This window comes from Gracilinanus agilis, chromosome 4 (genome assembly GCF_016433145.1).
Source record: "Gracilinanus agilis isolate LMUSP501 chromosome 4, AgileGrace, whole genome shotgun sequence".
Lineage (NCBI taxonomy): Eukaryota > Metazoa > Chordata > Mammalia > Didelphimorphia > Didelphidae > Gracilinanus > Gracilinanus agilis.
Genome location: NC_058133.1, coordinates 510,988,224 through 511,129,191, shown reverse-complemented (window position 1 = coordinate 511,129,191; position 140,968 = coordinate 510,988,224). Strand labels below are relative to the sequence as shown.

At 46.3% G+C, this 140,968-nt stretch overlaps 4 protein-coding genes across 4 annotated transcripts in view; 3 read left to right on the top strand and 1 right to left on the bottom strand.

Annotated features, from left to right (window-relative positions):
* The window catches only part of LOC123246881 (uncharacterized protein C2orf72-like), a 4,844-nt gene extending 4,735 nt beyond the window's left edge, over window positions 1-109 (top strand). The window contains exon 2 of the mRNA XM_044675662.1: window positions 26-109. Coding sequence (XP_044531597.1) covers window positions 26-109 — 84 coding nt within the window. The remainder of the gene's footprint in view (window positions 1-25) is intronic.
* Window positions 110-240: 131 nt separating this feature from the next.
* On the top strand, window positions 241-12,632 carry LOC123247599 (uncharacterized protein C2orf72-like). The gene is made up of 3 exons (XM_044676542.1): window positions 241-1,162; window positions 6,791-6,904; window positions 12,541-12,632. The coding sequence occupies exons 1-3, from the start codon at window positions 241-243 to the stop codon at window positions 12,630-12,632; spliced, it is 1,128 nt and encodes a 375-aa protein (XP_044532477.1).
* Window positions 12,633-20,699: 8,067 nt separating this feature from the next.
* Window positions 20,700-122,653, top strand: PSMD1 (proteasome 26S subunit, non-ATPase 1). The gene is made up of 25 exons (XM_044673280.1): window positions 20,700-20,813; window positions 27,827-27,870; window positions 29,072-29,145; window positions 29,261-29,430; window positions 33,408-33,613; window positions 37,477-37,620; window positions 39,285-39,511; window positions 40,747-40,807; window positions 43,622-43,750; window positions 45,708-45,796; window positions 46,457-46,535; window positions 48,165-48,338; window positions 49,117-49,228; window positions 50,336-50,532; window positions 52,414-52,509; window positions 52,790-52,854; window positions 90,613-90,727; window positions 97,907-98,023; window positions 99,114-99,216; window positions 104,032-104,201; window positions 104,999-105,091; window positions 106,894-106,980; window positions 116,839-116,985; window positions 120,597-120,752; window positions 122,415-122,653. The coding sequence occupies exons 1-24, from the start codon at window positions 20,798-20,800 to the stop codon at window positions 120,741-120,743; spliced, it is 2,862 nt and encodes a 953-aa protein (XP_044529215.1). The 5' UTR covers window positions 20,700-20,797; the 3' UTR covers window positions 120,744-120,752; window positions 122,415-122,653.
* Window positions 64,204-76,214, bottom strand: HTR2B (5-hydroxytryptamine receptor 2B). The gene is made up of 3 exons (XM_044673282.1): window positions 75,510-76,214; window positions 66,871-67,071; window positions 64,204-65,334 (listed from the first exon to the last, which is right to left on the bottom strand). The coding sequence occupies exons 1-3, from the start codon at window positions 75,835-75,837 to the stop codon at window positions 64,442-64,444; spliced, it is 1,422 nt and encodes a 473-aa protein (XP_044529217.1). The 5' UTR covers window positions 75,838-76,214; the 3' UTR covers window positions 64,204-64,441.
* Window positions 122,654-140,968: the final 18,315 nt, after the last annotated feature.

The following is a 140,968-nucleotide window of genomic DNA, read 5'->3' as shown; positions in this document are numbered from 1 at the left end:
CCGTCCGGCCGCTCTCTAAGGGCAGGGGACCGGAGGCAAAGGATGGCAGTGTCCGCTGTGGGCACGCTTTCCGGGGTCCGGGAATGGCAGCGGGTGGGGTGGCACGTGAGCCCCGTGTGCGGGGGCGTGTCCCGGGGCGGCCGTCCCCGAGGCCTGGCTGAGGAGGGGCCAGCCCAGTGGCCGCCGAGGGGCTGGCGGCTGCCAGAGACAGGCGGCGGCGGGCGCGGGCAGAGCTGGGCCATGGAGCTCGGGGCGGCGGAGGCGGTTGAGCCCGGGGAGTTGCTGCAGGCCCTGCTCGAGGGCGCCGGGGGCCGCGGCCGGGTGCTGTTGGTGGCCGAGCTGTGGGAAAGGGAGCAGAGCCGCAACCTGATGAGAGGCTTCGCCCGCCACGTCTTCCCAGAGCCCGAGGAGGAGGAGGACGACGACGACGAGGAAGCAGAGAAGGAGGAGGAAGAAGCGGAGGAGGAGGAGGAGGAGGTTGGCAGCAAGCCCGGAGGTCCGCAGGAGTTGGCGGCTCAAGAGGCCAGCGGTAATCCCGGAGGCCCACAGGAGGTGGTGGCTGAAGAGTCTAACGGCAATCCCGGAGGCCCGCAGGAGTTGGCGGTTGAAGAGGCCAGTGGTAATCCCAGAGGCTCGCAGGAGTTGGAGGCTGAAGAGGTCAGCGGCAAGCCTGGAGGTCCGCAGAAGGTGGTGGAGACGCGGTCTTCCGGCCGCGGGCCCCCGGAGCGGGCGATCCGCTCCCCACTCGTGTTCGTGCTGTGCCGAGAAGCTTCCCTGCGGGCCTCGGAGCCGCGACTGCGCCTGCGGGAGATCCTGCGGGATGTGCGCGCTCGTAGGCGGCAGAGGCCTAGGTGGCGGCCCAGGTGGCGGCCCCAGCCTTGGGGGCCCGCTGGGGACTGCGGCGGAGGCAGTGGCGCAGCGCTGGTCGGAGTGTTGGTGGAAGAGCCTGGCGGGGGCCGCGGCGAGATCCAAAGCACGGAGGAGGGAAGTGAGGCGGAGGCCATGCACCTGCTGGAGGCGTTGCTGCGTTCGGTGTTCGGCCGTGATGCGGGCGGCCCAGTGCAGGCGGCCTCCTACTGCCCCGCGCGTCCGGCCAGCGCCGCGGACGTGCAGAGCGCAGCCTGCAGGGCTCTGCGGGCCGCCGCGGGTCAGCGGTCGCCAGGTCAGCCGGGCCGAGGGCCCAGGGAGCAGGATGGGGGGCAAGGAGGTGGGGGAGGCCGGGGAGAGAACCCAGCTAGTCCCGCAGCCCCGCTCTGGCGGGGGAGGAAACCGAGGCCGGCCAGAGAGAGGGAGAGGACTTGTCCAAGGTCACACGGCTAGAAAGTGGAAGGACCTCGATTTTAATACGGCCCCTCGGACCGAGAGTGCGAAGGGGCCTCATGGAGCTCCCGCCCCGCTCCTTTTACGGAAAGGGCCCAGAGAGGGGCCGCGATTTGCTGAAATTCAAACCCCGCGGAGCTAACGGGGCTTTGTTCCGAGCGCCAGCATCCCCGCGGGTCATCCTTCCTCTCCCCGGGGGCCGCCGCTCACGCCTTCGGCAGTGGGCAGCGCAGGGCTCCCGGCCCCCGTGCCAGCGTCCTGTAGCCATGGCGCCCCTCTCCGGGCCGTCCCTCCCTCCCCCCGCCACCCCCAGCACACACTCTCCCTGCGCTGGAGCCCTGGGGCGCCGGACTGCTCCTTCCTTCCCTGGTGACTGCGGGGGGGGGGGGGGGGGGAGGCGGGGAGGCAGGTACAAGGCTCTTCTCCTCAGCCCTGGGGCCAGACAGCTTGAGGGTGAGGGTGAGCCGCGCGTGTGCGCGTGTCTGTCTGCCCGTGTGTGTGTGCGCGCGCCCGCGTGCCAGGGAAAGAAACCTGGGGAGACTGGAGAAGAGACCTTGCCTCCCGGAGCTGCCACTTACAGGGAGACCTTGGCCCAGTCCTTTCTCCCTCGGAAAAGCGAGGAAGGTCCCTCCCTGCTCTAGATCCGGCGAGGACCTGCCGGGTCCCCGAGGATCGCTCAGCGTTTTCTTATCTGTAGAGAGGCTGCAGCAGGCGGCCTCTCTCCAAGGTCCTGTCCGGCTCCCTCCTTCAGACTAGACCCCAGAAGGCTGGAGTCTAGAGGACGCGGGGGCGGGGAGAGGGCTGAGGAGGAGAAAGTGGGGGCGGCGAGGGAGCCCCTCTGGGGAATACAGTTCTGGAAGGCTGGGGGCGGGGCTTCTGGGGCTTTGGGTCCTCCCCGGCCCCAGTACCGAGGGCGATGAATAGAGGCAGGGGGGACTGAAGGGCAGTAGAGAGGCCTTGGAGGTCAGCCACAGCCTCCGGCCCGAGGGCCAACTTACGCAGTGACCCGGATATTCTGGGGGAGAGAGTTGAAACAGGAGGAACTTAGAGATTTTTAGAAAATAAGTTCCTTTCTGTACATTCAGCACAAATGATGACCCAAGTTCCAATCCAGTCCTGCCCTTTACTTCCTGCATGACTTTGGACAAATTCCTTCCCCTCTCTCAGCCTCAGTTTCCTCCTTTGTAAGATGAGAGCATCAGGTTAGAAAGACTCTGAGCTCCCTTCTAGGTCTACCCTTATCATCCTAAGTCTTTTAACTCATCTAGTCCTCAGTTTCCCCATCTGTAAAACAGAAGGACTGGGCTCGATAGCCTCTGAGGACTCGGGACCTAGGAGCGTAGATCTCTCAAGCTCTCTAGACCTCAGCTTTCTCCTCTGGAAAAGAAAGGCGAGGGCTCTGCCGGGGTGAGATTCCTCTCTGCTCTAGCATTCTGGAACTCGGGGAGAGCTGGAGAGCTCAGGCATCCAGAGACTGAAAGACCAGGGCCTTCCTTTCATTTACTTATTTATTTATTCATTCACTCATTTATTCACTCATTTATTTTATTCATTCATTCATTTATTTGTTTGTTCATTCATTCACTTATCCATTCCTTCATTCATTCATTCATTTGTTTGTTTGTTTGTTTATTTATTTATTAGTTCCAAGGCAAAACTGCTCTGAGGGCTAAGCAACTGGGACTAAGTGACTTGCCCAGGGTCACACAGCTAGGAAGTGTCTAAAACCAGGTTTCAACCCAAGACTTCCTTTCTTCAGGCTTGGCTCTTTGTCCACTGAGCCAGCTAACTGCCCGTAGGCTGAAATAGCTTAGTAGCTGAGGGCGTTTTGAAGCATTCTGCCCCCTCACCACCCACACTCAAGCGTAGAGAGGGTCATGGATTTTTTATTTGGGATTTGGGAGTTCCAGGGATTATGTAGGATGTGGAAGCTTCTCAGATGGAAAATCCCTGCAGGCCAAGGTCAGCAGAAGAGGGTGGCCTGCAAAAGAGAGGATGGATTGGGTGCCTTGATGGGGAGAGTGTGGCCTCTGGCTGGAGTCAAGGAGGCCTGAGTTCTATGACCTTGGCCCAGCCACAGCTGAGGTCTGAGCCTCAGTTTCCTGGTCTGTCGAATGGCTGACTTTAGGTGCCAATGAGGAGAGAGCTTTGCCTGGTTACCTTTGCTCTCCAAGTGAAATGGGGGTGGTGGGGTGACCTTTGGAGCTTTGGCAGAGTGGAGTGGGCTGCCAGGGGGATGGAGCCAGTAGCCAAGCAGGGTTTCCTGGCTGCTTGTCCTAGGTTGTTTGGGGATTCTCGCTCTGGCACAGGTTGGAGTAACTGGCTGCTGGGGTCCCTCCCAGCTCAGAGACCTTCCAGAGCAGGAGAGCGATCCCCTCCATCTTTTCTCCCCCTCATTAAGTGGATCCAGGAAAGGACCAGATGTTGGCAGCTCCAACAGCTTTGCTGTTTTTTAGGGGGTGGGGAGGGGAGGAATGAATACCTCCTCAGAGACTGAGAAGGCATCTGTGGTTTGGGGCAGGCTGCACGTGCTCTCTAAAGGTAGAGGAAGAGGAGTTAGGCAGGCCTGGGAGCAGCAAGGGGCGAGGAGGGCAAGGGGTAGAAAGAACTGGCCAGGACGATGGCTGAGCCACCATCAGTGCCAGCTGAACACATGATGGAGAGGACAGGCGCCGCCGGGTTGGAGAAGCCCAGATGTTGGCCTGATTTTCCAGAAATGGAAAAGGAGAGAGGCTGGAAATTATAGACCAGTAAGTTTGACTTTCGTTTCTGCTGAAATTGTAGAGCAGATCAATAAAAGGTATCTGGTAAACATCTAGAAAAGGAAGCAGCGACGACCACGGACTGACCAGCCTAACTGGCTTGGTCAAGAAGTCATGCTGGACTAAACTGATTCCCTCCGGTGGGGGTGTTAAACCTGTTACCTTCCATCTTAGAATCATTAAGGTGTTGGTTCCAAGGCAGAAGAGCAGTAAGGGCTAAGCAACTGGGGTGAAATGACTTGCCCAGGGTCACCCAGCTAGGAAGTGTCTGGGAGGGGGCAAATTTAAACCCAGAACCTCCCATCTCTAGACTGATTCCTTCTGTTCTTGACAGGCTACTGTATATGTCGACTGAGGGATGTCGATATAGTTTACCTTGGTTTAAGCAAAGCATTTGCTAAAATGTCTTATTCTCTTCTTAAAAAGATGGAGTGATGTGGATTTGATGAGAATCCAATTAGCAGATTCAGAACTGCTGGAAAGGTGGAATCCAAAGCATGGTCGTTGTTCAGATGTGTCTGACTCTTCCTGACCCCATTTGGGGTTTTCTCAGCAGAGATACTGGAGTGGTTGGCCATTTCCTTCTCCAGCCCATTTTAGAGATGAGGAAACTGAGGCAAACAGGCTTAAATGACTTGCTCAGCATCACACAGCTAAGAAGTGTCTGAGGCCAGATTTGAACCCCAAAAGATGAATGGAGAGAAAGAGTTTGAGTCCATTAATGTGGAGGAAATAGAAATGACAAGATTTGGCAAATGATTGGATGAAGGTTGAAGGAAAGAGAAAATCTAAGGATGGTGACCAGGTTGCAAATATGGATGACCAGAAAAATGGTGGTACCTTGGACAGGAACAGGGAAATGAGGAGGAAGCCTGGCTTTGGTGGGGGGGAAGCTCCTGGGTTCTCTTTCACACGTGCTCAGTCAGTTGGAGATGCTCTTGGGACAGTCAAGTGGCAATGGCCCACAGGCAAGTGGCTGATGATGTAGGCAGGACCAATGCTCAAGAAAGAGTTCAGGGCTTCGGGGATGAGTAGGGGGAGGGAAAATAGCCCTCTTCCTCTTCCTCAACAGGGTCCTCAGCTCACTTGTGTAGTTCCTGACTTGGGAGAGGTCTTGAATGTATCAAAGCAGCCGGGTGGCTCAGGGAGTAGAGTGCTGGGTCTGGAGTCAGGAAGACTCATCTTCCTGAGTTCAAATCTGACCTCAGACCCTTACTAGTTATGTGACCCTGGGCAAGTCACTTCACCCTGTTGGCCTCAGTTTGTTCATCTGTCAAATGAGCTGGCGAAGGAAATGGCCATCCAAAGAAAACTACAAATGGGATCACAAATTTGCTCTCACGATTCCAAGACCTCTCTGGATCCCTCTAATAATTCCCCTGACACTTGCTTAGTATATATTTAATAGGTGTATAAGCTGTGGGCAGCCAGATGGCACAGCAGATAGAGAATGCTGGGTCTGGAGTCAGGGAGATCTGAGGTCAAATCTGGCCTCAGACACTGAGCAAGTCACCTAACCTTTGTCTGCCTTAGTTTCCTCACCTGTTCAGTAGAGATAATAACACCCACTCCTCAGGACTGTGTGAAAATAAAACAAACATCTTTAAGGAGCTTTGGAAATCCTAACATTCTCTATAAATGGTGTCAATATTGTCTGTTGCTAGTTACTGGCTCTCTGATCCACTTTAAAGACCTGAGGGCAGGGGCCAGTTTATTTTTGTATCATTTGTGTCTCTTTGTATTGCCAATGCCTGGGACAGTGACTGGCACATAGTTGGGGCTTAATAAATGCTTGTTGGCTGAGTTATAATTAGAAAGTGTGCTAACAGGGGGCAGCTAGGTACTACAGAGGATAGAGCCCCAGACCTAGAGAGGGAAGGTCCTGGGTTCAAATCTGGCCTCAAACACTTTCTAGCTGTGTGACCCTGGGCAAGTTACTTAACTCCCATTGCCTAGCCATTACTTCTCTTCTGCCTTAGAACCAATATTTAATATATTGGTTCTAAGACAGAAGTTAAGGGCTTATTTTTTAAAGGGCATGTGCTAATGCACATTTGAAAAGGAAATTTCCTCATGGTGAGTTCCTGGACCAATGAAATCACAGGCCTAGTTTAAAAAAAAAAAGGAAAAGGAAAAATATGGAGAATTCAAAGAAACATAAGAAGATATAGTCGAACTGATGCTGAACAAAAAAAAAAACAGAACCAAGAAAAATTTGCCTAAGAATTACAACAATGTAATATAATATAAGGAAATTTACAACAAAGCAAGACGCTGCTCTAGGAAATAAAATAGACTTTTCTCCCTGTTTGAGGACAATAAGGGGGAAAATGTCTAATTTGGAGAGTTAGCATGGCTTATTGGATGGGCACCAGCCTTGCATTTGGAAGACTTGCATAGATACTTACTAGCAGAGTGACCATGGATAAATCACTTAAGCACTCTGCGTCTCAGTTTCCCCATCATTCCTTCCTTCCTTCCTTCCTTCCTTCCTTCCTTCCTTCCTTCCTTCCTTCCTTCCTTCCTTCCTTCCTTCCTTCTTTTCTTCCTTTCTTTCTTTAACCGAAGAAAGTAAGATGTAGGAACTCTCAGCACCATGGAAGGCCCCTCTTTTGGAACTCCAATTCTTCCCAGGTGGGTCCCATGGCTGAAACCTGTGCCTCCTTGTAGGTCTGACTCCATTTCTCTTGGTGTATTCTGTCTTCCAGCAGAGAGGATGAGAGAGAGAATGGGATTCCAAAGGCTCCTAAGATGCCTTCCTTGGTCGTCTTGGAGCAGGAGGAAGGATCAGGCCGATAGTGCCACCAGCAACCCGGCTGAAGGTAAGTGTGTCCTATTCCATGATGGAGTGAATCTTGGGGCCTGGTAGGGAGAGGGCCTTCCCTTCTCTCCTTGGTCTTCTCTTTACCCATTCTCCCAGGGAAGCCACCTGTCTCGCCCCAGGTTCCCTGGCCTTGAGGCTTCTGCCTTACTCCTTTCTGTCCCTTCAGCTCCTTACCCCCTTCCACCCGTGGTCCTTCTACCCTGACCTCTACAGAGGCCTCAGTTTCCTTTTCTGGGCATTTCCTTGCCTCTTTTAGAATGTGAATGGATAAATGAATAAGAAATGTTTATTAAATTCCCCCCATTGGTCAAATACTGTGCTAAGCACATCCCTTAAGGAGTGTACTTTTTAATAGGGAGAGTGGTGGCAATGGGAGGGAGGTCTAATGTAGGGAGTCCCAGGGAGCTGAGCAGAGGCTGAAGGGAGGAAATAAGCACTCATTAGGCGCCTACTATGTGCCTGACAGTGTACTAAGCGCTCTACAAATATGCTCTCATTAGGGCAGTTGATCAATATGCTCTTTCCAGGAGCAATTGTAGGATTGTTTTGATTACTCGTCCCAAATTAAATTTGTTCATTCATTCATTTATTCTTCCAGAACTTCCCTTTTGGCAGCCTACTATGGAAATTAGATCCCAAGAACATCAGCATATGATTTATATGCTTCTCTTTACGGCTTCCCCCTTTCTTTATATCTATATGTTGTCTCTCCTCTTTTTCTTGGCTGTCTCCTTCAAAACTAGCCATGGAAAGTCAGAAGCAAGAGCATGTATAGGCAGCCAAGGAACTATGTTGGGCTTCATGCCAGGAAAAACTTTCTGCTAATTAGAGCTATCCAACCATGCTATTGGCTGGCTGGAAAGGTAGTGAGCTCCTGATCTCTCTAAGTTTTCCAGCAAAGTTTAAGTGACAATGGTTGAGGTTATAGAGATAAAGGATGATTCTTATTGAAAGAAGTTAGACTAGAAAGTCCTTTCCTACTCCATATCTCTGGGATTGGATCACTTCATCTCCTTAGACCACAGTTTCCTCATCTCTAACATAATGGATTTTCACCTCTACTGTCCTTCTGACTCTGTACTTTGATGATTCATTTACTCAATCCTTCACTCATTTATTCATTGATTCATTCATCGATTCATTCATTCACACATTCATAGGTTCAAAGTCCAATGCCAGGTGCCTTGGTAGGTTACAGAGATTAAGAGGAGGCACAAGAAAGACCACCAGCTTTGGAGTCAGAGAAATTAGCATAAATTCAGGCAACAACACTTAATGAATGATCTGGGACAAATCAGTTTGCCTCTTTAGCCCTCAGTTTCCCTTTATATAAAATGAAATAATTAGACTTGATAACCTGAGTTCAATCCTGACTCTGTCCCTTACAATCTGCGTGACCTTAGCCAACTCACTTCCCTTCCCCAGCCTCACTTTATTCACCCATAAAATGAGAGATAGGACTAGATTATCTCTAAGATCCCTTCCAGCTTAGATATTCTGGGATTCTACCTCCTTTCCCTTCTCAAATTTCTCAAGGTCTTTTAGAAGTTCAGAGAGCAAAAGGAGGCCAGACCACTCAGAGAATGAAGATATGATAGAAAAGAACTTTAGTACTTTCATCTTGGGAGGCTCTTGACTCTAGGCATCATGAGAGAAAGGCTTTCTTTTTCTTTCTTTCTCTTACCTCCCTCCCTCCCTCCCTCCATTTCTTTTTTTTTTCCTTTCCTAGATGCCATTGATAACTCTTACCTTCTATATTAGAATCAATACTAAGTATTGGTTCCAGGGCAGAAGAGTTGTAAAGGTTGGGCAACTGGGATTAAGTGACTTGCCCAGGGTCACGCAGCTAGGAAGTATTGAGGGCTACATTTGAACTCAGGATCTACTGTCTCCAGGTCTGACTCTCAATCCACTGAGCTACTTGACTGCCTCTGGCATAGAGTTTTAAGATTATGATTAAAGCAAACTTTATTTGGTATCTTAAGGTAAATGTCTGATGCTTATAACGCTTTAAAATAATAATAATCGATGATGTTCATATAGCATTTTCTCCTAAGTGATTTTTGTGTCATTTTAAGAGAATAACACCTAAAATTCTTATAGAAGCCTTTAAGATAATTATGATAATACCCAACATTTCTATACTTGCCAATTGATCATAGTACATTAAGGAAACTGTACCAGCTGATATTATGTACTGATTTTACAAATCAAGTGGCCTGTTAGGAAGATTCAAACAAATGTCAGTCAGCACGATGGTCAGAAGGGCCTCCTTATGTCCAGGGAGATGCACCCTAGACATCCCACGGCTTCATGAAATCTCCCAGGGTTATAACATGCCAACAGTTGATATGTTGCCTCCCATTTCTCTTTCCCAAATTCCATGCTTTATTTAGCATATTCTCCAACGTTGATGCCATCACTTGTTTTCTCTTAGTTGTCCAAGAACAAATTGCAGATGAGTCTTGAAGAATTATGGTATCTATGAGATCAGAGTATATGTAATGTTTACATCACATATATAATGCATTATATCACATATATCATTATATCACATCATACCTTACTTATATAATTTTATATCATATCACATATTGCATCATGTTATATGGTATCATGTAATATTACATCTCATTTTTCATTATATTAAATCACATCATTTATCACTATATAATTTTAAATATCACACCATATTGCATCATGTTATATGGTATCATGTAATATTATATCACATCATATATCACTCATATACTTTTATATCATATCACATCATATTGCATCATGTTATATGGTGTCATGTAATATTACATCTCGTATATCATTATATCACATCATTTATCACTCATATATTGTATATCATATCATATTGCATCATGTTATATGGTATCGTGTAATGTTATATCATTATATCACATCATATATTACTCATATAATTTTATATGATATCACATATTGCATCATGTTATATGGTATTGTGTAATATTGCAGCACATATATAATTATATCACATCATATATCACTCATATAATTCTATATCATATCACATCACATTGCATCATGTTATATGGTATCATGTAATGTTATATCATTATATCACATCATATATTATTCATAATTTCACATCTTATCACATATTGCATCATGTTATATGGTATTATGTAACATTATATAACATGTCTCATTATATCACATCATATGTCACTCACATAATTTTATATCATATTTACATCACCTTGCATCATGCTATATGGTATCATGTAATGTTATATCACATGTATTATTATATTACATCGCATCATATATCACTCATATATTTTATATCATATCATATGGTATCATGTAATATTGCATCACATAAGTAATCGTATCACATCACATATCATGCATATAATTTTATAGGATATCACATATTGCATCATGTTATATGGTATTGTGTAATATTTCATCACATATATAATTATATCACATCATATATCACTCATAATTTTATATCATATTACACCACATTGCATCATACTGTATTGCATCATGTAATATTACATCACATCATTTATCACTCATATAATTTTAAATATCACACCAGATTGCATCATGTTATATGGTATCATGTAATATTATATCACATATATCATTATATTATATCACATCATATATCACTCATATACTTTTATATCATATCATATCATATTGCATCATGTTATATGGTGTCATGTGATATTGCATCACATATATCATTATATCACATTATATATCACTCATATAATTTTATATCATATTATATCACATCACATCATGTTATATGGTTATCATGTAATATTATGTCTCATATCATTATATTATATCACATCATTTATCCCTCATATAATTGTATATCATATCATATTGCATCATGTTATATGGTATCATGTAATGTTATATCATTATATAACATCATATATCCCTCATATAATTTTATATCATATCACATACAGCATCATGTTATATGGTGTTATATAATATTGCATCACATATATAATTGTATCACATCATATATCCCTCATATAAATTTATATCATATCACATCACATTGCATCATGTTATATGATATCATGTAATATTATCTCATTATATTACATCATACATTACTCATAATTTTATATCATATCACATATTGCATCATGTTATATAGTATCATGTAATGTTATCTCATTATGTTGCATCATATATACTCATATAATTTTATATCATATGTACCACATATATAATTATATCACATCATATATCCCTCATATAATTTTATATCATATCACATCACATTGCATCATGTTATATGGTATCATGTAATATTATCTCATTATATTACATCATATATTACTCATATAATTTTATATCATATGTACCACATATATATCATATCACTTACCCCTCATATAATTTTATATCATATCATATCAGATTGCATCATGTTATATGGTATCATGTAATATATCGCACATGTCATTATATCACATCATACACCACCCATAATTTTATATCACATCACATGTTATATCATGTTATATGGTATGTAATATTGCACCACATACATAATTATATGACATCATATATCCCCCATAATTTTATATCATATCACATCATGCCATTCTATATGGTATCATGTAATGTTATCTCATTATATCATGTCATTTTATATGGTATCATGTAATGTTATCTCATTATATTACATCATATATTACTCATATAATTTTATATCATATCACATATTGCATCATGTATATGTTATCATGTAATATTGCATCACATATATAATTATATCACATCATATATCCCTCATATCATTTTATATCATATTGCATCATGTTATAGTATCATGTAATGTTATATCCCTATATCACATCATATCTTACTCATATAATTTTATATCATATCACACATTGCATCATATTATATGGTATTGGGTAATATTGCATCACATATAATTATATCACATCACATATCACTCATAATTTATATCATATTACATCACATTGCATCATGCTATTTGGTATCATGTAATATATCTCATATATCATTATATTACATCATATCATTTATCACTCATATAATTTTATATCTGTAATAATGATATATGTAGAGAGGTGTCTAGATGGTAATGGGGTGAAAGACATGAATGATTGTGTCTGTCAGAGCCCCTCTTTTCTATCACTATTACTGAGAGAGTGCGGGAGTTTCTCTGTGTGAAAGTGGATTGGCAGAGAATGGGCAAGTTATGGTAACCTGATAAGGGTCTCTACTTGAGGATAATGTTGATAGGTCCCCAGGCTTGGCAGCCCGAAGAACCCCTTTCAGGTAAAGAAACCCTTGCAGGGTTAAAGCTGCCTGGCAAGATCATAGTATCTGGCCCAGCCTCCCAAAGACATTGAAACCTGCCAACACTCAGGCTTGTCCATATATTGAAAGAAGATGGAAAGTTATCAAGAGCTCTGCTTTCCAGTTCATTAGTGTCCCATCACCAAAGGAAATGCAAAAGCCCAGATTATTCGCTCTTAGGTACAGTTTTCCAAGCTTGTTCATGGAGTCCCTCACCCATTGTGATCTGTTTGATTCTCTTTCTCTTTCCTTCCTCCTGGCCACCCTCTCTTCTATCTACTATAGATGGTTTCCAGGACCCCTCGGAGGAGCTGGCACTGACAGTTCTGTCTCCCAATGGACACTGTGAGGACATCGAGGGAAGAACAGGGGCCTAGATGCCTCAGCCTACCACCCAAATCCTGGAGGGAGGGAGATCCAGTGGTCTGGAGTCAGGTGGTGAGCACCAATGGGATTTAAGATCTTTGGGTTCTGTTCCTGCTCCCACCCCATCTAGAACACTAGAGCTGGGCCCTTCCCTGTGCTCTGCTTCAGTCTGTCCTCATCTCAAGTGGAAGGTGCTACCACTCTACCTTCCACCAGTATGGTGGGACTGGATTGGTGACCAGAGAGGAAGTGCGCTTCACTGGCCTGAACAGCAGATGCTAAAAGTGGGCTCTCTTTCTGGGATCTGCTCCTCACACAGAGCTATCTTACTCTGTGATCGAGGCTATCACTTCATTTCTCTATGCCTCAGTTTACCAATCTGTAAATTGAAGCAAAGAGAGCCACCCACATTGTAGCAGTGTTATGTGAAGTCTTTGCCTTGGGAGGCTTGATGTAGGACTTCATAGATCCATAATATTCTATCAATCCTCCATGTCAGTTAATATGCATGAAGGGCTATGCGTGTTATACACATCCCTCATTTCCACTGTCGCATAGTGCAGAGAACATTACCCTGGACTTTAGGATAACAGGCTAGGCTTTGACATTAACTCTCTAACTGGAAAACTGGGGGCCTCAGTTGCTTTCTCTGTAGAATGAAGTGATTAGACTAGATGACCGTGACAGGTCTTTTCCAGCTCTGACATTCCTAGATTGCATCCTCAAGGACCAGCATAAATAAATACTCTGTAAAAACAACAGCAACAAAACTTCTTAAAAGCACCGAAAAATCCAGCCAAGTCTACGTAGAATTTGCCTGATGAATGCTCCACGGAGGCCCCTGCTTTTATTCCACAGTCTTTTTTTTTTTTTTTTTACCCCCCTACCTCGTTGGGAACCAAGAAAAAGCACCGGAGGGGACTCGGTCAGCACCAGGAGCTGTCCCCATGGCAAGCTCTGCTGAGAGCAGGGAGGGGAGTTTCCTCATCTTGGCTTGGGACTAAGATGGCTCATTCACATTCTTCAGGCTCTGATGGCCTTCTAGGATCAACCAGCATTGCCATTATTGTCCTCACTGTCATAGCACCCATTTTTACTGATCTCTTCCTGAGGGACTCCAGCACACATTTCAAAAAGGTTCTTTAGGGAGTCTGGCCAAGAACCCTGAGCCGCACATTCTAGCTGGCTTCTAGGCTCTACTTTGCCACCGATGTTTGTCCCTTTGTCTTTCTAGACTTGTTTTCTTCTCTGTAAAATGAGATTTTGTACCAGGTCTCTGAGGCCCCCTCCGGCTCTCAAATTCAGTGGCTGCTTCCAAGACAAAGATCATTTGTTTTTACATCACATGGATTTCAGAATACATCCCGCATCCTTCCCCTACTCAGAAGCTCTGTTTGGCCATGAAGCTCCAGCTCTCTTTCCCTGAGCTGAGGCAGGTGACATCTTCCCGAAGAGTTCCAGGATTGATGAGAGGTTGGGGTATTTCTTCTTGATGGTTGCCTCAACTCCCCCCACAACTGGGTTTCCCTTTATTGTTTTTTTTTAACCCTTCCCTTTGTCTTAAAACCAATATTGGAAGAAAAGTGGTAAGGCTAGGTAATTAGAGTTTTGTGACATGTCCAGGGTCACACAGCTAGGAAATGTCTGAGTCCAGATTTGAACCCAGGATCTCTATATCCAGGCCTGGCTCTCAATCCACTGAGCCACCTAGATACCCCAGTTTCCTTCTATTGTTAGGGAGCTAAGATTAATTCCTTTGTTCCATGCAGCCATATCTATCTCCTGGTTTTTGCAAGGGGACACTTACTTCAAAGATATAGCAAAAACAAATATACCAATATTTTCCCCAACACCCTATTAGCTCAGTTCCTACACACCACCCGTCTCACCATGTTCCCATCCAGTGCCATTGTCTCTGCTGAATGAGGCCTCAGATCCCAGCAGTCACTTCAGAAGAGGGTCGATTTCTCCATGTTCCTCCATAGCACGAATCTTATGTTGGCTGTAAAATCCAACCTGAATTCCAACTCCCAAGTTTCTGCGACTCAGTCTTCCAACCTTCTGAAACTCCCATGGTTCGAGGTTGCCATCGGCATCCAGCTATGGGCAAAGGCTTGTTTCTAGGGGGCCCCCCAAGGTTATTCCCCTTACGGGGTGATCCCTGGAAGCAAGGGGATCTCTGAATAAAGCAAAGAGTGGCAAAGAGGGGGGCAGCTGAGAACCTTCCGCTGGAAACAGTTGCAGAAGGCCGATTGGTGCTCTACCCTCTTCCAAGAAACTTCCCATTCCCATCATTCCCATTCTCCAGGAGGCGAGCTCCCGAATGTCTTCCACGGGGAGAGGTTTTGTCAGCCCCCATTACAACATAGTAGAAAAGAGAGAGAGAGAGCCATTTCCTCAAAAACCCTCATCAAATCAAGTCTGATAGGATATGCCAAGTTCTGCCCCCATAGAGCCCTACCTTGCCAAGAAGGACAGGAGGTCCATCTTCTCACCTCTCCTCCAGAGCCCGTCTTGGTTATGATAATGACTGGGATGGCTTCTTAAAGGACCTACTGTGCCTAGAATTCTCCATAGGAAAGAGGCTCAAGGCTGGCCTGCTCTGGGCCCTGGCTCCCAGTTACTTCCCCTGGAGCAGTTCTGAATGAAATACAGCCTAGGCTTGGGAGTCAAGATGGGGCTTGTACGAAGCACCCAGGAAGGGAATGACCCTGAAGCGTTACGGGAAGGGAGATTTCAATTCTGTGGCCCATCATCTGGAAATGTTGGGTCTGGGAGCAGAGGCCCCCATCAAGCAGACTGAGTGAAGAGGGGATTAGTGGTATCAGAATAGGAATCATTCCAGATCTTAGCTTCCAGAAGAGGTTGGAGCTACCACCTAGGACCAGTCATTGTTCGGAGACAGAATCATCTTCTTAGTGTCCAAGAATCAGGGCCAACCTTTTCTAAAGAGCCAAGTGAACCATTTATTCATTTTCCAGAGGGAAATGAGGAGCTCACTGCCACACATACCACCCTCCATTCTATATGGAAGGGTGATGGGTGGGAACCCAAGCTTAGTTCCTGATTTCCTCTCTAAGGAGGCACAGTCTGATGGAAAGATGGACAACTTCTGCCAAGAGGTGTCAATGCTCCATGTCTCTTGTTTAGCAAATGAAATGATGCCAATCTCCCCCTCTTAAAGCTGTCTCAAGGGGATGAATGTGTGCCTGGACTGGCTGGCTCAGAGACCAGGACAGTTTTCCATCCACAAGGATGACTTGAGGGAAACATTCTGCCATTTGTGTGTGGGGATGGCAATTTTTTTTGGTGTTTCTAAGATTGCCAAGGAGGTGGGAGTGGGGAGATATTTCTAGGTAGCTTTTTCCTTTCTCTGAAGTTGGGAGACTTTTCTGCAAGATGGTGCCAATCCCTTTTTTTTTGTTTAAAACCTGTCTTTGTAGATATATATGCCTTCCCCTCTTCCCCAGTGAACCTTCCCTTGTACCAGAGGTGAAGGAAGAAGTTAAGCAAAACTAATCTATCAGTCAAATCTGATATATGCAATGTTTCATACCCATAGTCCCCTGCTTCTCCACCTCTCCAATACTTTTCCTTCAGTATTTACTGTGAAAAATAGACATTCTTAATTTATGCCTTTGGGGACTGCCCTCTGGGCACATGTTATGGGTGTCAAGCTGGGCTGGAGATGGAGAGTCAAATCTCCCAGAATCCTACCTCTTCAATGTTGAGCAAGGAGCACTAGACCAGTCAGGTCAAGCAGAGCGTCTCTGTTCTGCCCTTCCTGACTCTGGGCTCTTCTTTTAACTTTCGGAAGCCTCTATTTCCTCATGTGTAAAATGCTGGTGGAGGAAAGTGACAACACTTTCATCAGCACCTACTTCCTGGGGCTGTGATGAGGGCATGACTTGGGGGTCTAAGGCATGTCAGAGAGACAAAGGATTACTCTTCTGACGGCCACCATCCCAGCTTGAGAAGGCCAACAGCTCACACCAACCTTACTGCTCTTGAGCCTTTTCTTAAAACGATAAGCTCGCCAATATTGGCGTGCCCATTTTTCCTGAAGAGAAGCCTGGAAGGAGCTTCCTTTTGTGGGGTTGGCCATCTCTGTGATCTTTAAAAATGGGAGGAATTCCTGAATCATCTGAGTGGTCCTCAAGCTTGGATTTAGGAGGGCCTTCTAGAGGTCCTGGAGCCATTACTCTCTTGTTTAGTTCATGTTTTTAACATAACAATGGTTAACTTTTTTCTTACATGAAGTAACAATTTACTTATTTAATAAAAACCAGATAATACCTTATTGTTGTCTTGCCAAAACTATCTGTCGTTTATTGGGGGGTGAGAGTGGTAATGCTGTATAGTGATTGGAAAGCCAACCCCAAAGCCAGGTAGATGTGGGTTCTAATCCTGTCTCTTACACATCTTGGCTATGTGATCCTAAGCAAGTCATTTAACCTAGGACCATAGTCAAACCAAAAAGCATTTATTAAGTGCCAGGAACAACACACACACACACACACACACACACACACACACACACACACACACACGCACAAGTAGCTCCCAGGCCAATGGAGGAGACGGCATGTACAAACAAGTTCTAGACAGGATAAATCAAAATTCATCCACAGAGGGGAATTGCCAGCATTAAGGAGAATCAGGAAGAGCTTCTTCCAAGAGATTTTAACTGGACCCTGATGGAAACCATGAGATGGAAGGAAGGAAAAGAATTCCAGGCCTGTGGGGAGAGTCAGAGATCAGGAGGGCTGGAAGGGACCTCAGAAGTCCTCCAGGCTTTTTATAGGTGAGGAAAGCCCATGGAGCTTAAACAACGTACCCAAGGTCACTCATAGCTCCTGGTGACCTTGTAGACAACTCTCCAAGCTAACAATTTTTTAAACCCTCACCTTCCATCTTAGAATCAATACTGGGTATTGGTTCTAAGACAGAAGAGCAGTAAAGGCTAGGCAATGGGGGGTAAGTGACTTGCCCAGGGTCACCCAGCTAGGAAGTGTCTCAGACCAGATTTGAACCTCCTATTTCTGGGCCTGACTCTCAACCCACTGAACCACCCAGCTGCTCCCTCCAAGCTAATAAATTGAGGGTGGGTAGGGAGCTTCAGTGGAGGGAGTTTTCTCCTTTTCCCTAGACCTCTGAAATCACAAGTGAGAAGGCAAGGTGAGGAGAGGCTAGTTTGGTTTGCAGTCAGCTAGTCTTTAGCCTCTCTTTGGTCTGTGCAGTGCCTGGCACACGGTAACCACCGAATGTTTATTAACTGATGACTAGGTATAGCCCATTCATTCTGCAAGCATAAAAAGCACCTACTGTGCCCCCAAGAATTATCTGCTAAGTCCTGGAAATGGAGGAACTGACATGAAACAATCCCTGCCTTCAAGGAGCTTATGTTCTCCTCAAGGAGAAATAACCCATGTTCAGCTGGAAGAGTGCTTGGTGGATACAGAACAAATGTACTGGTGGCGGTGGACCAGCTCTAACCAGGAGGGGTCAGTGACGCTTGTGGTGAAGTTGGGGATCAGAAGATGCAAGTATGAGGGAGAAAAATATTCCAGGCGGGGGGGGGGGACAGCCTGGGCAAAGGCTCCATGGTAGGAGATGGAAAGTCCAGTGCCTGAAAGGCAGAGAGGGGCTGAGGACACAGAGGGGATGAGCTGAAGCTGAGTGAGCCACCTGCCTTAATGCCCCAGGGCAGGCGAAAGGGACCAGCAGGACAGGAGCAACTCCAGGGAGCTGGCTTCCAAGGAGAATACAGGGACCCTTCCTTCCCCACTTCCCCAGGTGTTCACCCAGGGCAGGGAGCCAGGGATCCATCTGGCTGAGTCTGTCTGGCCAGTACTGCTGGGACCATCAGTGCAGAACAAGACAGAGCAGACTCCCTGCTGTGTGGAGCCCCCTGTGCTCCTCTGATATTGTTTCCCAATTCAAGGTGGTGTGGGTCAGTACAGTGGTCCCCAACTACAAAAAGGTTCGCCAGTGCTGGAGAGCTTCCTAGCAAACAAACCAGAGAAAGTCTCCAACTGGAAATGAGATGTGACATAAACTAGGATGAAAGGGTACAACCTCATCCAAGGGAGAGCCATTCTCCGTCTAGAGGGACTCGATGGGGCCAGCTGCCTACGGCCGGCCACCATTCCCAAAGCATTCTCTCCCCACCATCTTCTTTTTTCAAAAATTCTATTTTATTTTATTTTAGTTCCAGATTTACTCCCTCTGCCCTTCCCCACACAATGAGTGGGTAAGAAAAGCAAAATCCATTTCAAATATGTGTAGTCATGCAAAGCAAAGTTCTGCATTAATTGGAAGGAAGGAAGGGAGGGAGGAAGGGAGGGAGGACAGAAGCTGGTCACAGGAGCACAGCTCTAGAGTAGGAAGGAACTTCAGAGATCATCTAATCCCCAGCCCCACCTCCCATTTTACAGATGCGGAAATAGGCTCAGAAAAGGGTAAACTGACTGCCAAGGTCACACAGGTAGCAAGTGACTTTCGAACTGAACCAAAGGCTTAGATGGAATTCCATGTAGGGATGCTGCCATCTTGTGATGAAAGAGAACAATTGGCTTTTTTTTTTTTTTTTAACCCTTACCTTCTCACATAGAATCAATACTGTGTATTGGTACTAAGGCAGAAGAGCGGTAAAAACCAAGCAATGGGGTTGAGTGATTTGCCCAGCATCACACAGTTAGTTAGGGGCTCTTATTAATATGCCATTTTAAGACAGACATGGCCAGGGCTTGTGATTTCACTGATGAAGGGAATTCTAGGAGAGGAAACTCCCTCTGCTCTGAAGATTGGCACCTGTTTAGGTTGGTATAGTCTGGAGAGACACCTATGAGCCTTGAGAAATTAAGTGACAGCTGATAAAAAAATGTCAAGGGCAGGATTTGAATTCAGATCTTCTGGTCTGCACCATGTGGATCCCAATAATCCTGTGCCATAGATACTGACTTTCATGGATCTCTGATCTTATTGAAGTGGATTTTCCCTTGGGAGCTACAATGCATTCATACCCAAACTGTGGGTCTCCTGCTCACCGGCACCCTCACCCCACACCCTTCTGCTAGGGGCCAGCTTCTTGAACCCTAGACATTGTCAGCTTGAAGCTGGACCCCATAGAGCAGCAGGACATGGGGCAGGAAGAGCAGAGGCCTGGAAAATTTTTCTCAGCCTCAGTTTTCTTATGTAAAATGGGGATAAACACTGTACCTTCCACCCTTAGCTCTTGTGATGGACAAATGAGATAATGGGCATAAAGTGCTTTGGGAATTGTTGTTATTATTGTCCCAAGAAGGCAATTGCTGTGGTGGGCCTCCTCCGACCCAAATGGGAGGATGATTTTTGTGCCCTGGATGGAGGGACGGTCCCTTGGAGATGCCCAAAAGGTGCCCGAAGTCTCCTGCTCTGAAGCGTGGGAATCCATTGAGTGTTCCCAGGTCCCTCCAGCCCAAAGGGCCTCATTTTCCTCTTCTGTAAAATGGGGACTGCTAGTTTCTGAGGCTCTGGCAGCCCTAGTTCTATGACCCTCGTGCGATACCGAGCCTCAGTCTGTCTCTCTGTACAATGGGCCCCCTGGCCTCTGACAAGAGGTGCCCACAGCTCCAAGAGCCTCCCGCAACGTCGAGTCTATTTCAGGGCCCATGACGTCATCCGCGTTGGAAGTGCGTGGGGTCCTCCCGTTCTGCAGGGGGAGCTCGTCATCCCCAGCTTCCAAGCTCCCAGCCATGACAAGGCACCTGCCGGGCCAGCGGGGTGGGGGTGATGGTGGTCCTCGTCTTCAGGCTGTCCTTGGCGCCGCCTGACGATGGGCTCCCGCAGCGCGGCCGAAGACGAGGCCGCGATGGGGCGAAGTGGCCGCACGGGGGTGGTTGCGTCAGTCTGTGGCGGGCCTGCAGGTCTGGCGGCGGCCGAGGGCGGTGGGGACCGGGGCGGAGTGGCGGGAAGCTTTAGGCAGCGCGGCGGGCAGCCCGAAGGGCCTGGGGTCCTCACTGCCGGCGGCCTCGTTCCGTCAGTCAGGCCGGGGGCGGCGGCGGTGGCTGAGGCGGGAGCGGCGGGCGCGGCAGCGGCACCGGCGACACTGATCCCCTGAGCCTCCTGATCCCCGTGATCCCGGCGACCGTGACCCCAGCCTCACCAGGCAGACAGACGGAGCAGCGCCGCCGCCATGATCACCTCGGCCGGTGAGTGCCGGCGCAGGGCCCATCGCGCTGAGTCAGGCCCGGCACTGCTCGGCGCGACCACGGGGAGGGGGCAACCTGGGGCCCAGCCCCGGCTCCCGCTTCCGCGCCTTTGACTGGGCTGAACTGGAGGCGCTTCACTTGTTCCTCGCGGCGACACTAGACAGCCCCGGGACTCAGTTTCCCCCTATGCCACTGGGGGGCGGGGCCTGGGCCTGGGCCGAGGGGACTCCCGGGAAGGGAAACTCCCTCCTCCTAGGCAGATAGCGCCCCCTGGGCCCCTAATGCAGACGGGACTCGAACCTAGGCCTCTTTCTCACCCTACCCAGGCCTGGGAGAGCCACTGGGTCTGGAGGAGTGAAGGGAGCATTCCCAATGGGGGGGGGGGGGGAGGCGGAGAAGGGGAGATCACAAGGGCCCAATTCTTTCTTCCCACTTCGAGGCTGTCCTGGTATAGGCCACCTGGCAGAAAGTGTTGAATGCCAGGCAGTGGGGTAAGTGACTGGTCCAGGGCCACACAGCCAGGAAGGACTTGAGGCTACACTTGAACGCAGAACCTCTTGTCTCCAGGCCTTGTGCTCTTTTCACCGAGTTAATTTTTTCTTAATTTATTTGCTTTTCATAACCTTATCCTTTGTCTTGGGATCAATAATGTGTGTTGGCAGCAAGGCAGAAGAGCCCTAGGGGCTAAGCGATGGGGTTTTAGTGACTTGTCCAGAGTCACCCAGCCAGGAAGAAGGATTTGAGGTCACATTTGAACCCAAGCCTTTCCATCTCAAGGCCTGGCTCTCTGGCTGCCCCCATTGCTGGTGATTTGTGTGCATTTGTTTGTATTTTATACTGTACAACTTTGCCAAAATTGATCATTGTTCTTACTGGTTTTTTAGCTGTCTCTCCAGGGTCCTCTAAGGAAACCATCAGATTATCTAGTCTGTGCCGATTCTTTCAGTTTCTTTGTCTTGTCTTATTGCTAGAGCATTCCTAGAATGGGATCAGATAAAATGGTGATGCTAGACAGACTTCATCCTGTCACTGGAAAGGCTTCTCTATCCCCATTTTGGCTAATGCTTGTTGCTGCTATGAGATGAATATCACTTACTTTAAGGATAGTTTATTTATTGCTGTCTTTTTTCTAATGCTCTAACAGGAATAGTTGTTGTGTTTTATCTCAAGCCTTTTCTGCATCTGTGGAAATAATTATGATATTTGTTGTTTAATCATCGATAGAGTCAGTTATGTTATAGTTTTCCTAATATTGAACCAGCCCTGCATTTGTGGTATCAACCCAGCCTGCTCATAGTGTATATTCTCTGTGATACATTTTTGTGATCTCCTTAATAGTATTCTATTTTAAGATTTTTACATCATTCATTAGGGAACTTGGTCTTTAGTTTTCTTTCTCTTTTTTAGCCCTCCCCAACTTAGTTTATTAAGACCATATCAAGATCTAGAAGGAATTTGATAGGACTCTTTCCTTACCTATTTTTTTAAAAACAATTTTTGTAGTATTCGAATTCATTATTCTTTAAATGTTTGTTAGAATCCATCTGGTCCTGGGTCCCCCTCCACCTCCCACCTCCAGGATTCCTTCAGTTTCTTTTTTTAAGGTAGAGTTATTTAAGCTTTCTATTCTCTGATCTGTTCATTTGGGCAATTTATATTTTTGTAAACATTCATCCATTTCATTTAGATTGTCAATTTCATTCCTATATCATTAGACAAAACAGCTCCTGATAATTGTTTTTATTTTTTCTTCATTGGATGTGAATTCACCTATTTCATTTTTGATGCTGATAATTTTTTCTTTTTCAAAATCAAATTAGCCAATTGTCTTATTTTACTGGGTTTTTTTCCCTCCAGAAATCAGCTTCTAGTTATACTTATAAACTGTTTAGGAGTTTGTTTTTATTTTAAATTTTATTAATCTCCTTTGATTTTCAGTATTTCTAATTTGACAATTGATAGTCTTTCATTTGTTATTTTTTCTTCCTTTTTTTATAGTTACATGTCCAATTTGTTGAGTTGCTCTTTCCTTTTATAGATGTAAGCTTTTGGAGATACATATTTTCCACTAAGCGTATCCCACAAATTTTGGTATGTTGTCTCATTGTTATCATTGTTTTTAATGAAATTTTTGGTTGTTTCAATGATTTGGTCTTTTACTCATGCATTCTTTAGGATTAGATTATTTAGTTTTAAATTAATTTTTAATCTGTACTTCAGTGGCCCTTTGTTGAATGTAATTTTCATTGCAGTATGATCAGAAAAAAGACATATTTCTGCATTTGAGATTTTTATGACCTAATACATCATCAGTTTTTATCAAAGTGCTGTGCATAGCTAAGAATAGATCTGCTCCTTTCTATTCCCATTCATTATTCTCCAGATAGCTATCACATCTAATTTTTCTAACATTCTCTTCATCCCCTGATATTATTTCTTATTTATTTTATGGTTAGATTTATCTATGTTTTAAGAGGGTAAATTGAAGTTCCTCTATTATTACAATTTTACTTTTAGTTTCCTCCTTTAACTCTTTAAGAATTTAGTAGCTATCCCAGTTAGTGCGTACATGTTCGATATTGATATTAATTAATTGTCTACGGATACTTTCTAGCAAAATGTAGTTTCTGTTTATCTCTTTTAATTATTTCTCTTTTTGCTTTTGCATTGTCTGAGATCTTGTTTACTCTTCTGCCTTTTTTACATCGTCTGAAACATGTTAGATTCTACTCCAGTCCATTTTTTAAAACTCCAAGTGAATTTTCTATTTCATGTGCATTTCTTATAAATAACATACTGTTAGATTTTGGTTACTAATCTATTCTGTTCTCCATTTCTGTTTTATGGGTAAATTCATCCCATTCTCATTTCCAGTTATGATTGCTATGTATTCCCGCCCCCGCACCCCCATTCTATTCTCTTATGCTTAAACTTTTTTTTTACCCTCTCCTCAAGAGTCTGTTTTGCTTCTGACTACGATCTCCCTTAATCTACTCATTCCTCTTATTGCTCCCCTCTCTTACCCCTTTTCTTCTTACTTCTCTTTTGGATAAGATGAATTTCTCTACCCCATTGTGTGTATGTGTGCTCACTCCTTGTTGAACCCGGTCAGCTAAGAGTATGATTCAAGTGTTACTCCCTTGCCCCTGCTCCCATTCTCCCCTCCAGTGTATAGATTCTTCCTTACATGCCCCATTCATGTGAGATAGTTTTCCCCATTCTTTGTCTTCCTCCCCCCTTCATCTAGTAGTATATCCCTCTTTTTCACTCTTTCATTCTTATTTTAAGATCACCCCAACCTAATAGACTCACGCTTAGGCCTTATGTAGATTCTTTCTTAGACCCCCGATGATGTTAAATTCTGAGAGGTTATATGTATCATCTTCCCATGTAAGAATATACACAGCTTAACTATTTTTAGTCTCTTAGGATTTCTCTTTCATGTTTACTTTATGTTTCTCTTGAATCTTACATTTGAAGGTTAGATTTTCAGTTTAGCTCTGGTCTTCAGAAATACTGAAAAATTCTCTTTTTTATTAATTGTTCATTTTTCCCCCCAATAGGATTTTCCTGTTTTTTTCTTGACTGTAATCCTAGTTCTTTTGCCTTGGGATCTCTTCCTGCCCTTCCTGTCTGTGTCTGACTAGAGCTTAGGAAAGGAACTGGACTTGAATGAGTTGGCTTGGTAGTCATCTACATAGAGGTGGTCATTAAACCCACAGGATCTGAAGCAAAAACAATCAAATACACAGGTAAAACAAGGAGTGGAGAGTGCTGGTTCTGACTTTGAGTGATTAGTCCTGTTATCATCCCTGGGTCCTGGAATGCTGCCACTGTGCCACGGTTCCTACTTTCTAACCCCTTGAGCTAGAAGGGGGAAAAAGTCATTCACTGACTTTCTTGGCTTTCTCATTCAGAATTTAGTCTGGCATGCTTTCTAGGTTGTGGAGTGGGTAAGGATGGAGAGGCAGTCTGCCATGCTGACACTTAAGTTTGATGTGTTTTTACACCAAAAGTGTGTGTTTGCTTAGTCTCCCTTTTTTCTTTTCAGATAAGAGTGAAGTCTTCTGATGGTTATTCTCACTACTCTTTCCTACTTGTTTTTGTATAATCTTCTCACACACCCCAATTATGCAAGTTCTGTCCCCTTTTACCTCCTTTCCGTACTAAAGTATTTTTCCTTTTGCTTCCCTTTTCTTTCTCCCTTTCAGACCCTTAGAATAGAACCAACTTTGCCTTAATATCTTTTGAAAATCTTTTGGTTTTGGAGGAGGACTTGTTCTTTCACATTTGAATGTTAGCACTACATCGTCAGACAGCTTACATCAATTTACCTTTCTAGGTTTCTCTGGACTCTTGCATTTCAGAATTTCTCCTTAGCTCTGTTTTTTGTTTGTTTATATTTCTACCTGAAATGCTGGAAAGTACTTTATTTTGCCCTGAGATGATTATATTTTGTGCAGGGCAAATGATTCTTGCTTGTAAGACTTATTTGCTTTTTTTGGATACTGCATTCTAGGATTTCATTTAGAGTTAAAACTCAGATCTTGCATGATTCTGACTACAAAATATATTCCTTTATACTTGATCTTCTTTTGGGATCTTTACTGGATTTGTTTTTGGCACTGGAAACTTGGAGTTTTGTCTATGACATTCCTGGGATTTTCCTTTGGGAGTTCTTTCAGGAGGTAATTGGTGGATTCTTTCTGTCTTAACTTTGCCCTCTGGTTCTGATAGATGTGAGTAGTTTTCCTTTATCATTTCCTGGATGTAGTGCCTTTGCCTTTAAAAAAAGTATAGTTTTCAGGGAGTCCAGTTCTTGAATTATCTGTCCTTGAGCTGATTTTTCAGATCTGTTGCTTTGGATAGCTTCCTTTTTTCTGATCTTCTGATTTTTTTACCACTTCTCACTGGTTTTTGGAATTAGTGATTTTTTTTAATGTGGCTCATTTACATTTTCAGAGTTCATTTCTTGGGTGAATTTTAGTACTTTTATGTTCCTTTCAGGTCTCTCCTCCAAAGCTTTTACTTCATCTCCCACCTTGTTCATTTCCTCTGGGTGTTCAGGTGGTCAGTAAGGCATCACTAAACACAGGCTGTGGAGAACTTTAAAGCTGAAGAAAGGACCTTCTATTTGATCCTGGATCCAGTAGGGAGCCACTGGAGTTGATTGAGAAGGAGAATGCTGTGATGACCCTATGGGAAAGCCACCTTGGCAGCTGAAGAAAGAAGGGATTTGAATGAAGGAGGTCAGGGAGACTAGTGAGGAAGCTTTTGCAATAGCTGAGAGAGAGATGGTGGAGGGGCCTGGCCAGAATGGTGACTGAGCAAGTGGAGAGGAGGGACCAGTGTGAGAGTATCTTGGACAGAGATTTGGCAAGCCATGGAGGAAGAGGAAAGTGAGGAGGCCTTTGTAAGCGTTGAATAAGGGCTTACTGTATGCCAGGCAGTGGGTATAAAAATGAAACCACCCCCAAGGAGCCCGCATTCTGCCATAAGCGACATACCTAGTAAATGCAAATGCGTTTGAAGTCAGTAAATCCAAGGTTTTTGGCCAGAAGTTGGCAATGCCCAGGTCACAAACCTTAGCATCTAGAAGGACAGGATGGTGATGGTCTTGACAGAGACAGTGAAGGGCAGAGGTGGAACAGGTTTGAAGGGAATTAATTAACATTGGATCATTTTTGAACAGTCTGAGTTGGGGATGTCAAACTGAAGCTTAGGAGATCGGATGGGGGCTGGATGGCCTGGCTGGTGGTCGTCTACATAGAGGTGGTGATTAAACCCACAGGATCTTCTGTGAGAACAATCAAATAAACATGTAAAACAAGGAGTGGAGAATGCTGACTTTGGAGCTTGAGGACCTGGGATCAGACTCTGCTGCCGACATGGCTTACCTTTGGACCTCAGTTATTCAATATGCAAAATGAGGCTGCGAGAGTAGCTGTCTTGTCTGGTCCCTTCCAGCTCTTGTTTGATGACTAAAATCCTGTCAGCCCAGAACAGGACAACCTTAGGTTCAGCTGGCCTGTTTTCTTTCTTTCTTTTATTTTAAACATCTCATTATAGTTGGTGCTTATCCAGCTTAAGTTCTGCAGATATTCCTTCATCTAGGTCTTCTGTTTCCTTGTTTGTTTCATTTTTATCACTAAAAACTATGATACTGTGATGAAAGGAGCATTAATTTAGAGCTGGGAGGTACTTTGTAGGCTGTCTAGTCCAACTTTTCTCTTTGTACAGATGAGGAAACTGAGACTTAAGTGATATGTCAAAGGTCATGTAAGAAACTTTGAGCTGGATATCAAACCCAGGATTTCCACCTGTAAGAATTGGCTGAGGCAGGATCCCAAAGCTCTTGACAGGCCAGAGCATTGGACTAAATCAAATTAGATGAAATCGTTTGGGGACAAATGTAAAATCTTTATTCTTGGATGTGTCAGCAGTACAAGATGGGGTACCCGTGGTTTCATAGCTGTTTGAAAAAGATTTGGGGCTTTCAGTGGCCTACAGATCCAATATGAAGACTCCTTGTGACATAGCATTGTGGCTTGGTGGAAACAGTACTGGATTCACAATATTTAAGAGTTGGAAAGGGCCTAGCCCAACTCCTAGCTGAAGGGAATCCCCACTGTCACAGAGTCAACAAATGGTCACCCTGTCTCTGCTTGGAGACCTTGAGGAAGGGGAACCCATCAACCCATCACCTCTCAAGGCAGCACATGCCATGTCTGGGGAGTGTGAGAAAATGGTTCATGAGCGAGCGAGAGGGAGGAAAATACTTGGGAATTTTAATGTATCCAATAAAAAAATAAGCATATAAGTTGGTCACCCTAAAAAAGAAAGTCTGGAGGCACAGGGATCTTCTCTGTGGGAGAGACCACCTCTATGAGGGGCATCCCAGCTCCATTGTCTCTGAGCCCAGAATCATTGTCTTCAAGTGCCCCAGGTTTCCGGTCATGTATTCTTTCTCTTAATGAGTTTGTTCGTCACCTCCACATTCTTTTGTTTTGCAGCTGGAATTATTTCTCTTCTGGATGAAGAAGAACCACAACTTAAGGTAGGGATTTTCTTGTTATTTGGAAGGTGGGAGCCCTTGGAGTTGAGTGGCTCTAGCTGAGTCTCCTCTCATTGGGGGTCCAGGGCAAACCCCCCTCTGCCTGCCCCTGGACTGGGAGCTGCAGCAGTATGCTGACGTTGGAGGAGAGGGAGGTTAGTGTGAGCGCCCCCTTTGGAGTCAGACAAGCCAAGAAGATACCAAACTTCAGCGAGTACTTGGAGAACAGTCAGTTTTTTAAAGAACATTAGGAAGGAATTTTACTTATCACTTAAACATGTTCAGTCACACTTAATATTTCACTGTCATTTATGTGCACACACCCCCACCCCCCGCCATTAGATGGTAAACTCCTTGAGGGCAGGGTTTGGGTCCTCCCCAGGACCTGGTGGGGAAAGGTTTTGCATGTAGCTGCTTCATAAATGATCATTGAATTGAACTTGTTGAAAATTTGGCAAGTGTTAAAAATGGCCTTTCCATCTCCACGAACTGATGCGGAGTGAGATCAAACAGAACCAGGGGGACATTGTACACAGAGAGTGTAACCTTGGGGGCCGATCGAATGTAATGACTCTGCTACTAAAAGCAATGCAATGAGCCAGGATAACGCTGAGGGACTTAGGAGAAAGAACTTTGGGAGTAGAAATCTAGAAGAAAACATGATTTGTCACGTTTTTGGATGGGTGTAGGATTTGGGGGTTTGGTTTTAAAAGATTATTCCACTACAAAAATGAATCATGTGGAAATAGGATTTGAGTGATAATATACTTATTAACCCAGTGAAATTGCTTGTCAACTCCTGGAGAGGGGAGGGAAGAGAGGAGGGAGACAATAAGAATCATGTAACCATGGGGAAAAAATTTAAAAAAAAATTTTTTTTAACAGCCTTTCCACTTTGAGCTAAGAGTGCTGTTAGCTAAGCCCAAACTTCTTCCCATGCAAATTCTCATTCCCTTAGTACAGAGTAGCATTGAATTATCCTCCTGGCCTGACTTCTACCAGGCGGACTGTTTCTAGCTATGGAGAAGCAAAAAGGGAAAGAAATTGAGAAATCTAAGAGAAAATAAATACGGAATTGTTCATTTTCAAGCATTTGTACTTTAAGCTTATTGTTATTTCTGTTCGGTACCATTTAAAAAAAAAGCAAATCAAAGGGTAAGCGATTCTCCTGATAACTGAATGTCGGTCTCTTTCTCTTCTCTAGGAGTTTGCACTACAGAAATTGAATGCAGTGGTCAATGACTTCTGGGCAGAAATTTCCGAGTCTGTAGACAAAATGTAAGCCATCACTTCATTTCTTGGGCCTTCCATGCTAGAGGCACGTATCTGGCAGTCGATGGGGGAGAAGTCGCTCTTTCTCATAAGGATCTTTCTGCCTTTGTGTTTCTTTCAGAGAAGTCCTGTATGAAGATGAAGGCTTCCGCAGTCGTCAGTTTGCCGCCCTGGTGGCATCCAAAGTGTTCTATCACCTCGGGGCTTTCGAGGAGTCTCTGAACTATGCTCTGGGAGCAGGCGACCTCTTCAATGTCAACGACAACTCAGAATACGTGGAGACCATTATAGGTGACTGCCCAGTTACGGGATATTGATTCTCTGTCCAGCTTTGTGGTCTGGGAAAGGTGCTGTTATTGAGTACGAGGCCTCAGGGGAAGCCCTGCACCTCCTTTTTCAGGGCTATTCTTTCCCAGCAGAAGTCATTTGTATTGAATTGGAAAGTCACATTCTTTATTCTTTCCATCAAAGAGAGTTCTAAAGCTTCCCTCCAACACCTTGGTTTATAGTTTTTCTCTTTATCGTACACCAATAGTACTATAACTATCCCAGTGTTGATTTATCATAACCAAGGAATGTATACAGAAAACCCAAGAATTGATGTTAGAAAATGTTTGCTAGAACCATAGAAACAGATCAGGAAATCCTGGAAAATAAGCAATTCTCTTTTGGAACTGGGTCCAAAGCTCATTCTTTTGAGTATCCAACTGATGGGAAGATTTTGCCTTTGATGGTTGATTTAATTTTCTTAAACAGACAAAAGTCCTTTGAGTAATGTGGCAGGTAATCAAGCAGGATAATCACATGATATTTTTGTTAAAGAGGACCTTGTGGGCCAGCTTTGCCAACCTATCGAAGGGGGGGGGGGGTCACTCAGGTAGCCTTGGCTTAAGACCAGGGAGGATCCTCCAGCCCATCATGACTTAGGGGGGTGCCATCCATCTCCTTTTGGGATGACTTGTTATTAGGAAGTTTTCTCTGTTACTAAGCTGAAAAGTTCATCTCTGTACAACTTCTACCTTTGAGGCCAGACAGAATTAGCCTCATGCTGCATTTTGCCAGAAGTGATGTGTGATTTAAATAATGAGACTGGTTTCTGTGTGTAACTCAGTTTAGACTAATTTCCCAAAACGACACGGTCATCTACACTCACTGCTTCGATTGCCTCACTTCCTACTGTCTTCTTAGACCTTGTGATATGGTTTCACCCTTGGCCCTATGCTAAAACTTCTCTCCCCACGGTTCCTGATGCTCTCTTAAAGGTTGAGTCTAACAGCCTTTCCCAGTCCTCAGACTGCTTGATTTCCCTACAGAGAGAAATGGGCCCTGCCTTTTGTCTTTTGGTCCTTATCTATCCCCTCATTGTAGATAGGTCATCCTACCTTGCCTTCTACAACTCTTGGTTCTCCAACCTGTCTGGCTTTTTCTTTCTCTCCTTTGTTGGGTTGTCATTTTCATCCCATCCACCATGTCTGACTAGACCCCAATACTTGATCCAGGGCTTTTGACTCTTCTCTCTCTTGCTACACTCCCTCAAGGATTTCATTGGTTCCTTTATCATCTCTGTGCAGATATACATCCAGGCTATATTTCTCTCTTGAACTCTGCTGGATGTTTTCTATTTTTTAAATTTTATTTGTTTTCTCCTTTTTTAAATTTTATTTTTATTTTATTTTAGTAACAAATTTCCACATAGGTTTTCCAAGGTTACATGATTCATGTTGTCTCCCTCCTCCCTCCTGGAGTTGACCAGCAATTCCACTAGGTTATACATATGTTATTTCTTAAAACATATTTCCATATTTTTCATTTTTATAAGAGAGTAATCTTTTTTTTTTTTTAAACCCTCACCTTCCGTCTTGGAGTCAATACCATGTATTGGCTCCAAGGCAGAAGAGTGGTAAGGGTGGGCAATGGGGGTCAAGTGACTTGCCCAGGGTCACACAGCTGGGGAATGTCTGAGGCCACATTTGAACCTAGGACCTCTGGCCTCCAGGCCTGGTTCTCAATCCACTGAGCCACCCCCAAGAGAGTAATCTTATCAAACCAAACCTTAAATCATATACTTTAGTAAACAAGTGATAAATCATGTGTTTTCAACTGCATTTCTATTCCAACAGTTCTTTCTTTAGATGTGGATAGCATTCTTTCTCATAAGCCCTTAGAATTGTCCTTTCTCATCATATTGCTGTGAGTAGTAGCAAAATCTATCTCATTTGATCATCCCACAGTATTTCAGTTACTGTGTATAATGTTCTCCTGGTTCTGCTTATTTCACTCTGTATCAGTTCACATAGGCCTTATCAGTTCTTTCTGAAGTCATCCTGTTCATCATTCCTTTAGCACAGTGATTCCCAAAGTGGGCGCCACCACCCCCTGGTGGGTGTTGTAGTTATCCGGGGGGCAGTGATGGCCACAGGTGCATTTATCTTTCCTTTTAATTGCTATTAAAGTTTTTTAAATTAATTTCCATGGGGCTAAGTAATATTTTTTCTGGAAAGGGGGAGGTAGGCCAAAAAAGTTTGGGAACCACTGCTTTAGCACAATAGTATTCCATCACAAGCATATACCGCCACATTTTGTTCAGCCATTCTCTAATTGAGGGACATCCCTTTAGTTTCCAATTCTTTGCCACCATAAAAAGCGCAGCTGTAAATATTTTTGTACAAATAGGTCCTCTCCCATTTTATTTTTAAAATTCTAATTAAAAGCGCCTTTCAGTTCCTCCCCATTTAAAAAAATGAATAAACAAAACCCTTGTAATAAATAATAGGCACAACCAGGCAAAACAGATTTGCCCCCTCATTGCCCATGTGCTGACAGGTAAGTCTTGTCCTGCATCTCATCACCTCTGACTGACAACATGGCTGAAAATGGGAGGTGGGCGGTGCACTTCATCATGGGTCCTTTTGAGTTGGCTGTTGTCCTCAGAGTTCTTGAATCCTTTCCAGTCATTGTCCTCACAGTGTTGTCCTGGTCTAAATTATTCTCCTGGTTCTGTTCACTTGCTTTCCATGGGTTTGCAAATGTTTCTCAGGTTTCTCTGAAACTGTGTCATCATTTTTTACAGAGCAATAATGTTTGATTCCAACTCTTTAGCCATTCTCCAGTTTATGGGCACCCCTTAATTTCCAGTTCTCTGCTCCAAGAAAAAGCTGCCAGAAATATATTTATTCCTTTGGGTCCTTTGTTTCTTTTTTTGTTCTCTTTTGGGAGAAGTAGTGCTCTTACTGGGTCAAAGCCTAGGCACAATTGAGTAACTTTGGGGGAGTCGAGTCCCAAACTGTTTTCCAGAATGGCTAGACCAGTTCACAGCGCCATCACTTGTTAGACATTTCCAACAGATGGTCCCAGAGATATTTCACTCAAAATGTCTAAAACAGCAATTTCCCCCCCAGACCTCTATGTCAGCCTTTTCCCCCTGTTTCTGGTGGTCGACTGCATCCTCATTCTTGTAGTTACCCAAGTTAGTATTCTGAAAACCATCCTTCACTTTCCTTTCTCTCATCCCTCCCCACCCCATACGCTGTCACTTATCCAGTCTTGTGGATTCTACCTCCCGCTATCTTGTCTATCCTCTTCGCTCCCCTCATTCTCCTCTTATATCAGTTCTCACTTGCACTATGGCAGTAGCCTCCTATTTGCTCTCTCTGTTTCCAGGCATAGCTGCCAAATTCCTATTTCCAAAACTGGATTCATCCATGTCACTCCTTTACTCAGAAACCCTCTGGGACTGCCTGTTGTCTTGAAAGAATGGCCTCCCAAGCCCCCTGGAGGCAACTTCCTCTCCCTCTCCAGTCTCAGTACATGCTGCTCCATTCAGCCCCAGTGGCCTGACAGCAGCGTGAGGTCTAGTCACCCTCTGCAGGCTTCAGTGTCGACCCTGCATTGATCGTCCCAGTTTGTGGGTGCCGGTTCCCCTTTGGATTCGCTCATAGAGGTCTGTGCCCATGCTGTCTTTTCCCTCCAGGAGAACGCCAGCTTTTTGCTTCATACGCTCAGTGGCTAGCCCAGGGCGTGGAACCTAGTGGGCCCTTCAGTGTTTCTTGAATTGAATGTCAGTGTGCTCAGAAGTCAGGGCAGATGCTTTGAAGGGAGCCTGGTGTGTGTCCGAAAGACAGACGAGACAGCTTCTGCAGAAACAGCCACCCCACATAAGCTCCTTTCTTAGAGACACGCCTCAGCTGCTGGGGTGCAGACTCAGACACTGCGCGTGCTCCCCATGAGCAACGGCAGGGCTTCACCAAGGTTGTTGTCTCCCTCCCCAGCCAAATGCATCGACCATTACACCAAGCAGTGCGTGGAGAATGCCGAGCTGCCTGAGGGGGAAAAGAAGCCCGTGGACGAGAGGCTGGAAGGGATCGTGAACAAGATGTTCCAGAGATGTCTGGACGATCACAAGTACAAGCAGGCCATCGGCATTGCTCTGGAGACCCGCAGGCTGGACGTCTTTGAGAAGACCATATTGGAGTCGGTAGGGACGTGTCCTCGTTGTCGTTGGGGGCTCGAGGGGGAGAGATCAAAACTCAAGCTGAGTTGTGAGATGAGAATCGAGAACTTATTCTAAAGTATATATTTGTTTTATTATTTTTGCTGAAAATGTTTTGTGCTCTTTGGATTGCGAGGCAAGGCTAGCTCTGGTCCGCTCCTGGTCCGTGTGTATTAGGGTTATACTTGTTCTCATCTCGTAATGTTTCTCACCAAATGGAGCCTGTGAGGCTCCCCGGGTCAAGAGGGCTCCTGGCAGCCGTGGTCTGCATCGATAGGCCAGAGTTAAAGGTCTCGTGCAGACTTCTGTCGTTATGCCAGCGGTCTCTCTCATTAGCAGGATGGTCAGCCTTGATTCAGGAAAGCCTCGGTCCCCAGTAGAAAGCTACAGTGTTGGAATTTCTCCCAAAGAGGGTTCAACTACATCTCTTGTAATTTGGTAGGAAAGCCCTGGCTGAGCTAGTACTTCCATAGAAGAGACTGGTGATGGCTTTAGCTGGCCAGCTTTTTAAGGGTCCCAACAGCATCTCTCACCTCTGTCCCCGCCAGCACCTTTTACAATGGCCTCCTGGTCTCCAGGCTTCACACCTCAATCCAGGGGCTGATCATGGCATTCCGGATGCTACTCCTGCCCTTGACCTCCTGCCAGACTGGACTTCTAGCTTTTGCTCAAACTTGACATGCTATTTCCCATCTCTGGGCATTTGCCACATGGAGGGTCTTTCTGTTCTCATCTTTGCCTCAGAATCCTGAACTTTCCAGCCAAGCTCCCTTCCCTGATTTCCCCAGGGGTTGAGTTGTCTTTCCCTCAGAAAATGATTGATGTGTAAATTGAGTTTGGTGTCCTCCCCCAACCCTGCCTCCCTCCCCCAAGCCCCTGTAGAATTTGGAATTGGGGTTTTGGTTTTTGTCCAGAGAGTTCCAACTCTCACTTAGTGTCACACCTTAGTACCACCTAGTAACCACTTAGCTACCTAGCACAAAGGGCCTTCCCCAAGCAGGCACTGTGTGTGAGTGTGGCATCTCCCTGAAAGTCTCCTAGCGGTGAGACCATGTGGTTCTTTGTGCCCCCATTGGGCAGAAGAGGAGCCTGAGGCCAGGAGGGTCAGGAATGGCCTGGGCTCCCAGAGCCAAGAAGGTCCAGCCCAGAGTTTGAGGCCAAGTCTTGTGACTCATTGGTGTTGGGAGCTCCCTGTGAGGACCTGCTCCTGCCTGCGCACGGGTGCCTTTTCAGCCATTCAGAGAGTTTCCAGGTCACACAGCTTGTGTCAAAGATGGAACCTGAGCCCAAGCCTTCCCGGATCCAAGGCCCACTCTAGGCCACGCCACAGCGGAGTGGCACAGCTCTTGGCTTGAGCACCTGGGAATTCTGCTCCCAGCGCTTCTTTCAACCCATTCACCTGGTTTGTTTCACTGTCTTTGGGGGACACTGTGCAGTAGCGATGCCTTACATTTCCAGAAGGTGCACAAAGCCCAGAAAGTAAGCATGGAGGCCTCTGTCAGGAGTCTTTGGACTTCTCTGGCACCCGAGGTGGGACAGAGTTTTTTCCTTTCGGAGCCCTGGTCGCCCTTGCTTGCCCAGGCTGGAAGTGCAGGGACCACTCCCAGGCCTACTGCAGTAAGCATGGCATGGGAGTTTGGTCCTGCTTATACCATCTGGGCCAGCTTCTCCGTCTTTCAGTAACCTGATGCCCCTCCCCACACTCCTAGGCAGCTGGCCATGTCAGTGCTGAACCTAATGCCTTGCCCTCGTCAGCTCAGCCAGAAAGTGAGGAGCACACCCTGCCAGTATACACATGCTTACTTAGAAATTATATTCGTGTCCCACTATACTGATAATTATGTCCATTATGAATCGGATTTTAAAGGGATAGAAGAGATGATTTGCTCATTCAGAAATATATATTTTTTACAAATAATACAGCCCCCTTTTTGCTCCCACTTTATTATGCTCTAATATTAATAATGATATTTTTCATGAAAGCAGTCAGATTGAATAAGCTGCCATTATTTTTCTTTCTACCTTTACTTTCTGTCTTAGTATGAATTCTAAGACAGAGAAGTGGCAAGGCCTAGGCAATTGGGATTGTTAAGTGACTTGTTCAGGATAACATGGATGGAAAGTGGAGCGGGCCAGATTGAAGTCCAGTTTCTCCTGACTCAATTTACTGTGTTACACTTGCCCCAAGCTGCCAGTATTTTTGAAATTTTTGCTATAATGATTTCAAACCCTGGTTTTAAGGTTAATTGTTTTTATCACCTGATTTTAGTTGTCATAATAGCTAAATATTATGCCTAATAAAGATAATCTGGCCCAAGTGGAGGAAATAAGAACTTTTTTTTTTTTTTTTAATAAAATTTCAGGTCAGCTAAGTAGCTCAGTGGATTGAGAGCCAAGCCTGGCAATAGGAGGTCCTGAGTTCAAATCTGGCCTCAGACTCTGCCTATTTTTGTGCTCTTAACCCCCATTGCCTTGCCCTTACCGCTCTTCTGCCTTGGAACCAACACTTAATATTAATTTTGAGGTGGAAGGTAAGGGTTTTTAAAAAATAATAAATTTTCAGTGATCTCTTTTGTTTTTACATTATCTACATCTCCTGCTATGTTCCTTCTTCCTTTTTAATTCTTTCCTTTTTTCCCAGAAAGCCACACTTAAAATAAAGCCTCAAAAGGAAGAAGGTAAAACAGTCCAATATAACTAAATAAGAATTGAGAAGTTTTGATGGCACACCCTCAGGGCTCTCACATGTGTAGAAAAGAGCACTCCCAGGTGGCTTGGGGCAGGGGAGGCATCCAGTCAGAACGTTTTCACAGACAACACACTTCCATATCTTGTTCTCAGCTTGGAGAGGAGAGGGGAAATGTCCGCACAGCAAACAGGGTCAGCGTTTTCAGAGAGGCCGTTTTCAGAGATGCCATCTGAGGCATCCGTTACAGAGAGGATGGATATCTTTGAAGAGGGCGATTGTGGAGTCAGGGATAAAGAGGAAAAGGAGAATTAGAGACTCCAGAAAGGTGATGACCCTCCCCCAAAATAGGGAAGGGCAGAAGAGGGCCAGGTTTATGGCAAAGCAATTGAGATCTGCAGTGCAGATTACAGTCCGTGTATGGGCACTCTTCTGTGCTAGTTACTTATAGCTGGGAGAAACCCCAAATGAGGGGTTCTCTTAGTTCCTTCTTCTGTGGGTCCTGCTCTAGCAGTCGCCAGAAGATTGAGGTTACTGGGCAGGAGATTCCAGGAATTTTGGCTGCAGTCGCATCCTTAAATTTTCCTCTGACCCAGAACTGAACATAGTCCTTCCTCTGCCTACGGTCTGACAAGGGGACTATAGTGACACTCAGCTCTGTATTCTGGAAGCAGCCCAAGGTTAGATCATGCCACTCAGGCTCACCGGGGACGCACAGACTTTTGTCAGACAGCTGAGAGGTTAGAAGGCGGTCCTTGATAGCCCCGAGGTCTGTGACCCACAGAAGGAAAGGGAAGGCCCAAAGGCTCGACCCCTCCGTCCCTGCCCAGCCTTAGGAGCCCTGGGAGCAGTGTTGTTGGGCATCATCACCATTCACACAGAGGTGCAGGATGGCGTCTCTCAGTCACAAAGAAAAGTGTATTCATGAGGCAAAAAGTTATAGGACTTACTTGGAGGTGATTTTCATATATAATGATGAAATAAAAATGTTGATATTAAAGCAGTCAAGCCTTCCGCTGCCTTGGCAAGAAGGCCAGAAAACTCATCTGCTTTGCATGGCCAAGTGTTTGCTCCACCTTGGGTCAGAGCGAAGCCACATTGGACTGTCTGCTCCAGTTTCTAAGTGACCCATAAAGACACAGTGTTCTATGGTCTCTTTCAGAGCGACGTCCCCGGCATGCTGGCTTACAGCCTCAAGCTGTGCATGTCTCTGATGCAGAATAAACAGTTCCGTAACAGAGTGCTGAGAGTTCTGGTTAAAATTTACATGAACCTGGAGAAGCCGGACTTCATCAATGTTTGCCAGGTAACGGGCTCCCTCTGTCCCCCCGTCTGTCTTTATCTGCTGCCACGAAGGCCAGCCAATGCCATTAGCCTTTCGCGGATTGAAAGTCACTAGTTCCCTAATGATCACTAGGGACACACTGGACCACAGACAATGGAGACATCCTAACAGGTTCGCTCAGAGTGCTGTCTGCTTCCTTTGTCTGAAGGAATTGTCTTTTTTGGTAACCTCAAGAACTCCTCGATGCCCTCCATTGCCTGCCAGCGTGGGGCAGATGGCAGCTTCTGCCGGCCTCCCTGTCCAGTGGGAAGGAAGCGACTCGGGCTTCTTTGGTGACAGCCGTCCTTGTCTTAGCTCTGAGAGTTGGGAGGTGCTCAGGTGCTTTTTCTAGGAATTTAAAGCCCAAGTGGCCTGGAGAATAAGCCTCTGAGGTAGACAGGAGAGGGAGACACATCAGAAATCTTATTTAGGAAAAATCTAGTGACTTAGGTGCGATTGGTACCAGAGTGGACAGTAAGGGATAGCCATGGACAGGCAGCTGCCCTGGAGGGAGAGTCTAATTTGACTCCTCGGTAAAGGGCTTTCTGTCTGCTCCATCCTCATAGTGGACTCTTAAAAGCAAAAGCCAAAGGCTGGGCAAAGAACTCGGAGCCCAGTCTGACTTGATTTGGGCGGACAAGTTCGGGCTGCAGATTCCTCAACTGAATCTGAGCTCCCTCATCATCAACTCTTGACAGATTTTTAAAGGCAAAAACAGAGTATGGGGGATGGACTTGACTTACAGGTCACGGACAGGGTAGGACACTTTAGCCTGGGCTTGTTATAAGGGTCATTCTTGAGTAGTACATCCCTTCTCCCATTGCTGAGAAATCCCCAACCTCCACGATGCTATGGGAAACCTTTTTGGCCTCCCAGACCATTCTGGTCTCTGTAACCTGTCACAGGAATTAGTTTGATATAAAGTACAGTTTAAAATAGATTCACACACTTAGGATTAATATAGTAACACGCTTATGACAACACCCACCTAAAACTGTTTCACATACTGCCCTGGGACCACATTCTCAATCAGGTGACACACACATATTCTTACTACAGATCACATGGTTGTGAGGTATCAAACTAAAGGGATTCTTGAGTGGCTGCTTAATTAAAGTTCCTTTTTACAAAAGTTACAGCTTTTGAGGGCCTTTAGACGTTGTCAAATCTTGGGTTGTTTCATTATCTGTCATGGCAGACAAGGAAGACTACGATCTGGGCCTGGGATTTCCTTGGTCTAGAGAACTGCTGTTTGAGTGAGGAAACTCTAAACCAGGATAGGTTGGCTCCTCTTTAGTATCGGGGCCTAGACACTGTATCATTGAGAGGGTAAATGGCTTTGCCAGGTCCCCAGAGCTGGGATGGGTCACAGAGGGTCTCTGAGCCCTGCCTTCTTGAAGGGGCTTTGAGACCAGCTTTTTAATGGCTCCAGGATGTCAACTCTGTATTAAGATAGAAAAAAGACTTCAGTTCTTCAGAAGCTTAAGAAAACCTAGCTCTTTTGCCTCTACTGCATTAATCCTGGTGGCCAAAGTAAGGGCCATGCTTTCCTCGAGGGTAGATTTGTTGGTGTGGCGGCTGCCTCGTGACTTGATCTTTCATTTACCATCTCAGCATTTCTTATTTCTTTTCTTTGGCCATTTTAGTGCTTGATTTTCTTAGATGACCCTCAGGCTGTGAGTGACATCTTGGAGAAGCTGGTCAAAGAGGACAATCTCCTCATGGCCTATCAGATCTGTTTTGACCTGTACGAGAGCGCCAGCCAGCAGTTCCTGTCCTCAGTGATTCAGAATCTCCGTACTGTTGGCACCCCCATTGCTTCTGTGCCCGGCTCAACCAACACAGGGACCGTTCCTGGGGCCGAGAAGGAAAGGTGGGAACTTCTTCAGAACATCTATGCCAAAGGCCCACTCTGGCTAATTAGGGTATGACAGACAGGCACAGATAGGAAGCCACTTCCATGTACTGCATGATCTCATTGAAGTGTCCGAGGTTTGTCCAGACATCACCTTAGAATGCAGAAGGAGAGGGCAATTCTTTTTTTTTTCTTTTTTTTTTTTAAACCCCTAACTTCTGTGTATTGGCTCCTTGGTGGAAGAGTGGTAAGGGTGGGCAATGGGGGTCAAGTGACTTGCCCAGTGTCACACAGCTGGGAAGTGTCTGAGGCTGGATTTGAACCTCGGACCTCCCGTTTCCAGGCCTGACTTTCAATCCACTGAGCTACCCAGCTGCCCCCAGGAGAGGGCAGTTCTGGGAGGGGAAGCCTGGCAGGGGAAGGGTGAAATTGGGCAGAAGTTAGGCGTGAGCTGTGCTTGGATTTGGCACACCCTGAAAATCCTGGCTCTGCAAAGGGAAGCAAATTTAGTGATTGTTGAGGCCAAGTCACAGACATGACAGATGAGGAGTGGAGAGGCTGAGGGACTTGCCTTCCTTCCTCACTGTTGGGGAGACAGCCTGGCAGTGGTCTGCTGTGTGAGGAAGGGCTGAAGTATATAATGGACATGAGTGAAAAGCACATTTGGAAAAAGACCTGCTTTTGCCACCTTTTACATTTTCAATTTTTCATCTCTCCATTCCTTTTACAAGCTGTTAGTACTTATCCCTTTTCTCTTTTCTGCCATTGTTTAACTATATGAGTGTTTATGAGTATTCACTCAAAAGGTTTGGTTTCTGTTCTTGGCACTGCCATTTATTGGCCCTGTGACTCTGTCTAGGGGGAGCCAACCTCCCTAGCCTTTAATTTCCTTATCTGTGAAATGGGTATAATAATAAAAATTCTGCCTTGTGGGATGGTTGAGAGCTAAGTGTCTTAAAGCTCTTTAAAAATGAAGGTAAACCACCGTTGGTAACTAGGACTTAAGACACTGTTTTAGCCAGAGGTTCGAAAACTATTTTGATTTATAGACTCCTTGAGCTCTCTAAGCAACTCTGCCTTAATGAAGCAGTCTTGTTTCCCATCTTCCTCAGTGACTCAGGAAATAGAGTCTATTTCTTTAGGGTGATGTCATGTACATTTGGCAGTATCGTTTACAGAAAAGGTTTTTTTTCCTTGTTATTCCTTTGCGTGTCCAATTTTCAGATGAAAATGTCCTCTATCCTTTATTTCAGTGACAGTATGGAAACAGAAGAAAAGGCAGGCCACACATTCGGTGGGAAGTCCCCAGAAATGGTGAGTATATAAGCTGGATGAAAAGATTACTTATGAATGATCTGTGCCTTCAGTAAAGCTCTTAAGAACTAAAAAGACAAAAACTAAAGAACTTTGCCTTTATTGAAGTTACGTTTTTGAAAAAGACACAATACAATCCCGAATATACCAACAAGATTGGGGTTTGAGCCCCTGCAGAGGAGAAATTGGTTCCTAATCCATAAATTATATTGAGAAAATGGTAACTCTGGGAGAACAGTGAAACATTGTAAAATATTACCCCGAGAAGGGAAGACATTTTATTTTTTGGCGCACACCAATGATTGGTATCATCCAGGGTCTCCTTTCCAGGCCAGGTAACCATGGGAGCCAACGGGAATGTCCTCCCTCTGGAGGAGACAGAGATGGACGGGTAACCCTGGGCTCCTCCAGCAGCAACAGGATGCTATATCTGAACCCTTTCAAGGTGTTTGGCTAAATCAGGATGGCAGAAATGAAGGCAGGTATTAGAGATGCCAAGTTACCTCCTTGCTGTAGTAAGTTTGAGAATCTGCAAGATCAGGCTGATGAGCTATGAAAACGCCAGAACTGGACTGCTCATGTAGACCAACCTTCAGAGGCGATCAAGCCATTCAGGGGCCCCATTTATAAGGCCCCAGGCAGCTCCCTAGTGAATGTTCTACCAGACTTCTTAAGGAGCGTTTGACCTAGGTGGCCTGCTCCATGGGGCCGGAGTTGTGTTAGCTCAGAGGCAAATGATGTACGGATGGGATTTGGCCAAGCGCCTCTCTTGTTCCCAACGTAACGTAGAGAAGTGAGACTTCTCTCCCTTCCGCAGTTTCGCTGTTTCACTCTTTGTCATTGCTTCCCTGGGGTTTCTTGAATAGGGACAAGTTTGGGAGGTATCCGAATAAGAGGGTAGATGTCTTCTAGGGGGGAGGGATGGAGATTCCGAGATAGCTTTGCGCTGGAATATCTTCTATAAAGGACAGAGTATGAATAGAAAGTGACATGGATGTTGCTTAGGGGGAGGAGATCAGGGGAAAAATCAATAGTTGATCATTATCTGATCAGTTTGTGGGGAAACCTTGGAATGGCCTAGTAAGAGATCTTGAGACTCTTACTCCATTATGTCTAAGATAATCTCCAACAACTATGCACGATGTGCTCATTGTGTCTGTGATATGGTTCTCGGTATGGGGAAGGGCTGGGAGGGTGAGACTACTTGGAGCTGGGGGAGGAGGGGAGATGAGTAAGAGAAGAAGCTTCATGAGACAGCTGGCATTCCATTGAGTCTGGAAATGGACAAACAAAAAGAAAAAGGCCCTTCCTCGTAGCAAGTAAATCTTATTAAGAAAAGCAGAATTACCTCTTGGTTGTGTCTAGAGAAAATGGGTCTCCTTCTGCCCCTCTGGACCTTAAGTTCTTTCCTGGTTCTGTGTACTCCCCTCTGCATCAGTACATACTGCCCAAGATTGTCCAGAATTGTTTCTCATCATTTCTCATAGCACCATAGGCTTCTTTTTTCTTCCCTCTTAGTCCCTTCTTCACGATCAGTTCTTTGCCAAGAAAACCCAAGTTGCAGTCCTAAAGGCTGTACAACAATCAGGCCCATCTGTTAATCAAGATTCCTCCACACCACACAATAAAATAAAATAAGAGGCTGGAGCAGACTCTCATAGGCTTCAGCTGAAGTTAAAAAATTAAAAAAAAAATTTTTTTTTTTAAAAAGCTGGGAAGCAGTCATCATCTCATATGTAGCAAAAGCAAAAATGGACCTAATCAGGAAAACTATTTTGTTAAAAGGTACCATAGGCAATGGAATCATATAAAAAAATTGTACTCCAAGTTTCTCTGATAAAAGCCTCATTTCTCAAATATATGCTGAGTGTAGAAGGGAGTCAGATTTAGAAAAATGAGAGCTATTCCCCAATTGATAAATGGTAGAAGAAGCTGAACAAAGGATAAATCTAAAGGATACGAACAGGCAGTTTTCAGAAGAGCCCAAAGCTCTCTAGAGTCATATGAAAAAATGCAAATTAAAACAACTGTCAGAAATGACAAATGCTGGAGGAGGGGGTACACTAACAAATGACTTGATGGAGTAGTGAACTGGTCTAGCCATTCTGGAAACAATTTGGAGCCAGGCCCCAAGGGCTGTAAAATTGTGCATACTCTTTGACTCAGCAATACCACTACTAGGACTGTGCCCCAAAGGGATCAGAGAAAAAGAAAAAAGATTTATTTGTACAAAAAAAAATATCGGTTCTTCTTATGGTGACCAAGATTTGGAATTCGAGTGGCAGCCCATCAGTTAGGGATTGTGGCGTATGATTGTGGTGGAATATGACTGTGCCATAAGAAATGATTGGGGATGTGGTTCAGAAAAAAACATGTTTGTTTGCAGGGGTAACCAGATGATTCAGTGGCTAGAGCTGGGCTGATGAACTGGAAGTTCTGGGTCTAAATCTAGCCTCTTGACATTTCCTAACTCTGTGACCCTGGGCAAGTCACTTAACCCCCATAGCGTAGCCCTTACCTCTCTAATTCCTTTAATATACAGTATTTATTCTAAAAGATAGAAGATAAGGGCTTAAACATATATAAATATATATGCATATATATTTATATATTTGCTGCCTCAGTGGGTAGAGGAGAGATCAGAGGGAAGGAGAGAATTTGGAACTCAAAATTTAAAAAGAAAAGAATGCTAAAAATAAAGAAGTGTTTAAAGGTAAGGAAAATTAATTTATTACTTTGCCTTCTTGTCCAACTAGATCTAGGCAGCAGAAGGTATGGCTGCCTAAAGGATCATGTGTTTTCTTATTTTTACAGAACCCAGAGCCCAAGGACCAGATCTCAAAAATGATTAAAATTTTAAGTGGCGAAATGGCAATTGAGTTACATCTGCAGTTTTTAATACGAAATAATAACACAGACCTCATGATTCTAAAAAACACAAAGGTAGGAGTTCCTCGGGATCCATGGAATCTTTTTTATGTGCCTTTCTTTGTTAAAAATTGCGTGTCGTTCCTGAACCTAGAGTTGTGTAACTGTCAGAAGGATGAATGTAATGTTAGACTAGTGGAGGTGGAGACTTCAGGGCCATCTCACTCCTTTGGAAAATCAGTTTTAAAATTATGAACTTAATCGTCATCAACAAAAAAAAATTAATATCACTATAGATAGAGAATGATGTTTGACCATCTAAACTACAGAAAGCTTTGTTCCTTTATTATCTCCAGTAATGAATATAGGAAAAATGTACTAATTTGGAAAAAAGTGTCTGTGGGAGGTTAATCTGAAAACTCAGAAATGTAAGGAATCTTAATTGTTATTAAATGTCCAAATTCTCATATTCTTCACAGTGAAGTCAACTGTGATGTGTGCTTGTTCTGGAAAAGTTTGGTGTGCAAATATATTATTGTTTTCTTATTTATCTTATAATTTCAGAAGCTGCCTTATTTTTACATCCAATGATCTAATTATCCATTGGCAATGATTCTTCATTTTTATGATTTAATTTTTGTTGTCTGCACTGTTTTCCAGTGACTGCATCAGTAATGAGCAGGAGAGCCTACATTTTAAACAGGCCTTCTATAATTGGAAAGAACTCTGTTTTCATGGACAGAGTCTCTTTATTTAATTCATGTTTTAATTACCATCCTTTCTCATTGCAGGTCATTGATACCTAAACCAGCTTCTCAGTCACGCATTCTGGGAGTGACATTATTTTGTGTTCACAGGAATGATTTGTTGTTTAATATTTGCTGGAGGCTTTTCATTTGCAAAATGAACAAAAATACAAGGGTTGTGTTTGGAAAGTTGAGTTTTCTCCCTCGAGCACTCCTAGAGTGTTCGTCTTGAGTGTTAGTTCAGTTGGAGTGTTTAAATATTTGGGCATTTATGGGATGATTCCGTTCCTTCCTTCACCTGGCATTGATCTGTGGTATCTGACACATGGCCCTCGTGTGGCCCTCGTGTGGCTCTTTGACACCTTAAATTGTTTACTTCCTGGTGAATCCTGACAAGTTGTAGTCAGCCGTTGTGGACAGTAGGATAAGCGGCTACTCGAGTGTGGCCGATGGGTTTTGTCACTTTATGAGTGTAGCTTCTCCTTCTGGGCATCTTCCGGCCTTGAGTCAGGAGTTTGGGGCCTTTTCTGGGTTGTGAAGCCTTGGAACCCTTTCTCCGAATACTGTTTCTAACTGCTGCATAAAGTAACATGCACTGAGGAAGCCACTTTGGTTGGAATATATTTAGCAAAGTGTTTGGGGATTTTTTTAAGTTTGTGAGCCGTGGACTAAGAACCTGCTTTACTATCAAGATTGTAACAGTTTAAAAATATCATACGATTGCAAGGAGAGGTCCAGCCTCTGTCTTTCACCAACGGTGAGGGACTTTGTAATGGGTGAGTTTAGCATAATGTGAGACCGAAATTTCACCTCTTGTTTTGAGGCTTTGTGCATGTTTTTGATTATGAGGCAGCTGTTTGGACCTGGGAGATTATGGTCTACAGATGTCAGCTTTTGGCTGATGACTGCTTCCTCCCCCTGCTAGAGGGGATCTGCTGTCTGAACAGTCAAAGCACCCAAGACCTAGTCTCAGCTTGATGACCATGGGCAAGTCACTAATCTCGTAGAGCCTCGACTTCCCCAGTTGTAAAATAGTGATGAAGATGTATGTCCTACCTTCTTAGCTAATAGGGTTGAGAGCATAGTGCTTCGCAGACTGTAAAAGCACTTATAATTAAGGGATAATTTTTTCAAATTATAATGAATAGATTAGATTCAACCCTGCTGTTAAAGGAATACTTGTGTTTTCGAAGCAGCTAGCTAATTTCTACAAAGAAATGTCTTTTCCCCTTGTTCCATTGTGCTCATTGTCTGTCTTAGATAAAGCTCTGGCTTTGCTTCCCCAGGACGCGGTGCGGAACTCCGTCTGTCACACGGCCACAGTCATAGCCAACTCATTCATGCATTGTGGGACGACAAGCGATCAGTTCCTCAGGTGAGTGTGTGCTCAAGGCTGCTGGAACAGAGATTGGGCTGCATTGGTTTTCCTAAGTGGAACTTGATCCAAAAAAAGAAGTGAATAAAAGCTCCTTTTGGGGCGATGTTTGCAAAGCCCTTTGAATTATAGGCTTTGAAATTACGAGGCTCTGAGTTCTGATGGGGTTTTGTTTCCTCTGTAGAGGAATCCCATCGTATTTTCTGTGTTGTGCAAACCTGCCCCTCTGTGAAGCACGAACTAAAATATTACTTTTTTTGATCATGGTTGTGGCCTCTGAGGGGCTCTGATGGGAGGCAGAAGGAACTGTGGTCAAGTAAATAATTAAGGCCCAACAGCAAAATTTGTGCTAAAGACCAAGATGTGCGTTTACATGGAATTCTTTAGCGCCTTTCCAGGACACATGATTGCAAAAACTGCAGAGTTGAGAACATTAATGTCTGCTCATCATTGCAGGGGATAACATGGCAGGCCATCAAGTGAGTGCCTGGCTTTATGATTATCTGGAAGGAAAGTGGCACTGAAAGATCAGGCTTGGCTTTCCCTGAGAGACTTCTTCAAGCAGTTTAAAGCCGTTTTCTAAAGGCCTTGAACAGAGCATTAAGGCATTCCTCTAAATTCATATTTTGGCCAACCTGAATGACGTTTCTTGTTTTGCAGAGATAATTTGGAATGGCTGGCCAGAGCCACGAACTGGGCAAAGTTCACTGCAACTGCCAGTCTGGGAGTGATTCACAAGGTGAGTGCAGCCTGGGAAATACCCTCCAGCAACTGGCCTTTGGGCTTGGGGTTGAAAAATAAATGTGAAGCATAACCAAGTTAATGGTCCCCACACTTTGTTACCCACTGCTGACTGAAAAGGGCCCCGGAGAAGACCTCTGGCATTGGAATTGTGTGCAGTGGGCTCCAGTCCTTGTGAATGAACTTCCCGTATTTCTCTCCACAGATACATCCATCTGAAAGGGTAGTCTCAGGGTCACCAGATGGCTGATTGGTTAGTGTCAGGCCTGGAGATGAGAGATCCTAGGTTGAGATCTATCCTCAGACACTTCCCAGCTGGGTGACCCTGGGCAAGTCACTTAACCCCCATTGCCTAGCCCTTGCCGCTCTTCTGCCTTGGAATCAATACTGATTCTAAGGGTTTTAAAAAACAAGTGTCATCTGCTCTATCTTCCCTAAGTTATAGAGGTGGTCATCTGTTTTATAGTAGGTTCTTCAAACAACCAGGTATTAAATGCCTGCTCTATGTGAGGTGCCGCACCATGGACTGAGGAAACAGAGGCAAGAATTTGAAAGTCCCCACCCTATAAGAACTGCCATTCAATGGCCTCCACCGTCTTCTGTCTTTGCTAGTAAATGTCCCACCTCCCCTCTTGTGATCCAGGCACCCAAGTGTTACACTGAGGAGCAGCAAGTAGTACTAAGTCACTTTTTCATCATCTTATCAGTCTCTGGTTGGCAGCCTCCATGTCTGGGAGCTCGAATATTGGGATTCCGAGCAGGGGCTCCTAGTTTATCCCAGCCTGTTGCTGCCGGTAGTTCTATGGCCCACACATAAACCCTGCTTTGAAGCCAAAAACCTTTTTCTGTTTTAAATCAGACCTGCCATTTCATTGGTGGAGAGAGCTCAGGCACCCAGCTTATCTTTGGCAGCTTACCTGCCCCTCTTCACGAGAGCCAGTCACAGTTTGGGGCAGAGCTTGTGGGAATCACTTCTCACCTCCCGAAGGCGTGAATACTCATCAAAAGGGTTCACAAATTCCTGGCTGATTGAGTTTCTAAGGGTGTAAATTCTGATCATGGGATTCACAAGTTTGGAACTGAGTTAAAAGGGTCAGCTGTCTAAGTAAGTGACTTGTGAGTTCTCCAACTACCTGGCTAGCTTCTCACCTAATACTAAGTAGGGTGTTCAATCTTTTTTTTTTGATTCAGTTCAAAAGTAGACAGAAGGAGAGGTAGTCCTGTCTTCACAATCTAAGTAGGGGTACTTAAAGTAGTGTTAACTAAAGTGTTAACTCAGAATAGACAAAGGGAATAAAGAATTCCCTTTCACAGACCGGCATTGGTATGGGGAGTACCCCCAGGCCAGTGAGGTGAGAGGTTCTCCCTTCATCCCCCCACAGCCCCAGATCGAAGCCATCAGCTTTCTGGTTCTCTGAGGGAGTGGAGGAGCTCCTTTCTGGCTTTATGTTGCCTTGAGAACAGAGTCCAGTCTGCTTACACAGGACATAGAGCTTAATAAGGGCTTGTTAAATTAAGGAAAGGACTGTCTTTTCTAGAAAGAGATAATTCTGCCAGATATCCGTAGTAGTGGGAACATCCTAAAGCGGGAGACTTTCCCTTAATGCTTTTGTTATTTAATTTACAGGGTCATGAGAAGGAAGCGCTACAGTTAATGGCAACCTACCTCCCCAAGGATACCTCTCCCGGCTCAGCCTACCAGGAGGGTGGAGGTCTCTATGCACTGGGTCTCATTCATGCCAATCATGGTGGTGACATCATTGATTACCTGCTTAACCAGCTCAAGAACGCCAGCAATGACGTAAGTGCCTGCTTATCAGGAGGATGAAGACTTAAAGACAGTCCTGGCCAAGCAGCTCATGGGGAAGTGAAGTCCCCAGAAAATGATTGATTCCTTACTCGTGTCGTTTTATAACTGATTCTGGCTGATTTTTTCTTTCCTATAAAACCCAAAAGTTCATCTCTCATTCCTTTTACCTTGAAAACAAGGCACTAGATCATTTAAAAACATGTCTACACACATACCACAAACACATACATGAATAGGAGTGTATAAATACACATATATGTGCAGACAGTCATGAATATGGGTGTGTGGACATACATCTATGTATGCCTAGGCACATCCCTACCCATTGATTGGCTAGAACACTGGCCTTGAAGCCAGGAGGACCTGGGGTCAAGACCTGCCTCTGTCACATCCTGGCTTTTTGACCCCAGACAAATCACTGGCTCTTATCCTTGAAGGTGGAGGCTGTTACGTCTCCATTGCAAACATAAGAAAACTGAGGCAAATGGTAGTGAAGTGACTTGCCCAGGGTCACACAACTAAGATGTGTCTGAAGCAGGATTTGAGCTCATGGCTTCCTATTCCATTCATGGAGCTAGTGAGAGTTTCCCAGATCTGTTTCCCTGTGGAGCAGTTCTTAGCTACTTGGTCTGCGCTGACTCTGCAAGGCTAACATCCTTCAGGCTATTTCTCTGTCTTATAGTATGGGTTATTTGTGTTTCTTTTAATGAAAGCTTCCTAAGGTTGGATGAGGAGGGCCCAGTGTAAAGAGAACCTTTTCTTTCCCTAGATTGTCCGGCATGGCGGCAGCTTGGGCCTCGGTTTGGCTGCGATGGGAACAGCCCGACAGGACGTCTATGATCTGCTGAAGACAAACCTGTACCAGGATGATGCTGTGACAGGTGCTGTACTTTTCTCAAGAGCATGCAGCTGGGGCCCTTGGTGGGGTCCGCAGTCCCTGGGGAATCCACATAGATGTCAAGGGCTCCTCAGACTTGGAGTATTTATTATTTTGATCACTTATTTCAACAGAATTGGGGTTTGTGTAATCTTGTGTTTATTTATTTAAGTGTAGGATTCCGAGCAGGGGCCCCTAGTTTTTCCCAGCTTGTTGCTGCCCAATGAGTAGTTCTATGGCCCACACATAAACCCTGCTCTGAAGCCAAAAACCTTTTTCTGTTTTAAATCAGACCTGCCATTTCATTGGTGGAGAGAGCTCAGGCACCCAGCTTATCTTTGGCAACTTACCTGCCTGATGGTCATGGAGGATTTGATTAAGTGACTTCTCCTCAGTCACACACACCACCACCCCCCCCACCCCACCCCAGATATGACTGAACCAGGACCTGAACCCACTTCTCGATGTTGGGACCCGCTTTTTTCCTCTGAGCTAGATTGCTTCTCTGTGAACTTTGACAGATTAAGAAATAACTCTTGATTTATTCTTCCCATTGTATGAAAATGTAAATATCTTAGAAATCAGGAAGGTTGGAAATTGCCTTTCCCTATTCCATTTGTATTGGCAGAGCAAGGGGATCACTCTTCCAGCTTAATTTGGGTCTGTCTAAACCAGCATGGTCCTGTGTGTCTGTTGGCCAGCTGACTGGGACAGGATGGAACAGGAAAGGATGAGATGGGGTGGGATAGGAACACGCAAGGTTTCACTGGCGTGATGTCTCTTGATTGCTTTCCCTGTGGCTTGACTCTGATCACTGAGCCATAGTGAGAGAATTTTGAGAATTAAATCTCCCCACTCCGAAAACCATTGTAGGATTCAGAAGTTGTCAAAACTTAAGGATAGGATTTAAAGTGCAAAAGTGAACTTGTCAGACATAAAGGGTCTGCAGGTGGGTGGCCCAGGCCTTTTCTTTGCTACAGAATGTTTGAAAAGAGTCCTAGGGACAGCTAGTCCATCCTGCTCCCTTCCTCATACCTTTCATCTCAAGTTGTACATGATGAATATTAGCTCTTAAATACAAGCTCTTAACAGATTGCTTCTCAATGTCCAGGAGAAGCAGCTGGCCTTGCCCTGGGCCTGGTCATGCTGGGTTCCAAAAATGCCCAGGCCATTGAGGACATGGTTGGCTATGCCCAGGAGACCCAGCATGAGAAGATATTACGGGGCCTTGCTGTTGGCATTGCTCTGGTAATGTACGGGAGGATGGAGGAAGCTGATGCCCTCATTGAATCTCTGTGCCGGGATAAGGTGAGAGCATCTCTGGGTACCACTGGGCTCCACAGGCTTTTACTATCTCCTCTTCCCCTCCTGCCCCTCAGCTTCTCCATTTAGTGCTGCACTTATCTTCCCTTCAAATCAGGCCCCATCAAATGAGGCCATGCTTGTAAAGGTCTTAACACACAGTGTGGTACATAGTCAGTGCTTAATACATGCTCATCCCCTGTGCCCTTTCTTTCCCTCCAAAAATTTCTCTTTTATAATGATGCACATTGGCACAGCTCCTCTGTAATTAGGACAGGAGAGGAGAGGAGAGGATCAGTGGTTTACAAACTCAGTTTTCTGGGGAGTTCACAGGCTGGTCTAGGGGAGGGGGAGGTGTGTACCTTTTGAAAAATATTTTTTACATCACCTATATTTCTTATGCTCCTTTTTCCCTTCCCCAAAACCCATCCCTTATAGCAAAGAATAAAATAGAGACAAAAGCAATTCCAAAAAAACTAACCATTGACTTGGTCAAGTCTGGTGATGGTATGTGGGGCTCAAACACCCTCTCATCCTTCGCCTCTGAGAAGAAGGGAACAAAGTCAACTTTTGAGGTGAATGAAGAACTTGTGTCTTCACTGATTTCTTTTTTGAGCAAATAGAGATCCATTCTCTTTTGTTTCTAAGTCAAAAGATTTTAGTGATTCATGGACACCCTTGTTGCCTTTGTGTCACTGTCACTTTTTAGTGAGGTCTCCCTCTCCCTGTGCACGCACAAACACTCACATGCACTCTCTTTACAACACCTCCAAGACAAATTCATCAACATGGCAGCAGGCCCACTCACCTTGGACCAGCACCTCTTCCCTATTACTTCTTCACAAAGTCCTATTTGGTCATTCATTGTCTTGCCCAGGATTTGGAAGCCTCTCCCTGCTGTTTTCCTTGACTTTATGGTGATCATTGTAGTGCCTGACCTCCTGGGTTTGCTCGCTTCCCTTGACATTGGTTCATATAAGCCTGCCCACATTTCTCTGAATTCTTCAAATGTGTCATTTACTAACAGTGCAGAAGTTCCTTACAAGAGGCAGCCGTATCCCTTGGCAGACAGAGACTTGGCCATATTGTTGGGAAAGCCTGCCTCTGACTGGTCCTGGGCAAGGGTGACCCCAGGAGTTCACATGATCTTTGGCCCAGGCAACTCACTGATACATTAGGTGCAAATTGCTGCCTGAGTCCCAGGAGTTTTCTTACCAGCAGGACCCTCCACCCATGCAGGCATAGGTATGGACCAAGAAAGAGAAAATTCATGGCAGTCATACAATTATTGATCCATTTCCCAGGCACTGGGCATCCACCTCCCTAGTTCTTTGCCATTTCAGAAAGTGTTGCTAGAATCCATTTGCCTAAATAGAGCATTCATGTGTAAAAGCATGGGGTGAGCCTTGCACGGGTCTTGGGGATGGAAGATGGGAAAGGAAGTTAAAAGAAAATGAAATGAGTGTTTATTAAGCTTCTGCTATGACCACACTGTGCTAGGGACATTACAGAGAGCTCATTTGATGGGCTCAGCCACCCCAGGAGCGAGGAACAGTTCTCATCCTCATTTTATGACTGAGGAAACGAGGGGAGGGGAATGCCCAGAGTCACACAGCTAGTAAGTGTCCAGGGGCAGACTTGAACTCAGGCCTTCCTGACTCTAGGCCCAGCACTCTGCCCGCCATGTCCAGCTTCCTCTGCCAGGCTCTATTTTACCTCCTCACTTGTGCGGTCTCTCACATGGATTGGATGCCCTCCGATTCCACTAGAAGGTGCCTCGCCTCCACCATCAGCCCCCTTTGGACTTGTGGGTCTGGGCATCTGTTTTCTTTGTCCGTGCACCAGCCTGTGTGAGTGTGGGTAAATGTTGACTTGTCCCCTCCTCAGGACCCGATCCTCCGTCGATCCGGAATGTACACCGTCGCCATGGCTTACTGTGGTTCGGGGAACAACCGGGCCATTCGGCGCCTGCTGCACGTGGCAGTAAGTACCGTGTGCCGGGAGGAGTGGGGGAGGCAGGCTGGGCACTGCCTCGCCTTGATGCCCTGGGATGGGGGGGTGGGGTTTGTTTAGCTGGAAGGGAAATCCAGTTCTGAGTTCTCTGGCAGGTCTAGAACTTGGGGGGTGCAGACGGCGATGCGCAGTCAAGGTCAGCAGCCTTGTAAAAGCCACGTACTGTTAGGTTTCTTCTCCTAAACTCCGTCCTGACGAGAGGGTGCAAATGTTACAGTTTTAGTCAAATCCTTTTCCTCTTCCTTCCCAGGTCAGTGATGTCAACGATGATGTCAGAAGGGCTGCGGTAGAGTCCCTCGGGTTCATTCTGTTCAGGTATGGCACTGCCTCATTCACTCTTCAGTAAGAGAAACACCTACTGTGTGCCAGACACTGTGCCGAGTGCTAAACAATGATTTCTTTATTGGATTCTCACAACAGCCCTGGGAGATAGATGCTGTTATGATCCCCATTTTAGACATGAGGGAACTGACATGACTTGCCCAGGATCATATGGCTCGTGTGTGAGTTAGGATTTGAACTCACGTCTTGACTCGAGGCCTGGTGCTCTCTCCATGGTACCCGTATCTGCCTCAGATAGGGTCACAAAGCCTGCATTAGGCACTCTCCGTCTGAAAGCACCTTCGGGCCCTCCCAGACGGACTCCTTTGTCTCCGAAATGTGGATCTCCCCTGGGTTATTGACTCAAGAGGCCGAAGAGGCTGTCTTTCCTCTTTTCTCTGCTGGGGCCCAGCCCAGTGACCTGCATGAAGATATGTGTCTATATTTAAACCTTTACCTTCTCTTAGAATTGATAGTAAGTATAGGTTCCAAGGCAAAAGAGGGTAAAGGCTGGGCAACTGGGCTTAAATGACTTGTCTATGAGGACACAGCTAGGAAGTATCGGAGGACACATTTGAATCCAGCACCCCCTATCTGCAGGCCTAACTGTTATCCAGTGAGCCTCCTAGCCGCCCTTTCATGGAGTAATACTGAAGATAAAGCAGAAGGATTTTGTGTTTTGTTCGTTAGCCTTTTATAAGGAAATCTGGGCCTCACGGGCCAAGAATCAGAGCTCACTCAGTGGCGCTCTACACTTTACTCCATGCTTTTTTCCTACCTGTCAGCTTTTACAGAAGGTTACAAAGGCATAGAGAGGCTGGGAGGCCTGTCTATCATCCCCCAGCTGGTTCTTCTTGGGACAGGGCTCTTTATAGCTCAGCCTGCTGCCTGGAAAGGCGGGAAGTTTGCCCTAGAGTGGTGATTCCCAAAGTGGGCGCCACCGCCCTCTGGTGGGTGCTGCAGCGATCCAGGGGAGCGGTGATGGCCACAGGTGCATTTATTTATTTATTGCTATTAAAATTTTTAAAAATTTAATTTCCAGGGGGCTAATATTTTTTTCTGGAAAGGGAGCAGCAGGCCAAAAAAGTTTGGGAACCACTGCTCTAGGGGAATGATCTCGTTCTCTGAGGGCCCAAGATAATGTCACTGAGCACAGCAGTGGTCCACACTGGCTGTCCACTGCACCCTTGGATGTTGTTAGATCTGATTTCAAGTCATTTTTCTAAAGTTGGGCAGTGGAGGGAGACATTTCCTTTCAAGTGAAGTCTTAATAAAGTCAGCAGAAGCAAATCTGTCTTAAGTTTGGACTAGTGAACCAAGCGAGTAGAGCTGTACATGGACTGCACCCAGCTAACCCTTCTCTGCACTGGAGGGAGATCTCTTGTCTTCTTCTTTGGTTTTCTAAAAGGCCCGGCCCAGCTCCATTGCTTGATTGAACAGATATCTGGTGGCCTGGCCCTGGGCAACTTCACACATGGTCCCTGCCCTTTCTCCTTGAGAGACACCAGATACATGCCTAGATAGACAGACGGCTGCATTAGCAAATAACAGGTGGAATGGTCCAGCCAGCCCTGGGCAAGAGGACAAAGGCCTTGGAGGGGATAGGGAATAGGAATGGAGGAGAGGGGAGAGTCTTCCTTAGAAGGAAACCTGCCCAATTCTAGGCCCCAAACTGGGTATTTTAGCCAGTTTTGATGGCGGTCTTTCTAAAATGTCATCTCCAATGCCTTAAAGACTTCAGGCAACTTCAATGAACATCAGTGAATTCATAGGAAAGTGACACCATACGTCTCCCTTCCCCAGTCCTTGTCCCCAGATTTTTTTAAAAAGAATTTTATTTAGAATATTTTCCCATGGTTACATGATTCATGTCCTTTCCCTCTCCCCCAAAACTCCCCAGCCCCGTAACTAAAGTGCAATTCTTTACACGTATCATTGATCAAGACCTATTTCCATATTATTGATAGTTGTACTAAGGTTTGCATTAAGGTTTTTTTTTTTAAGTTTAGCGTCTACATCCCCAATAGTATCCCCATCCCCAAGAACCCATGTGTTCAAGCAGTTGTTTTTCTTCTGTATTTCTACTCCTGTAGTTCTTTCTCTGCATGTGGGTAGTGTTCTTTCTCATAGATCCCTCATAGTTGTCCTGGGTCATTGCATTGCTGCTAGCAGAGAAGTCCATTATGTTCAGTTGTACCACAGTGTATCCGTCTCTGTGTATAAGGTTCTCTTGGTTCTGCTCCTTTCACTCTGCATCAGTTCCTGGAGGTCTTTCCAGTTCACATGGAATTCCTCCAGTTCTTTATTCCTTTGAGCACAATAGTATTCATCACCATCAGATACCACAGTTTATTCAGCCATTCCCCAATTGAAGGATATCCCTTCATTTTCCAGTTTTTTGCCACCACAAAAAGCGTGGCTATAAATATTTTTGTACAAGTCTGTTTATCTACGATCTCTTTGGGGGTACAAACCCAGCAGTAGTATGGCTGGATCAAAGGGCAGGCAGTCTTTTAGCGCTCTTTGGGCATAGTTCCAAATTGCCATCCAGAATTGTTGGATCAGTTCACAACTCCACCAGCAATGCATTAATGTCCCAATTTTTCCACATCCCCTCCAATATTCATTACTCTCCCCTGCTGTCATTTTAATCAAATCTGATAGGTGTGAGTTATCTCTGAGTTGTTTTGATTTGCATTTCTCTAATTATTAGAGATTTAAAGCAATTTTTCTTGTGCTTATTGATAGTTTTGATTTCTTTATTTGAAAATTGCCTGTTCATGTTTCTTGCCCATTTATCAGTTGAGGAATGGTTTGATTTTTTTTTTATACAATTGATTTAGTTCCTTATAAATCTGAGTAATTAGACCTTTATCAGAGGTTTTTGTTATAAAGATTTTTTCCCAATTTGTAGCTTCCCTTCTAATTTTGGTTGCATTGGTTTTGTTTGTATAAAACCTTTTTAATTTAATGTAATCAAAATTATTTATTTTACATTTTGTAATTTTTTCTGACTCTTACTTGGTCTTAAAATCTTTCCTTTCCCAAAGATCTGACAAATATACCATTCTGTGTTCACCTAATTTGCTTATAGTTTCCTTCTTTATAGTCAAGTCATTCACCCATTCTGAATTTATCTTGGTGTAGGGTGTGAGAGGTTGATCTAGGCCCAATCTCTCCCATATTATTTTCCAAGCAGTTTTTGTCAAATAGTGAGTTTTTGTCCCAAAAGTTGGGCTCTTTGGGTTTATCATAGACTGTCTTGCTGATGTCACTTACCCCAAGTCTATTCCACTTCTGTCTCTTAGCCAGTACCATATTGTTTTGATGACCACTGCTTTATAGTACAGTTTAAGATGTAGTACTGCTAGGCCACCTTCATTCACGGTTTTTTTTTATTATTATTTTCCTTGATATTCTTGATCTTTTGTTCTTACAAATGAACTTTGTTATAGTTTTTTCTAATTCAGTAAAAAAAGTTTTTTGGTATTTTGATAGGTTTGGCACTAAATAGGTAAATGAATTTGGGTAGGATGGTCATTTTTATTGTTAGCTCATCCAACCGATGAGCGATTGATGTTTTCCCAATAACTTAGATCTAGTTTTAATTGTGTGGAAAGTGTTTTGTAGTTGTGTTCATATAATTCCTGTGTATGTCTTGGCAGATAGATTCCTAAGTATTTTATTTTGTCTAGGGTGATTTTAAATGGCATTTCTCTTTCTAACACTTGCTGCTGGGATTTTCCCCCAGATTCTTGGGGTCCGTGAGGCTATATACTGCTGCTACAGAACTGGTAGAGGTTTGGGAGAATTATTCTGGCTCATTCTTGAAAGAAATGGAATTCCTAGCAATTGTATCTAATTTTTTTACAAATTCCAAGTCAGTGGGCTAAGTCGGCACCAGTTCCTTTAGGAAAATGCCACGGTTCTCGTTTTCTCCCTGCTGCTTATTTTGACCCTGGCAGACTGAGAGGTACCCAAGCTCATTTGCTGGAGTTTACTTCTCTCCCCTCTCTCCTTTCTCGCTTTTTCCTCTGTCTCCCTCTGGTCCCATCTCTTCCATCGCTCCTCCCCACACACATACACCTTCCCTCCCTCTCTTACAGTCAGCAGATGTCTCTCTAGAGCTGCTTTGTAGCCTCTTCTCTGCTTAAAGGGGTCCCGATGCCAGACAATGCTGGCGAATTGCCCGTGGCCTTGTTTGCTGTCTAAGGGAACAAGGTGAGTGTGATTTCCCCTCGTGAGTGTGATTTCCCCTCGTTTGTGGACTCTTTCTCCCCCAGGGGCTTCTGCAGGATGTTTTTCCTCTCGGAGGTTATTGTTCACCCTCCGGCCATGGGGAAATTTCCATGCTGTCTACTTGGGGATCCTGACCATGCCAAGAGGTGATCTCTGCATGCACTGTCTTCTTCCCTGCCTCCGTCACACGGCTGCCATCCACTTCTACAATTTCTTTTGGGGTTCAGGGTATCTTTTAGACAGCTGGCCTATTATGACCATTCGATAACTTTGTTCAGTCAACCATTAAGCATTTATTATATCTAACAAGCACTTACTGGGTGCCCTCTCTTGCCACAGGGTGCTTGCATTCTAATGTGGGAGACCACGTGTACATAAGAAGGTCCCTCTGGAGGGTGCCTGAGCAGATTCCATCCCACTTTTCTATGAAGGCCTGCTGAGGTGGCTAGTCTGCTCCTTCACACATTGTCCCTAGGGAAGCCAGCTTTGGAATGTTGTTTGATGTTTTTCTTGGAACCAATGAATAATGGGTAACATATCCTAGGAATTGCAATTCTCCAAGCTCAGTTTCCTTATCTGTGAAATGGGAGGCAGTACTTGTATGGTGTTCTTCTTAGGGTTATTATAAAAAAAAAAACACTTGGAAAACCTTGAAGTACTATGGAAATATGGCTGCTACTAAAGGCCTAAGACTGGGAGACATGGGTTTTGCTCTCTCAGGAATCACAGTTGTGCAGTTCCAAGTTTCAGGCTGAATAGTGGTATTTAGGATAGTATTATTTTTGTAGGAATCAATATCAGACCCAAAGTCATTGGGGTCCCCAGACAACAGGGATCTGATGGTTTTGCTCTTCTCCTCTCTTGGCCACGGCTTCCCTTGTCTGCTCTCAGCACCAGCTTTCCCCCCTTGATATCTATTACCTTCTGTTCTCTTTTCTTGGTGGCTTCCTAGAACAGTAGAGCCTCAGCATTAATGTTCTCGGTGTTTTGGGTCAGCAAGATGCTGGAAAGCTCAAAGGCCTCTTTAGAAGAATTCCTCGGTAGGCAGGCCATTTTCCTATTTGGGTGGAAGGATTTCTCCTTCCCAGATAACATTGTGGGGTCCTGACAGATCTGAAGGGGTCTCATAAACCACCTGGCCAGACATCTATCACTGAAGTTCCTGCTTGATTTGGACTTTAGGGTAGTAGTCCTCCCCGAACCTTGTTCTTTCCTTCTGTCTTCTTGGGCTAATGGGCTCACACTGCTAAATTCTTTCTGGAGAAGGGTTGGTCGTGCTTTTGTTTCTAAAATAAAAAAGTTCCCTCTGACCTCAGTCTGCAGACAACTCTCGTAAACAAGGAGAAGTAAGTAAAGGGAACACAGCTCTGGAGGGAGCATAGCCTCTCTGGCAGTGTTGGCCCTCGCTGGTTTGTTCAACACACCTGTGACAAGCCTAAGGGATGTGGTGGACAGAGGGTAGGGCTAGGGGTCACTGAGACCCGAGTTCAACACCCCCTTGGTCCTGAATGAGCTTCATGGGGAGGTTCTTCCGCCTCTTTCAATATCTCATTGACTCAGAGCTTGAAGAGACCTTGAAAGTCATCTAGTCCAGCCCCTTCGTTTTACACCTTGGGAAATGGAGGCCTGTCTGAGAGCCACCCAATGGCAGAGCCAAAACTTGGACCCGAGTCTCCCAACTCTTTTCCCCATGGAAAGTGATCACCATGCTGCCTCTTGCACGCCGTCCAAGTGTGCCTTTCTATTGCTTTTCAGCTTAGCTGCAGTTTGGATTTTTCCAAGGTTGAAGTGTTTTGAAATTCCCAGACGTATAGGCTCTCCAGGGAAATATTTAAGAAAAAGGCTGGGCTTTGAGGATTGTGATGAGCCATTTGAGACCATTGAAAGCCCAGTACCATCTCCCAGATGCTGTGGTGCTGATCTTGTCTTCTCCTGTGGTGGGCCCACCTCTGTGTCTACTGGCAGTGCCTGTACATTGAGGGATTTGCTGCTGCCAGGCAGCTGTATGGCACAATCCTGGCAGTGTGCATTGTCCACCCACTTTGTTTGGGTGGGTGAGCCTCTGGTGCCCTGATGGATTTCACTGAGGAAGTTTGGGGTTGTTTTGTTTTGGATAACTAGGACACGAGGAACAATGGGAAAACCTTCTCAGGCGAGGGAGGCCTTTCTTTTGACATGTAGTCTTAGACTCTTTTAGCTCTTCCTGCTCTGCAGTGGGTGAAGCGGGCAGAAGAGCTCTAGCATTAGGTGGCCAAACCTCCCATGAGGTGAGGCCCTGGAAGCTGCTCTGTCATTGAGCTGTAGGGTCTTGATGTCTTCTGGGCTACTTTGCTTTGGTCTCTCCACTCGGGTGTCAGCTCATTGGGAATGGACAGAGAATGCACACGGAGTCCCAGGAGCAAAACAAATGTTCATTTCTAGTCTAAGAGCTGTACAGTTCTTATAGCACCCAACCATTCTGCTCCTGTCACTTTGGAAAGAGAAGGGGGCAGCATGGACTTGGGGTCCTTTTGTGGTTTGTCCTTCTGGTCGGTCACCATGGGTTAAAAAAACATTCTTTTTTCTTTCACCAGGGGGTCGCCTGCTACTTAGCTAGAACAGCAGAAGCCAAATCTGGGCCTGTGTTCAAAATCTACCTATCTTGGGTAAACCTCACAGAGCTTTCCTGAAGGCCACCAGCATAGTCTTTAAGAACCTATAGTCCCCTCTCTTTTCCTTCTAAAATGATCTGTTTTTCATTGATCTAAACAAAGATCATTTTGGGAAACCTTTGGAATTCTCTCATCTTTGCATAGAGGTGACTTTTAGAAACTTTAGAGAGTACTTAGATACGTCAGCTCCCAAAGAGTCAAGAAGCTGAATTGAGCCCTTGTCTGGCTGTTTCTTTTCTTTTCTTTCTTTTTCTTGTTTTGTTTTTTTTTTTAACCCTTCTTTTCCATCTTAGAATTAATGCCGTGTATTAGTTCCAAAGCAGAAGAGCACTAAGGGCTAGACAATGGGGTTATGTGTAGCTTGCCCAGAGTCACATAGCTAGGAAGTGTCCGAGGCCAGATTTGAACCTAGAATCTCCATCTCTAGATGCAAAAAAAATTTCTGCTTTGATATAATAATAACAGGGTTGCTTTGGGGGTCCTTTGGTAAAGGGAATGCTAATTGAGTCACGTAGCAATGGTTGGATCTCTGGTGATTTGAGTCCTGGATAGGAAACTGAAAAGCTTTAGGGGAACCAACACATGGTTTCATGTTTTCCAGGAGAACGGCATGAGATTTTGGAAGAAAAAGTACACTAGCTAAATAAGTAGATGGTAACAAAATGGTGTCGTCATGGGGATTTATTTGTCTTCTAGACCAAAATAACCAGATTTGGGCAAAAATAGGTGTTTTTCTGGTAAGAAATGGGGAGAAAGTAGAATGGCAGGAGCTTTACTGGCTACATCAGTAGGGTTTTAAAGCCAACTTTGAGAAAACCCATAAAGGCCTAGGGAAACAGTAAAAATAGCTTCTTTGCAGGATAACATGTCACAGAAAGTGAAGAGAAAATGGGAGGGGAAAGAATCATTTTCAGGAGAACATCACTGGGAGGAGGAAAGGGAAAAAGAAAGATCACAGGGGCAGGGGCTCCTCCTACAGACACAGGATGTGGAAGGAGCCTGGCTCATATAATTAAAGCTCAAAAGTGAGTGATTTTAGTGATAGAGGATTCTCACACGCTATATTTCTGCTAAAAGTCTCATTTCACTAAGAACAGAGTAGCTAATAAATTTTCGATTTGTTTAAAGTTTTCTCTCTGAAATAAGAGGAAGCAGTGAGGGAAGCACTTACTCTGCTCGTGAATGATAAGTAGGAGAGCCTGGGATATGTGTTTGGATTAGGACTATTATTATTATTAGGAAATCTGGGGAGAAGGGACCACTATTTTGAAATATAGTAAAGGAGGAGACCTTGGGCTTGGTGTCAAACATGACTTAGACGGTTGGAAAGTAGAACAATTTGAGGGAGCAGAAGGGTAGGATGATTCTGTGGTCCAGACCCCACAAAGCTCAAGAGAAATTATATCCCAAGTGTACCATTACTGAGCGGCTTCCAGGGAAGACTGGGAGAAGCAACTAAAGAAACTAGGCAATGACACAGGAAGGTCCCTACAGACACACTCACTTTGTCAACAGAATGTACATATACCCCTAGCCAATAAGAATTGAGGCCTGGGTGGAATTGAGCCAAGAGAAGGAAGAGAAAGGACCATCAATTAGGGCAAAAGATGGAATGTTAACAGGGAGCACTGAGAGTAGAACTAGGCAGTTTCTAATTTGTTTTCAGTCTTTGCGTCAAGAATTAACTCCACATTGGAAATTATTTTAGCTAACCTATGAAACAGCAAGTATTAGCATTGGGCTTTGGAATCAGGGAGGCCTGAATTTAAATCCAGTCTCTGTGACACTTATCACTTACTTCTTTTTGCCTCAGTTTCCTCCTCTGTAAAATGGGTGGGATAATAGCATCTCTTGGAGTTGTCGTGAGGATCAAATGAGACAATTATTGTAAAACACTTAGTGTAATGTGCTTTGTATGGCATGTGCTTTGTAAATGTTATTACTAAGATTTTCCCTACCTCTCACCTCCATTATTATGCTTAGTGATTTTTTGTTGTCTGTGTAGTTTGCCCTTCTGATACCCCAGGCTCATTCCCTAGACGCCAATTCAAATGATCTCCAATGTTACTCTATATAGTAAAGCAGAATAGAGATTAAATTTGGTTGTAGAGGCACAAACAGGTCTTGAGGTCAATAGAAAGTGTCATGTTAAATCTGGCGTCTCAGAAGAGAAGCCAGGGTTGGACATGCAGCTTTGGGGATCCATCACATGGTTTGTAGTTGAAACTGACATATGTAGAAGATATGCATTGATGGATGGATGGATGGACAGACAAACAAAGACAGAACCTGGGGCGATGACTGTTAAGAACAAGAGAAGGAAGAGAGAATCTAATCAAAAGAGACAAGAAGGTCAAAAGAAGAGGAAGGAATATCCCAAAGAAGGAAGGAATTGGCTACTGTGCCATATACTGTCAAGAGGCCAAGGATGATGGGAGAGAAAAGGACACTGACCACTTGGTAGGTCATTGGTGATCCTGACACAGCAAATATTGGTGAGGTGAGGGCAATGATAGGCCAGTTGCAAGGAATCCAGGGGTGGAGGAGGTGGCAAAGTAAAGGAAATGAGTGAAGATGTCTCTTTTTAGGAGCTTAGTAGTGAACGAGAGAAGCTAGATGGACTAGGATAGGAACTCGAGGCAAGGAGAAGGGAGCAGAATCAGGGGAAGGCATTCTTAGGTGAGGGGAAGCCCATGTTTGCAGGCACAACAGGAAGAATCAGAAGGGAGAGGCTGAAGATGCAAAAAAGAGAAGCGATTGATAGATGGAATGAGATGGACACAGGATGGAACAAATGGAGGGATTAATACTGAGCAGGAGGATGGTCACTCCTTTCTCTGAGGCAGGAGCTGAGCATGGACGGAAAGTTCTTTGATATGAGAGAAGAATTGAAGAATCATAGGTCTGGGCGGCTTTGATCTCAGAGGAGGTCGGCTTTTTTCTATAAGGGAATGAGAGAAGTGTTGGAACAGTTACTGTAATTGGGAATTAGTAAGAAGTAAATAAAAGGATTGTGGAATACAACTAAGGACTGCAAACGAGTTAAACTACAGACATTTGTAGCAGATAAAATTAGGACAGTTTTATGATTATCCAGCAGCATTCAATAGCCTGAGAGTATGAGTGGAAAATTTGGGTAGTGGGGCTTATCTTTGGGGAACAGCAGGTTAGAGAAGGCCAAGAGACAGGAGATTTCTCTTTGCAAATACATCATTGAAATAATGGATACTGGGGTGGCAGGAGAAGCTAGAATAGTTTTGATAGATTAAGAGATGATTATAGAAGACTCGGGGAACCACAGATTCCAGTGATCACAAAAGGGGTTCAGTAGGATAAAAAGAGCAGTGATAGGTAAGAGAGTCACTCATTCATTCAGCAAAGATTTCTTCTGTTATGTCTATAGATATTCTCAGCAATTGACAAACTGGTGGACCTTTGCTTGAATAACTCCTGTGCCTATTATCTATTATCTCATAAGGGTACCTGTTAGATTTGGGGAGAGGATCATTATCAGAACCACTCAGTCCAAGACTGGTTCCCCATTAATCCCCCTATTGGTCCATGTCCTGTCCTCTGTCCTTTTCCATGTGATAGACTTGAGCGAGTTCGTGATGCCAAATCTTCTCTAGGTTTGATACCACCAGTTCCTTCAGCGTTAGTATAGCCTGGTTTTATCCCCTCACTCTCTTGGTTACTCTTGTGAATGTACTTCAAAGGCTTTTGGTGTCCTTCCTGAAATGTGAGGTATAAAACCAAACCCAATACTCCAGTTGACTGATCTGAATTCAGCACAGAGACCAGGAACACTTCCTCCATCCTGAACACTGCTTGGAGTAAATGCAGCCTTCTGCCATATTCCCTTGCAACTCTGTCTTCCGGTGGGGTCTTTGAGTTTGCAGTCAACTAAAGGCTTTAGGTAGGATGGAAAGAGCTAGATTTGAAATCAGAGGGCCTGGCTCTGGATCTCGCCTCCACTCCTCACACTGCCTTTGTGGTCCTGGCTGTGTCAGTCACTTAGCCTCTCCCTGGCGAGGCCTCAGGCTCCTCATCAGCCAGGGATGTGGGCCTGGAAGGGGAGACCAGGTGATCTCAAACTTCCAGCTCTCCAGCCTAGAAAGCCACTTTATAAATGTCCCCTTAATGGTTGGGGGAGTCTTTGATCCACCCGAGGCCTTTTCTTTTCTAGTGTGGTGTCATCTGCCAGTCTGATACATGTGTCTTTTAAGTCCTCAGTGCCCAAGTAACTAATGAAAATGGCGACCTCTTACAGTTGAGCACTGAGCCTTCCCTGTGGAGCGTCATGAGTGTCCATGCCAGGGCCTAGCCTCTAGCAAAGCTCTGTACCATTAGGTCCTTAATAATCAGTTCTGGTTGTAAGGATTTTGTAAAAGAAGGCCAGGCCACACTTGTTGGTTAAATACTTGATTGAACTTTATTTGAATCTTTTGGCATCTTAATTACAGAAAGAGTGCTAGATGTTCTTTATTTTTGTGCAAAATAGCTATTTCATGAATCACTTGGTCCAATTGAAGAAAACAAAACAATACTGATAGTATCGACTCTTGGTCTGTAAGAAGATGCGGTAGCATGCATTCTGCAGTTCTTTTGACCGGCAATGGCCCCAAGTAGTCCCTCTGCCTGTGCTTAGTTCTGCTCATCACAGGATTTGTTTGAAGGGCACAAGAATTCTGCTACACGTAGCTGACCTGCTCGTCGGTTTTGTCCACTTCGTTTTCGGTGAGTAGTAGTGTGTCTAGTAGAATGGTGGATTGGGATTGTGTGGGAGAACTACAGAGTCTCATCGGGCTCTGGTACATGACAGGGTTAATCCCATTCCTCACTCCTTGTCTCACAAAGAATTTGGAGTTCTCTGCCACGGAATTCCTGAAGGACGTCTTGCTTGAGCATTTCCGAAGGGGCTTCACTGCCTTGCTGGCCCGATAGTTGCATGTGATGTATCGCCCAAACGCTTCCCGAAAGGTCTTATTAAAGAGCGTGTAAACCAGAGGGTTCACCCCGGAGGAAACATAACCGATCCAGACGAATATCTCCATGAGCTTCTGGAGCGTGGTCTGGCTACAGGAATCACAGGATGCTAATGTCACATTGGTGATAAAGAAAGGACACCACATGAACAGAAAGAGGAAGAACACAATCCCCAGCACCTTGGATGCCCGCTGCTCATTGGTAATCGTTTGAACAGACTTTTTTCCGATGCTGGACATCCGCCGAATAAGCATCTCATCGCTTGAGTTTGGCACCATTTTATTCTTGGGAGAAAAGTCTAGCATGGCCACCTTTTCAGGAGATGAGCCGGGTGTTTCATCCCTTTGGAAAACTGTGGACACAGTGGACCAGGTGAAACGCTGCGGGGGCTTGTTTTTGATCAAGTACGCCTTCTTCCGAAGCGCCTGGATAGTGAGAAAGTACGTGACGATCATAATGGCGAGGGGCGTGAAGAAGGAGGCCAGGGAGCCAAAGAGCATGAAGCTGCTGAAACGGTCTTTCGTGATCACACACGTGATGTTGTTGGGGTCCCCCACGCCAGCTTCTATGCCTTTGATTGGGATAGGGATGGCGATACCTAGAACAGAAGAAACCCAAACAGATGGAGCCTGGTATCATCACCCATGCGAACCATTCCAGGGAGTTCAGCACTCCGGCCATCCTGCCCACAGGAATGTTGTTACGTGATCATTTTATCTTTGCAGCAGCCCTGGAAGCTGGTGCTATTTATTTCTATTTTACAATCGAAGAAACAGATAGACAGAGATTAAGTAACTTGCCCAGAGACACATAGCTAGTAAGTGTCTATGGTAGGATTTGAACTTGGATCTCCCTGACACCAGGCCCAATGACACAGCTACAGAAGAAGGTCAGTGGTCAGTGGTCAGTGGCATTATTTATACAGATGTTCAGCGTTAGCTGATGGGTTGAGATTGTTTTGCAATTCACCCATGTAAATAGGGTTTTTCTTAAGCGTCTTCTTCACCCTGCTTGGTTTGTGCAGTGCTCACCTGCTAATTTCCAAAGTACCATTTTAGCCGAATTTAACTCTCTTCTAAGATATTCTATTGGGAAATCTCCTGCCTTGCTTCATGGACTTGTTGAACACTAGATATGGGAACTGAGCCATCAAAACGGCTGCCTTCGGAAACCTTGTTTATCTGCCCATCATTTATGGACATCGTTTTCTTTCATACTCCCTTCTCCACTGCAGATCATTAGGTAGCTAAAAACTAGAATAACAGACTGTAAACCCTCGGATTAACTGCCTTGCTCTGGCACCTCGGCTTCCAAGGTACTCTTGTCTTCTTGCCTAATTTCTGCTCAAAATTTGTGGACTGAGGTTGGGTTGGTTGGCTTTTAAAGTACTTTCAGTTCCCTCCAGTTACCTGCTCGGCTTCCTTGGAGGTGCTTATGCAGCTGATTTCAACAGAATCTGATGTTTTAGTTTTTACACATGAACTCTTAGGGTCTTGTGTTGAGTTAGAACAAGCACTTGAGTGTGTTGTCAGAGCAGTGCCTCTATTTCACAGAGCTAGTGCTTCTGGGTTCTGTCTGCTCTTGAGGCACAGTAAAGATCATGAAAGCACACGGGGTTTCCCTCCTGTGCTCAGGAGCCTTCCCATTTTTAAAAACATAGTTAGCAGAAATGTAGCTTAATATCCTGCATTAGCACCTCAAAGATCGGGTTTTCCTCAGCACAGACCCAGCCTCCACTGATGCAGGGAGATGAGTATCTAAGTAAAGAGATGATATTTAAGAACTATCCTGAGGCTCCTCCAACCAGCCGGTTATGACCTTCTCCTACGTGAGCAATGCAAGAGCCCCCGACTCTGCCTAGGACCACTTTTGGAAGCTTTTTTAGCTGAGCGAAACCTGCTCGATCGAAACCTTAGCTGGCATCGCCTTTGAGCGCCCGGGGTCACCTCCACATGGGGGGCTGGGCTAGATCTTACTGATGGGGTTACGGTCCTACCAGTGTGTGTGTGTGTGTGTGTGTGTGTGCCCACACACACCTAGAATTATTAGGTCTCGACCTGTGCGAATGCCCCTTGCCCAGGCCGCTTCTTGAAAGGCCCCCTTCCATCCCCAGAGCCTTTCCTTTCTCACATACCTATTGAAATGAGCCACACCACGGTTATCTTGATGAGGGCTGTTGCTCGGGAGTTGTATTGACTGGCCTGGATGGGCTTTTTGATGGCTATGTAACGGTCCACCGAGATGGCGCAGAGATGCATGATGGAAGCAGTCGAGAAAAGCACATCCAGAAACAACCAGGCGGGGCAGAGGACAAGCGGAAGGGGCCACACTGGCTCTGGGAGAGAGAAAACACCGAGTGATCGTTATTTCTCCTACGTCCAGTACCTACAGCTGGCATTACTTCATACATCTGGGGACCGCGGCGTCAGCACTGTGTACTGAGCAAAGCCCAGCTCAGAGGGAAGACGAGCCGCTAGATGTGGGTGGCCTGGCTCTGTCCCTGTCCCTGTCCCTGTCCCTGTGATGAAGGAGAATGACGACTACTGCAAAAAGATTCACCTAAATATTCTTTTCCATGGCTGGCACTCCCAGGACATTGAAAAGACAGTTCAGTTTAACAGGAAAAAATTAGTCATTTTAGGGAACATGTTGTTACAAAGCCAAGTTTCTCTCCCCATTCCTATCGCCAAGCTTTTTTTTAATCCTTACCTTCTCTCTTAGAATCAATACTGTCTTGGTCCCAAGGCAGAAAAGTGGTAAGGGCTAGGCATAAGGGTTAAGGTCACACAGCTAGGAAGTGTCTCGGCCATATTTGAACCCAGGACCTCCTGTCTCTGTGCCTGGCACTCTATCCACTAAGTCATCTAACTGCCCCCTAGTCACACTTTTTAAGAAATATTAATAATTGTTTCTGTTTCCGATAAGCCAAAATAGGAAGTACTTGTCCTCTTCTTCATTTTGCAGTGCTATTTAGTTGCTGGGCTGTGATAATGTTTCTGAAGGGGGGGCCGGACAAGTTAGTGTCCCCCTAATAATGAATTTCATCACTAATGGCTGACCTTTATACTTCTCCGGAGTTTTCCTTAAAGAGCCTGAAAGGGAAGAACTCGGCTCCTCTACACTGAGCCCCGTTTAGGGGAGGACTTTGGCTCAACTTACTGTGATTTAGGATAGTTTTGAAGCAGAGCAAATTTCCGTGAAATTCTTTGTCAATCCTTAACCGTGATCTGTTGTTGAGTGTGTAGGGGCAGTGGTGTGGCCAGGTTAAAGCACAAAGCGAAGAGATGTCTTACCATTCCCAAGGTGCCCTTTGGGCATGGGCAGTGGTGGGAGGAGGCAGCACAGGAAAGTCTGACCCTGTGTACAGGCAAAATAGGCGCCTGCCCGTGTCCCATAATCAAAGGGTGCCAGGATGGGCCTCTGGCCATTCTCTTTGTCCTAGGCATTGCAGCAGACCAGACCAGTTAAAGCCAGTTTGTTCTTGACTTTGAGTGTGGCATTGTAGGCAAAAAAAATGGTGATCTACTACCTAGTGACTTCTTCCTAGTGGGCAGTTGGTAGTACTTGGTGTGTGGAGTGATTGTCATAAAAGCAGTTTAATTATCTGTTCCTATTTCTGTCCAATTTAAATGTAAGTGATCACCTCCCTCTCTCATTGTAAAGGTCGGGGCCTGTGAGTAACTAATATTCCTGTGTTGTTAGCACAGTCCATTTGTTGGTTCATTCTACTGAACTTTCTTTCTTCGATCTTTGTTACAAGGGGTGGCTTCCTGGGAAGGGACACGGGGAGGGCTCAAATCAAAAATGATTGGAATCTCAAAACAAAAGGCACTCCTCAAATAGATCATTAGCTAGCCCAGTACTCAGGATCTCATTCAGTGGAAGTTTTTCTTGCTTCAGTGTAGGGTATCTGGTTAATGTAGAGTCCTGTTCTTCAGCTAGCGTTGTACTGTTTGCTCATCTTGAAAATTTGAGACTTGATTAGGAAATTTTGTTTTAAAAATGTCTTGACTCTTAAGCTGCCTGTCAGGGACTGGGACTTCCAAACTTTGGGACTTACACTGGGCCTTCAAAGAGAAGTTATTAGATATCATTCATGTGTGTCACAGACACACACATGTACACACACCGTCTCTCCCCCTCTCTCCCTCTCTGTCTCTCTCCCTTTCTGTCTCTCTCCCTTTCTGTCTCTCTCCCTTTCTGTCTCTCTCTCTCTCTCTGTCTCTCTCTCTCTCCCTCTCCCTCTCTCCCTCTCCCTCTCCCTCTCTCTCCCCCCCTTAAGTAGCTACCGAGCTGATCGAAGGGCTCTCCCCCAAAACCCCTACAACAAAATTCAGTTGTTGTTGGGTGGTTGGTGTGATGGAGAAGCCCGCGACCGCCATTGGCCCAGTGCCCTGGTCGTCTTTGTGACAGTCCTATCATTCCCTTCTGGGACAGTTTCTGTCATTTGTTTTGTCCTTGTTTCACCACAGCCGTTCTCACCACCTTGAAATTTTACAATCTTTTAAGTGTCTGCCAGTAAAGTGGGTGTAGACATCTGATGGTTGGAGAGTACAGACGTATTTTCAGATGGATGTTTACATTTCTTTTTTCCCTTCAAGCCCTGCTTATTTGGTCTTGCACCCCTTATTCATCAAAGTATCTTAATTTTAGAAATTCCTCATAAATTTAGCATATCAAATTGTGATCAGACTATTTACTAGCCCTGCAAAGATCTTTTCCTAGTCTCTGCCCTTTTCATCTTGGGTAGACTGAACTCCGTATCTAGGTAAAGACAGACAGTCGGCTGTAGTGAAGGAGTGAGGGTGTGGGACCTGGCTTGGAATTCTGCCAGCTCGTGCATGCTCCTTTTCAGATCCTCAATTTCCTCATCTGTAAAATAGTATCTGATTGTTATAAAGAAAGCATTTTGTATACCTTGAGGCACACATAGTATAAGCATGGGTGAGCCATTCATGATACTCCTGGTCAGACACACATTTTGTCCTTCTTTTTGCCCAGTAACTAGATCAAAATGTTGTTACTTTTCAGTAAAGAGTGTTTGATCTTTTCCAACAAGCTTAGCACTATATTGCGATCAAGATATCCATTCTTCATTCTCTGATTTCTTTTTATATGTTCATGTTCTTTTCTATTTAAGCAGTTGCTACATCTGGAATTAATTGCAATCCATGGTACAGAGGGGAGAGGTAGCACAGACAGCCTGCGCCTGAGGCTGATGTTGGGCTTTCTGTGGATTTGACTGTCGGATTCAGGATTAATTAACATCAACATCGTTAACTACCACAGCACCTCCCACACGTACACATAGCCCTTTGCTATTTATAAAGTGTTCTCCTTTTAATCTAAGTCTGGGGATGGGACCAGGCTTTAGTTAGGCCGAGAGTGCCACTAGTCAACAGATGGAAGAGCAGAAATTGGCTTTCACATTGGATTTGACTTTTCCTTCAAAGCTTCTGCTACTTTCTGAGGCTTTATCTTTAGTGAAAAGACGGTTCAGAAAAAGAGTTGGCCTGGTCAGTGCTCTGAGAAGAAGGGACAATGGAAGCAGAAGAGAGGTGCCCCTCTGTATTAGAACAAGGCAAGCTTTCAGCGAGAGCCATGGAGACCTCGTGTTAGCAGTGAAATGCGTCTGAGTTCAGCTTTACCTCTTCTTTAAATTGAGAAGATCAGGGCTCAGAATGTTAGGCTTCTTCGCCATCAGACAGCTTGCCTTCTGTTTCACTCAGCCGTCCTTTTCTGCTTCCAGACTGTTCGTACGTCTATTGGTGAAATGACAACACTTTCAGACGGTAAACCTGCTGGGCTAGTTCTTGTAGAACCTGGTACAGCCTCTTGAGCACTTCCGTTAACCAGTGGTGAAAGTGAATTGAATTTCCCAACCTCTTACTGCAGGCTTATTTTTTATAATTGAAGAGAAACAGGTAATTAAACATTAAATATCATTAGTGTGAAGCTGCCATGATTTTCATCTTTAGTGTGGCTTTACATGGTGGTTGTTGCCAGTAAGAGAAAATGAATGTGAGTTTCTACTTTTTAAAGAAGCTTAGACGATTAAAAATGATTGAGGGAAAAAAAAAAATGATTGAGGGAAGCCCAGATTGAGAGATCTACTTTCTAGTTAGCCATGGTGGTTCCACATTTCAGGAAACTGCATAATGGAATGACCTGCGCAGCCTGGTTTGTCTGATGGCTCTAGCCTAAAAAATATTCGCGGTTGATGTGCCTGTGATAGATGGGATATTACTTTAAATAATCTTAAATCTCTGAATTTTAAAATTTGCCTAAATGCCTCGATGGGTAGAAATATCCAGAATGCATGCAAATGTTAGGTCAGTTTAGTTATTAATTTCTGTAAGTTGATCAGCAGTTTTTCATCCTCGCATACCCATTTTCCCCCTTATATCATTCAAAGGCAAGCTAAGGGCTCGGGGTTTTAGTAAGAGCATCAGATTCTTTTGCAGGAATAAATAATCTCCTGAAATTAAGTTGAAGAAAGATTTTATCTTGTGGGCGACGTGGTAGGCAGAGAAGGGCATTTTGCCAGGCGTCTCAGACGGTCTGGATGTTGTGTTTTCTGATCTGTAATCATTCTGAGGTAGACTTTAGAGAAAGTAGCTGAAGACCTTGTCAGAAGCTTCCCTTCGCCTCTCGGTTGTCAGATGGGTAATTTTTACGCCAGTCTTTGGCAGATGCTTCTGCAGTCTCTCTAAGGCTGTGCTTTACCAGCTGGCAGGCTCACCTCTAGAATTTCAGCATTCAACATCTAAATACATTTGGTGACTTATTATGGAGAACCTACTAAATATGTCCTTGTTAGGGGCACATGGGAACATTTATTTTTGATATTTTGGCATGATCGGTACTGAGCTTCTAGTCAGTGGACGCAAATCTCTGTTAAAGCCATCGAGACCAGACAACAGACATACCCTAGAAGTGGCATTTGCCTACCTGTTTACTGGACAGGATACAGATCCAAATTTGCCAAAACAGTTAAGTGCCGCAGTATTTGGATAGAGGGTCACACCGATAGCTGCCATTGGGAGACCTCTTGGCCACAAAACATTTTCCTCAGCCCTGTTTGATACTGTGAAATTGGGATTCAGTCTTAGGGGATTCTTCTTTATAAGCTGTCCACCTCTTTCCTTGGTGGCAGGGCCATAGTACTGAACCTGGAGGGGTCTCCCTACCGCTTTTATTCAGGCCCACCCAAGGTCATGTCTTGTTCAAACAGGCAGAAAGTGATGATGGAGGATGCCAGGGAAGACGCTCACCTGCTCTCTTAACTGCTTTTTTGTTTAAACGAGACAAGCCAAACAGTGACTAAAGAAGGAATTATTATACACAAAATAGGCTCTTGACAGAGGACCCATTTTTAATACTGGGCATAGTGGAAAGAGCGCTGAACCTGCGATAGATAGACTTTGTTTGGGGCCAAACTCTTCTTTTTACTCAGGAAAAATCATAGAAACTCTGTGGGCTTCCCACACTCTTCCACATCTACACAGTGAGAACAAATGACATGTGTCCTGCTCCCTTGGAAGAAGTGCATTTTGAGCATTTTAAAGGAATTGTGTAAATGGAGGCGGGGAATCCCTCACTCCAGACGTGGCCTTCTGTGCCAAGTAAGCTCTCTTGAGAGATAGCTAGTGGTATGGATGACACTTTTGGTTTGTTTGCCTTCACTGGTGAAAGGTATTATATTTTACATAAATATTAATAAATATGAGTATAAAAATGCCATCAATACCCATAAATATTGATATGTAAGTATAATATTTAGAGTAAAGTAATAAATCTTTTAGCCTTTATATTTGGGACTTAAATTAGATGCTAAAGTGGAACAAGGGACCTCACCGATTTGGGACCCAGTCCCTATAATTAGGGCTCTGGTCTTTATAGCCTTTTGAGGTTCCTTTGAATGGCATCACTGTAGAATGCCCTGATTTTCAAGAGCTAAGAACCTGATTCTCTGAGATTTCAGCCAAATCCTCTACATAAGACTTGAAGAAGAAGCTATCCTGGTGACCGTGGCATCAGGGTTGTGTTCCAGGAGGTGGCTTGGAACTCAGTGTGCATTTGCTGTAGACGCACTGTTGGAGTTGGTGGTGAGTGGAATGTTTGTCCCTGACGAGCTCCTCTCTTTGACCTGAATGAATGGTTTTGCCACTGCTGTTTGACCCATCATTTGATGATCAGGGTTATGTTGCTCTGTGATTTTTTTTGTTCTTTGTATTTCCTGGGCCTGTTGCAGGGCTTGGCACATAGTAGGCACTTATTAATAAGTGCATAGTGCTTATTGATTCAAGAAAGGAACTACAAAACCAGCACCGCGTCTTTTTCCCCCAAAGGGCTGCACTGGGATTTAAGAGTGGCTGTTTAAGCCCTCTCGATTTCTGAGAGGCCGTACATTTCCTTCAATTAAAATAAAATCTCTTAGGCAAATGTTGTTATTTAAAATGTTCATTTAAAGGACAGAGTACGTTTGGGAGGCTATATGGAGGCCTAAACACTACCCAATTTAGTCACAAAGAGGAATGGAGGAAAAATTCCAGGAAGTTTCTCACAAATACATTGCACAATATGGGGTTGTCTTGCTAAGAAATTTATTGTGGGAAATTTGTTGTCCTTAATTTACTGGTCTTTGCTATTTGATTTTTCCATAGTAATAAATAAACTTTTCGTAAGCCCCTACCTTGTCATTTTGTTTAAAAGCTTCCCCCTTAATCAGCCACCACTTTAGTTTTATCTCAGTATGTGAGGATTATTTTTTTTTAATCGCCAAATACAGCCGATTTCAAACGGCTCGTTGTGGTTTTTTTATTTACATGTTTGCAGATTCCGGGTGGCAAAATTCCTCATGCCCAGATACTGCACTGTTGAGGCAGCTAAATGTCCCGAGTTATTTAGTTGAACATAAATATTAAGGCACATTCTCATAAGTGCTTAATGATAAGCACATGCGAACTTCCTTCCTTGGACTTTGAATGCTTTGGTTTAAGGCATCCGACTTCTAATGGCCAAAGTTCAAGCACTGCCGTTTTTCCTTGTTCTGTGTAGGCTCTGCCATCCCTTAGATAGGCAGCCCCAGCCCTGACCCGGCAGCCCGCTTTTGTTGTCATCAGAGTTTAGACCCCTGGAATCTTGGCTTTTTCATACCCGGGGCAGTTTTATTCCGCTAGACTCCATCTCAGTAGCAGTCATGAAGTATTTGATTTCTTTGGAAGTTAAAGCTGACTTCTCGTGGTCAAGCAGTTGATTCTGTATTAAGAGAAGTGGCCTGCAGGAGCTGCTACTTCAGTCCTCGAATGCATAGTATGGTAGGGCTGTCCTGTGCGTGGCGTTTGTGCTCCACAGGAAGGGCAGCCCCCCACATCTGGGAGAAGTCGGGGCTGCAGCCTCCTGTGATTCCAAGTAAGGTCTGCAGCGAGGCACCCTCTTCCTGCACCCTTGTCAGCAGAAGCGCGTCCTGCCAGGCACGGAAACACGGCTCGAGCTACACTTATGCTGTGTGATGGCTAACTTTTGTTTGCTCGGGGTGGCATCTTTTCCTTAAGGTAGGTAGTACAGCAGCAAGGAATGAGCTTGTGAAGGGAGCCCAAGAGCAGGACGTGGTTCGCTAGAGGAATGCTGGTTACCGAGCAGGGCCATTCATTGCTGCCTTATATTTAGCTTCTCACCAAATAGCCAGTGATTTGCTCAGATGGTTACTTTTCACTCCGGTTTGAAGGGGAGCATTTTTAAACATTTTCTATCTCTGTGCTTTGGTGTTTGATTTTGAGTCGTCCTATGTAAGAAGTGTGCCGAGCGTCACGGAAATGCCCCAGGTTTCCCCTGAGGCCACTCTACATAGTCGGATCACGGAGCCCTTTAACTTTGCACACTGCTAAAGGTACTGTTGTTAAGTTCTGTTCTAACATAAGATTCCTTAAATATTTTCCCCATGGTTACAGCTAGATTACTCAAGAGATTAAGAAACCGAAATGGGGCGGAGAAGTATAATCTGTGGGTTGAAAAAAATTCCTCCTTAGAACTAAAATATTTAGGAGAGGTATTTTAAGACTATTAAGTTACTTAAGAAATCTTTTTAAGAAACTGATTTAAATCAACAGAAAACTCATTAATCTCAACAATTTGAGTATTATTCCATTTGATTTAGTGAGTTTTGAGGGTCCTCAATTTTCCCACTTCTGGTACCAGTTTTCAAAAACCAGGAGAGCTGAATAGAAAGGTGGATCATTTCTTTCTGTGACTAAAGATTTTTCATGATTATGCCATAAACAGAATGGAGATCACTGGCTGAGGACATTTTCAAAAACGTACAGAATACTGGAAATGACAGGAATTTGGATGGAACCATTCTTTACAGTTAGGGGCAAGGTGAAAGCAAGGGCATGTCATAAATAAGGGAGCCTGGCCTCACACATGGTAGACAAAAAAATCTCAGCTAGCTTCAGCTTCCCAGACAAGACTTTTAACCCAACTGACCCTCCAACCAGCCATGCAACATCTTCAAATGCCATTTACTTAGAGAAGGTCTTTACCATTATTATCAGAATGATTATCCTCTAGAAGAGCATTTCTGCCCATTCTGACCAGCATGCACTAGTAAGATCGTAACTGCCCTTAGCTAGGAGAGCAGCGAGAAATTGTCACTATTTTTAGTTCCTTTTTCTTTTAGTCCAAACTGAAACTATCCGAGAACAGCTCCCGTGCTAGCAGAGTAGGGCGCCGCGGTCATGACGGCTGCGGCAAAGGCCACGACTGACTTACCAAACATGATGGTGAGGAGGGCGATCGGCATCACGAACAGCCCGACCAGCAGGTCAGCCACTGCCAGTGACATCAGAAAGTAATTAGTAGCATACTGCAGCTTTTTCTCCAGGGACACGGCGAGGATGACCAGAATGTTCCCCCCGATTGTTGGGATGATCACCAGGAAGATCAGGAGAGCTGCCCAGCGCAGCTTCTTTTCCCCGGGTGTCGCTTCGGTGGGCAGTCCCGACCCATTGGAGGCGAGTAAGCGGTCAGACATTTTAGAGCCCTGCAGAAGGTATCCTGGGATTGTGCCTTGCTCCAAAAGTCTGTAAGAAATAGCCATTCGCTGTTTTCCTGTGGTCCAGTCTGCTTCTGGAGAGTGGTCAACATGGTCAGTAGCTCAGCGAGTCATCTGTTTTTTTAAGACATTGTACCCATGCCAGACAATCCAAGCCGAGGTGGACCCCCTTCTTTAAAAAAAAAAAAAATCTGTTTCACCAGCTCATGGCCATCCCTGCTTGGTAAAGAAGGTCCTTTGGGCTGGTTGCTGCTCTAAGAGCCTCAGATTTCACACGGTTTTAGGAGAGGAACCAGCACTCTGGACATGGAGGCAGTCGGCTTGCTTCTTGTAGCAGCAGAGTGGTCGGGGCACTGGAATGCCAAAGGGTTCCCCCTCGATACAAAATATGCAGATGACATCATTTTAATTTACAGAGACCAGAACAGCAGCCCCAGCCCCTCCCTTCTCCCAGAGCTCTGGTCTGCATTGAGAACTTCGAGAGCTGGAAGAGTTCTTCTAGTCCAGCCCCTTCATTTTACTGTGGAGGCCCACAGGGGGGACGTGACTTACCTAACATCATATCTCACGGCTGCTGGGACTCGGTTATTTGTGGGCAGCATCCAGCCACTCGCCTAGTGATTTAGATCTTAACTTGTACGCCAGGGTTCCAGGGAGAGACTTCAAGGGATTCAAAATGATATCTTTATAAAGTTTTCACTCGCCTTGGATTTTCTTTGTAATTCTATGGATTTTATCACAGACACTTAAAAAACATCCCAAGAAGGAGGTCCGTGATACCAAAACAGTTAGGAAATTCCCATTTAAATTAAATAGGTTTCCTGAGCTACTGATTTCTGATTTTTTTCAGATTAGCAGAAAGTTAGTAGCCCAAGAAAACGAGTTATTTCATGATCCTGGAATCCCTTCATACCTCTGCTGACCTATACAGATTTGGGGTGAATATTGAGAATGAGTCTGGGGGAGTGGGAAGGACAGCAGTGTCCCCAAGAATTTACTCACTGACGTGGAGCGGCACTTTCAAAGCAGAACTTTGGCACACTGGCCACCATTATTATGAGCCATGTGGCGGGCTCTAGAACTGTGTACCCACCCATGCAGACTGGGCATGTCCCTTAGATTTGGGGCATTTTTCTGTAGATTATGACAGGGAAGGAAACACTTTCATTTTCTCTCTGAATTTTGTAAATTGTCTTCAATTTGAGAGCACAGAAAGAAAGGTAAATGGCAAGAATTGTCCATGAGTTTCCCTGTAGCAGTGAACTGTTTTAAATCATATCTCAGCACCTTATATAAAATGTTTACTTGTCTGAATCCTGAGGTTCTTTAGCATCTCTCCCCCCTTCATCTGCCCCCCCAAAGTAGCCACCCAGACTTCCCGACCCAAGAAAAAGCCTGGTTGTTTTTAAAAAATATTTCTGAACGCATAGAACTCTGCATAGAACTTTTAAATGTCATTCAATGTAGAATGGTTGTGTTTTTTTAAACCACTGTGGAAACAGAGGAAAGGGGCAATGGGATTGTTGACAAATTAGACTTCAGTGGTAGTTCCTGTTTTCATTCTCCAGTAGCTAACTTACATGTCTGCTTTGCACGCTTGCTGCCTTCTAGCACATGTCATCCCGGGGGTCGTTTGGGCTCGCCGGTCACGCTCACTGCGGCGGCCGAATTCCTTCCCTGACGGAGCCGTTCTGGGGTGCAGTGCTTGAAAGCGAGAAGACAAATGAATGTTGTGTGTGCTTGTAACAGTGCCAGGAAGGTCATTTCCTTTTGAATTTGGTCATTGTGCGAGAGTCGGGGCATCTTGTAGAACTGTTAATAATTCTCAGTTAAGGGTATCAAGCCGGTGCTGGCAGTACTTGTTCAGAATGGTGGTTTCTGAGGCTCCAGGTATCTGGACAGCCCTAAAAGTTCAGCTCTGCTGAGGAATGTCTGAAGGTTGCCGATAGTGTCGATGATAAGGCTGGATTTCCGAAGTCCAGGGAAAGCTGGCTGAGTGTTCTCCCCCTCTGTCCTCGGGGGCCCGGAGGGCCGCGGTTTTTGCCGGCGGCCCAGCCAGATGATATATATACCTCTCCTAGGAAGCCTCCTGGATCGTGCCCTTCAGAGTTACAGCCTTATATGGAACACCACCAAGGCTGACTTATTAGACATGTGCACGTGTGGACTGCTTGGAGCTCTTTGTCTCTTTTTAAAAGCTCAGACTTTGTTGTTGTTTTTTATCAGTTTGTTCCAAGGATTTAGAGGGAGAGAATAATCTAGGAAGAGGAAATAAACTTTAGCCTGAATTCCAGAGCTTTGGGGTGAGAATTCAGCATTCTGGGCTATCTACATTTTAGAGACTAGCTTTTCATTTCAGCTGAACAGAGAATAATAGTAAAAAAGCCCAAACCTAATATTAACAGGTCCCTTCTACCACCTAGCCCTGGCTGAATGTTGATGGCAGTCTGGCTTCGTGCTTGTCCTCTTTTATGCTTCTGGCGGCCTAACTGTGGGTGGGCAAGGCAAATGGATCAGAAATCGAAGAATCAGTTAAGACCTCAGAACTGGGAGATTGTACTGGACTCCTTTTACATTTAAGTTGTAATAAGGAAAGATTTATCTGCTTAGATGTATAATTTTTGTTCATTTGGTTTTCATTCTGGACCATTTTTGTTAAGCTGATAAAATATTAATCAGAAACAATCTAATGGATTGAAATATTCCAGCATTGTCATTTAAGTGGTTTCTGGAAATGTTCAAATGTGTCCTTTGTTCTGAAACGTAATATATGCCTCGTGGCACAGAATTTCTTCCAAAGCAAATAATGTCAAGTAATTTTTAAAAATGGCACTATTCGGCCTCTGTGCACAGCAGCAAAGAGCTGGGAGCTACTAGCCCTGTTAGCCCTGTCGTGAGCATCGCCCGCAGTGGGGGACGGCTGATACCTCTTGGCTGAGGGGGGTCCTTGAGATTTGTTTTTCCTCTAGTATTCAGAACCCAGGGGATGAGGAGAAAAGTGTCTAGCCTTGGGTTGTGGCAGCCTGGGGAGGAAGATCTAGCTAGCATTTATGGGGAGCTTTTAAGTTTGCAGAATACTTTACGACCCGCAACCCCTGGGAAGTCTTCTGACCCCAGATCCAGCACTGTGCAGTGCACTCCAAGACTTGTTTCTTCTGTAAAATGTTATTTTCTAACTTCATCCTGCCCTGTTGGGTTTTTCCCCAGTCCTTTAGCTGAAGGTAGCACTGGGTATTTTTGCCTTTTTTCAGTATCTGAAATTTTATTTAAAATACAATCCTTAAAATCCTTGACGTTTTAGTGACTCGTGATCCTTTCTGTCTTCATTTTAACTCTTGTTCGTGAGGAGGAAAGGAGAGGCTTCCTCCCCGCTGCTGACAGCCAATATGGACGGGCTGGACTTAGCTGTCTACTACTTCTCTTCTCAGCTTCTCCCTGAGGGCCTCAGGCTGCCTTGAGGCTGTGGCTTTGGGGATCTTTCTCCAATTCCAGAGACTGGCCTCGCTGCTTTGTTCACTTCCAATAGCCTCCCTTTTGACCCCAAACGTGGACATCCCCAAGGGACTGTCTTCACTCTTGTCTTTTATATCTTCATCACTCTGGACAGATGCTACTTAAGTCTGGAGCTCTGGCCCAGGCCAGAGAATGACAGTGTCCAGCCAAGCAGCCACCATGAGGTCTCTGCCCTCAGCCCCAATGCATTTCAGGCCCAAAATGCTTCTCTCTTACCCAAATGATCACTGGATCCTCCTGGCCTCATTTTTGACAGCACTGCCAACCGAGTCTCCTAGATTATGGTCTAAAGGCCCCGTCACTCCAGCTTTGTTGGCCCTCTCGGCTCCCAAATCACACCCAACCTTTCCTTTATCTGTCTGAGGTCCTTTTGACTCACTTTTCCCCTTAGGAAACAAGAAAGTGGCCTTTGCTTGGGGCTGATGTGTGAAGAAATACAGCCGCATCCATGTGACTCACTCCAAGTTGGGAGTCTTCCTCCTGGAGAACAACTGAAAATCTCTTTCAGTGTAGATTGGGTCAGTCCTAAAAAGGAGGGCTACTTTGGTTAATCTCTGAGGAGAATGAGCAAACCTGGGTCTTGATGACCCTCAGAAGTTTCTGCATTGGCCATGTCCACACTTACGTATTCATATATAGTGACAGAACATTTCAGTATTTCAGTACAAATTATCAAATATGTTCTATAAAATAAATAGCACAACAGAGAAATGTACGATATAAAATAAATATTACATGTGGGTAATATTTAATTCTATCACCTGTCATTTCATTTAATACATCATATATAACTTTTATACGTGGCCAATGCAGAAATTTATGTTGTTTGTGCACGTTTGATGCAGGGGTTTGGGGGGTTTTCTTCCTCCGGTGGTGGGTAGGTAAAAAGGAGTGAAAATAAAATGTTAATTGAAGAAAAATAAAATAGTTTAAAATGTTTGTCAGCCACTCTCTAGCAGTTCTCCAGCCAGTGGGCATGCAGCTTATTTTTTGTTTCTTGTTACCAAAAATGGTGCCGTGTCATTTTCCATTAAAGTTCCAAATTGTTTTCCAGAATTCCTGGACCAGTTCACAACTCTTCAAGGAACTGATTCACGTACCTCCACCTGCCTTCCTCTGGTCCCTCCAACTTTATTTCTATCTTTTCAGTTTTGCCAGTCTGAGGGGTGTCAGGTGGACTTTCTTTTTCACACAAGCCACATCCAAACCAGTCAGACCTACTTGTTTTCCCCAATCTCAGCGAACCTCGCCGTGCCTTTTCACAGTCCAGCCTGAAATGTGATCCCTTTTCCCCTCCACCTTGTTCCCTTTCAGGCTTAGCGCAGACAGTAGCTCCTAGGCTGCAGGCTGCCTCCTGGCCCAACACAGGTAGTGCACCTCCCCCGTAGGCTGTGAGCTCCTGGAAGCCGGGACTGCTCCATTTTCATCTTGCACGTACACAGCAAGCACCTAATAAATGTCATCGGACTAAATGCCAAGAAGAGATGAGGAGGCAAAGCCTCCATTTTTCTTCCTCACTAGAAATCCATTTTACAGCAAGATTTACTCCAATAATAGTAAACCCTGAAAGAAATTGTGTGCTCAGTGCTCTCTCTGGCTTCTGCCAGAATGTATGGGACGCAACCCTCTCCCCACTTTCCATTTCCCTCTTTTAGGTATCTTGGTTAATGAAAGGCATGTGTCTAAAGCCCCCCGTCTGACTGTAAGAATCAATAGCATGGTGAGGCGTTAACGATGCCTGATAACTACGGGCAGGATGGTCAGTGCCCGGTAGGGTGGCATCGAAGAGTGACCACAGATTCGTGAGAGCTCCACTAACTTATGACTCTGGTGACAACATTCGGTGTCAGAGCAATGGTCTGGAAAGCAAAGGGTCGGCGGCCGTAGAGGTTTGGGAGCTCAGTGTTCCTCTGAGACAGCGAGAGCATACATTAAGGCCATGTCAGTAGAAGGAGACAAAAGAGGTAGAAGAAGCGCTTGGCACCTCTTGGTGGCTAGCTGGATATTAGCTGGGCCGGGGGAGGAGGTTGGCAAGCACGATGCCGTGGTTTCCATGTTGGGCGACTGGGAATGAAGGTTCTGTACTCGGAATGGGGAAGCCCAGTGGAAGGAGGCAAGGAAGAGGAGTTTGTATTCAAGGGAAATGCCCGCCCGGTTTGAGGTGGCGGGGGCACCTCCAGGTGCAAGTACCCAGGGGGCCTGTGCGCCGGCATGGGCAGTCTAGACAGATGGTCGAAGCCAAGAGAAGGGAAGATTCTTTAACGTAGAGGACTCGGCCTTCGGAGTCTGCCCTTGAAGAAGTTGGGCTGCTTAGCAAGGCCCCGGGCCGCTCACACACCCCGCAGGAAGCTCGGCCTGTGATTCCATTCGTTCAAAGGGTTGGCTGAAGTCGAACCCAGGGCTTTCTGACCTGAAATGGGCTCTCCATCCCATCCTGCAGAGGAATGTTTCCCCATCCGGAAACCAGAGAGGAGTGTGTGAAGTTTGCTCTTACGTGTCACTTCTGAGGTTACCCTCGCTGATGCCCAGAATGAGGCTGCAGCTGCCCAGGGGGAGCCCGGGGGGGGGGGGGGGAGCGGTTCCAGGCCCAGAGTTCCAAGGCCAGGACGAATGGGCTTTCCAGTGACTTTGGGGCAGCATTCGTTGATGCTACATTGGTCGGAATAGGCTACCTCCCTCCGTGTGTTTGTCCCTGGGAGCTAGAATGGTCTCCAGGCCTGGGTTTCTGTAGTTAGATGTTTCCTCTGCTGCTCAGGAGGCCTCTGTTATTTGAAGTTCCCATCCGCCCTGCCACTCTGACTTGACCGCCTGAGCCCCAGAAGTTTTCCTAATAAGGTGGTCCACAGGGGTCTTGGTTGTTTTCCTTGGGCTCTTGGCAGAAATTTCCCCAGATGCCTGTTTGGGTTCTAGACTTCTGTCTACATGGCATTCTGTTGTAAAGTCCGGTCCAATTACTTTTTTTTTTTTTTTTAAGTTACCCCTTAGCTCCTGTCTTACTATGAAGAAGATGAGTAACGGCCCTGGGGTCATACAGTTAAGATATCTGAAGCCAGATTTGAACCCAGGACCTTGGGTCGCTAGGCCTGGCACTCTTGCCACTCTGCCATCCATCTGCCCCCTGCATGATGCTATTTCACCACAATAATCTTTGTTAATAGCTTAGCATATTGCCTGAGTATTAGGACGGTTTTGATTTCACTTTGTCTCAAAAAGCCATACTCTGCTTTTCCTTGAAAAATTAGCCAGCAGTGGGTTCCCCCTTTCCAGCTTGACAGACGCTCAACCTTCCTTCCATTTCCACCATTGCAAAAAGAACCTCAGAAGCTGTCAGAACCCCAGGCCCACCTTCATTAATGGCCTGCGTGGCCTTTCCATTCATAAAAGCCACAGCCTCTTGCCTCTGTACCCCAGCTGCAGAGTAGAACTATCCTGGGGGGCAGTGAGGTTGCTGAGAGGAAAGAGAGCCAGGCCTACAGAGGGGAGATCCTGGGTTTAAATGTGGCCTCAGACGCTTTCTAGCTGTGTGACCCTGGGGAGGTCACTTAACCCCACTGCCTAATCCTCACCACTCTTCTGACTTGAACTAATACTGAGTATCGATTCTAAGATAGAAAGTAAGGACTTAAAAAAGCATTATTCCCAGAGGAAATGCCCTGTTGATGCCTCTTGGGCATTTTAACTCTAGTTAGGGATGGTGTTAAAAGAAGGGTTACTTTCACCGAAGGGAGGATATCAATATATATTGGCGCATATGTGGTTTTTTAGTATTTCTCTGAAAAAAGTATCATTCGAAACAACTATTGTTATGGCTTTTGATAGCAACAGCTTTGTTATTTTTTCCTTGTAAACATCTGCTGAAAGGTAGCAGATTTTGGAAAAAGCACTGGAGTCCCCGGGCCGTGGTCTTTTAGGCTTGGCTCTTCCTGGAGTGTGACTTTGGCTATATCCCAGCCTCCACAGGCCTCAGTTTCCTCTTCTGTAAAAGGAGGGAGTGCTATTAAGTGGCCTCTAAAGTTCCTTGTGCTTCTAACATTCTGTTACTCTAAAATAACATTTAATTTGTCCTACAATCAATCATAGCATTAGAAAATTCTAGAAGTAGAAGAGGTCAGGAAGAACCTGGGCCAAGACAGCTGGAGTGATGGATGGACTAGAACATGGCAGTGTCCAGTGACTTAGAAGAATGTGTTTTGAAGACAGCATTTATGACCGTGTGCAATAGCTTTTCTCTCCTTATGTTTTATTAAATTGGAATTTAATGACAAAGGACCCAAAGCTATTTTGCATTTAAATATAGTTCACATGAGCGTGTAAATGCACAGACTTGAGCCAGACCTGTTCAGAGCTTGGTCAGTGCATGATTCAGGAATTGTTTAGAACAATCATTGGGCGATTTCAAACTTAGGTTTTAAAAATGGCTTTTGATTTAATATTTTGTTTTCTTTTCTACAGTGGATCCACCAAGATAGATTTGGGATTTCAGCCCTTGGAAGGGCTTCAGCATGTTGAAAGAGTGGCAGAGATAGGGTCCAGGGGTCCAAATAGGATGAGGCCCAAGCTCTCAGCAGCTAGATGAAAATTGCCCCAGACGACAAGAAGTCGTCAAAGTCGATCAGAGGATCCATCTCATACTTAATAGATTGGAAAAGATGATTTTTTAAATGACATTGGAGGGCATGTGAGAAAATAGCTGGGAATTAGTCCTTCCACTCTGGAAAGGAATTTGAAACGAGCCCCCAAAAGTCATTAAACCCTGCTTGTCCTTTGACCCAGAAGTAGTACTCTCAGGCTTATATTCCGAGATAAAACAGAAAGGATTCATTCTTGTGAAAATACTTATAGCAGCACCTTTTGTTACGGCAAAACATTGACTTAGGAGTATCCCTCAAGTGGCTAATGAAGGAGCAAATTATGATAGATGGATATAATGCAATATTATTGTACTGCAGGAAGTGCTGGAAGGGATAATTTCAGAGAATCTTGGGAAGAATTATGAACAGAGGCCAAGTTAAATAAACAGAACGGAGAGAACAATTTGGATAATAATAACACGATGGGAAGGGAACCTTTTATAGACGTTAAGATCTCTGATCCATGAAGGGATCGGCCATATCTCCAGAGGTCCCAGGATGATACCTGTAACCCAGCCTTGACAAGGGGGATGAGCCCACGCTGTAGAAAACCACCTGAAACTTCGAAAATGGTCACCCCAGAGCAGGGGTCGGCAACCTTTTTGGCCGTGAGACCCATAAACACCACATTTTTTAAAATGTCATTTTGTGAGAGCCATACAGTGCTCCCAGTGCCACTCCTGTAACAGCGCCTGAAAAAAAAATGGACGAAAGAGCTATATCTGGCCCTCAAAAGAGCCAGATATGGCTCGAGAGCCATACGTTGCCGACCCCTGCCCCAGACTATGTCAGTTTGTTACAGGAACTTTTTTTGTTAATAGGTTACAGGAAAGTGGTGAGCATTGATGGCACCAAACTGAGAAAGAAGGGACATAGGATAGCAAACGAGGGCCTTCCTGGCTCTCCCTCTCATTGTGACCTTGGACAGGTCACTGGCAGCCCCTTTTAGTTTCTTGCTTCTGTATAGACCCCTTCTGGTACCCTCTTACTGAACATGACACAGTTGGTTTGGAGTCCCATGAGTTTCTTGTTTTTAAAATTTTTTGCTTTTGCTTTTGATGTTTCACATACCCCCATGCTGCTGGGTACTTTGGGATTGATTTCCAAGAGTTCAAAAGTTCTGGGAATTTAAAAACCTGCTCATTTCTCCAGATGATTCTTTTATATTTGTAATGTCACTAAGTGGAACATTGGAGGAAACACATAAAGATAGGGTTCTGATGAAAGAAGTCTAATTTATTAACATTTGCTAGCCCTTGTCTCCCTAATAGCTCGATTTTATCCCATAAGGCCTGGTACTTGAATCAAAAGTTGACAAGAAGTTTTATGTGTGCTTTTGAGTTTATAAGCTTCACAGCCTAATTCAGGTTTTATTGCTGCCTGACTATTCGAGAACTCAGTATTTACATTCCCAGAGAGGTTTTTTCCTAAACTTTGAGGAACCATTAAAGATCTTATTAAAAATTCTCCACTTTTTTTGTAATCCTTACCTTCCATCTTAGAATCAATACTGTGTGCTGGTTCCAAGGAAGAAGAGTGGTCAGGGTAGGCCAGTGATGGCAAACCTGACACACCTGACCATTTTCAATGGCACGTGGTCGCATGCGGCTGTATACAGAGAAGTACGGGACTGTGTGCTAAGGATGAAATAGTTGCTGTAGTGTAGTGTAGACACTCTGTGCACTATAAAAATTCTACCTATATTAATTTACCTATTTTGGTTTATATATTACATGTATACATATATATAGTTATATGTTACAATTATACATTTTTGTTATTTAAACTATAAATATCACAAACTTATGGTTTTTTCTCAAAGTGACACACCACCTGAGTGATGCTTAGTTTTTTGGCGAATTTTGACACACCAAGCTCAAAAGGTCGCCCATCCCTGGGCTAGGCGATGGGAGTTAAATGACTTGCCCAGAGTCACCCAGCTAGGAAGTGTCTGAGGTCAAATTTGAACTCATGACATGCAAGCAAACAGAGCACTGACCTCAAAGGCAGGAAGAGCTCAGTTCAAGTGCAGCCTCTGTCTGGCATGTCACAGACAAGGGGCTGCCTGCCTGGGGGAAGGAGAAAAGCCCAACTGCCCCCATGAACCAGCATGTACACACATAAACAAGCATATTAAACACAGGGCGGTTGGGGACAGAGAACAGCATCTTTGGGGGACTAGGTCAGGCCTAGGCCGGGCAGAGGTTTTCAGAGGTCAGTTTGGCCCTCTGGAAGTTCTTTTCATGGTCATCTGCTCTCTTGGCATTATTCCCAAGAGATGTTTCAGATGGATATTTGAGGACCACTTGACGGTTTTTGTTGTGGGAATCTCCCCTTCTCTGGGCCTCAGTTTCTCCCTCATTAAATTAATTGGTTGAAGTGAGGCCTCTTCTAGCTCTGAATCATATTAGTCCAGAAATTCAGGGCATTAAAGGGGCTGGGGAGCTGCCTGAGAGATGGTCAAGAAATGGACTAGGGACCGTCTGCTTAAGCTTGCCCCACTCCGCGTCACTCCTTGCATTCACTGGGCTGGCTTCCTCTTTCTCTGTCAGGCTGACTCGAGCCCCTTTAGGGTGGTGCACTTGCTCTACATTGGTTTTCCAGGGCTTTCACTCAAGGGAAAAGCCAAAGAAAGACTGGCGTTGGGAGAGCACAGTCTGTGCAGCTGCCATGATTGATGTGTGTGCTCTGGTGATGCTCGGTAGAGAAGGAAACATTGGGGCAGGTTGGTGGGTTGAAAGGCAGGAATTCATCTGTGCAGTTTCCAGTTGGGTGATTGACTTGGAGCCTGTGCCCCAGGCTTATGGCCTTGCCCAGTTCTCGCCGGCTGGGAGGTTTGTGCTGACAGAGACGTTGGCAAAGCCGCCGTTCACAGTGAGCCCCCTTTGTGACACCATCCAGGGCAAAACGTGGAAAACTCATTGGCCAATCACTGTCTTTGTTGTAGCATTCCTGATTTTCATTCAGCCATAGGCCCCGGCGACTTTCTTTTCTTTTCTTTTCGAATGTGTGATGATGGATTTAGGAATGTTGCTGCAGTGTCAGAGCTGCTGAGCACTTGAGATCATTTAGTTCCTACAGATGAGGAAGCCCAAAGCTAGCAGGGAAGGACAAGTTGACTTTTAAGTTCCTCTGATTCTTGTCATTCAGTTGTTTCTCCACCATGTCGGACGCTGCATGATCCTGTTTGGTGTTTTCTTGGCAGAGATACTGTCGTGGTTTGCTGTTTCCTTCTCCAGCTTGTTTTACAGATGAGGAAACTGAGACCAACAAAGTTAAGTGACTTGTCCAGGATCACACAACAGATAAGTGTTTGAGGCCAGATTTGAACATCAGAAGAGGAGTCTTCCTGATTCCAAGCCAGAGCACTGTCTGTTGCACCTGATCCTTTAGCCCCACCCAAAGCCTAAGACATAGATTCGGGCCAGGAGCATCAGAATCCCAGGCAGCCTAGGATTTCTTCCCATGAGTCTTAAAGCACCTTTCAACCCAGTAGTAGGCCAGTCCCCATTGCCTATCCAGTAAACCATTTAGTCTAACATTCAGGGTCCTTCGTTATCTGGTCCAGTCTCTTTGCAAACATGGCTCCAGCTCTTCTCCCATATATGTTCTCTTAAAACAGACTGGCAGATTCACTGTCCCCCAAATTCTCTCACCTCTGAATCAGCACAAATCTCACCTCTTCAGATCCGTCCCTGCCTTCTAAGATGGTTTAGCACTTAAATCTGGCAGCTTAGAGGCACAGTGATTAGAGCCCCAGACCTTCCCTCAGACACTTCTTAGCTATGTGACCCTGGGCAAGTCACTTATGCTTCCTCAGCCTCAGTTTCCTTCTGTAAAATGGGGATAATAATAACCTACTTATTAGAGTTAATGAAGATCAAATGATATGTGTAAAGTGCTTTTCAAAACTTAGAATACTAAATAACTGCCAGTTTTCTTCCTCCTCATCGCTTCCTTAGCCCCTCTCATTTCCTGCCTTGGGCGGTTAGATACCCCTTTTGATGTGCAGGACATAGCTTACACCACCGCACTGACCACAGTCAGACCTTTTGTAGTCACTTCTTGTCCCACTATCCGTCGTCATAGTCTAGAGTCACTTGAGGTGCAGCCCTGGTGGTTCACCATGATGGCATCAGGCTGGCCTGCCTGACCGAGGTCTCATCTCCCCAGCCCCGTGTCTTAGATGCCACCTGGATCCCCAGATGACAAGGGCCATGCCTTCCCCCCAAGGATATTAACTGTTGAAAAAGACCAATTGCACTTAATTGTTTTTTCTTCTGGTAAGAAATGTGGAGAGCACATAAGGTGTGCCCAGCCCTGAGCTCGGCCATGTGGAGGATGCCCAAGAAGTAAAAGAGACTTGTGGCCTTTATAGTCATGTCTCGAGTTTTTGTTTTGTCCCCAGGGCTGCATCACTTCATTTCTCAAAGACCTGATCTGAGATCTAGAACTGAAGAGAATCTGGAGCTCATCTGGTCTAGTCCTTCCCATTTTACAGATGAGGAAATAGGAATGCTTTTCCCATGATTCCTCAGGCAATGAGCTAAAAGGATTTCTTTCTTTTTTAAAAAACTCTTACTTTCTGTCTTAGAGTCTATACTAATATCAGTTCCAAGGCAGAAGAGTTGTCAGTAGAGCTAATTTAAATATTTTTGTACATATAGGTCCTCCCACACCCCCCCACCGCTTTTTTTTTTAATCTCTTTGGCTACAAAGCTACTAATGGCATTGCTGGATCACAGGGTATGAACTGTTTTATTGCCCTTTGGGCATAGTTCCAGATTGCTCTCCTGTATGACTGAATCAGTTCACAACTCCCCCAGCAATGCATTTGTATCCCAACTTTCCCACGTCCCCTTCAAGTTCTCTCTCTTTTCTGTCATAATAATGGGGTGGTACTTCAGAGCTGTTTTCGTTTGCATTCTCTAATTAATAGTAATTTAGAGCATTTTTTGCATAAGGGCAATAGAGAATTTCATTACTTTGAGAACTGCCTGTTAATATCCTTTGACCATTTATCATTTGGGGAATAACTTGTATTCTTAAATATTTGACCCATTTCTCTATGTATTTGAGAAATGAGGCCTTTATTGGAGAAACTTGCAAAAAATTTTGTACCATTATGAGTACCGTGTATTACTCTCCATCCTGTTTCCCCGTGTTTGTTTTCTGACCTCCCCTCCCCCAATTTGCCCTCTTTTCTATCAACCCCACTCCCCTTCTCTTATCCCTCCACCTCCTACTTTCCTATAAGGTAAGATAGCTTTCTTTACCCAAAAGACTGTATGTTCTTCCCGCATTGAGCCAATTCTAGTGAGAGTAAGGTTCACGGGCCTCCTTCTCCACCTCCCCCACCTTCCCCTCCACTGGGAACATTTTCATGTACAATAATTTGCTTCATTCTGTTTTTCCCTTCCTTGACCTCCTAATGTATTCCTTTCTTGTGCCTTAATTTAACTTTTTAAATCATCCCATCCTATTCATCTTATATAGTTGGAAAAGCTTGAATCCCTAAAACTACATTACCCAAACTTCCTTTCTGTATTACCCACAATTCCTTTTCTGTTTAGGTGCATCTTTTGCATGATAGTGTGTAAGTTTTGGGTAGTGAGTGGGGAATGTTCCCAGTGTTCTCTAGTTCTCTAGCTAAATATTAATAAATCTCTATAAATATTATACTTTGGAGATACTCAATATTAATTTTAAAATCCACAATCTCATACCTTTACCTTGTCTGTGTATAGCCCTTCTGACTGCCCTAATAATGAGAAAGTTCTTTGCCATTACAAGAAATCATCTCCCCCAGTAGAGATGTACACAATTTACCCTTATTAAACGTCTTTTTGATTTTCTTTCCTGTTTACCTTTTTATGTTTCTCTTGAGTCTTGTATTTGGGGGTCAGATTTTCCATTCAGCCCTGGCCTTTTCATCAGGAATGTTTGAAACTCCTCTAGTTCACCTTTTATTTTCCCCCCTGAAGGGATTATGTGTCTCCTACAGACCAGGCATCATGCTAGACCTTGGGGCTAAATAAAGACAAATGAAAGCGCCCCCGCCCTCTGGGAAGGCAGAGAGAACACCATGGCCACGAGTTAGTGTCCCAAATACTTAAGAGAGGAGAGATCAGGAAATTGGCCCCTGGACATCTGGAATGGTCAGAAGAGCCCTGGTGGGGGGGAAGTGTCCCTGGAGCGGAGATCTGAAGGAAGCCAGGCCTCCTGAGGGGCTTCGAAGAATGGCCACGAGAGGCCACTTGGCCTGGGTCATCTGTCACATAAGTGAAGGAGAAACGTGTGAGGTAAATGGAGGTCAGAGTCAGATTGCTGAGAGCTTTACGCTCCAGACGGTGGGGTTTCTCTCTGACTCCAGAGGCAATGGGAGCCACGTGAGTTGGTTAAGCAGGGGAGTGTCTGTCCTCATTTTAGTAGAATGTGAACTTCTGGAAGATGGAGGCTGCTTATCCATTAGCCATTACTTAGGGGGGCCCCAGTGCTTTGTATGTCCTGGGCTTTGCCTGGTTTTGTATGGGCACGGGAAGAATGCTGATGGGATTCCATTGAAGGCTATTGTGATATTCTTTTTTTTTTTTTTTTAAATCATAAGTAGCGAAATGTGGAGACTTTTTAACTGATGTCTCTAAAATATGTTTCTCCTCTTCTATTTTTTGACCAGGACGCCTGAACAGTGCCCAAGTGTGGTTTCCTTGTTATCGGAGAGTTATAATCCTCATGTTCGTTATGGAGCTGCTATGGCCCTGGGCATCTGCTGTGCCGGGACGGGAAACAAGGTAAATCCCCTGGGCCTCCTGCCCCAAGAGAGAAGCTGCTCCCAACCCTGGAACAAAGCCCGAGAGCTAGAACCGGCCTAGACCTCGGCCTCCCAGAAGGCAGTGGGCCTTGCTTTGGGGGGTGCTATTTGTCCCTGGGAGAGCCCTGGGACAGGTCTTTTGGGGTTGGCTCTCCCCTGGGCAATCAGCATTCTCCTGTGGCGCTCATGTGTGGCTCTGCCCTGGGAAGTTTCCTCTAGTGTGCATCCAATTGCAGATTCTGGCCATCTAAGTGTCCAGTGGCCTCTTCCAACCCAGGCCACTGGTCAGCCAATTTATCCTGGGCTTTGAATCTGCTCCTTCAAGTTCCCCAAAACATGCTATCATCCTATGTTTATCAAATGCTCTGAGGCTTGAGGCCTCTGAGGAAGGAGTGGTAAGGACAGGCTGTGTGGGTTAAATGACTTGCCAGGGTCACCCAGCTAGGAAATCCCTGCCTGGGGCCAGATTTGAACCCAGGATCTTCTCTCTCCAGGCCTGGCTCTCCATCCACTGAGCCACCTGGCTGCCCCCAGAATGTTTTTTTAATAATCATCCCAAGAAGGACTTGAAGAGTTTCTAGATGACCCAGAGGTGTCAAGGGGGTAGCTCAACCCACAACACTCCTGAATGTGGTCCAAACCAGATGAAATTATGATTGGGAAATAGTTAACAAAGTCAATAAAGATGCAGTGAGATGTAACATTGATTTGAAAGCAGTCAGTAAGTATGCCATAGGGATCCTCGCACTTGGCTTAGAGGGACTCCCATTTCTGCTCTAGCCCAGGCCCCTCCTGTCAAAGGTGAAGAAGTAGAATCCCAGACAGGAGGTGACTTCCTGAGGTCAGTCCCCCAGATCTAGGGCTCTAATGCAGTTCCTCTGGCCTGTCACCCCGCCTCCTTCTCTCTGCACCCCAATCAGGTTAGATCCTGCCTGCTTATACACAGGAAGCGGGAAATCTTTCTTTGATGCTACACTGTTCATCACAACAAAGATTCCCCTCATCTTTCCCCTGATGGAAATTGTTCGAGGTTCCCCTAGAATATGGCTTCGAGTAACAGGCACCCAGTGAGCTAATGTGCTGGAGAGCAGCTGCCCTTTGCCTCCACCCCAGGCAGGCTGGGCTTTCCCTGGGCCTTCGTGTTGGCCAAGAAGTGAGAGCGGGACACGTGTGTGCGGGCACACTCAGACATTCACATGCAGAGATTCCCATAGACACATTGATACAGACACGTGCCAGAATTTATTCTCTCTCTCTGACTCTCTCTGTCTCTGTCTCTCTGTCTCTGTCTCTCTCTCTATCTGTCTCTCTCCTGCATCCCCTGTGGTTGAGAGCTCTGGGGAGGTCCTGGTCTGCTCTGGCCCCAGGTCAGCCTGACCTAGTTATTCTCTCGCCCTGGCACCAGGTTCCCTGGAGCTGCTCGCTGGTGAGCCACAGTGTCCATCTGAGTGACGACTTATCCAGAGGCCAGGAGGAATCTCTTAACTTTTCAGCAGCATGTTTTCATTAGTATGTGAAGGTGATTGAGCCATGTTTGAAACTAGTGTGTTAACTAGGACCTAAAGAGAGAGCTCATGCTGGCAAGAGAAAGTGGGCAGGCCGGGCTGCCCCAGGCCGAGTGGGGAATGCCCTCTAATCCTTCCCACCAAAGGCACTCGGGACAGAACAGCACATGATGAGAGATTGAGGGAAGGTGTACGAGGTCTCGTAACTAATAGCCAAAAGACTGACATAGAACAGGGCTCACACTGGCTTGGCATGCCCAGAGGCCAGAACTAGAAGCATCGGGTGATGTATACAAAGGCAGGTTTCAGCTTAATTTAAGGAAGAACATCATAATGGTGGTGGGTTTGCAAGCATGGAATTGCTTGGCTTTGTAGGCCTGAATTCCTAAATTTGGAAGCTCTTCAGGAAGTGGCTGTAGGACCTGCCTTGGATAAAGGCTGGCCCTGGCTATTACCTGCAGTTCTCCCACCAGATTTTATGGGTTTCTGAGCATTCCTGGCCAGAACCACTGACACCATATCACAGCTTAGCCAGAGAAGAGCAATTGGGGGAGCCCACCCAGCACCCTTCATTTAGAAAAAAGGCAACTCTTGAGTTTTGCCCAAGATTATGTGACTTATATGCGTCATTCGGGCTTCCAAATTCAAGAACCTCCAAATGTGAAATGAGGCAATTCCCCAGCCTTGGGAGGACTTCCTGTTGATCCAAGAAAAGGATCAGGATCACAGAAATCAAAGGGACTGATCAGCTATCTGACTCGCAATCTAGGCCAACCCAGATTCACTCTAGTTCCCACTGTAGCTACCCGAGAACGTCATCTGGCCTTCACTTGAAAAGTGAGGGAAAGCCTTCTACCTCTCTGCCCTTTGGACCCAAACAGAATAGGCCTAAACTCCCTTTCACATGATAGCTGTTTACATCCTTGGCTGAAGAGAGCTCTCCCATACATTCCCCCTTTCCCCATATCCCAGGGGTGTGAACTGGGCACCCCTCTCTGGAGAGTTTTAGGCTTATTGGCATCCTTTTAAACTACACTCCACAAGACTCAATGCAGTACTGATGAGGTCCAGTAGGAACCAGCTGCAGAGAGCCTCTCAGCCATGCATCACCTTTTTCCCAGCTCAGTCATTTTGGTTGAGCGCTTCTGCCTGACAATGAGCTAACAATCTACAAAAAATGCAAGGCCTTTTCTTCCCTTTAATCTCACCTGTCCGTTATATGTTGGAGAAGTGTTTGACATTCATCTGTAAGACTTTACTGGTCTTATGAAATTAATTCAGATACATTTGGATCCTGACTCTTGTCTTTCACGTCCTCCTTCGATGTGATTGTTGTCTCGGTGTTTGTCTGTCTGTTTATCCAAGGTGATGATTCTCATTTTTTGAAAGCCCCTTACCTTCCATCTTAGGATCACCACTAGGAATCAGTTTGAAGACAGAAGGCATGGTAAGGGCTAGGTAATGGGGCTTAGGTGACTTGTCCAGAAGTTACCTAGCTAGGAAATGCCTAAGGCCAGATTTGAACCTAGGACCTCCCATCTCTAGACCCAGCTCTTTATCTACTGAACTACCTTTCAAGTTGATACTTTTTTTAGTGGTAGCCGGCATAGGAAGAAGCACCAATAATCCCTGGAGCACCCCACTGGAGCCCTCCTGCTAAGTTAACATTGGACCATTTATGCCTCTTCTTGGAGCCTGGCCATTCACCCTGTTCTGAATCACTCTCATTGTCCTCTTACTGTCTGGCCCCCCCAGTCTCTGCATTTTCCCCCTGAGAACAGAATGAGCTATTTTCTCAGATGCTTTTTTAAAAACTAGATGAACTCTCTCTGTCTGTTTAGCATGTCTCTGAGCTCCTAGGTCAGCTCATCCCCTGGCACAGCCTGGCCTTGCTAAAGCTGTGCTGCTCTTTGCATTCGAGGATTATTTCTGCATTTGTTTAGTAATCAGATCTTTGATGCTATCGTCAAGAATCTTGCTAGGAATTGAAGGCAGGCTCCTGTGTCTGTCATGCAGATTCCATTCTCTTTCCTATTTTTGGAAACCAAGACAGTGTTGGCATTGTTCAGTCCCGTGGCCCTTCCTGTCCTCCAGAGTCTTTTATCCATTGCTGAGAGGGGCCCAGCAGCCAGACACCAGCTTTTAGAATTACTGAAGATGTTGTCTGTCTGGGCAGGTGGCTTAGACTCCCTCGGGAGGACATGGTGCCCTCTGCCTCTCTGAACACCCATTGGCATCACTTCTCTATTGACCAGGGCCATTTGGCCACTTCCAGTGCAGAGGCCATTTCTTCTTGGACCCTATAACAGGCTCCCCAGAGCTGTGGGCCTGGTCCTTCTGGGAGCTTCCTTTTGGAGCCCCTCCGGATGACTTGAAAGACTTTTTGGTGGCCTTCACATTGTTCTCAGAGGACCTGGGAAGGTCACATCATTTTTTTAGTAAAGAGAAAAAGCAAATGATAAATAACTCACTTCACACCTAACTAACTGAAGGGTGACAAAAGATGGAAATCGTCTTTGGGAAGGGCTGCCTGTATCTTCAGAATCAAAGATGGTGGACTCGTTTCCTTTGTAGTTATAACCATTTCTCAGACAACACCTATTTTTCCTCCCAATCAGAATGTCTCTGAATTTCATTCTTAGAAGTTTTCTATCCTTCCTGGAATGACTACTCTCAGAGCCTTAGTTTTTGACATTCTAAATATGTTCTCCCTATATCCAGTTAGCAAGGATTTATTAAGCACCTTCTGTATGACAATAAGCTTTGTCTGACTTTTCTCTCCTTATGCTATCAAAGAGGCACAGGTCACTTAAAAAAAAAAGTTACTTTCTGTCTTAAGAATCAATAGTGCGTATCAGTTTCAAGGCAGAAGAGCAGTATAGGCTAGGCATTGGGGGCGAAGGGACTTGGCCAGGGTCACACAAGTATCTGAGTTCAGATTTGAACCCAGGACTTTCTGTCTCTAGTATATAGATCACTTTCCTGCAAGGTTCCTACCCTTTCTACCTCAAATCTGTCCTGTTGGTAAGAATCACCCCCCAAAATAGAATTTCCTCTTCTTGATTCCTCTGCCTTTTTTTTTTTTTAACCTTACCTTCCATCTTAGAATCAATGCTGTGTATTGGTTCCAAAGCAGAAGAGCAGTAAGGGCTAGGCAATGGGGGGTTAAGTGACTTGCCCAGGGTCACACAGCTGGGAAGTGTCTGAGGCCGGATTTGAACCCAGGACCTCCCGTCTCCAGGCCTGGCTCTCAATCCACTGAGCCACCCAGCTGCCCCCAATTCCCCTGCCTTTAAAAGGGTGAAATGATCATTAAGGTACATCAAGAAACTACTCACTACAATTCTTTTAGGAGAGGAAGAGAAAGTCATTTTCTAAATTATATTTTCTAAATTCTTCATTCATTTTCCCTCAGTGGTGTGTGTTAGATAATACTCTGAGGAGAAAATTGTTTCTCTCCCTCTCTTGATCTTTACCCCAATGTTCCCCATTATCCTTCTCTCCTTTAGATGCTGAATTTCCTGTTACGGGTATGCTTTCTTACTGCCCAAAACTGCCCTGAGTTTCTTCTCTCTCTTTTGATTGAGATCTGACCCTCCAGAGCCCTAGTCCAGTCACAGGCAACATCCCCTCAGGTTACACCAATACCTTTCAGGTCATGTTTGCCTCCTCGTGTCACCTCATTTCATCTTCATTTCGCCTGTTGTTTAAATTTTGTGTTTTTGCACAGATCACTGAAGCCAGGACTTTGGTTTCCTGTGGGAGATAACACCATATTCCAGGTGTAGCTCAGAGGATGAAGTGTCTCAGCCTGTGTTTTGTCTCCTGTGAATTTCTGACTTTTTTCAACTGACAGCATAGCTCCTTCCTGGGAGATGTAACTCAGGAGTTAGATAGTCAATAGTCAGTAAACATTTATTGAGAGTCTGTTACGTGCAAAGTGCTGGGGGTACAGTTGGAAAAAGAAAGATGGCCCCACGTCTCTTAAGAACTTACATTCCCATCAGAAAAGACATCACACAAAGGGGAAAGGAGGAAGGAGGTACTCAGTGTGGGGCGATGAAGGAGAAGCCAGAGACATCCAAAATGAGGGCAGCTGGATGGGAAATAAGGAGGGATCTGAGAGGGCCAGTTTTCTCCTCTCTTCTCCCTGGAAGATAGAAGATTACCTGGTGGTATGGTAGAGCTGACAAATAACTGTTTCAGCCCTCCTTGCCCTTGACACCAAGTGTAGCCCCTTGGCTCTTCTTCCTTTGGCCCTTTCCCCGTGAGCTCTTACCTGAGAGCACCTGTGACTGTATCATCACCTAGAGAAGAAGCAGAGTCTTCCTCAGATTGGTTTTTCCAGAACCCCCCTTCAACCTTTGAATCTCCGTCTTCCCCTCCATATTGAAACCCCAGAGGGAGGCCTTTATTCAGAGGAAGACAGGCCCCAGACATGTTAGAGGCCATTTAGTACATGATAACGGGTCCCAGGAGGCAAGCAGGCAGGGAGGCGTTGGGTCCTGAGCCCAGCATCCTCACTACCCCACCATGATGCCCCTTCCTCCTCACGTCTTCCAGCTTTTCTCCCAATCACAGAAGTCAACACCTGGATAACACTATCTCCCATCATCCTTGGGGCAGCACTAGGGAGTCCAGCTACAAGGCTCCCCGTTTGACAGATGAGAAGATGCAGGCAAGCCCAGGGCCCCCGTCCCCACTGCTGTTTAGTGGCAGGCCGGGAAGACCTCCCCACTAGGGAGCTGTTCACTGAACTCTCTGCCTCTGGTGCTTCGCCCCACCCATCTGAGGCATCTTCCTTTTTGTACATTCTGCCCCTGCATTAAATCACCAGCTCCTGGAGTGTAGAACTTGGGCCTCATTTGTCTCTGCCCACCTCCATGCTTAGTGTGATATGTTGCAGGGAATCCTAAGAGCTCACTCAGAGTTTACTGGATGGATGATCTCGGGCTTTCTCCAAGGGACCCTGTCAGCAATTCTCTTTATTCTGAGCCCAGTGAGGAAGCGTGTCTGAAGATCCCCTTCTGGCCTCTGCTCCCTAAAGGAAGGCTTTGTAGAAAGCAGATCTTCCCTGACACCATTTTAATAAAAAGAGCTAAATGTTCACGCATTGGAAGCAGATGGGGGGGGGGGGTCCTTTGAAATTATTCCACATTGAATTTGGCATCTCAAACGGATGTTCTTTGAGACTCGGCTTGGACAAACTAATTCAATGGAAATTTTCTGTTAGTCAGGCGAGGCCAGTCTGCTTTATTTCTTGGTCATTTGTTTGATCGAGATAATAGAAGCTGCCTGGCTTGCTGGCCTGGGCTTTAATTCTTTTTATTTCTTAGGGACCTGAAACATCTGTTTCTAACATCTGTGGGTTTGTGTCTCAGAGGCCATTCATGCGTCTTCATTTGGACACTGGAAATTGAGTTCTGTTCCTTGTGCTTATCTGCTATGGACTCTGCAAATCGTATTAAAAACATTCATGTCCTGATCATTGCATGGTGGTTGGAAGTTCAGTTTGCCGCCACTTCTTTATCAATCATTTAACCAAGAACTCTGTGGAAGCACTGACTTAACCAGATCCGTCCTCTGATTTGGGTATTGATAAGCTATATGCAGAGGCTTACCTCATCTGAAAGTTCCCTTGAAAATGTCTTTAGGAAGCCATCAACTTGCTGGAACCCATGACCAACGACCCTGTGAACTACGTGCGGCAAGGCGCGCTCATCGCCTCGGCTCTCATCATGATTCAGCAGACGGAAATCACTTGTCCAAAGGTGAGCCTGCTAAGAGGGAGGACAGAGGAGGATGGGGCTTTACTGGAAGCTTCTCTGGCTCAGAGGGAAAATTTCTGAATGGGCTCAACCTTGGAGGAGGAAAAGTACATCCTTCGAGGGTTAGAAGAAGAGGTGGGTAAATTTTAGGGACAACTAAAACATCCAATATTTTTCAAGCATCTCAGAAAATAAAAGTTGCTTTGTTTAGGTTCATAAAAGATGCTAAGAATTATATATGGGGGCAGCAAGGTGGCTCAAGGAATTGAGAAACAGCCTAAAACATGGGTTCAAATCTGGCCTCAGACACTCCCTAGCTGTGTGACCCTGGGCAAGTCACTTAACCCCCCATTGCCTAAATCTTACTGCTTTCTTGCCTTAGAACCAATACACAGTATTGATTCTGAGATGGAGCGTTAAGGATTTTTTCTTTTTTAGAAAAAGATATCTATGAATTTTGTATGAAAAAATAATGTTGAATACATTCAGTTTTAAGTTGAACTTATTCATACAAATTCATTTGCTTATTGATGTGAAGACTAATTAAAATGGAGCCACAAGCTGCTAGATGTTAAGGAATTTTGTTTCTTAGTTTTTGCCCGTTTATGAGAAGTGAGCAAAAATCTGAGAATTAGAAGAAATCAACATTTTGGGTTTTTTAAAGTAACACAAGGAATGTTTTGTGAGCCTAGTGAATAGCCCAGGGGGCCAGATGGTGCTGTCACACAGGTGTGAGGTGGGCTAGGCCTATCCTCGGGCATCAGGGGAAAAGAGGCAGGGAGGTGTTAAAGGAGAGTTTAACTTCCTTTGTTGGTATGTTCAAGTTAAGGCTCTTCGGCTCCCAGGGGGGGTTGTTAGGCCATCCTCCATACTCATGAGTAGCGGGGGGGGGGGGGGGGGGGTTGGTCTTCTGAGCTTCTTCCCCTCACGGTTCTCCAAGGAAGTCTCCGGAAATGTATACGCAGCCTGATGATGCAGATGCCATCCAGCTGTCAGATCACTGGAGAGCGTGTTCGTGCGTGTGCACTCGAGGACTAAAGCCGAGTAACACAGACAAAGCTAATACCGTGACTTCTGCTGTCCCTTCTCCCAGGTCAACCAGTTCAGACAGCTGTATTCCAAAGTCATCAATGACAAGCATGATGATGTCATGGCCAAGTTTGGTGCTATCCTGGCCCAGGGCATCTTGGATGCAGGCAAGTGCTTTGTCCTCATTTGGCTTTCAGAGTTTGGTGTGAAGAAAATCCTGGTAGAGCCCCGTGTCTCCTCGAAGGCTCTTCTCACTAAGGTGTCCGCCACGTCTGCGTTAATGTCAGGCAGGACTGTGGCAGCTGTGACTCAGCAGCCAGTTTTGTTCAGGGCTCCTCTGGCGGTGGCCAACCCTTGTGCTATACAGCTGGGAGCTTGAGCCCTGGCCGGTGTTATGGGAAATGTCCGGCTCTGAGGCCGCCCTTCGAAAGGCCAGATGGAGCTGTCATCTCTCCTTGGGAGGCCCTCCAACCCTGCAGATCACCTTCCCTCAAGGCCGGCCCAGTCTGCAACTTTATCCAGGCCTTCCCTCGTATTCAATCCAGGAGGGCCACCTAGTATGGTGGAGGCGGCCTTTATTCTCTCCTGATGTGGCGAAGGTGCCAAAGGGGCACTGACTGAGGAGGCTAGGGGCACCACAGTGCATAAAGCTCTGGGCCTGGGAGCAGGAAGACCCGAGTTCAAATCCCACCTCAGCCATTACTAGCTATGTGGCCCTGGTCAAGTCACTTTACTTCTCTTTTTGCCTTGGTTCCCTCATCTGTAAAATGAGGATGATAATATTGTCTCCCTCTGAAGGCTGTTGTGAATCTAAAGCACTTAGCAGAAGCTGATACTCCGTCAATGTGTGTTCCCTTCCTTTCCCCCCATGACTGTCGACTTGTCATCCCTTAGCTTTGCCATGTGACAAGATCAGCTTAGCTTCTCTTCTTGTCCTCCTTTTCCTAACTCCTATTTTTCTGGGGAATTTCCTCCTAGATCGATTCTCTACCACAGCATGGGCCACACTTTCCTTCTCCATTGCCCTGTGGTGCTGTACCTCCATGTTGTACAGCTCTAGCAATACTGTGTTATGAATAAAAATTAATCTTGGAGGCTTTATACTAAATTTATAAAAATTTATTAGTGAAAAGAAAGAAAGTATGAAATAAGGTTTCCAGCCTTTCTAACTTAAGGTAACTCCCCAACCTAATTACTTCTGCTCCCATTGGGTCCTAGACTATTCTCCACAGGCCCTGGTCCGTTTCCCAAGCAGAGGTGCCAGGGGGCCCAGACAAATTAAAGCCAGCCATGGAGCAGGCTCGAGTTCAAGAAGGGACCAGAGCCCGAGAGACTAAGTTCCTAAATTCTCAATCCAGTGTGATCCTGTTGTGCCCGCTTGCCAGAGATGCCTTACATAGATAAGTGCCAGGACGGCCAAGCGAGAGAGCTCCTTTCGCAAGGCAGAGAGATCGAGAGCTTCCCACACTGGTTTTTCAAGCTCAGTCCAGACCTTCCCCTAGGATCCTTCAGTTAGCCTAAGGTTTCCCCTCAGTCCCCCTAAATCACATCCCCTGACTTCCCATGACTTCCTCTAGCCAGGAATCTCACCTGCCATGCTGGCAAATTAAAACACATGACCCTGTGACTCCTATGGCTTTTGGATTCAAAATAAAAATTAAATTAAATTTTTAAGAAGAAAACGTTAGCTCGTGGCAATTCTTAATAGAAGTAGAGTAGAAAAACAGAATGTGGAGGGTCAGGTGAATGCTCTCGTAGTCAGTCTACAAAGTCAGATGTATTAGCTTCTCTTTTTCACGACACAGCTTGACTAGTGCAGGCCTGCATCAATCTGTCAGATTCATTGATGTCCAAGTGTGTCACAGATTGTCCCAAATTGTAAAGCTTGAATCTAACTCGCCTTCCTCACAAGTAGGGACAGTCCCTTTTCTTGCCCTCTTCTTCTTAGGAGAATTACTGAACAAGGGCATGGCCATAGGATCAGCTGCAGGAAGGGGAAACCAAAGGTTTGGATTATCCACAAGAGAAGTTTCTCCAGTAGGCAGCTACCATAAGAGCCTCTTTCTAGCTTGCCTCATTTTTCCTCTTAATTCTGTAATGATCCCTGGGATGAGCTTACCTAAGGCATTTTTCAAAAAGATTAAAATCTTGCCTTATTTTATCCCTGAGTTCAAATTCTAAGTTTGTGCCTGGCCCTGACTCACCCTGTGTTGAGCAGGCATTAACACAATCAGTCAGCAGTCCCAGAAACCATGGTTCTTCCAGAGCTAGAGAACATGTGCCCTTCTGGTCATCACTGAGTGTATCTGGTGAGGGTGACTTTGGTGACAGAAGGGTAGAGGAGCAGCTTTATAAAGATGAACCAGTAAGATCAGAAGTTAAGTCTGGAAAGGGTTTCTAGCACTTAGGAAGCCTAATGCCGTGAAGATAGGCTTAACTTTTGCCAAGGTAGAGGATATGAACAGCCAAACTTCGGTTTGAGACCAGTAGGGGATGGAGGAAGAGCCAACAAACCTTCCCTTCCCCCACCCTCAACAAGGAAGGAGCCGATTGCTGAAGAAGAGATGGTGGGAACTGTGGGGAGGGTAATCACTCACTCCTTCTTAGAAAGGAAGCTGGGTACAAACTGACTCCCTAGATTTGGGGAGAGAAGATTTCAGAGTTTCCAGAAGGGTAGAATCCCACGACCCAAAATTCTCCAGGTCAGGAAAGCCTGGGAAGTTCTAAAAAATGGAGTCGTAGATATCCCCAGCAGAATTATTCCAATGACAAAGAAGATGTGGTATTGTCTACAAGGCCAATGTGGATACCAGCATTATTCATTGCTGAAGATCAAAGGAAGGTCAGACTACCAAGAATGGTTACAGAAGTGGCTTCACCACCAGAACCCAAAGCCCATGATGAAGACCAAGTACAGACACAAAGACTCAAGATGGAGGGGACTGCTGCTCAGTGGGGACATGCGCTGGAGAGAAGGCAAGGCTGTGGAAGAATACACTAGGAAATATTGAAGATGAACCAACGAAAGAAATCAGCTAAAGTTTTAAAAAAAGAAAATATTGGGAGAGTTATCGTGCAGATTGTTCTGCTTTGTTCCTCAGCGTAGATCCAAGATCAGAGATGAGGAGCTTAGTCTCTTGCTCTTCTCTTTTCCTCATTTATTAACAAACCTTTTTGAAAACACTGCCAGTGTTTTGAAGACTCACCACTGTAAGAGGGAAATTTAGGTATTTTATTTCCCTCTTACACCACCTATTCGATTCAGTAGTAGTTTAAGAAAAATAAGAGCAGCCTTTATCCCTTTTAAATCCACAACTTTGGAAGTGATCTCAGGCCATTCGCTGTAAGACTCACATAATCCCAGCGGTGCCATGGGGCTATGAATCATGGAACAGGATGATCTCAGAAAAATCACATGCCCAATGGCTCTTGGAGTAGCAGAAAGATCTTGGCATGATAGCTGCAGATAGACAACAGCTTGGGCTTGTTCCCAAGCTAGGCTGTGGAAAACCTCTTTAAGGAAATGCAGGATTTGGAAGCTTCTTCGGCCATGCCCCAGGGCAAGAGAATAGCTACTGCACAGCCTAGGTCATCTTAGAGCACTGCCAGAGGTTGGGGAGCTTCTCTGTGAAGGGTTCCTGGAAGAAGACATTCTTCAGTGAGATGACATAGATGGACCACATTGAGAGTGGACTCTTGTCCTTGCCGCTTCCCAGCTTGCTCTCCTCTCTGTCCCTGCTCTCTCAGCTGCCACCCTGGTACAGACCCCCATCCCCTCACACCTGCACTCCTATGATCGCCTTCTTCCTGGTTTCTCTCTGCACATCTGCCAAAAGCAGAGATCTGACCATGGTCCTCCCCTCTCAGGAAATGTTCAGAAGCTCCCTGTTACTTCTAGGATCAAATATAGATTCTTCTGTCCCTTTACAACCTGCCTCCAGCCTACCCTTCTAGGTTTATTACCTATTCCCCTCCATCACACACTGAACAATCCAGCCTCATGAGCAGGCGTGCTCTTCTTTACACCAAACATCTCCTACCCCTGGGCCTTTGCAGAGGCCATGCCCCCTTCCTCCCCTGTCTCTTAGAATCTCTGGTCTCCATCAGAGCTCAATTCAAGTTCCGCCTCCTACTTGAAGCCTTCCCTGGTCTTCTCTATTTTATACAATATATATATATATAAATAAAATACCTCTCTCAATGGAATGCCAGCTCCTTCAGGGCAAAGACTATTTTCATTTTGTCTCTATTCCCAGCATAGTACATGGCATATAGGAGGCACTTAATATAATTGATGGAAGGGAGAGTATCCTTACAGCTAAGATGAAAGTAGTCATGATAAAAATGAATATAACATCTTCATTTGAATGAAAAGAAAGGCGTGAACCAGATGGTGTTCTGTCTGCCAGGTAGGAGAGAACAGAGGGCTTCCTGTGGCACAGGGCCCTTCCTACACTTCATGACACTTGACTTCTCACTCCTACCAAGATTTGTTCAGCATTGTGGTCACTGAAAAGAGAACATGAAGAGGGAGGAGGGATATTGGAGTTCAGTGGTGGAGGGCTTTTTGATCCCTATAAAGTAGACAGCACATGCTGGGATTTCCTGATGATGTGAGGAAAGGCTTCCTAGCGATCTGAGCTGTCTCCAAGTGGGACAGGCTGCTCTGGGAGGTGGTGAGCTTGGGTGGCATCCCCTAGCCTAGCCCCACTCACCCCAAAGAGGGCTTCAGGCAGAACCCAGTGGATCACTCCTCAGGTATGTCAAGTTCAAGATAACTAGATGGCCCCCAAGATGCTATCTTCTCAGGCAGCCCATGGTTCAACCCACACACAGTCTGAACAGATATATGGCAGTCTTCAAGTCAGGGCTCTCCAGTGTGGCCTTGTGTCACCTTGTTTCAGTGTGAGCCTGTCGTCACACACACACCTACACCTTCATTGACTTCCCTCGGTATTTATAATTTCTTTTCTCTTCTTCAGGTGGGCATAACGTCACCATCTCCTTGCAGTCTCGGACTGGGCATACCCACATGCCTTCCGTGGTGGGCGTCCTGGTCTTCACCCAATTCTGGTTTTGGTTCCCATTGTCTCACTTCCTTTCCCTGGCTTATACTCCTACATGTGTCATTGGCCTTAACAAGGATCTCAAGGTAAGTGTCTCAGTCATGGCCATATCTCTTGGGAACTAAGCCTAAAAACCTGGTTTTGATGGTGCATCCTGTTCTCTGCCCGCCCACAGAGGTTGAGTATGAAAGGGACATGGGCCACAGTGATAGACTCCTGCAATGGCCCTCAAGTTTGGAGCTCTGGCAGTATTGTAGGCATTTAAACAAGATACAGAACAAGGAGTGAAATAATCCAGATCAGTCCAGCCTTAGGACATAAGATCCTGGACAAGGCCTAGGACATCCAAAGAAGTAACAAGATCCATCCTTCAGGGCTGAGACAAATACGCCCAGTTGTACCCATTGAAATATGAAGTGTCCAGGCAACATGAGGCAAGAGAAGATTTGAGGTTTCAGAGGCTGTCCTTAGATATCCCAGGGAAGATGAAAGTAGTAGCAGATTCACCATAATTGGCTGTGACACTGGCCAGCCAGGGAGTGTCTGAGCTATGAGGAAGAGGCCATTACCTGTTTGGATCCACCTGCACCATTAGGTCAGGAGTGTTGTGCAGAGTTGTGTGTGGTCCATTGTTGAGACACCAAGGGGTAAAGTGATTGAATGGGAGTGATCCGGTGGGCTCCATAAAGGCTGATCTAGCAGATGGAGGAGACCAAGATTGGACCATCATTTAATAGCTCAAATTGCAGGGCATTATTGAACTTGAGGGGAGACTTATGTATTTCCTTGAGTTCATTCATGTACACATGTTTAGAAAGTGAACCGTTTAAGTCCGATTGAATGCATTCAAATCCTACCTTTTCTGCCTATTGTATTTCTTTAGATGCCCAAAGTCCAGTACAAGTCCAACTGCAAGCCGTCCACTTTTGCGTATCCTGCACCACTTGAGGTGCCAAAGGAGAAGGAGAAGGAAAAGGTGAGGGGCCTTTATGTACCCTTTTGCAAGATTGGTGATTCTGAGCTCCATCTGGGTCTGTAAGTGATAGAGGAAGTACATGACTGATGGCATCTTCTGTATGCACTCAGGCTAATGTTGGAAGTGTGACCCTCCTGTGTAATATAATACCTGACTTCATAGTATGGTCTTAATAAATAACTATTGATTGATTGGTCATATAGGATCATAGATTTCAAGTTGGAAGCAGCCTTAGAGACCATGGAATTCATCCATTCTCTCTCTCCCTTTTCCCATTTTATTGATTAAAAGAACAAGCAGAGAGAGGTTGTGATATGCCCAAGCTCATTATCAAAGTTCTGGTGCAAGATTGAAAGCCAGATCTTCCTCCGCCAATCCCATGCCTTGCCTCCCCTGGTAGGCTGCCTCTCCTAATGGGACTCACCCTGAGTTTGGAATAGACATAGCCCACAAGACATGATGGATGCCTTGTGAGAATCACAGCCTGTTCCTTCAGGGGCTCTTCCAGTGCTTTTATCACCTTAGCAAAACCCGAGGGAAAGGGAGCCCAGCAGGTATTTCTTCAATTTGTCCACTTGCACATTACCTTTGTCTGTTTAATTCACTGAGAACAAGCCCCACTACCTGGAATGAATGAAAACATTAGTGTGTGGATTCCTCCTAAAACAATGGATCTTCCTCCAGCCCTCACTCATTTGAGCTGTGTAATCTGGGACAAGCACTTTTCTCTCTTAGAAACCCAGCTTTGTTGTCATTTTTAAGGTGAATACTGGTTCCCTCACAGGATTTTGTGAAGAAAAATGGAATCCAGATGTCATCTGTTATTGGGGTGACTGTTTTGTGGCAGAAAAATTCTGTCCTCTGCATTTAGACACAAATGTTCCAGAGACAGTGTATTAATTAAATTATTCTAAGGATCTGCTTAGTGACAGAGGAAATCCACAGGGACAGAAATTCATCCTGCTTTTGAAAAATCTCTCTAGCCCAGCCATTTTTGAGTTATGGTTTACAGAGGGTTAAGAACAAAAATAATACCTCTCATTGGAAGGGGGATAAAATCAAGGCAGCAGGCAGAAGAATAGTAACTTCCCCTTTGGAAATCCTAAAACCAATCACTTTGGAGCTCCTTTCTAACTTTGGATTTTCCTTTTTTCCCTGGCAGAGGTGGTCCTCAAGGGATACTTCTGTTAATTGAATTAGTCAAAGATTTCTTACTTCTCTTACTCTGATAGTAGTACTTCCTGACCCAGAAGGCCTTAGATAAGTGGAACTTGGAGAGACTTGAGTGCCCAGATATTGTTTCTGAATAGGAAATTAAAGGAAGTCTGATAAGATTTCTTGTTCTAATTAGACAGGAAGCTTTAGACTGAAGTACTGACCTGATTCTCTTTTGTCCTCCTTAGAAGGGGAGGGGAAGAAGGCATTGCTTAGTATGTGTCCAGCCTAATCAGCTTACCTTGGGTAAAGAAGCACTATATCAAAAAAGTAGAAATGCTCCTAAGAAGCTGGGGAGCCAGGTTCCTGTAGGTGAAGGCACTGTAATAAATGACGGGTGTCCTGCTGCTGCTTCGACCCAGCTCAGTTGGGGGGCCCTAAATATCATGTCATTTCTAAATTTTATTTTTTTCTCTTTTTGTCCTAGTAACAATTCTAGGGCAAAAGGACAAATTCAGAGGGTTAAGTGACTCAGCCAGGATCACATGGCTAGGAAGTGTATGAGGCCAAATTTGAACCCAGATTCACCTGACTCCAGGCCTGGCTCTCTGTTTCCCCACATTCATTCTGTCTGTTCATCCCTCTAGGTTTCTACTGCTGTGCTCTCAATCACCGCCAAGGCCAAAAAGAAGGAAAAAGAGAAAGAAAAGAAAGAGGAAGAGAAAATGGAAGTGGTTAGTATAACCAAATCATCTATTCAGTTCAGTAAATTACCAAACGCTGCTCTGGGTACACACCCACCCACTAACACCCACCTGTGTTGGTGCCAGCATGGCTGGTGGAACTCTTAGAAAGCTGTTCTGACTACTCCCCTGGGTCCTCTTCCTGACCCAAATCCAAACAGTCTTTGCTAGGATCTAGATGAGCCCCGAGGCTGGTTCAGAGGTAGCAGTAGATCTGAGATCGAAGCTTCCATTGAATAGGCTTCCCTTCAGTCAGTGTATGAGTGACCTCTGACAGAGGCCTTCCTCGAGGTATCTGAGGCAGGTGCTGATTCCATCAGTTCCCTGCTTTTTACAGTCCCCCACTTGCTTCCTTCTCTTTTTTTCTTCTGTTTCATTTTCCACAATTTTTTTACTCTTTAATTATTGAAATTTAGTATGATAAGGGTTGTTAGAGAGGAGTTGGTGTTCCTTCCTGCCCGTATTCATGGCAGTCCACCCTCTACACTGGGGGACTAAGCATTATAGGAGATCCATAGAATCTTGAGGGAGCCTCAGGGCAGTTTCTCTCTGTCTTCCTCTCCCTCTCTCTCTCTCCTTCTCTTTCTCTATCTCTCCCTCCCCCTTTCTCTGTCTCCCTCCCTCCCTCTCTCCGTCTCCCCCTGTTTCTCTCTCTCCTTTTTTTCTCTCTGTCTGTCTCAGCTCACCCCTCATTTTGTGGACATGGAAACTGAGGCCCACTGTGGTAAAGAAGTTTTCCCCAAGGCCCCATGACTGTAGAGTTTAGGTTCTCTCACATCAGAGCTGCACCACAGGTGGTTCGTCCCATAAATATTGATTTCGTTTCCTTCAAGGGATTTTTTCAGAGTAATTGTCTTCCATGAGAACTTGATTTTGAAATTCATAAAATCAAAGCCCTTGAGGTTTGGAAAGGCCCCTTAGAGGTAGTCTCATCCGATTCCCTGACAGAAGAGTCCCTTCTGTAATTACTTTAATGATCAGGTGATCATCCATCCTCTCCTTTATGATTCCTATTGACAAGGAACTCCTGCCTGCCTTTCGAGAGTTCATTCCATTTAATACCATGGTGTCACGGATCTAGAAAGTTCTTTCCCATTTGGAGCCAAAGTTCCATGCTCCGTAACTTTCACTCACTTCATTTTATACAAGCAGTTAAGCTCACTGTGTTCCAAGTACCGTGCTAGACCCTGGCAGCATAGAGGACAGTGAAATTGTCCCTTGTCCTCAAGGAGCTTGATTCTAAAGGAGGATCCTGACAGTGGGTATAAATACAGGTTTGTGCAAAGCATGTTTTGAAAAAGATGAACAAGTGTAAGGACTGGACTCGGGTTTTCGTTTTTGTGAGGAAACTCCCCCAAACAATGCAGACCAGCCCTTCTCAGCCCATTAGAGTCTCTGAAGTGGGGCCCTGAGAGACTTGGGGAGCCCTTTGGCCAGTGTCTATCAGCTGGTGGGAGTAGAAGCCGGGTCTCGCTGGCTTTAGGGCCCAGCTCTCACTGTGACACCATACTCCATTCCAATGTATCAAAAATGAATATAAAGCAAACACAGGGTCACCCTAGCAGCTGGGACGAGCTAGGAATGGTCTCCTGCAGAAGGAGGCACTTGTACCTCAAAGGAAACAAGGCATTCTGAGAGACAGGAACAAAGTGTTCCAGACCTGGGGAACAACCACTGGGCAGACTTGGGCAGATGGTGATGTCCAGTGTTTGAGGATTCTCAGGTTGGCCCTTGTGCTTGGAACAGGGAGGAACGTGGGAGGAGGCTGGGCGGTAAAAGTGCCAAACAGACGCTTATATTTGATCGTAGAAGTGAAAGGGGGCCCTTGAGTAGTAGGGGATGAGCCTTAGGAAAGTTACGTGGCAGCAGAGTGAAAGACGGGCTGGACCAGGGAGACACTTGAGGCCAGAGGTCCGGTGGCGTTGCAGTCGTGTGGGCACCAGGCGTGAGTGAGAGGAGAGAGACAATAAGATTCCACAACTGACGGGACTGGCCGTTGAGTTAAGAGGAGAGGGCGATGCCAGTGGCCTAGACACAGAACCTTTTGGAGGAAGGTGTCCTTGGGAAGAAAGCTAGATAAGACATTCTGTTCGGGGCTCAGCGCGCTTAAGGTGCCCACAAGACAGCCAATTGGAAGTGCAGCTAATTGGCAGTTGTGGGTGGGAGGCAGGAAGAAGACCCGAGCTGAATGTCTAAGTCAGGAGCCACGCATAAAGAAGATCAGCGGACCCACAGGAGCTAGTGAGGACCGTCACCAGGTGAGAGAGAAGCCCCGAGACGGCCTGGGTGAACCCCATCACAGGGGCCTGAGAAGGAGCCATCCGACAGGCAAAGCCAGAGAGATGAGAGGCCCCCGGAGTGAGGTGCTGCAGACAGGTCAAGGAGGCGGCGATCTGAGCAGCGATCATGAATTTTGGCCCTCTTTGCCCTGTGCTGGATGCTCGGGGAAGATGCCAAGATAAACAGAAGCATGGTGTCTGCTTTCGGGGCATTGGAAATGCTGTGCTCTCTGAGACCAATGAATGCATCCACATGTTCTGAGCTCATTGAAATTGCCTAAAAGATATATTTTGCCAAAATGCTTGCGTGTTTGAAGCAAACAGTAGCCTCTGGCTTCAGCTCCCCTGTCTGCTTATCTTCTGGGCGGTGACCCTCGCTCTTATAATCGGCTTCTTTTCAGCCACACTGCTTGGTGGCTCCCGAGAAGGCGAGCAGAAGAAGCTAGAAAGTTTCCACTTAATACAAACCAGACACCCAGCACACATTCATTTTCCCGTTCGCCTTCTCTCCCAGGCCCCTAAGCTGATTATTTGCTCGGCTCTTCACTTTTTCATTCAATTATAAACTCCACTAGGGCAGGGATCAGCTCTGTTCTCGATCCTCTCTGGACCCGGGGCCGCTTAGTTTGAGTCCGCTGGGCTGCTAATGATTGGGTGCCCTCTGCTTCCTTCAGCACACACAGCTGCTTAGCTGAGCGCTTGCCTTGAGCCCGGGAGCGCCACTCTCTGCCCTGCCCTGCACTGGCTCCCGCAGTTTGTCACCCAGGACTCACTCTGCTGTTTGAATCAGAGCCCTGATGGGCCAGTGGTACACAGTGCACGTTCTCTGTTTTTCCTCATTAGCAACAAGAACAAGAATTAGCTGTATCCTGTAGTGTGGCCTGGCGTGCTGTTTTGCAGAGCTACCTGGCAGTCTTGTATCGTAGGCAGTGGAATATTTCCCCAAGGCCGAATGGTTTCTGGAGTTAAGCTCATAAAGGCACGATTACAGACAGCTCCAGCACGGTTTCGAGGCTCAACTCCCTTCCCAACTGACAGGTTAAGAACTTAATTCTGGGAGGCAGAGTCAAGATGGCCAAGTGAGAGTTGGCATTTTTGCCCAATATGCCCCCTCCACAACAACCTAGAAAATGCTCCAGACCAAATTCTCCTCAGGAAAGCTAAGAAAAAGTCGCAGCAAGTCATTTTCCCAGTTCAGGGCAACTTGGGAAAATAATACAAGAACTTTGTGGACACTAAGGTGGAGAGTGGCCAGAAGCCCAGCACTGATGATGAAGCTCTTCTAGCACCTAGCAACTGTAAGGAGACTAAAACTGAACCCAAGGGCTGGAGGCCCTGAGGCAGAAAGAGATCCCAGAGGACCCCTGAACCAACACTCTGTCATCTGTTGCCCAGGTCTGGGTCAAACTTCTAGGTCAGGGAGAAGCCATCATGAGCAAGTAAGGCCCTCCCTGTGTATAGAGCAAGGAAAAAATTCTGAAAACTTCATTTTCAGCCCAAAAGCAGGCAAGGGAGATCTCGGGTCTGACCTTTTAACCTGCACGTAAGCCAACAGCAGAAAAACCAGCTCAGGAAACCAGTGCTAAAGGGGAGTCAAGCCGTTCAAATTCTCTGAATCTGCAGAACTTTCCAGAGGGCTAACAGCCATCTATGAAGATTCAACCACACCCAAGCCAACACCATACCTGGATCAGGAACTTATAGAACTCAGGCCAGGAGGGCAGTAAACAAACATACCACGTTGGAAGCACCAAAAGCTTTCAGGTTCCAGTCTGAGCTATGAAAACATCAGAAGGATATCAAAGGACATAGGCGTAGACCAGACATTCCCCTCCCCAAAGAAGAGAGCAGAGCATAACACTAACATAAAGTCCAAGGCCAAGAAGCAGGTGGAAAAAAAGATTAACAAAAAAAAGGGGAGGGGAGGGTTGGGGGTGATAGGGAAACTCAAGTCCCAAACTCAGTAAAAGACAATGACTTGAAAACATCCACAAGCAAAGCCTCAAAGGAAAACAGGAGATTGGACATAAGTTCAACAAGAATTCCTAGAATTAAAGAAAAGCAAAAATGTTATCTTAAAAATCAAATTAGAGCAGCAGACAAAAGGTTAGAAAAAAAATTATGGAAAAAGAAATAATAGCTTCGTAAAAGAGGCCAAAGATCTTACTGGAGAAAATAACTCCCAATGACTCCATGAGATATCAAGAAATAGTAAAACACAATCAAAAGACTGAAAAAGTAAAAGAAAACATGAAACTTGGACTAAGACAGTTCTGAAGAATTTATCATGAAAAAATGTTTATCCACCTCTAGAGAAAGAACTAGTGGAGTCTAAATGCAGATTGGAGCATATTTTTTAAAACTTTATTTTTCTAATTTGCTTGTTTTTGTTTTTTGGTTGTTTTGGTTTGGGTTTTTCACAATGTGACTAATATGGAAATATGTTTTCATGGCTGCACATGAATAGAACTTTTATCAAAATGCTTGCTTCTCATTGAGGGGGCAATGGAAGGAGGAAGAAAATTTGGATTTCAAAAATGAATGTCAAAAATTGTTTTTATGTGTAATTGGGGGGATTTTAAATTTTAAAAATCATTGTATTACCAACATATTTTAAGAAAATATCCAGGTATCTTAGAATCAGAGGGCAAATTAGAAATCCAAAGACTGCCAGTCACCTAAGCAAACCCCCAAAATGAAAAGTCCCAAGAAAATTAGTCAAAATCCAGAACTCCTTGTTCAAGCAGAAATCAGTTTTAATGAAATAGGAAGCTTTCCAGCATTCCTGATGAAAAGACTAGAGCAGAATTAAAATCTGACATTAAAACACAGGACTAAAGAAAAGCATAAAAAGACCAACATGAGAGAAATCATAAGGGACTAAACAAAGTTAAACTGTGTACATTCTTATGTGGAGAGAAAGTACACATCGTCACTATGGCTCTTAAAGGGAGTCTAATTAGACAGAAAGCCTATTATGTTGGAATAATCTCCACAAAAGAATGGAAAGGTGGAAAAAAAGAATGCACTGAGAGAAGAGGGAAGCCGCTTGCACGTAAGTGGCGCACAAGGAAGAGTTTACGCAGTGGAATGGAGATCGAACCTCCCTCTCATCTGAATTGGTTCAAGGAGGGAAGAATACACATATACACAGTTGGCCATAGAAGTGCATCTTACCCAACAGGGACATACAAGAGAAGGAAGTTAAGAAAAAGTAGTGGAGATAGATTAAGCGGAGGGCCAGAATAAAAAGAGAGAAGGCTAAACAGAAGAAAATAGGATATCGGAAATCCTTGGTAATCACAAACTCTGAGTGGAAATAGGATGAAATGAAACAGCAGAATGGGTTAGGGACCACAATCTAGCAGTATGTTGTAAGAAACACTTGAAACCAAAAAGAGTTCAAATAAAGGGCTTGAGCAGAATCTGTGGTACTTCAGCTGAAGTAAAAACGTGCAGGGTTAGCACTCATGATCTCAGATAAAACAGAAGCCCAAAAAAGCCTAATTAAAAGAGAGAAACTACATTTTGCTCATATCAATATTGACCACATACTGAATGAACATAAGACAGACAGATGGTGCAGCAGATCAAGTACAGGACCTGAAATCTGGAAAACTCCTCTTCGTGAGTTCAAATTTGGTCACAGACACTAACTTGTGTGACCCAAGACAAGTTATTTAACCCTGTTTGCCTTAGTTTCTTCCTCTGGAAAATGAGCTGGAGAAAGAATTTGCAAACCCTCCCATCTCTTTTTCAAGAAAACCTCAAATAGGATCATGAAGAGTTGAACATGACTGAAAACAACTGAACAACAACTGCACATATATATGTACCAAACAGAATTGCAGCCAAATTCTTAAGGGAGAAGTTGCTTGAGTTACTGGAAGAGGGTGACAGTAAAACTATATTATTGGAGGACCTCAATTTACTCTCTTCCAATATAGACAAATCTAACCATAAAATAAGAAAGAAAATAAGGAGATGAATAGAATTTTAGAAGTTAGTTATGTTAGACCTCTGAAGTGGGAATAGAAGGAACTATACCAGTTTCTGTGCGTGGTGTCTAAAAAAATTGACTGTGTATTAGGCCATAAAAACCTCACAAGCAAATGCAGAAGAAATATTTGGTGCATCTTTTTCTGATCAGAGTGGAATAAAAATTATATTCAATAAAGGGCCTTTGAAGCTTAGACTAAAAATTAATTAAAAACTAAATGACCTAACCCTAAAGAATTGAGTAGGTCAAAGAACAAATCATATAAGACAATGATTTCATTAAAAAATAATGACCAGGGGGCAGCTGGGTAGCTTAGTGGATTGAGAGCCAGGCCTAGAGACGGGAGGTCCTGGGTTCAAATCTGGCCTCAGACACTTCCCAGCTGTGTGACCCTGGGCAAGTCACTTGACCCCCATTGCCTGCTCTTACCACTCTTCTGCCTTGGAGCCGATACACAGTATTGACTCCAAGACGGAAGGTAAGGGTTTAAAAAATAATAATGATGACCACAATGAGCCAATATAACCAAAATTTCTGGCATATAGCTAAAATGTTACTTACATCAATAAAAGATAAAAAGGGCAGATGAATAAATTGGGCATGCAAAAAAAGGTAGGAAAATAACAAATGAAGAATCCCCAATTAAACACCATTGAAATCTTGAAAATCAAAGGAGAGATTATAAAATTGAAAGCTTTTTTAAAAGCATTGAACTAATAAAATTAGCAGCTGTTTAAAAATCAAGTTAAACAGAGAAACCATTGGTTAATTTGATTTTGAAAAAAGAAAGTAGTTCTCAAAAATGAAAACCGTGAATTCACAACCATTAAAGAGAAAATAAAATTCATTATTAGGAGCTGTTTTGTTATGTGCCAGGAAACTGACAGTGTGAATAAAAAGGATAAATATTTACAAAAATGTAAATTTCCCAGAGTGACGGAACAAGAATTCAGTTTCTTAAGTAACTGTCTCAGAAAAAGAAATTGAAAAAGTCATAAATAAGCTCTCTAAGGGGGATTTTTTAAAAAAAGATCAGATGGATTTGTAAACTAATTCTACCAGACATTTAAAGAATAATTCCAATAGTGCATAAACTATTTGGAAAAAAAAAATAGAAGAGTCCTATCACATACTTTGTGTGACACAAATATGAGCTTGAAACCTAAGCCAGGGAGAACCAAAACAGAAGTAAATCTGTGCACTAATTTCCCTAAAGAAAGTGCCAGTGAAATTATAATAATATATCCCAGAAATCATATACTGTGATCAGGCTGAATTTATACCAAGGATGGAGGGCTGGTTCAACATTAGGGAAGCTGTAAACATAATTGACCGTACCAATAATAAAAATTACATGATTATTTCAAAAGATGCAAAAAATCCTTTCTTTTTTTCATTCTACAAAGCACAGGAATAAGTGGAGTTTTCCTTAAAATGATAAGTTCTATCTGTCTAAAAACAAAGAACAAGGTGGTGAAGTAGAATTAGGTACACACTCTACAGAAGGAAATGAGCATAAAAGGTCTCAGTTCTTCAGGAAAGAATTCACTCTTTGACAAAAACTCTTAGGAAAACTGGAAAGTAATTTGGCAGAAACTAGGCATAGACCAGAGTCTCATACCATATATCACCTCAAAATGGGTACATGGTTTAGATAGAAAGGGTGGTATCATAAATTAGCAGTGCATGCAAGAAATCACCTGTCGGATCTGTGGATAGGGGAAAAGTATATGACAAACGAGATAGAAAGGTTCACAGGAGGTAAAATAAATAATTTTTATTACATAAAAGTAAAAATATTTTTGCCAAACAATCAATGCAACTAATGTTCTAATAAAAAGAAACTAGGGAACTTTTTTTGCAGCAAGTTACTTTGATAAGATCTCATTTGTAAACTATATAGGGAAGTGAATAAAATGTACAAGAATGAGAGCCATTCCCCAATTAGTAAATGGTCAAAGGATAAGGAAAGAGTTTTCTGAGGTAGGAGTCCAAGTTATCAGTTAGCCATATGAAAAAATGGTCTAACTCACCAAAAATTAGAAAAATTAATTAAAATAACTGCAGTACCATCTCACAGCCATCACATTATCTAAGATGGGGGCTTGGCTGGGGGGGATAAGGAAAATGACAGATGCTAGAAAGGATTTAAGAAAATGAGTATACTAATATACTTTTGGTGGAGCTATGAACTAGTCCAATGATTCTGGAGAGCAATTTGGAACTATCCCAAAAGGTTATTAAACTGTTTTCATTATTAATTTATTTTTTGTTTTGTTTATGTGAATATTTTATATTTATATTTGTATATGTAATTTCTATGTTATGTCAATATCGTGTATTATATTTTTGTTTCATGTAATTATAGATTGGAAATATAAATTTATATTATTTATAATTTATTATTAAATACCCTTTGACTCAGTGATACCGCTACTACATCTGTACTCTAAGTAGACCAAAGAAAGAAGAAAAGGTTCCATAGGTACAAAAATATTTATGGCAGCTCTTTTTGTGATAGCCAAGAACTGGAAACTGAAAGATTGCTCCTCAGTTGGGTAATGGCTGAATAAGTTATGATATATGAATGGGGTGGTGGAAGAGAATGTTCCGGGATATCTTATATGAACTGATACAAATGAAGTGAGCAGAACCAGAGGAACAATCCATACAATAACAACAATATGGTAAAGATATCAATTGTGAAAGACTTAGTAATGCTGATTAACACAATGACCACCACAATTCCAAAAAATACTCTCCACCTTTAGAGAAATCTCATGGAATCAAAATATAGATGGAAGCATTTTTTTCTTGCTCTTTTTAAAAAAAAAATATGGCTAATATGGACATTTGTTTTGCATGACTATTCATATCTGTAATAGGTTTTGTTTTTCTAGCCTTCTCATTTGATGGGGAAGGGGGTAGGAGGAAGAAAATTTGGAACTGAAAAAAAAAAATGTTTTCAAGTCTCCATAAGTAAAAAAAGGAAGGAAGAAAAGAGCTTAACTGGTGCACTGAGCCCTCTGCAGTCTGATCCCAGCTCACACGTGCTGCTTGATTTCATATTACTTTCTTTCTATGAACCCTCTACTCCAGCCTAATTGTTCTGCCAACGCTAATGGGGGCCTCGATGCCTTTGGTTCATGCCTCGCCCTATACAGGAAGCCTGCCTCTTCCCTTCGCTCCAGGCCTGTGTATCCTTCGAGGCTCTCGGCAGGGTACCCTTCCCATACCAGCCTCGTGTGCAGTGATCTTATCTACCTTATCTACTCCTGGTGCCCGCAGCTTACTCTGTTCCTTGGGCAAATGACGCAGCACTAGCTTCTTCCAACCCTCGCGTGATTATTTATTGCGTGCTTATCCTTCGTTTCCACGGTTTACCTATTTTCCCAGGATGGTGACCGAGATCTTATTCTAGGAGGTGGGAGCCACGTCCAACACACCTATAGATCTCCCCCGGTGCCTGGGGTGGACATAGGCAGGCTGGCTGGTGGCAAGATTGGTCTTGAGAGAATTTCATGCTTAGGAATAGATGCTGTTTCTATATTTTTATTTAATGTTTTCCAGGATGAAACAGAGAAGAAGGATGAAAAAGAAAAGAAAAAGGAACCGGAGCCAAGCTTCCAGCTGTTGGATAATCCGGCGCGAGTTATGCCTGCCCAGCTGAAGGTCCTCTCCATGACCGAGACCTGTCGATACCAGCCTTTTAAGCCTGTGAGTTACACAAAGCCTCAATTCTTGGTGAAATCGGCCCCCACGAGATTGTGAGAGATGGGGGTGCCTCGATCCAAACTGCTGGATGGGGATCCTTTCCCTGAGCCCCTGTGATTTCTGAGAAATCACCTCTGGCCATGTCCAGGGGGCTAAAGGGTGCCAGCAGGAGAGCGGGCGTGGGACTCCTCGTGTTTCCGAGGGGAGGACCAAGCCTGAAGCTGTTCAAAGGCTTTCCTGGTCCTTCCCGTGCCAGCTTCCAAGTGGAGGAAGGAGACTCCAAAGCGTGTCCCTCCCCTCTTTCCCTGCCGTGGGCTTCCTCCTCCCGAGGACTTCGGTCATCGGTACCCAGGAAGTGGTGTCGGCCTCCCCAAAGCCGACACCTGGCTTTCAGGCTAAGATCGCTGACCTCAGAAAGGGGAGACACTCGCCGTTAGTCGTTTGGATGCCTCCGTGTTTGGCATCGTCGCTAGAACTCGGCATCCACAGAGCTTCCTCACCCCCGGGAAACGGCTTGGGTGCGGGGTGAGGGATGCCGAGTCGGGTCACTCAGCCTGGGCACACACGCCGGGCAGATCCAGACCCAGCGCCCGTCTGCCTCCCCACTGCCAAGTTTCTCTTATTGCAACATGGAACGTGTATGAGCAGTCTAGGGCAGTCTGGGGGTGTCAGCAGCGTGAGCCAGAGCAGGAAGAAGGACTCGTTCTGTAGGTTCGCGGGGAGAGCTGGGCCAAGCCCAAGCGCTCGGGCCAGGAGTCAGACCGTTAGGAGCCGCCCTGACCATGGGCCGCGCCATTTTCCCAGGAAGGGCAGACAGACAGACGGGGCATCTGCGCATGGACTCCACCCTGGCTGTTTGCCCCTCAGGCTGTGCAGATCCCAGGGGAGAGTTGGAAGGAGGGGCGGGAAAGCCAGAGGACCCTCCTCTAGTCCGGCTCATTCCCGTGGATTCGGGGAGTGGGGGGGGGGGGGCGTAAGGGAACGAGAAAGGGCGGTGGGGAAGGACGAGAGAATTCTGCACCCCGAAGAGATGCTCAGATCCCGGCAGCCAAAGGCATCCCGGGTTGGCCCCGAGAAGAGGCGATCGCTGTGCCGGGCCTCCCTCCCTGCCTTGTTCAGATGCCGTCAGAAAGGGGCCCGGGAAGAGGAAGCTCACGGCCGCGGCGCGTCTCAACGCCATTCACTTCACTTCCCTCATGCGAGGCTAAAGAAAAGGCTGCGGGGAACGGACGGGAGACACATTGATGTCAAACAGGTGGGGAGCCGCATGGCGGCTGAATCGGGCCACGGCAAGGCTCTGGCCAAGTCACTTTTCTATAGGCCAGCCCGGCCCAGTTCAGCTGCACACTTGTAGAGAATGAGTTCTAGATTAGAGGCCCCCGTGTGCCAGGCACCGTGCTAAAGGGCTACAACAAGAGGCAGAAGACGTCCTGCCCAAAGGGCTCCCTCGAATGGAGGAGAGAGAGCAGACAGACGGCACACGGCACAAATAGGAAATAGGCAGCAGAGGGGACGGGAGAGCTTCCAGGAACAGACGGGATTTCGGTGCTTGGGATGGGGACAGCCAGAGAAGATGCCAGGAGCTGAGAGACGGAGGAACAGCCGCGAGGCCGGGGTCCCGGGGCTGAAGAGTATGTTGGGAGTTTGGAGGAAGAAGCCTGGGAGTGGGGGCGAGGGGCCAGGCCGTGATGGACTCTGGATCCAGAGGTGATAGGGAGCCACTGGGGCTTATGGAGTAGAGGAAGTGACATGCAGGGGCTTTAGGAAAATCATTTAGTGCCTCAGTGGAGTGGGGGGAAGCCTTGAGGCAGGCAGATCAAGGGGGAGGCACATTGGAGATGGTGTAGACGTAAAATGGGCCAGCCTCGGCACCACATTGGATATCATGGGAGGAGGGAGTGAGAGATAGTAAGGAGGAATCTAGGGCGACCCCTAGGCTGTGAGTCAGAAGAACTAGGCGGCGGGTCTCGCCCTAAACAGTAAAGAGACAATGAGCTCCCCTTTGGGCACCGAATTGAAGACGTCTCCTGGACGTCCAGATTGAGATGTCCGAAGGGCGGCGGGAGGCAGGAGGTTGGGAGTCAGCAGAGATGAGGGCAGGCCGGGTTGGTGGAGGATCATCGGCGCAGAGAAGGCCACTAAATCCATGGGAGCGGATGAGACCTCCCAGGGAGGTGCAAAGGAAGAGGAGAAACGAGGGCGGAGGTCCGGCCGCTTCCCAGCAGCTGCTGGAGAGTCACCTCAAACCGGAGGACGTGACGCAGAAGCAGCTCTTGGGTCTGCCGAGAAGGAAGTGCTCAGGGAGCGCCCAGCGAGGACGGCTCGGACATCCGCGGCCAAGTGCAGCCACTCTTGGCTCCAGCACTGACTCCCTTTAATGGAGTCACCTGACTGAGACACTTGTTTATGAGGCGAGCGCCGGGCCGAACAGCCTTCCGGGAGGTCCTCGATTCTCCTCATGGGGAGGCCGAGCCCTGGACCAAGGGCTTGCCGGGGGGCTCACTGCGCACCCCGCCATGGCAGCAGAGGCCGCCGGGCTCCCCCGCCGGCCCTAAATGTAGCGCAGAAAGAAGTTAGGCGGAACCCGGAGGCAGGAAGGGCTCCCCTCCTCGGCCGGACCTTGACTTGATCAGCATCCCCAAAGGACAGAGGAGCGAGTCATTGGGCCATTCAGTGCAGGGCGGCCAGATAACACACTCACGCGCACACACACACACGCGCACAGATCTCACACTCACACACACACGCCCCCCTCTATGTTGGTTAGATAGAATGGCACGACGAGCCCATCCCGGAGCCACAGTGAGGCCAGGAAGGCTCCTCGTGAGCACACTGAGTCGGGCCTCAGGATGGCCCTCCTGGGAACGCCAGGCCTGGCCTCATTCCTTGCACTGATCTTGTCTTGTGGCCCGTCTCCGGGGGAGGGGAAGCGTGGGACCCCCGGCTTTTCCTTCTCTTTTTTAGTCATAGAAATGCACTTCTCCCAGGGGGGCGCCTGCAGCCCCTGAAGGAGCTCAGATACTCCTGAGATGGCTCGGGATGAAGGAGCGGCTGCTTGGATCGAGGACTCGTCTGTGGTGCCCTGAATCTGGTCCTTTGTCTTGTGTCCCCGCCATCCCTGCCACAGTCTGGGTGCCAAACTGAGACGCCCTTGGGAGAAAGCAAAGTCTCCTCGTGGTCAGATGTCCCGGGGGTGCGCTTGTGCACACACACACGTACACGCATGTGCACGCACACACACACGTGTTTCCTCACTGGTTTCTCAGATGAGGGGTCTCTCCCTTAGGTCACACCTCCGGGGGGTGCCTGAGCACGTCCTTGCCGCAATGGGGACACCAAGTGAATTCTATTTGAAGGGTCTTTAGGCCTGAGTGAGAGAAAGTACGGGAAGGTTCTCATCGCCCACCAGCAATGGGTTGTTTTTCAGTCTAATACTAGGCTCCAGACAGAGCAGGGCGGGCCGCTCGCTGTCTGAGGCTCCCCTGGGGAGGCCTCCCCAGCCCATTCTCCAGACTGGGAAGCAGAGACTCTTAGCAGCAATGAGGGGACCAGCTCAGGAGAGCCAGAGCCCGAGGCCCCACCTCACTGCCCCTCCCCCTCTGTTTGCCTTGCAGCTCTCCATCGGGGGCATCATCATCATGAAGGACACGAGTGAGGATCTAGAAGAGTTGGTGGAACCTGTGGCTGCTCATGGCCCCAAGATCGAGGAGGAGGAGCAAGAGCCAGAGCCCCCGGAGCCCTTTGAGTACATCGATGACTGAGGCCCAGAGGTGGGTGGGGGTGTGAGGCGCTCCCAAGGCCGCCACCCCGTTCACATCTCCCCGAGCTTCCCTCCTTCCCTGTTCTCGGGCACTTTTCATGTTTCTCTTTCTCTGTTTCTGTCTCTTGTCTGTCCTTCTCTCTCTCCTCTCTCCATCTCTGTCCATCTCTTCTCTCCTCCTACCCCCATCTCTGTCTCTCTCCCCCCCGCTTCTCTCTCTCTCTGTCTCTCCTCTCTGTCTCTCTCTCTTTCTGCTTCTCTGTCCCTCTCTCCCTCCCCACTCTTTAACTCTTCCTCTCTTCTTTGTTCTCCTTCCTCACCTCGTACCGACTCGAGTGATGCTTGCTATTCACTCACTCCACCAGCATTAAGGGTAAGGCAGACAAGACGGGGCCCCGGGGCCCTTAGGCGTCTCCCCCCACCACAGCGCAGCCGTTCCTCGGTGCTTGGTTGTATAAAGAGGGCTTGGAGGTAGGAGATGGGGTTCCTCCCCCTCAGGTCACTCAGTGAGCACCTCTTATAGTATGGCAGTCGCCGTCCCGAGTCTTCTTTAGGGGGGCCTGCATTGGACGCTTTGAAGATCCCTAGAATGCTCGGCCTGGAAGGAAGCTCAAAGCCTCCCCGAAGACAGGCCAAACACGGCGTCAGACAGCGCCGTCTGGGCTGGTCTGTCCTCGGGTGTCCCGGCTCCTTAGCAGACCCTCTGCCAGAAGGGTCCAATGTCCGGCGTGTTCCTGGGCTTTTGTTTTTCTACATTTGAGGCCAGTCCTGGCTTGTGAATCGGAAGTTGTACCCATTTGTTAGCGGTTGGATTGTTCCTCCCCTCAGGAAATGAGGTTCTGTGGAAGGTTCAGGGTGGGCTGGGTGGGGGTCGGCTTTTCAGTGTCCATTCAGTCACCCATCAAGATTAGGGACTCTTTTAGGAAGAAAAAAGAAATCCAGCCATTCCCCCGAGCCAGCTGTGGAGCAGCCCCGAGAGTGTTCCACATGCACGTCGGGGGCGATAAAGCCCACGTAAGGCAGGAACGTTATTGTTTAGCAGAAAAATGCCTCCCCCGGGAGGGGGAGGAAGAGATGGGCACCTCCTCGTCCCGCGTTTCTTTTGGGAGCTCTTTCCCAGGGCGTGGTGGGTAGTGCGCAGCCCGAAGCCTCTCTGCACACGGAGCAGACTAAATGCGGGGGGCCCTTCCTGTCATCTCAGTGATCCAAGTCTAAGCCCAGACTGCAAACTGGCTCAGAGGTTCACTGTTAGATAGTAAACAAAGTTGGGGGCAAGTGGATGAAGAGTCCTGGGTTCAAATTTGGCTCCAGACACTCCCTAGCTGTGTGACCCTGGGAAAGTCCCTTAACCCCCATTGCCTACCCTTACACTCTTCTGCCTCAGCCCTTTACACAGTCTGATCCTACAACAGAAGGTGAGGGTGGTGCTTGTTTTTTTAAAGCAATTAATCCAAGTTCATCCCACACCAGAAGAAATCCCTGGGCTGAGCTTTGCTCTTGTTGTTTTTGATCCTCTTGTGAGCTCCTCCACGAAGTCTGGTGGGCCCCCAACGCCCAGGCCCCGGGTGCCGGCTGGCCTCTTGAGGGGCGGCGTTAGCCCTCCCCGGCTGGGCAAACAGCTCTTGGGGGAGGAAGGACAAACGTGTCTCTCTTTTTCCCCTTCCCTCTCCAGAATCTCTTTCACCCATTTCCGGAAGATCGCCGACTCTGATATTGGAAATAACACACACGAGCAAGTTCCGACTGAGACGTGCCACTCACTGCATGCATGGCTGCCTCCGCGCGCCCCTGGGGAAGCCGGGCTCTGGGTCTTCATCGAAGAAGAGATGGATGGCTGGTTAGCACACACCGACACCGACACCAACACCTACAAAACGTGGTTTTCAAATAAATATATTAAAAGCTCTAGCAGGTTCTTGCACCTGTTGCCTTGCTTTGGTCTTAGGGTTTTACAGCCTGGACTTGCAAAATGGCCCCCCAGGTTCGGGCGGAGATGGGCGGCTCTGAGCCGTTTCTTCTGCCTCAGGAGGGAGCAGGAGCTGGGTAGGAGAATTGAAGCCAAAGCTTCGCACCCTGACATTCTGGTTGGCCAGGCCCAGTGGTAGGCACCGAGGATGCTGCCATAATGGGAACGGAGGAGGAGACCGCATCGCTTTAGTGCGATGTGGCCAAGAGGCCTTCTTTGCTCAGTGCACGTGACAAATCGAGGCCACTTGCGGGTTTTCCGTGAGTTCTCCCTTCCACACTGGCCCGCAGGCTTCCTAGTCTAAGGCTCGCCCGCCCTCCCTCGGGTGTCAGAGTCCTGGCGGCCCCAGAGGAGACGAAGCTGGCCCAGCTGATGAGCTAATTGCATGGTGACCTCTTCTCTCCAAAAGCCTCATTTCCTCCGTATCCGATGGCTTTGTAAGAGTTGATCTCATTTCCGAAGCCGCTCATTAGCCGTGTCCTTCCTGTTCAGACCCTTCAGACAGGGTCACTGCGCAGGGCCCGTCCAGAAGGCCAAAGCCGTGTTCTTAGAGAGGCGTCCCGCTGCCCTTTCTGTCGCCGCACGTCCCCTCTGTGGAGACTCCCCAACGCAGCTCCCTCCCTGAGCCGCCACAAGGGACAGCCCTGCTCCCCGCTTCCCGGGCCCAGAATAGGTTTCTCGCCTGGCCCAGCACTTTAAATAGCGGCTCTCCTGCCTCTTTGAGTTTCCCTTCTCAGGATCGGAAAGAAGAAATAGGTAGCCCCGAGGGGTTGTGGAGAGGTCCTTGGAGTTGGGGGCAGGAAAAGGAATTCAAATACTACCCCACCTACTTAGCCTCTGTAGAACTCTGGAAACTCAGTTTCTTCATCTGTAAAATGGGGGCGACCGTAACGCAGAGGACTGCCCGGTGCTTTGCAGATCTTAAAAGGGGGGAGGGGGTGCCCTTGGAGCTGCGCAGACCAAGAAACTCGGGAACTCGTGCAGAATGTCCCCCCCCAAAGAAGGAAGGGGAGAGGGTGCCCTCGCCTAGCCCTCTGGTGTCACTGCATCCATTCATTTCGCAGCTTCCCAATGTTTTTGTTTGGTTTGTTTGAAATGTTCTCCCCGATACATGTTGGAGTCACTGTGCGGGCTGTTTCCTGGTTCTGCTGACGTGGCTTTACATCATTCAGGTGAACCTTCCTCTGGATTCTTTGGGTTCATTTTTTTTTAACTCCTTCTCTTCTATTTTAGAGCCAACACTGTGTATCAGTTCCAAGGCAGAAGAGTGGTCAGGGTGGGCAATGGGGGTTCAGTGACTTGTCCAGGGTCACACAGCTGGGAAGTGTCTGAGGCCAGATTTGAACCCAGGACCTCCCATCTCTAGGCCTGACTCTCCATCCACTGAGCCACCTAACTGTGCTTTCTTTCATCATTTCCTATGGCCCAGTGATATCCTGTTCCGTTCATGTTATCCCTTACAGAAAGGTATGTGCTTGGCTTCTGCAGAAAGTGTGCTGGGACCCTTTTTTATCCTTGGTGTCCTCAGAGGAATAGCCGTCCTTTCAGCGCCCACTATTGACCTTCCTCCCCCAGAGGTCCCTGGGGGCAGCCCTTTGAAGCTCGGCCACTTCCGGCGGTCTGAGCTCCCAACCTCCAACGTCCAGCTGGGAGGATCAGTGGTTAGCTGCGGTTCTCCTCTTCATTCATCCTGCCTGAGTCTCCTGGGAAGAATAACGACCTTGGGGGAAACTCCCAAGGAATGACGAAACTTGAGAAGAGAGCCGAGAGCAGCAGTGGAGCAGAACAGATTTCTTGGGCACAGAAAGATGGCAGAGCTGGATCGACGCCGTCCTCTGTTACCTTGCGTTGGCGTCTGTCCCTCGGGGGAGCAGCGGGTTCTCCTTTTTGTCTCTGGAACCCCAGAACTGAGCAGCATCGCCTGTCCTGGACATAGGAGGCAACAGAGAAACGGGTGCTTGTTTTTTTAATATTTGAACAAAAGTAAAAAGTCCGATTGATGGAAACAATTGCTATAAACGCCTTAGATAGATTCTCTTTGGGGGTACCTAGGTGGACAGCGTCCGCCCTGAAGTCAGGTGGTACTGTGTTCAAATCTGGCTTTCCTAGCTGTGTGGCCGGGCAAGTCACTTAACCCCAGTTGTCTGGCCCTTGTTGCTTTTCTCCCTTCGAATCCAAGAACATATGAGGCGCTTTTTTTAAGCGGGAGAGAGAATGGGCACCTTTTAGAAGTACAAAGATGGGAAGAAAAGCCTTTTGTTCATTCATCCCACAAACATATTAGGCACCTACTACGTGGAACTGCCCCGTCAAGTATAAATGAATGATTTGCTTTATTACGCAGAGGATTCAATTAAGGCTGGCCACAGGACGCTGCTAATGAAGAACAGTCGCCATAGAAACGCTGGCCTTGTCAGTCTCCTACAGAAAGGGATCGATCAGAAGGAAATTGATTTTCATCCCTTTTCCCTAATTGAGCTTTGCTCGCTGTACCAGAAACTCTGACGGTTGCCTGGCTGGGACACAAAGCGATGGTCAGGGTGACATTGCAGAAAGTGGAACAATTGCATCGTTTCATTCTTTTTTTTTTAACCTTTATCTTCCGTCTTAGAATGAATCCCGAGTATTGATTCCAGGGCAGAAGAGTGGTCAGGGTAGGCCATGGCGGTGAAGTGACTTGCCCGAGGACGAAAGTAGGATTCTGGGAAACGGAGTCCCAGGGTACAAAATTCTAATTGCACAGCCTAGAAAGAGCCTTCAAGATGATCTGGCCCAGCCCCCCCAGGGAGAAGGCAGTGGGGGATGGGGCTGGGCCCCCAGGCTTAGAGTCGCGTCTCAGCTCTGCCATTTAACTGGCCGAGTGGCCACAGACAAGCTCTTTGCAAGCCTCCGGTTCCTCCTCTGTGAGCTGCAGCGCCTCCCTTAGAGAGCGGCTTGTGAAGTTAAGATCACAGAACTTGAGAATTGGAAAAGACTTCAGGGACTAGCTAGAATCCCCGCTCTGCCCAAGAGTCCTAGGCAAAGGCAAGCTATTATTTTACAGAGAAGGAAACTGAGGCACAGGGGTGACATGGTGCCCCCGGGCAAGTTCGTGGCAGTGCCACTGAGGGTGTCTAGTAAGTGCTTAGAGAAGAGGGTCTCCTAGAAGCGTAGCTTCCAATCCCACCCCAGATACCGGCTGTGTGACCCTGGACAAGTCACCCCCTCCATAGGGTTCCAGTGAAGGTGTGTCCCTAGCCAAGCTTAGCTGTTATCACCCAGGAATGCCAGGTGGACTTCCCTAGAAGTCACAGAGAATCTCTAGCGTCATTTCTGGCCCACTAGAACGTCTCCTTTTGAGCTGAATCTTTGGCCAAGCATTCCAGGCTTGAGAAGAGCCGGTACGAAAGGATGGGGGGCAAAAAGAAGCCCCATTTGGAAAGTCTGAGCCTGTCGTGATCCCGGGAGCTGCGTGTGGGGAGCCTGGGGAACCTCATTCCACGAGGGAGGTAAAGGGCAGCCGAGACCCAAACCGAGAACTCGGCTCTCCCTCCAGTGACCCCCGGAATTGTGCAGGGCAGCTTCTTCATGGGGGCTCTGTGTGTGCGAGTGCGAGAATTCTGGGCACTCACGCGTAGGTGTGCCTGTTCTTTGTCATCGTGCCCGTCTGTAAAGGGGGAGATCGCTCCTGGCCCTCCTTGCTCCGGGTTCTGTGGCTTCCCCGAGGCCCACACCCAGAAATGTAGGCCAAGCAGAGCCAGTCAGGCCATCCACAGCCAACAGCTTCTATCAAGTTGACTCGACCAAAGTAAGTCGTGTAGACACTGTGAATTTCAAAATTAATATCCAGTATTCTGAGTATTATGTTTAATAAGATTTATTAATAACAACGAACCTAAAAAGCTAGAGCAAAAAGCCACCTTTCTCAGCCCCCACAAGGGGGAAAACAAGAAAAAGAGGAAGTGCTTACCCCAAACTATATACAAAATGTGAAAAAAAAAACCTGCAAACGGGAAGATGCCGGGAAAGGGATGCTGGGAGATGAAAGGGATTCTGGGAAATGTAGTTTAAAGGTACAAAATTCTCTTAACACAGCTGCATCGTGTCTCTTGGACGATCTTACCTGCCCCTGCGGGTTCCATTTTCATCTTCTTTTAAAGCTTTTACTATAATGTTATTTTTTAATTGAATTTTCCTGTTTTCAGTTCCACGTAGAAACCCTTTGACAGTTGTTTTCTGACACTCATTCAGATTCTCTTCCTCCCTCCCTCTCTCCCTTCCCTCGCCCCAGGCAGCAGTCTGATAGAGCTTGCCTGCAGTAAACACTTCCACATTCCCCGTGTTGTGACCGAAGACTCGGGTCATACATACAGTAAAAAAACACTCACGAAGGAAATGAAGCGAAGGGGGGCGCGCTTTGCTCTGCCGTCCAATCGCGTCTCCAATTCCATCTTCCGCTGTGGAGAACGTTCTCTTATCGCCAGTCCCTCCAGGTTGTCTTGGGACCTTGTTCTGCTGATGATAGTTTAGTCCTGCGCAATATTGCCGTTACTGTATACGTGTCCTCCCGCTTCCGCTCACCTCCCTTTGCATCAGTTCAGGTAAGTCCTTCCCGGATTTTCTGAACTCGTCCCACTCGTCATTTCTCACGGCCCAGTCATGTTCCATTACGGCTGCATACCATAAATTTGCTTGGACGTTCCCCGGTGACGGACATCCCTCAGTTTCCGATTCTTGGCCACTACAGAGAGAGGCCAGAGGCAGCCCTGGCCCTCCAGGAGTTCCTGGTCCAGAGGGGAGGTAATAAGCCCTATGCAGGATAACTTGGAGAGAAGGCACTAGAACTAAGGAGGACCAGCAAGGGCTTCCTGCAGGAGGGGGTCTGCCTGAGGCTCGGAAGAAGGCAAGACACAGAAATGAGGAAAGGGTGAGCTCCGAGCAGGGGAGAGCCCAGGGGGGTGGAGATGGAGAGTTTAGTGTGAGGAACAGCAAGGAGGCTGGATGGAATAAGGGGCCAGGAAGGGAAGGAAGGAGCCAGCCAAAGGGTTTTGCCTTTGACCCTGGGAGCAGCGGGGAGCCGGACTGGGCAGGATGGAAGTGAAGCTCCTCCCGCTGCTCTGAGAGTTTACCAGAACAGGGAGAGAAGCGGAAGCCTTTGTGCGATTTGGCCTCACTTAAATCCAATTCATGCACAAATCAAGGCATGGCCCGATGGGTCCTCTTTGAAACAGGACCAGCAACAAGTGCCTGCCCCGAGCCCAGCTCCCAGAGCACCCGGGCAGCGGCAGCCCTCACCTTTCTCTGACTACATGCTGGCGTCCTCCATCACCCACACCCCATCCCTCCCTGCCTCCCTCCACGCTCTCCAGGGCACTGCAGCCCCCGCTAGCTACGCTTCCTTCCCTCAGTTTGAACAGGGTCCCACCAATCAGCGACGCAGCCCCACAGCCAAAGCAGCCCTCTTGGAGTCCGAGGCAGGCGCTTTGGTCCTTCCATCCCGGGGCAGCTGCGTCGAGGCCATCCAGCCTCCCATCTGAGCTTCTGGGCTTTAGATGCTCACCGAAGCAGTGCCCACTCCGAGCCCCCGCGGGTGCCCGGGTTGCCCTTTCCCTGCCTCCTCGCCCGCCCATCTTGGGTGCTCCGGCCTCCTCCGTGCCCGCTGCGGGCCTCCCAGTTCCTGAGAAACAAGCCCCATGTGTTTGCCCGGGTCTGGGCGGGTCCCGGGAGCAGATGCCGATGTTTTCTGAATCAGCAAGTGACTGAGTGGATATGAAATCACATGTAGGGAAGCTCCTGGGCCCTGCGCAGGGCTGGGAAGTGGCACAAGCAGGGCTGGGCGGAAGACGCAGCAGCCTCCTGGGAGCCACGTCCTGCCCGGCTCCGAGATATTATGGGAATGGCGAGGGGCGCATCGGAGGTGGATGGAGAGCCTGCGGGGGGAGGAGTGTGGGGGCAGGGGCAGAGCCCACAAGGTTTGTTTTGTTTGATTTTGTTTTTTTAAACCCTTAACTTCTGTGTATTGGCTCCAAGGCAGAAGAGTGGTAAGGGTGGGCCATGGGGGTCAAGTGACTTGCCCAGGGTCACACAGCAGGGAAGTGTCTGAGGCTGGATTTGAACCCAGGACCTCCCGTCTCTAGGCCTGGCTCTCCATCCATTGAGCCACCCAGCTGCCCCGCCCACAAGGTTTGGAGGGCAGCCAGAAGGATACATTGTAGCATGCTCGAATGTAACTGACTTCTCTACTAGCAGCAAAGCAATGATCCAGGACAATCTTGAAGGACTTATGAGAAAGATGCTAACCACATCCAGAGGAAGAACTGTGGGAGCAGAAACGCAGAAGAAAAACAACTGCTGATTACATGGGTCAATGGGGATATGACTGGGGATGTAGACTCTAAACGATCGCACCAGCGCAAATATTAATAATATGGAAACAGGTCTTGATCAATGACACATGTAAAACCCAGTTTTTGGCTATGGGAGGGGGATGGGAGGAGGGGAGGGGAAGAACATGAATCATGGAACCATGGGGAAAATACTCTAAAATAAATAAATAAATGTTTTTTTTTATTATATGATTAAGTTATGCACACATACAATGTATGTATAGCATATGTAGACAAACCACATGCCCATACGCACATATACCCATGTATGTGTGCACATGTGTGTATATCCAGAAAGAGAAGCTGAGAATTGACCCAAGTGCTCACCAGAGACCTGACATAGGTCTCTTCTGCCCACATCTCTGGAGACCTAGACAGAAGCTATATTCTGATATTCCTCTATGACAGTCCGGGTGGGAGCAAAGTGAGTCCCATTCTGGGGTTCCCAGGGGAAATCCTGGGGTGGGGGGATTCTGGGGAGATCAAACATGGTCCTTGTGAATCTGGGATCGGGTGTCCTGGCACATGAGTCACCCAAGGCTTCTGTGAGTGGGGAGGCTGAGCTCAGGGACTGGCGTGTGGTCCAGTCTGGACATAAAGTGTGTGAAGGCTGATAGAACCTCCATCAGACTATTTCCTGCCCCAGGGATTTGGGGGAAGGAAAGAGGCAGAGAATCTGAATCGCATAATGTCAGAAAATAATTGTCAAAAGTAACTGAGAAAATGGAAATCATACAAAACTATTTTTAGCTGCACTCTTTGTGGTGGTAAAGAATTGGAAACTGAAGGGAAGCCCCTCCATTGGGAAATGGCGGCACAAATGGCGGTACACGATGGTGAGGGGATACTCTTGTGCTGTAAGAAAGGACGAACCGGATGATTTCAGAAGACCGTCATGAACGGATGCAGAGTGAAATGAGCAGAACCAGGAGAACGTGGTACACCGTGACAGCAGCACTGTGGAATGGTCGGCCAGGATAGACTTGGCTCCTCTCAGCAATCCAGTGATCCAGGACAATTCTGAGGGACTCGGGACAAAGGCTGTTCTCTATCCCCCTCCAGAGAAAGAACTGGGGGAGCGGATGCAGAGGGAAACAGGCAGTTTCTCACTTTAGTCTATTCAGGTTTTTATTTGGGGGTTTTGGTTCCACAGGGTTACTCACAAAAGTAAACAATGTGGAAATGCATTTTACATGCTAATACATGAATAACCCAGATCGAATCGCCTGCCAGCACCAGGATGGGGATGAGTTCGATCCTGTAACTTGGGAAAACCTGTGTGGAAATTTGTTCGTACATGTAATTGGTAAAAAAGAAAAAATAGAAATCTATTTTTTTTAAAGTTGTGTGAAAGGGTGCAATCAGAAATAATGTGGGGAAGGGAGAGGCGATCAGACTGTGGAGGGCCTTGAATGACAGACTAAAGGGCTGTATTTGATCCTCTTCTGCCACTTTCCATGTAAGGAAATGAGACAGTCAGACCTATGCTTTAGGGACATCACCATGGCAGCTGCAAGAGGATGGATCACAGACAGGAGAGGCTTTCACAGACTTCTAGAGAGGGAAGGGATCTCAGGTGCTTTCTGATCGGCCGGTAGCATCATAGTGCCAGGACTGGAATCACAAAGACCCGAATTCAAATCTGGCCTCTGACACTGGCTTGCTGTGTGACCCTGGACAAGTCCCTTAACCCCATTTGCCAAGCCCTTCCCCTTCTTTCTTACAGCTGTTACTGAGACAGAAAATGGGCTTAAAAAAAAAAAAAACCCTAACAAAAGAGCTGAGTCTCAGCTGGACCATTTTAGGAGACAATCCTGAGGCCTGGGTTGGGCCAGGCCGTCCCCACAGATAAGAGAGGCCCCCAGATCCTCCGCCCCAGATAAGATGCTCCATTGTCTCAGGATGTTTCCTTGCCAAAGAAGGCTCACAGGGCAATGACCCAGGGGAAGGCAATGGAATGTGGGGTGGCATAACCTAAGCTCTGCGGCCCCCCCTTACAGGAAGAAGGTCTCGGCCTCTCCCCAGCGTCCCCTTTGGTGGGCACCAGGGACTGCTCTCTGGAGACTGCGGCAGAGCGGCTCGGACCCACCGAGGCCAGAAACCTCCCCGACAGGAGCGTGATTTTCCATAACTCACACTTGGCTTCTTGTCCGAGACACCCCTGGACGCTGATTCATGATGGGCAGCTCCCTGATGACCTCGCGCTGCCCCGTCTGGCTCCTGCACGCGAGGCTCCCTCCCTGGCCACCGGCCTCCGTCTGACCCCTCTCCTGGGGCCCTTGGGGACCCCCATGAACTGCTGGCTCGCCTCAACGACCGCTCCAGGGGCCTGGCAGCCAGCACAAGGGGAGACGGAGGCCAGGGAGGGACCTCAGACCGGAGGCAGCCGGGGGCAGTAGCTGGGGAGCCTCTATTCCATCTTGGCAAATGTGAGTGTTTGAGAGTCTGCCCGGTGTGGGGGAAATCTCAAGTCAGGGGACCTGAGTTCGAATCTTTGCACCTCCATTAACGTGGCCTAATATTGGGGTTGAATGTGGCCTCAGAGGACCCAGGGAGGACGGGATGTTGCTGTTTCCTGCCTCTGGCTTCAGAGCTGGAATCCCATCTCTACCGGCTACTGCCCGCCTGCCTGGGGGACGTGGGAGCCTCTAGTCCTCCTCTCCGGGTCCATTTCCCATCTGGACCTAAGCAGGCATAAGGGAGTTGGTCCAGGCTTTGGTCCAACCAAGGCATCTTCCTTTGACTGATCACAAAATGGGAAGAATCCGTCAGTGGCAACGACTAGAAGGAACTGCCAGGAGACCTCGGGAGGCGTGGGCTGGCCTCAAAGAAATGGCAGGGGGCAGTCAGGTGGCTCAGTGGATGGAGAGCCAGGCCTAGATGGGGAGGTCCTGGGTTCCAATCTGGCCTCAGACACGTCCTAGCTGGGTGACCCTGGATGAGTCACTTAACCCCCACTTCCTAGCCCTTCCTGCTCTTCTGCCTTGGAACCCAGACACAGAATGGAGCCTGAGACAGAAGGTGAGGGTTGAAAAAGAAAAGAAAGGGCCTTCGCTTCCAAGGAAGGAGAGTTGGATGGTCTGGAGAGAGGACGGAGGCAGCTCTTCGGGGCAGCCATAGCCGAGGGCAGGAGATGGGACACATCGGGGCATCGAGGGGAGAGAGAGCCTCGCCGGGCCCCTGGGGCTGGGCAACGGGAAGCCTCGGAGCCGAGACTCCGGAGGGAGCAGAACTGAGGAAGGACCTTGGCCAGGACAGAGGAGCCGGCCAGCCTCCCGGCGGGGCCTCCCCAAGCTTGGCCCCTGGAGTCTAAGCTCCAGCCCTGCCGCCTTCCCCAAACACCAGGCTCTCTGCCCTCTCGGGGATGCCTAGACTCATCTCTGCACCTCCACCAGCAGCCTCTGGAAGACACCATTGCCGAAGGGTGGGAGGGAGAGGCATCGCCGTCCCTCCTCGCTGCCATCTGCCGCAGGTCCCTCAGAGCCGGCTGGCCTGAGCCTTTCTCCAGCTTGTGACTTGTCGTCTTCTTTAAGGCCTCGCCTTCTGTCTTGGAACCAACACTGGATCTGTCTGAGGCAGAGGAGTGGTAAGGCTAGGCAGTGGGGGTCAAGTGACTTGCCCAGGGTCACCCAGATAATATCTGAGCCTGGATTTGAACTCTGGTCTTTCTGACTCCGGGTCTGGCATTCTGTCCACGGCACTTTGTGTCATCTGCATGTATATTCTTCTTGTCTCCCCATTTGAATGTCGGCCCCTTTCGGTAGGGATTCTCTCGCTCTTTGCACTCGCATCCGTAGCTCCGAGCACCGGGCCTGGCAGGCACATACATGGCTGGTGCTTAATGAAATCCCTGTCAATGGACTGATTAATTCTCATGGAAAATTGGCCTCCGCTTTGGCTTCCCCTCCCAGGCTTGCCCAGTTCTGTGATGGCTGCCTGGCAAGGTCCCCCCACCCTCGTTCGGACCCCGGGGGCTCCTGTCGGGCTCCTGCCAGCCTGAGGCCACTGATTTATACGAAGTGTTCATGGAGCCTCTGTTTCCCCATCTGGAGTCTCTCGAGCGTTTGGTGACCGGCTCGCGGAGAACCTGGTGGAGGAGCCCGAGGAGCAAAGCCCCAACTGGAGAGACTTCCCGTGCCGTCCGGAAGGGGCACATCCTGGGAATCCCCAGGTACCCCACTGGGCTGCATTGTCAACGGCTCTCCATCGTCTGTGGCGGTTCCTCTCCTCCGAGGATCTGGCCCAGGTCTCAGACCCGCCTCAGCTAGCAGGCCAATGGGAAGAGTTCCAAGTGGAGAACGCGAAGGCTCATGAGATGGAGCAGAGATTCCATTAATAAATTATAAATGCTTCGTTCAGAGCTGGGGTGCCTGGGAGGCCAGCAAGTACAGCGAGTCCAGCCTTTCATTGGACATATGAGTAAACTGAGGCACGGAGCCATTAAGTGATCTACCCAAGGTCATCGAGCTAGTAAGTGCCTGCAGTGGGATTTGAATCCAGGACTTCCTAACTTCTTAACTTTTTTTTTTTTTCCTGACTGTAGAAGCCATATGCTGTGGGGAACTCTCATTTCCTTAGAAGGCCTGTAGAGAATTCAGAATTCATGGCCTCTGGGGTCCCTTCTAGACTTGGGATCCCATGACCTAATCACGGGAAAAGAGCTCCTCTAAGCCACAGGCACCCCCCGGCACTAGCACCCAGGACACCCCGAGACTGGAGCCCAAACCCACCGACACCTGGACACAGACCCAGCAGGCCACTCTGGAGGAGGCGGCTGCTCGCACTTCGGCTTGGTCAGGCCGTCCCACTGAGTGGACAGCGCCCTGGGTCAGCCACAGCAGACTGGACAGAGGACAACGTGCCCCGGGCCTTCTGGGCTCTGCGGCTGGGCATTAACTGCCTGATCTGCGTAGAGCCCGGTCAGACGTGGAAGGTCGGTCATCCACCAGCTCCAGGGCTGCCGCCAGTCCCCTGGGCTGGGACGAGAAGAGAGACTTTGGGCAACTCTGCCTCACTTAACTCCAATTCATGAGCGAGTCAAGACGTCGCCCTGGGATGCCGCCGGCCCTTTTCCAAAGGAAGGATGAACAACAACCGGTTTATTGAATGGTTGTGCTTGTGGAGTTTAGAGAAAATCCTGAACCCTTTGACTTCATCTCCCAGAATTCTTGGCCATCCCAAAATTCCTTCTTCCCTTTTCCTTTACGGCATCTTTACGTTACTGTTTATATAGTTCTGTGCGCTCCTCCCTCTCTCTCTTCCACATGAGTGGCTTAGGTGAGCTCCCTCTTGACTAGCCTTTTTAGTTTTCCCTGTTGCTTCAAGTTAAATTTAATAAATCTTATTAAATATAATACTGGGTAAAACCCAGTGGAATTGTGTGTTGGCTACGGGGGGTGGAGGGGGTTGGGGGAGGGGGAAGAACATGAAACATATAACTAAGGGAAAATATTCAGAATTTAAAAAATAATAAAATAAAATGAAAGATTAAATTTAAAAATAAATAAATGTAATACTTGGAGTATTGGATATTAATTTTAAAATCTACATGCTCAAGCCAAGGACCCAGAAGGCCCATGCTGCCAGCAAACACCCTCCCAGCCCCAAATAGTGAAAACTTTAGCTTTCAGGTAAGGCTTGCCCTGGTGCCAAAGGGACTAAGCCATCTTTAAGATGCCACGTGCCAAGTCCAAGCTTCTTGTACTGTGATCCAGTACAAGAAAAGGCTGCTGAGAGGGAGGCTTTGACTGGAGAGCGAGAAATGGGGTGGGAGAGAGGGAATTCTGTTCTCAGAGGGAATGAGAGCTTGATAGAGAGAAGAGGAGGGGGGAGGCGGGAGACAAAAATGGAGGAGAAGCAGGAAAGGTGGGAAGCAGAGGGGCAATGGGGAAATAGAGGAGGAGGGCCATAGAGATCCTTTTTTGCAATCAATAGGACTTTCTCCAGCTAGGGACTCAAGTCAAACTTTTAACTTCCCAAACCCACAGAAGGATGAATGAATGAGTCCAGAAGCTTGAAGGAGGCAGCTGAGGGGCACTTGGGTCAGTTCCCCCCCTTTCTCATTGTACTTATCCCTCTGAGGGTCAAGGTGGAGAGAAGGAGCTGGAAACTAAGGGTCCTGCTGGGGCTAGCCAACTCTGCTTATCACTGGCAGACTTCAAAACTTTGCCTCAAGGATCTGGTTGTACACAATTATTATTCATAGCCACGCTCTTTGTGGTGGCAAAAATTTTAAAAATGAGGGGGTGTCCCACAATTGAGGAATGTCTGAACAAATTATGGTATATGATGGAGATGGAATCCTACTATGCTAAAAGAAATGATGAACTGGAGGGATTCCACGTGAACTGGAAAGACCTCCATGAACTGATGCAGAGTGAAAGGAGCAGAACCAGGAGAACATTGTGCACAGAGTCTGATACATTGTAGCACAATCAAATGTAACTGACTTTGCTACTAGCAGCAACGCAGTGATTCAGGTCAACCCAGAGGAACCTATGAGAAAGATGCTCTCCACATCTGAGAAAGAACTGTGGGAGCAGAAATGCAGAAGAAAACATATGATTTACCACCTGTTTATATGGGTACATGATTTAGGATTTTGGTTTTAAAGGCTTGCTCTTTTACAAAAATGAAGAATATGGAAATGTGTTCGAGTGATTTGTGTGTGTGTATATATATATACATATATATATACACACATATATGTGTATATATTTGTTTGTTTATGTATAACCCAATATAATACTTTGTCAACTCTGGGAGGGGATTGGGATGAGGGAAGGGAGAAAACATGAATCATGTAACCATGGAAAAATTTTAAAAATAAAACAATATAAAAATGTTATATAAAAAGTAATGTAACCTTATGTAAAAATGATTTACATTTAGTTCTCTTGAAGAATAAAATTTTCATTCATACAAAAAAAGACACCTTTGCCTCAGTTGTTCACCCATCCTTGCCTGGGATCTCCACCATCCCTACAGCCTTCTCCCCTACTCCCACTGTTGAGTCTCTCCTGGGGCCTCCATTTGGTGGAGGGGGCCTTCATCCTTCTCCTGGCTCTGCTCCTGACTTCCAGCCTCTAAAACCAACCCTCCCACCACCCACTCACCCACCCTGTCCTTTTCAGCATTCTCCTTGGAAAAGAAGCTCTTCAAGGGAAGGGACCTTCTTTCCTTTCATTTGTATTTTGTCCCCAGCACTTAGCACAGTGCCAGACACCCCAGAAGCACTTAAACAAATGTTTCCCAAGAGAGAGTGGCTAGTTCTCCCCAGCAAAGCTCCATCTGCCCCATCACCCTAGAACTGGAACTCCCATGGACTGCCCTTCTCCTGGCTCCTCTCATTCAGATTATCCCCAGATCATGCAGGCAATGGAGCTCCCTTCAAGACGTAGGGCATTGGCAGGAGTTTAGTCCAGAGGAGAGGACAGGGAAGCAGACCCTGTGGGCACACTTGCAGTTGTGAGAAGGCTTCCATTGTAATACAGGTTTGCAGCAAAAGCTCTTGCTTTTGCCCACCAACTGTAGCAGCTCTGTCAGTTGGAAAGGTTTAGAATGTTGAACCAGCCAGGGGGCTCACAGGAAAACCATTATAGCTGACCTATAAATATCTCTGGGGTACCAACTGAAGGGCCTTTGGCCTTTGGGGCATTTTTGGACCTTGCCTGATTTCTCTGTTTACATCCTGCTATTTCCCTGAATTTCCCCATTGGACCCTGGAAGGAAGGGTGGTTTGGTGGGTGGAAATCATGGGATTTAGCTTCTGTAGGCAGGAAGGACAATCTAAATCAAGACAGCCCCTAATCTAGTGATCTGATAAATCCTCACTAACTCAGGGCAATGAAACTATCCCTGACTGAGGGAGCTGGCCTCCCTCAGTCTGACTCCCTCCTCTGTGACCCTTTCCCAGAATTAGCTTTCTCCCTAGCAGCAGTTACAAAATCCTCAAACCCTTTTTCCCTCAGCTTACCCCTGGCATCAATAAATCCCCTTTGATATATTTACACAAAGAGTCTCTGGTGAATCATTGTACTGAATACCAGGACAAAGACTGAAGAGGGAAGGAATAACTTTCCTTTTATTTCTTGAGGGCAAACCTAGGCATCCATCTTGGGCAGGAAGTAGCCAGCTGAGACTTCCTGTAGATTTCAGTTTCGTTGGCAGGGAGGAACCTCTTGATTCCTCCCTCAAGGGACCTTAGAAATTAACATCAAAAACCCTTCAGCTAGACCCATATCATTTCTGGCTGACTCTATTCTTCTTGTATCATAGAGATAGCCTGCCTGCGTGAAGGACCCAGCTTGTTTCCTCCCAGTATCCTCTGTCTCTAGCCTCTGTGATTAGCCTGTTTGAGCAGCCCTTCATATATTCCCTATTCATCCCTTACCTTCCTATATCTCCTATTTATTCCATCATCATCCTATCCCCTTACTTTTCCATAACATATCTATCTTCATAACACCACCAGTGCCATCCCACCCGCTTTCTACCTCAAGGTCTAACTGCAGAGGGGTTCTGGGGGAGACATGGGGCTGGAGTCTGGGGAAGTAATGGCAGACCCCAGCCCTAACTGAACAGGCCAGGTGGTGCTAGACACATCGAGGAGATAGGAGCAGCTGAAATGAAAAGGTTGAACAAGTGGGGGGAACTAAGCCAAATCAGACAAACGGAACGACCTCCCTGGCTCTCTCTGCCTTTGGTTTCTTGATTGAGCACAAACTTCTTTGGACCAGACACTTGCTCTCCTTAACAGCTTCTAGAATCCTAGATCTATGGAGAGCTGGAAGGGACCTCAGCTGCCATCTAGTCAATCAATCAGTCATTTATTAAGCACTTAATGCCCAAGAATGAAGCAATCCCTATGCTCCGTCTTGGCATTTTACCAGTGAGGAAACTGAGGCCCACTTACATGAAGTAATTTGTCATGGGTTTTTGTTGAGCTTTTTAAGGGTTCCAACAAGCTGTGAACAACAGAGGTGGGCCTTGACTCAGCCCCTGAATCTCAGCATCCCTCCAGCTACCATCCAAGGGTTTGCCTCCTGCCTTAACAGCTTGCTCCTTCCCTAGTCAGGAATGGACAGGCAAAGGGACAGCAAACACATGTATTATTGTTTTATTTTGAAAATACAAAGCAAAAAAAAAATAAAAACTGACCAGCGTAGTGTAAGATTAAAATTTAATATCCAAATACCCCAAGTATTATATTTTATAAAATGTATTAATAATAACTTGAAGTAAAAGAAAATTAAAAAACAAAAGTAAAAGCCTGAGTAAAGCCAGCTTTCCCAGCCACTCACGTGGGAAAAGAGATCGCGAGGCGGAGTTGCACACAACTATATACAAACAATATAAGCACACAACTTGGGGACGAAAGAGGAAAGGAAAGCTGGGAGATGTAGTGCAAAGGTAGAAAATGTCTACTTACACAATAGCAACAATGAAAAAGAGAAAGGAAACGGCAGAGCAATTGGCTTCGTTTTATTACGGTTCAAAAAATAGCCTTTTCTCTCCATTGGAAAGAATCAAGCAGATGGTTTGTCCAGTTGGGGGTTCCATTGGATGTCCCGTGTTTCTATGGGGTTATACGCATTAGTTGGGAGTTTTATGCTTCACTTTTCAAAGCTGACAGAAAGGACAGTAGAATCCGGCGAGTAGCCAGTGTTGTGTGCCACGTGTGGGGCCTGCCAGGCAATAGGATGGAGATCAAAGCTTTGACCGAGACAACAGAGAGCCAACTTCAGGGAGACAATGACCAGCAGTGGGTGTTCCCCACTGGAGATCCCCTCCACGAAGGTGGGGGCTGGTGGTGCTGGTGTTTGGGTCTCTCTCGTTCAGCAGAGCACCGAGCACAGGGTGGGAGCCAGTCGGGGAAACGGCAACGTGGCGAGGGCCACTGCTGGGACGCCCTGCGGAGCGCCAGCCTTCTGGATTCTGCTGGGTTGAGAAGGTTCTAGAAGAAGGTGAGTCACCCTGAAGAAGAACCAAAGGGGTGGCTCCAAGTCAGGCTGGAGAGACGCGGAAAGGAAAGAATCTGGGCCGAGGCGAGAGGCGCAGCCACAGCCGGCGTGTTCTCGGCCAGCGTCCCGCTCGTTGTGCTCCACTTGTAGAAGCGATGAAAGACCCCGCAGGCCGGAGGGCTCCCCGCCAGCTGTGAGCTTCTCCCCCAGACCAGGCAGCGGGCTGAGCTGGGGGAAGCCTTTTCCAAGGCATTCCGAGGCTTCATGGAGCTCATGAGCGCATCCAGCACTGGGGGAAGAAGCCAATAACCGTCGTCTTTCCAATCTGAAAATACAGCCTCCCCTTCCACCCACAGCCACAGGGAACCGGGCCTAGAGCTCAGAGTCATCCTCCGGGACGAGACTGCCGCGTCCACATCTGCAGCGGGAGGCAGCTCTGCCCCTCCGCGACTTGGGAGCCAGAGAGGCCCATTTCTACAGCTCCGGAGCCCGTTCATGGACGGAGGATCTCTGAGGAGTCTTAGAGACAAAAGAACAGCCAAGAGAAACAGAGGCACAGGCTGGGGCCGAGAGCGGCCCATGTCCCTGCAGTTAAAAGTGGGTTGCGGCCGGCAGTCAGGAAGCCGGTGGGATTTGGGGCCTCAGTCAGGAGAAGGCCAGGATCTGGGGGTCGTCCTGCCCAGCTCTGCCAGCTTTGGTGGCTCTAGAGGGAGCCGAGGGAGCCCGTCTGGGCCTCCTGGTTTAGCTGGAGAGCAGCCAGAAGGCGTCCAGGAGGATGGAGGGCCCTCAGGATCATCCCCAGCAAGAACTGATTGACGGAAATGGGGATATTTAGCCTGGAAAAGAAGAAGCTTTGAGCCCCGAAAGAGGGACTCGTCGAGCTTTGTCCAACCCCGAAGAGGAAGCCAGCAGGAATTCTGGGACATTGTCGAGAGGAAAATGGAGTTTTCGAGTCCTGGGAAATGTTCCAAGGGCCATCCCAGCGTGGGGCGGCTGTCCTCCTTGGAGGTGTCCCGGGAGAAGCTGGCTGGCCAAACATTGGGGCATCCTAGTGGGCACGAGGTGCCCGAGGTCTCACTTGTCACTTGGTGTCTGCACCAGAGAAGGGAGTTTCCAAACTGCCCTGCCCCCTGCCTGTGTCTTTCCTAAGTCTCAACGCACATTTGTGTGTGCATAGACACAGCTGTGGATGTCCTTGTAGAGGCACACATGTGTGTGTGCGTGTGTGTGCGTGCGTGTGTGTGCGTGTTTGTGTGTGTACGTGTGAGAGAGAGGAACCACCCCAAACAGCCCCACAGTTATTGCCTTGAGGACCCCCAACCCTCCACTTCCTTACCTGTGGACGGCTCAGCCTGGCCCGTCACGGAGGTCCCCCCAGTGCCACCATTCTGGGGTGCCACGAGCCCAGCACAGCTGGCACAACCCAGGAAGGAAGAAGGAGTCAGAACGCCAGAGGGAAGCATCCTGCCAGCCCAGCTGGCTAGGGACAACCTGCTAGAGCTGATGCCCCTCCTGGCATTCGATTACAGCCATCTCCAAGGAGGGCACTACAAGGATGAACGAGCTCCTTCCCCAGATGGGGGCTGATTTTGTCTTTGTATCCCGGATGCTGGCCTTTTTGGCCAATGAATCGATGCCAACTGGCCCATGGATCTCCCTCAGACCATGTGACCTTAGATAATTCACTTCCTCTCTATGGTGTTTCCTCATCTGTAAAATAAAAATGGACTCAGTGGCTCTGAGGGCCCTTCCAGACCCAGATGGAGGACAGGTCCAGGCCTCAGGCCTCGCCTGGAGGGGGGAGACAAGCTGAGCTGGAGGAGGTCCACAAGGTCTGGGGCTCTGGCCTGGACATAGGAGGGTCTTTTTTTACCTTCTGGTTTGAATTGATACTAAATAGTCCTTCCAAGGCAGAAGAGTAACAAGGACGAAG

What these genes read in the sequence shown, in the direction of transcription:
- LOC123247599 (XM_044676542.1), top strand. Translation starts at nt 241, where the DNA reads ATGGAGCTCGGGGCGGCGGAGGCGGTTGAGCCCGGGGAGTTGCTGCAG. An exon ending in CGCGGGTCAGCGGTCGCCAG is followed by an intron (nt 1,163 to 6,790) that starts GTCAGCCGGGCC and finishes TCTGTCTTCCAG; the next exon opens with CAGAGAGGATGAGAGAGAGA. An exon ending in CACCAGCAACCCGGCTGAAG is followed by an intron (nt 6,905 to 12,540) that starts GTAAGTGTGTCC and finishes TATCTACTATAG; the next exon opens with ATGGTTTCCAGGACCCCTCG.
- PSMD1 (XM_044673280.1), top strand. An exon ending in AGGAGAAGGAGAAGGAAAAG is followed by an intron (nt 105,092 to 106,893) that starts GTGAGGGGCCTT and finishes TCATCCCTCTAG; the next exon opens with GTTTCTACTGCTGTGCTCTC. An exon ending in AGGAAGAGAAAATGGAAGTG is followed by an intron (nt 106,981 to 116,838) that starts GTTAGTATAACC and finishes AATGTTTTCCAG; the next exon opens with GATGAAACAGAGAAGAAGGA.
- HTR2B (XM_044673282.1), bottom strand. Translation starts at nt 75,837, where the DNA reads ATGGCTATTTCTTACAGACTTTTGGAGCAAGGCACAATCCCAGGATAC. An exon ending in CCTCCTCACCATCATGTTTG is followed by an intron (nt 67,072 to 75,509) that starts GTAAGTCAGTCG and finishes TCTCTCTCCCAG; the next exon opens with AGCCAGTGTGGCCCCTTCCG. An exon ending in GGTGTGGCTCATTTCAATAG is followed by an intron (nt 65,335 to 66,870) that starts GTATGTGAGAAA and finishes CTTCTGTTCTAG; the next exon opens with GTATCGCCATCCCTATCCCA.